Raw genomic sequence first — 144,179 nt, 5'->3', positions numbered from 1 at the left:
GCTGAAGAAGGAAATGGCAACCCACTCCAGTATTTTGCCTGGGAAATCCTGTGGACAGAGAGGCCTGGCAGGCTACAGTCCATGGGGTCACAGAAGACTTGAATATGATTTAGTGACTGAACAACAAAGCATTTGCTAGACACTTAAATCCCGTATGCTGACAACTAACAGCTGTCAGAACAGTTGTTGGCTCTTGCGAGGTCCTGGAACAAGTTAGAGAACAGTGCCATCTCTTGGTAGGCAATCCCAGGCCAAAAGGCACGGACTGGTGAACCCCTGTTTGACTCTTACGGTCAGGACTCTAGAGCAGTGAACAGTCCAGTACCCTTGCTATGTCTCACTTCCTATGTGTCAGGCACATAAAATGACTCATTTAACCTTCACAACAGACATAGAAGCTAAGTCGAGTTGACCTTTGAACAACTCAGGGGTCAGGGGTGCTGACCCCTGCATAGTCAAAAATCCACATATAACTTTTGACTCTCCCGAATCTTTGACTTAATAGCCTACTGTTGACTGGAAAACTTACTGATAACCTAAACAGATGATTAACACAGTTTTTGAATGCAATATGTGTTGTATACTGTATTCTTCTAATAAAGTAAGCTAGAAGAAAGAAAATGTTATTAAGAAAATCATAAGGAAGAGAAAATTCATTTACAGGACTGTATTTCATTTATCAATACTGTCAGTTTACATCATCTGTTTATAAGATGAATCGTCTGTCAGTACCTACCTCAGTATCGCTTTATGTGATACAAAGATGTTATACATGTAACTAACACTAGACATCAAAAATGGAAAGACCACGTGAAAAAGAAATTCTTATTTATCACAGGTATAATGATTCATGCACAGATAATGAACAATCAAGCAATATGACTGTTTTATGATAGCCTAGATTATATGCTAATGAGTGAGTGAATGGTTACAAAATTTTTAAGGCATACTGTATTACAGTTATATTTATAACACAGTATGAGAAACATTGTTACTTTTTTAAACCTATGTTGATAGGCTGATTGGCCACTTCTCCAGTTACTTCTGAGAGAGAGGCATACTATAAAGTAGTGTACTTTTTGAAAGCAAATAACTTTTGAGTAGTGGGATCACAGAGGCAGGAGAGGGGGTGGTGCTGAGGGAGGGGATGGAAGAAGTGGGAAGAGAGGCAACTCTGAGAATTTAGGGCAGCAGCCATTTGCCAGTATGTATTTATTTCAGTGTTTAAATTATTAGAATCATAACACATGTGCCTATCAGATCAGCCTTGTTTAAAATTAGCAGGATATGTTGTAAGCAAATGGGCTTCTTACGGTAATTGAAAATAGATATTTTTTAAGTGCCGTAAGCTTGCTATATTCACACCAGTCTAGTTCTCCTATTCCCTTGCTGTTTCCAGTGCCAGCACAAATATAGACTTCAGTCCAACTCCTACTGAATCAGTTCATTTCCAGAACCCCTGTTTTTCGAAAGCTGAGATGCTCTGACCCAGTTGTTGAGAAAATGGGTTGAAACTGTGGAACCTAGCAAAGCAGAAGCTTCCTGCCTGTCGGTGGGGTGCCCCCAGGGGTTGGGGGTGGGAGTCGGGGGCTGACGAAAGAACTAGGTACTTTTCCTTCAGGATAGTCATTTCAGAAATCAAGCTTCCCTACCTGGGAGGAGGTACAAAATCTCCCAAAGTCAAAAAAAAGGAAGGAAATACTTGTTTGGGACCCCCCTCGGTTATTCCGATATAAGTGGTCTGAGCTCGGGTATTTTTTAAAAAGCTCCCCAGGTGGTTCTAGCATGAAGCCATTGAATGGAGAGGAAATTGTGGAGCCCATTTCTCCAGGAGGGGTTCCATCATGGCCTCAGAGTCCAGTTAAGCTTCTCCCAGTTCTTTCATCTCTATTCATCCTCTCTCACCTGCCCTGGACACAAAGGCCTCCATGCCCTGGGGTTAACCAGCTCCAAATCCACTTTCCTCACCTGATTTGAGCTGACACGGGGCCTGTATGTGTGAACCCCAGGGTCCAGTCCACCGAAGCAGGCTAGGCTGAGGAGTTTCGGGGTGGAGGGGGTCGTTGGCCCTGAAGTGGGATGAGAGTCAGGGATGGTTAGGAGAGCTCCCCTCCCCTCATGGCTCAGAGGGTAAAGCATCTACCCATAATGCAGGAGACCCGGGTTCAATCCCTGGGTCAGGAAGATCCCTTGGAGAAGGAAATGGCAACCCACTCCAATACTCTTGCCTGGAAAATCCCATGGATGGAGGAGCCTGGTAGGCTACAGTCCGTGGGGTCGCAGAGAGTTGGACATGACTGAGCGACTTCACTTTCTTTCCTCCCCTTGCAGGTGCTCAAGGGCCATCAGTGAGCACCTGGCTGCACTTTCAGGCCCCTGTGCCTTTTCCTCTAGAGGAGTTTCATGTTCCTAGAGCTCTCTGCCTCACATTCCCTGATAGCCCCCTGTCTATTTAGTAAAGACGAAACCCAGGAAGAGGAGAGAAGAATCTTCTGTGGGTGCAGGCAAATGTGCCCCAGGTTCCCAAGGGCTCCTCACTGGTGAATGGAGGCTGGGGGTTAGGCGGGAGGCCTTCTCATCAGCTGCTGCCCACCCTTGCAGGCCACCCGCACCCAGGTCAGCATTCCTGGGTTATCACCCCTCCCATCTAGACCATGAATACGTTGACACCGGGCTTCCCTGGTGGCTCAGACGGTAAAGCGTCTTTCTGCAATGCTGGCACCCGGGTTCGATCCCTGGGTAGGGAAGATCCCCTGGAGAAGGAAATGGCAACCCACTCCAGTACTCTTGCCTGGAAAATCCCGTGGACAGAGGAGCCTGGTAGGCTACAGTCCATGGGGTCGCAAAGAGTCGGACACGACTGAGTAACTGGACTTTGACGTTGACGCCAAAACCCCACTCTTTATTCCGAGCTGTCTCTGAGCACCTTGCTGGATGTACCACCTTTGAAATCTTAAGAGCTGACTGTTGCTTGTTAGCTATTTGAGTAAAAATAATAAAAATCCCCTAGTTGCCTTATTAAAAAAAAAAATTTTTTTTTGGTGGCAAAGCACAAAGCACTGTATGGGCACATCTTCAATGCTTACAAGATGGCTAAAGGGGATTTTTCTCAAAGTTTCCCAAACAAGCAGGGAAAATATTTACCTGAAGGCAGGGCCCTCCAGCAAAGGGACCAGAGTGGGTGGCCAGGTGATGGTAGGGAAATTCCCCCTGAAGGCATGGGCAGGGCCTGTAGTCCAACCCTCTTCTTATCTGGGCTTTAAGCTTTAAGCCGAGATAGGCTTTGTAGGAAGCTTCTTAGGAGGCAGTGGCCACCCTGAATGTGTCGGCCCCAAAGGGTTAAATCGGATTTCTTAACTCTCACATTTTGACATTTGGACAGATTAATCTTTTCTGTGGGGGAGCTATTGTAGGCTGTTTAGCTGTATCTCTGATCCCTAGGCATTAGATGCCAGTAAAATTCCCCAGTTATGAAACCTGAAAATGTTTTCAGATCTTGCTAAGCAGATGTAAACTATTATATGTTCAGTCGCCCAGTCGTGTCTGACTCTTTGTGACCCCATGGACTGCAGCATGCTAGGTCTCCCTGTCCCTCACCATCTCCCAAAGTTTGCTCAAGTTCATGTCCATTGCATTGGTGATTCCATCCAGCCATCTCATCCTCTCACGCGCTCTTCTCCTTCTGCCCTCCATCTTTCCCAGCATCAGGGACTTTTCCAATGAGTCAGCTGTTTGCATCAAGTGACCAAAATACTGGAGCTTCAGCATCAGTCATTCCAATGAGTATTCAGGGTTGATTTCCCTTAAGATTGACTTGTTTTGATCTCCTTGCTATCCAAGGGACTCTCAGGAATCTTCTCCAGCACAGTTCGAAGGCATCAATTTTTTTGTGCTCTGCCTTCCTTACGGTCCAGCTCTCACATCCGTATGTGACCACTGGGAATACCATAGCCTTGACTATACAGACCTTTGTTGGCAGAGTAATGTCTTTGCTCCCCAACACGCTGTCTAGGTTTGTTACAGTTTTCCTGCCAAGAAACAATCATCTTCTGATTTTACTGCAGTCACCATCTGCAGTGATTTCAGAGCCCAAGAAGAGGATATCTGTCACTACTTTCACCTTTTCTCCTTTTATTTGTCATGAAGTAATGGGACTGGATGCCATGATCTTAGTTTTTTTATTATTTAGTTTTAAGCAGGCTCTCTCACTCTCCTCCTTCACCCTCAAGAGACTCTAGTTGCTCTTCACTTTCTGCCATTAGAGTGGTATCATTCGCATATCTGGGGCTTCCTTTGTGGCTCAGCTGGTAAAGAATTTGCCTGCAATACAAGAGACCTGGGCTCGATCCCTGGGTTGCGAGGATCCCCTGGAGAAGGGAAAGGCTACCAACTCCAGTATTCTGGCCTGGAGAATTCCATGGACTATACAGTTCATGGGATCGAACAGTTCATGGGATCGAAGAGTTGGGCACGATTGAGCGACTCTCACTTCACTTCACTTCGCATCTGCATATCTGAGATTATTGATGTTTCTCCCACCTATCTTGATTCCAGCTTGTAACTCATCCAGTCCGGCATTTCTCATGATGTGCTCAGTGTATAGGTTAAATAAACAGGGTGACAGCAGACAGCTCTGTCATACTCCTTTCTCAGTCCTGAACCAATCAGTCGTTCCCTACAGGATTCTAACTGTTGCTTGTTGACCCGCCTACAGGTTTCTCAGGGGACAGGTAAGAAGGTCTGGTATTCTCATCTCTTTAAGAGCTTTCCACAGTCTGTTATGATCCACACAGTCAAAGGCTTTAGCGTAGTCAATGAAACAGAAATAGATGTTTTTCTGGAATTCCCTTGCCTTCTCTGTGATCCAATAGATGTTGGCAATTTGATCTCTGGTTCCTCTGCCCTTTCTAAACCCAGCTTGGATGTCTGGAAGTTCTTGGTTTGCATAATGCTGAAACCTATCATACAAGATTTTAAGCATGATCTTACTAGCATGGGAGATGAGTGCAATTGCCCAATGGTTAGAACATTCTTTAGTACTACCCTTCTTGGGAATTGGGATGAGGATTGACCTTTTCCAGTCCTGTGGCCACTGCTGGGGTCTTCCAGATTTGCTGACCTATTGAGTGCAACACTTTGATAGCATCATCCTTTAGGGTTTTGAATAGCTCTACTGGAATTCTATTGCATCCACTAGCTTTATTAACAGCATATACAGAATGGATATATAACAAGATCCTACTAAATAGCACAGGGAACTATATTCAATTTTCTGTGGAAATCCACAACAGAAAAGAATATGAAAAAGTATGTATATAAATGTATAACTGAATCACTTTGCTATACAGCAGAAATTAACACATTGTAAATCAACTATACTTCAATAAAATAAAATTTTAAAAAAATGTTTTTTGGCCTTGCCAATTAACTTATGGAATTTTAGTTCCCTGACAGGGATTAAACCTAGGCATGAGAGTTCATAATCCTAATCTCTGGACTGCCAGGGAATTCCCTCAATAAAATAAAATTTTTAAAAAAGTTTCCATTCCTTGCCAGATGTCCCCTGGGAGGAGGATCAAAATTGCCCCAGATAAGAACCACTGGCTTAAAGACCATGCATCTTAAAGCAGCAACTATTCCCCCCATTAGCCTGGACCTGAAGACCTCCTTACAAACCCTTCAACGTTCAGGAAACTCTAGACAGATCTGCTCTGTTCCATGAAGCTTCTCAGTCCCCAGGTTTTGGACTTCCTTCAGCCGGTGGGTGTGGCCGTACTGACCTCAGAGCCTCGGGCAGCTGAGCATCAGAGCAGCTCCGGGCAGGCTCCCCTCTTTCCTGCCCCTTGCAGACCAGTGAAAAAGGAGCATGGCCTCTCTAAGTTCAAGAGCCCACTCCATTTTTTTAGTTGGTGACTAGATTTAAAAATGCAGCTATATCAGGATAAGGTAACAAAAATGGTGCTGCTTTTTTTTTTTTTAACATTTGTTTGGCTGCAAAATCTTTCAGTGTGACCCACGGACTCTCCAGCTGTGGAGGGTGCACAAGCTTAGTTGCCCTGTGGCATATGGGATCTTAGTTCCCTAAAAGAAAGAAAGAAAATGAAGTTGCTCAGTTGTGTCCAACTCTTTGTGACCCCATGGACTACAGCCTGCCAGGCTCCTCCATCCATGGGATTTGCCAGACAAGAGTACTGGAATGGGTTGCCATTTCCTTCTCCAGGGGATCTTCCCAACCCAGAGATCGAACCCAGGTCTCCCGCATTGCAGGCAGACCCCTTACCATCTGAGCCAGCAGGGAAGCCCATAATTTCCTGAGCAGCGATCAAACCTGCACCCAATGCACTGCAAGGCAGACTCTTAACCACCAGGGAAGTCCCAATAGTGCTGTATTTTTGAAGCAATGTGTTTGCACTAAAATCAGATAATTATGGAGTTTATACACTATTAGTTCATGGCTCACTGGAGGTGGCACCGACAGACAGTGGGAAGTAACTTCAACGATGAGTGGATCCCTTGTTCTCTCTGGCCTGGCTGAATCTTTCTGTCTGGATATATGACTTCACTTGGACATAAGGTGCTTTGAGAATGTGAGACCTATCAAATCACTTTTCAGCACCCCTACCTCATCTACCCAATCCTGAAAGGATGTGGAGAGAGCTCCATGGAAGAAGGTGAGAAAAGGGAGACCCTACTTAGCTTTGAATTTGAATATACAATCAAATGTTCTGACTGTTGCTTAGTAACCATGTGATCTTGGGCAGAGCACTTAAAACTCTGTGCCTCAGTTTCCTCATCTACGTAATGGGAATTATAGTACCCACCTCTTAATGGGCTTCCCTGGTGGCTCAGATGGTAAAGAATCTGCCTGCAGTGCAGGAGACCAGGGCTCAATTCCTGGATTGGGAAGATCCCCTGGAGAAAGGAATACCCCTGGAGAAGGAAACAGCTACCCCCTCCAGTATTCTGGCCCAGAGAATTCCATGGACTGTATAGTCCATGGGGTTGCAAAGAGTTGGACATGACTGAATGACTTTCACATAATAGTGAACATATTTAAATAACTTAGCACAGTGATTATGCCTAGTAAGCATTTTGTGCAATTACTGTTGTTATATTCATTTTATATAGCCAATAGATCTGGCCTTATTTTGGAACAGTGTCTCATCCAAAAGAAGCATTAAGAAGAGGGAAGCACATCATGTGTCAGCTTTCTGAAGTCTTCTTGACACAGTTTCTCCCCAAAGACACCCTCCTCAAAGCTATTGTGCCAGGCTCACCTTTCTTTTCTGAGGTTTCTACTCAAATCTCACATGCTTTCTGTGGCCTTCACTCTTTTGCTAAGCAACTCTCCTCTCTACCTCCCAACCAAGTGTTCTTTGATCCTGGACTAGACATCTCCAGGCCAGGTCAGTATCACTTACCTTTTTGCCCCATTGTCTTCCTCTCCACTCTCTCCTGGATCCATTAGGGCAAAGGTTCAGTAGCCACTGGCCACTGAACAAAGATATCTCCTCCATGGGCAGTTTGTTATTTATTCACGTGCTGTTGGACATTTGAGCTGTTTTCAAGTTTTGACTGTTATGAGTAAAATGTCTCTGCATATTAATATACATATGAATGGTGGGTGTATACTTTCATTTTTCTTGGGTGACTACATAGATGAGGATATCTGAAACCTTGCTATAGTCATTTATTCATTCAAGTAGATTTTATGTAGATTTTATGTAGATTTCTTAGATTTTTTCTTAGATGATTTTGATTTTTGTGAATACAGTTTTACATTTTCCTTTCCAACCCATTTGCTTTTTTTTTTTTTGTTTTGCCTTATTGCATGTGTCTTTGTGTAAAATAAATGTATTGAGAGTTGACATCCTTGCCTTGTTTCTAATCTGAAGAGATAAACATTCAATCTATTATCATCAAGTAGAAAGTAAGTTATGGGGTTTTATATTTTATAGATTTTCTTTTATCAGATTGAGGAAATTCTCTTCCATCTCTAGTCTGTTGAGAGCCTTCATCTTGAATTTCTGTTTCTTGAATTTTGCTTTTTCTTAATCTATTGATATAATTCCATGATCTATCCCCATTATTTCATTTTATAATATTTACATTAATTGATTTTTTGAATGTTAAGCCAGCCTTGCATTCCTGGGATATACTTTATTTGCTCATACTTCTTAGCATATCTATTTGTTTATTTTAACTTTTTGACCACACCCTGTGCACGTGGGGTCTTAGTTTCCTGACCAGGGATTGAACTTGTACCCCCTACATTGGAGGGTAGAGTCTTAACCACTGGACTGCCAGGGAATTTCTTTAGCATATTTTAAAATTGAGATATAATTCACACAGCATGAAATTTACCCTTTTAAAATGCAAAATTCATTGTATTCATAGAGTCATGCTACTATTCAGTTCAGTTCAGTTCAATTCAGTCGCTCAGTCATGTCCGACTCTGCAACCCCATGAACCGCAGCACGCCAGGCCTCCCTGACCATCACCAGCTCCCGGAGTTTACTCAAACTCATGTCCATCGAGTCAGTGATGCCATCCAGCCATCTCATCCTCTGTCGTCCCCTTCTCCTCCTGCCCCCAATCCCTCCCAGCATCAGGGTCTTTTCCAATGAGTCAACTGTTCGCATGAGGTAGCCAAAGTACTGGAGTTTCAGCTTCAGCATCAGTCCTTCCAATGAACACCCAGGACTGATTTCCTTTAGGATGGACTAGTTGGATCTCCTTGCAGTCCGAGGGACTCTCAAGAGTCTTCTCCAACACCACAGTTCAAAAGCATCGATTTTTCTGTGCTCAGCTTACCACTATCTAATTTCAGAACATTTTCCTCACCTCAAAAAGAAACTCTGTACCTATTAGCAGTCACTGTCCATTCCCTCCTCTCCCCCATTTCTGGCAATCACTAATATACTTTCTATCTCTGTGGATTTGCCTGTACTGGACATTTTAAATAAATAGAGTTGTACAATATGCAGTCTTTATGACTGGCTTCTTTCATTTGGCATAATCTCTTCAAGGTTCATCCATGTTGCAGCATATATTGTTATTTCATTCCTTTCTATGACCCAATAAAATCCCATTGTGTAGAAAAGCTACATGTTGTTTGTCCATTCATCAGTTGATGGACATGTGGGTTGTTTCTATATTTTGGCTTTTATAAACAATGTGGCTAGAAACATCTGTGTACAAGTTTTTGTATGGACATGTATACTCAAGTCTCTTGGAATGGGATTGCTGAGCCATATGCTACTCTACTTTTAACTTTTGAGAAACTACTATGCTGTTTTCCACAGCAGCTCCCCATTGTATATTCTCTAGACACATATGAAGGTTTCAGTTTCTCTACATTTTCATCAACACTTGTTTAATCATCTTCTTTATTATAGTTATCCTAGTGAGTATGAAGTGGTGTCTCAATGTGGTTTTGATTTGTATTTGCCTGTGACTAATGATATCAACCTTCTTTTCATATATTTATTGAATATTTACATATTTTCTTTGGAGAAGTGCCCATTCTAATCCTTTACTCATTTAAGAAATGGATTAAAAAAAATATTTACAGGTGAAAGCTCTTTATATTCCAGGTACTAGATCTTTCTTAGGTATGTGATTTGCAGTTATTTTTGTGAGTTGTCTTTCATTTTCTTTTTTTAATTTATGTTATATGTTATATTCTTACAAATTTGGATATAGAAGACCTTCCCAGTTAACGTTCTATACTCTAGACTGGATTTTTAGTGAGGTTTTAGGAGTTCTTGAATAGGACATAATCTTTTTATGTTAGCTGGGACAAGATTACGGAATAATTTGGAATGAATGGTTTTGTTCACATATCTGTAGAAAGATAGGTTGAACTTGTCTTCCAAATTTAACTATAACTACTACTGTGTTTTTGTTGAAATTAAAGTTGAACCTGGATGATGACTTGCTTTTCTATTGAATTAATATCTTTTACTTTCTTGATAAGGTCTTTTTAAGCACAAAAATTTTAATGAAGCCCAAGTTCTGCCTTTTTTTTCCTTTTAGTTGCTTGTGCTTTTGGTGTCGTATCTAAGAAACTATTGCCTAAACCAAGGTCAAAAAGATTTACACGTACATTTTCTTGTAAGAGTTTTATAGTTGTAGATCTAACATTCAAGTCTTTGATCCATTTTGAGTTAATTTTTATGTCTCTTTGATGCAAGTAAAGGTAGAATTTTCTTAATTTTATTTTTGTATCATTCATTGCTGGTGTGTAGCAACAAAACTGATTTTTGTAAATTGATTTTGTATCTGCAGCCTTGCTGAACTCACTTATTAGCTCTAACAATTTTGTATCTGTGAATTCCTTAGAATTTTCTATATTCATGATCATGTCTTTTGTAAACATAGTTTTTTTTTTCTTTCCAATCTGGATGTCTTTTATTTCTCTTTTGAGCCTAATTTCACTGCTAGAAATTCCAGTGTTGACTAGTAACAGTGAGAGTAGATGTCTTTTTCTTGTTCCTGATCTTAGTGGGAAAGCCTTCTGTCAGTCTTTCACTATTAAGCATAATATTAGCTATGGGTTTTTAATAGATATCTTTTATCATGTTGGGAAAGTTCTACTCTTAGCTCATTGAGCTTATCATAGAAAGCTGTTGGATTTTGTCGAATGCTTTCTCTGCATCTATTGAGATCATCTTGTGGGTTTTGTTCTTTATTCTAATAACCATGCTGGTGCTCATTCGCTTAGTCGCGTCAGCGACCCCATAGACTGTAGCCCACCAAGTTCGTTTGTCTATGGGATTTCCCAGGCAAGAATACTGGAGTGGGGTGTCATTTCCTTCTCTGGGGATCTTTCCAAGCTGGGGATTGAACCCCCATCTCCTGTACTGGTAGGCATTCTTTACCATTGAGTCACCAGGGAAGCCCACGTTCTAATAAGATGTGTTATACTGATTAATTTTTATAAGCTGAGCAAATTTGCATCCCTGAACTAAAGTCCACTTGGTCATGGTGTATAATCCTTTTCATATGTTGTTCTAATTTTTTGAAGGCTTTGAAAAGGATTGGTATTAATTCCCTTTAAACATTTGATTGTATTGTATTTACCAGTGAAACCTAAGTCCTAGTCTTTTCTCGGCAGCAAGTTCTTGACTACTAACTCAATCTCTTTATTAGCTTTCATTCTATTCAGATTTTTAAATTTTTTCTTGATTAAGTTTCGGTAGTTTGTATCTTTCTAGGAATTTTCTATTTTATCTAGATTATCCAATTTGTTTTTATAAAAATTATTTTAGTATTCTCTTTAAATCTTTTTATTTTTGTAAGATCAATAGTTGGATAGTTGGATGGCATCACCGACTCGATGAACATGAGTTTGAGCAAGCTCTGGGAGTTGGTGATGAACAGGGAAGCCTGGCGTGCTATAGTCCATGGGGTTGCAAACAGCTGGACCTGATTGAGCAGCTGAGCTGAACGGAACTGAACTGAAGACCAATAGTAATGCCCCTTTCATTTCTGATTTTAGTAATTGGAGTCTTCTCTCTTTTTTTTTGGTCAGACCAGTTAAAAGTTATACAACTATACTGATTTTTTCAAAGGACCAACGTTTGCTTTCTTGAATTTTTCTATCCCTTTCTATTCTCTGTATAGTTTATTTCTGCTCTGTTGTTGTTCAGTCAGTCAGTCATGTCCGACCCTTCGCAACCCCATGGACTGCAGCACCCCAGGCTTCCCTGTCCTTCACCGTCTCCCAGAGTCCACTGAAACTCATGTCCATTGAGTCGGTGATGCCATCCAACCATCTCATCCTCTGTCACCCCCTTCTCCTTCTGCCTTCAATCTTTCCCAGCATCAGGGTCTTTTCCAATGAGTTGGCTCTTCACATCAGGTGGATAAAGTATTGGAACTTCGGCTACAGCATCAGTCCTTCCAATGAATATTCAGGACTGATTTCCTTTACAATTGACTGTTTTGATATCTTTGCTGTCCAGGGGGCTCTCAAGAGTCTTCTCCAATACCACAGTTTGAAGGCATCAATTCTTCGGCACTCAGCCTTTTTTAGTGTCCAGCTCTCACATCCGTACATGACTACTGGAAATACCATAGCTTTGACCAGACAGACCTTTGTGAGCAAAGCAATGTTCTTGCTTTTTAATATGCTGTCTAGGTTAGTCATAGCTTTTCTTCCAAGGAGCAAGGGTCTTTTAATTTCACGGCTGCAGTCACCATCTGCAGTGATTTTGGAGCCCCCCCAAAAATAAAGTCTCTCACTGTTTCCATTGTTTCCCCATCTATTTGCCATGAAGTGATGGAACCGGATGCTATGATCTTAGTTTTCTGAATGTTGAGTTTTAAGCCAACTTTTTCCACTCTCCTCTTTCACTTTCATCAAGAGGTTCTTTAGTTCTTTGCTTTCTGTCATGAGGATGGTGTCATCTGTATATCTGAGGTTACTGATATTTCTCCCAGCAATCTTGATTCCAGCTTGTGCTTCATCCAGCCTGGCATTTCTCATGATGTACTCTGCATATAAGTTAAATAAGCAGGGTGACAATATACAATCTTGACCTATTCCTTTCCCAATTTGTAACTAGTCTGTTGTTCCATTTCCAGTTCTTACCAGCTACTGTTACTTGCCCACAGTAGTAGATATAAGGGTCATCTGAATTAAATTCGCCCATTCTTGTCCATTTTTAGGTCACTGATTCCTAAAATGTCAGTGTTCACTCTTGCCATCTCCTGTTTGGCCACTCCCAATTTACCTTGATTCATGGACCTAATAGTCCAGGTTTCTATGCAATATTGTTCTTTACAGCATCGGACTTTACCTTCACCACCAGTCACGTCCACAACTGGGCATTGTTTCCACTTTGGCTCAATCTCTTCATTCCATCTGGAGCTATTTCTCTGCTCTTCTCCAGCAGCATATTGGACACCTTCTACTCTGTGCTGTGTGTGCTTAATTGCACATTTGTGTCTGACTCTTTGTGACTCCATGGACTGTAGCCCACCAGGCTTCTCTGTCCATGGGGATTCTTCAGGCAAGAATACTGAAGTGGGTTGCCATGCCCTTCTCCAGGGGCTCTTCCTAACCCAGGGATTGAACCAAGGTCTCCTGAATTGCAGGCAGATTCTTGACCAGCTGCGCTACCAGGGAAGCCCAATATAGACGATATGCAGCTGGAAAATTCCCTCTAAGTAATGATTTAGCTGCATCCAGTAAGTTTTGGTATGATGTGTTTTTGTTTTCATTCATCATAAATTAGCTTTTAATTTCCCTTGTGATTCCTTCTTTGATCTAAACACTTCTAGGAGCGTGTTATTTAGTATCAACATGAATGTGAATTTTCCCTTTTTTCTTTTACATATTTCTAATTTCATCTGTTACAGTTGGAGAATATATTTTGTATGATTTCTGTCCTTATAGCTATACTGAGACTTGTTTTATGGCCTAATAAATGATCTATTCTGGAGAACATTCCATGATGTACTTGAGAGCACATACCTCTGCTTTTGAGTGGAATTTTCTGTCAGTGTCTGGTTTACTTGGTTTAGAATGTTATTCAGATTTTCTATTTCCTTACTAATCTTATGTCCAGTTGGTCTATCTGTTAATGAAAATGGGATGTTAGAGTTGTCAACTATTATTGTTGAATCGTCTATTTTTCCCTTCAATTCTGTCAGTTTTGCTTCATGTATTTTAAGGAGTATGTTGTTAGTGCATATATGTTTGTAATTGGTTTGTCTTCTTGAGGGATTGATCCTATTATTATTGTAAAATATCCTTCTTTGTTTGCCCCTGTGCTAATATTTGTCTTAAGTTCAATTTTTAATTTTTCTTCTGATATTAGCACAATTACTCTGGCTTTCTTTTGGTATTATTTATATAGCACATGTTTGCCCATCTTTTTACATACAATCTATTTATTTCTTTGAATCTAAAGTGAATTTCTTAGAAACCACATACAGCTGGATCACATTTTTAAAAATCCATTCTGCCGATTGCTACCTTTTGATTGCAGTGTTTAATCCATTTGCATTTAATGGAATTGTCAAGTATAATTTATGTCTACTATTTTGCTACTTCTACATATCTTGCATTCTTCTGTCTTTTTTGTGCCTCTATTCCTTTATTATTTCCTGCTTTGGGGTTAGATAGATATTTTCTAACATACCATTTTAATTTCCTTTTTCTTTTAACCTATGCATTTACCATTACCAGTGTTCTTTATTTTCTTCATGTGGATTCCAGGCACTCTCTCGAATCCTTTCAGTTCAGCCTGAAGGACTCACTTTAGTATTTCTTGTAGGGTAGGTCTGCCAATAATAAATTGTGTCAGCGTTTGTTTATCTGTGACTATCTTAATTTTGCCATTATATTTTAACTGCTTTATTGAGATGTAGTTTACATTCCCGGATAGCTTAGTTGGTAAAGAATCTGCCTGCAATGCAGGAGACCCTGGTTCAATTCCTGGATTAGGAAGAGTCCATGGAGAAGGGCTAGGCTATCCACTCCAATGTTTTTGGACTCCCCTTGAGACTCAACTGGTAAAGAATCTGCCTGCAACGTGGGAGACCTGGGTTCAATCCTGGATTGGGTAGATCCCCTGAAGAATGGAAAGGCTACCCATTCCAGTATTCTGGTCTGGAGAGTTCCATGGACTGTATAGTCCGTGGGGTTGCAATGAGTCGGACATGACTGAGCCAGTTTCACTTTCACTTTCACTTTTCATACCGTACAATCCACCCATTTAAAGTGTACAGTAAATTATGTTTACCATACTCACAGAGCTGTGCATCCACCACCATAGTGAATTTTAGAATATTTTCATTACCCCAAAAAGAAACCTTATACGCCTTAGCCATCACTCCCCAAATCTCTCATCTGTGTCCATCGCTTCAAGCCCAGGCAACCACTAGTTTACTTTCTCTATAGATGTAACTATTTGTTGATCTATTTGGTCTTTCCAAAGAATAATCTTTTAACTTTATTGATTTTCTCTATTCTTTGTCCATTTTCTCTGTTTGTCTGTTGAGTATAGTTGTAGTTTGCTCCTTCTAACAGATGTTGCTATTCCAATGAATGTATATAATTAATTTATTTATCCATTGATTCTTGATGGAATTTTGGGTTGTTATGCATATCTTCAATATTATATGTCTAGCATTCCAATCCTATTCTTCAATTACTTGTATCTCCCCCTTTATAATGGAATATCCACTGGACTGATTTACATGAACTGGGTGAAGACTTGCTGCTGTCAGCATGCTCAGTGATTTTCACTTTTTAATCTCAGTTACTGTAAGTTAGATTTACATTTCTTGTGATTAGTACCAGCACTTTTACTTTTCCAGTCTGTATTTTTTAAGGAAGAGGGCAATGTATTAGTCAAAGAAACAGAACAGAACCAATATACATATATAGGAGAGAGAGAATTATTATTAGGAAACTGACTCACACAATTATAGACACCAAGTTTCAAAATCTGTATTTAGCAAGTTGGGGATCTAGAAGAGCCCAATGATATGGTTCCAGCCAAAAGGCCAGCAGGCCTCAGACCTAGGAAAACCTGGTAAGTAAATTTCAGTTTGAGTCTGAAAGCAGGGGGGTGGGAAAAGACTTAACTTGAAGGCAGTCAAGTAAGAAGAACTCCTCAAACTCATGGATGGGTCGACATTTTGGATTTGTTCAGGCTTTCAACTGATTGGGTGAGGGCCACCAGATTAGGGAGGTGTTGTATGAGTGCATGCTCAGTGGCTCAGTCCATGTCTGGTTCTTTGAGGCCCCAGGGGCTGTAGCCCACCAGGCTTCTCTGTCCATGGGATTTCCCAGGCAAGAATACTAGAAAGGGTTGCCATTTCCTACTCCAGGGGATCTTCCCAGCCCAGGGATTGAACCCACATCTCCGTCATTGACAGGCAGATTCTTTGCCACTGAGCCACCTGGGAAGCCTCTAGGGAGGTGTTAGGACTTTATGAAATTCACATTTGTTAAATGAAGCGGTGGGGGCAGGATGGTTAGCCCTGGTTCAACAAAAGACCACAAGAGAAATTGAAATAGGGAAGTTCATTACTCACAGGTCCAGGAGGAAGCAGGGGGCACACCTGGCGGGGAGGTCAAGGCAGGCGCAGCAGAGAGAGTGGAAGAACTTGGTGCCCGGGCCTATGTGAGAGTCCTTGGGTGCAGTGCTTTGGGACCCCCAGGCTAATGCTTGATTGGTCAACCTAAACTAGAAAGAGCAGGGTTTTGGTAAGCTGCATGGGGGTCTTATCTAAGGGGGGCACACAAAGGGAAGGGGCTGGGTACAGGTGGGCTGAGAGGGACTGTTAATCACAGGGCTGTCGAGTCATATCAGGAATTCACATTTACTTCTGACTCGGTGGGCTGTTCTCTAGGGTCTGCACTTGCCCGAGGGGCTAGTGTTAGTCCAAGGCCCCCACAGGCCGCTTGGCCAAGAATGTTGAGGCAGCAATATTACAGAGACCTTTACCTAAACTCTCAACAGAGGACAATCTGCTTTATTCAGTCTACTGGTTTAATTGTTAAACTCACGCAGACATACCCTCACAAAACCACCCAGAATATTGTTTGACTGAATATCAGATTCTTTCCCACCCTCCCCTCTGACCCCATGGTCCAGTCAAGTTGACACCCAAAATTAACCACCACAGGCAACATGCAATAAGATATTAAAGAAGTGCACAAAAAGGTTAAAAAAGAATATGTAACTGTCCCTCTGTGCTCCTATCACCCTCAAGGATCCGTCTATGAAGATACAAAGTATAATTTCTCTCTCATTCTACTGGTCAGTAGAGCCATGTGGTCACATGGTAGGATCAGGTTCATGGGCTGAGAAAATAGATGTACCAGTGGGCTTTCCAAGTCAGTTAATATCTAATCTAAAGATTACTTTCAATACGGCCTTACACCTCTGGTCCAAGATGGACTGAGCCCAGGTGCTTGACAGGAAAATCCCATTGAAATGAATTTTAAGTGACTTTTAAGTATCAGTGGGAGATACTGTGAAAAAGACACTAAAAAAGGTAACAGACCAAGAAATACGGATTTAAGTAAATTGTTTCAGGTGTTAAAGATTACCAATAGACTAAAAACAAAAATGTAAGTAAAAATTGGGAGGGGGAAAAATGAGGTGACGTATCAAATTAAATTCTTCAGGATTCAATATCCACATTATTTAAAGTGAGGGGGTCTTTAAATAATGTTTAAAGTAGATAACATTGAGAAAGAGAAGTATAAGCATATTTTGAATTCTGAATGTAACCACTGGAAGCTCAAAACCTGGCTGTGATTTCAAATGTTCACCTCCGGAGAGTAGGCCTGGGAGTAGGCGTGGAGATGCGGAGAACTTGCACATCTTCTTTACCGTTTTTAAGTTGTTTGAAATGTTATGACTCCGTATATGAGCCGTTTTTATGGTAGTTTAAAAACAGGAGCGACGGTGCAAAAACACCATAGGAACCTCTAACCCTACCTTGCGAACTGCAAGGAAAAAGTTTCTCCGTTTACCTCCTTCCAACAGGTGATGAGATCCTGTGGCCTCTCCCACGTCCTTCCTGGTCAGAAGGTACTGCTAGGGAAGCATACAATGACCAGGCTTCACAACGTGTCTTCAGTTTAAAATCTTTTTAAAACAATTTTTAATTTTTTATTTATTTGTTTATTTCCTTAAGATGAAGATAGATTGATGGTTGCCGGGGGCAGGGGGGTGATGGGATGGAGAGTTGCTCAGTGGATATAAAGTCACAGTTAGATGAGATGAGTGAGTCCTGAAACCTGCTGAGCCACCCAGAGTCTATAGGGAAAGATACAAGATACAGCGGGTGCTGGGAACTTAAATCTTGTTGAGAGGCTGTCTCGTGTTCATCGTTCTTAACATACACACCGACACACAACGCAGATGGACACAAGGAGTCTTTTGAAGGTGATGCATATGTTTATTATCTTGATTGTGGTTGATGGTATTATGGGTGTTGGTACATATCCAAAGTCATTCAAATGTTTATCTTAAACATGTACAATTTTGTGTGTGTATCAGTATACCACAATAAATCTATACTTTTTAAAAAATTTTACCATTTCATTTTTTAATTTATTTAACTATATTTTGTTCTACAGCTCTGAGTAAATATCATCAGGCCATCCTTTCGTGAGTTCTCTTTTCATCTGACTTGGTTTAGTCCTGGCTTGATTAACAGAACCTAGAACGACAGGAACTTGTAAAAGATGAGGACAGAAAACTAGGTTCCCAAGCCCAGCTCTTTGGACTTCCTACCAATAGGAAGAGCACCCGGAGCCTGGGAGTCAGGAACCTTGATTATCCCAGGTCCCCACATACAGAGACTCAAGGAGTCAGCCACTCCCAGGCCCATTGCTTCGTCTGTAGAGTGGGGCTCGTCAGAGTAGCCGCTTGCGGATTTATTGGGAGAGTCAGACGAGATGATGGCCATATGAAGAGGCATTCGTATCGCACACGTGGTCACCACGCCACCTGTGTCGATGCTGTTGGCGTCTCTATGCTCTCGTTCAGCGGTCACAGATGTTCCTGGAGTCCTCAGAAAGAGCTCAAAGTGAAAGTTGCTCAGTCTTGTCTGCCTCTTTGCAACTCCACGGACTGTACCGTCCATGACAGTCCATGGAATGCTCCAGGCCAGAATACCAGACAGGGTAGCCTTTCCCTTCTCCAGGGGATCTTCCCAACCCAGGGATTGAACCCAGGTCTCCCACATTGCAGGCAGATTCTTTACCAGCTGAACCACAAGGGAAGCCCAAGAATAGTGGAGTGGGTAGCCTAGCCCTCTCCAGTGGATATTCCCGACCCAGGAATCAAACCCGGGTTCCCTGCATTGCAGGTGGATTCTTTACCAGCTGAGCTACCAAGGAAGCCCCAGAAGGAACTCAGGGAGACCTCACTCTGCATCTGAAGCAGCTCAACCCCAAAGAAAAAGTGAGGCCCCAGTGTCCACAGGCAGACGAATGGATAAGGAAGTTGTGGTACACATACACAATGGAATATTACTCAGCTATAAAAAGGAATGCATTTGAGTCAGTTCTAATGAGGTGGATGAACCTGGAGCCTATTATACAGAGTGAACTAAGTCAGAAAGAGAAAAACAAATACTGTATATTAACACATATATATGGAATTTAGACAGATGGTACCAACAACCCTACATACAGGGCAGCAAAGGAGACACAGATGTAAAGAACAGACTTTTGGACTCAGTAGGAGAAGGCAAGGGTGGGATGATTTGAGAGAACAGCACTGAAACATGTATATTACCATATGTGAAATAGATGACCAGTATAAGTTCGATGCACCCAAAGACAATGCTCTAGGCCAACCCAGAGTGATAAGGTGGGAGGGGGATTCAGGATGGGGGGGACACATGTATTCCTGTGGCCGATTCTCAATGATGTATGGCAAAAACCACTACAATATTGTAAAGTAATTATTCTCCAATTAAAATAAACTGATTAGTTATAAAAATACTAAAAAAAATAAAAGAGAGGTGGCAGTTGAGGTTTTGAAATAATATTTCACCAAGAAACAATATAGAAATAACAAATAAATACACAAAAAGATTTTTTAAAAAAAGTCTCTACTCTCAGAGGCAAGAAAAGCTAATGAAAGGTGGCTCAATAGGTAAAGAATCCGCTTGCAATGTGGGAGACCTGAGTTCGATCCCTGAGTTGGGAAGATGCCCAGGAGGAGGGCATGGCAACCCACTCCAGTATTCTTGCCTGGGAAATCCCCATGGACAGAGGAGCCTGGTGGATACAGTCCATGGGGTCGCAGAGAGGCAGACACGACTGAGCGGCTAAACATAGCACAGCATAGACAGGAAGACAGCAGTCTAGGTGACCGCTACACTTCTCTGCCGTCAGCCCTCAAGCTATAGAGTTCAGCTTTCAGTTAACTTTCAAAAAAGAAAAAGAAAAACAAGGCTGTCATGGTGGTATGCACGTCCAGAAATTCAGACTGGGAAAACCAGGCACAAGGGTTTCTAGAAGTCTAGACTGCACCACAGAGCCCAGGCCCACGGCTGAGGTTTCCTGATCTGAGTCAGACAGAGGCGGTCAGCTGTGGCCGGGACGGCCGCAGGCACACATCTGGTTGGTTCCGAGGAGAAGCACGGTGGCCCACACCCTCCACGGGCTCCTGCTCACATCTGCAGAGCCGGTCTCCCATGTGTGCGCCCAGGTGTGGAGAGGAGTTTAGAATTTCTACGTGTATTTATTTTTACCCCCCAAAAAAGGTCAGAAGGAAATTGGCTACGGTCATCTTTAACGTGTGAGTACCAGAGCAAGTACCTCTTTTGTAAATAAATATACAATACCGCTTTGCAAACCATTTAACATAGGCTAATTGTCTAAATAAAACTTTTGGGGCGCTCCAAAAAAAAATCAACAGATGAAGCACAGCAGCGAGAAGGTTCGGAGATCACAGTTCTGCAGAAGAAAGCCCCAGCTCCCCCTGAAAAGTCAGCCTCCTTCCAGCAAGCTTTCTGGCCAGAACCTGGGACTTCACCTTCCAGCTGTACTTCACTTGTACTTCTCGGCAGTTACCATTGTCTTTCTCGACCCTGCTCTTCTATTCTTGCTGCTTCCTCTGGGTTGTCCCTTACCCCGCTGACCCGGCCAACTCCTACACACCCCTAGGCATCTGCTTGGTTGTCATCCCTGCCAGGAAACCCTCTCTGACGCCCCATGTTGGATATTCTTGGAGGACCGTCCCTGCCCGGTTACATTTCTTTATCACTGCATCAACATCTCTTCCCATTGCTGTGAATTTCTATCCACATGTTCGCCTCACTCACTAACCACGAGGCCGGAAGTTCTTACTTGGTCTGTGGTCTCCAGGACCTAGCCCAGTGGCTGAAGGGACCACTGGGGGCGTCCTTCTTCTCCCATTCACACCATGGACTTTGCCCCCCTCAAAAAAACAAGTCTTCTCCAGAGTCCCATTCCTTCTGGAGCTTGAGTCAAATTGAGACCACCAGGCTAAGGGTCTCCCTCGGAGAAAGAGAAGACTGTTCCCCTACTTCAACCACATGCCCCCCTTCTGGAGTGCGGTTCCTTCTGCACGAAGCACAACCTAGGACTTCCCCTGTCAGACACTGGCTGAGTGAGCCCCTTCTGCAGAAACTTGATAACATCAGAGTACCGTGAGGGTTCCAGGCAACAGACGGCCCTTCTCCTGTGACTGGAGGAGGAGCCTTCGAAAGAGGTGAAGGCCTCCTCTGGGCAGGGGCCTCCCCCGGTGCAGGGCTGTTGGGTCTTGGGGTTTCTTGGCACTGCTGCCCGTTGGCATCTGCTTCATCTCCCACCTTTCTGCAGCAGCCTTCTCTGTGTCTGAGGACGGCTGTCCCCCAGCTCCGGAGTTAACATCGCCTCAGTGGAGATGAGTAAAGGAGCCCCTCAAAGTTGTGATTCCCAATTGAGAGAGAGGCTCGTGCGGGTCCAACTTGAGTCTGGGGTCCACCCCTATGTCTCTCAGTCACTCACAACTCACAGGGTCAGGGAATGGTCTTACAAATATGACTGCCAGGGACCATTCCTATGGGGGCCAGGAGGCTGGGTGGCTCTTAGAGACTGGAGCTAGGCACATACTCTCCAAAGAGTCATCCATCAGCAGGAAGGAAGGAAGCAGAAAGGACATATAAGCTGAGTTTCTAATCAATGCCAAGAGCTTCAGCAATTCTCTTAAAATACGGAGTCGGATCTTGAGTGGTTGTGGAGAAGTTGGCCTCATCCATCTCTCCAACAGTTCCTTTGTGCCAGCCCCCGGCCAGGAACTCAGAAATGGAGCAGAAAGCAGAGGAGACAAATGCCTACATCTGGGAGCTAATGGTTCAGTTAGCAAAGCTACAGAGGAGTCTAAAACTGGCACTGGGAAGCCCAGCCCCTCTTCCAAGGCCACCCAGGCCCTATGCATCCCTCAAGGTCCAGGTCATGTTCCTCCTCCTCTGTGAAGCCTTCCCTACACCTCCTTTGTGTAGACCAGGATGTAGGGTGGTGGGACAGAGAGAACCCAGCACCGAACATCAGTCACCAGGCACCGTGTGACACCATCCCTTTTCTAATTGTCATTTTGTGAGCTGTTTCAAGGTGTAAAAATTCATGGGTCTTGAGGATGAGACTTGTACTGTGATCTACCGTCTCTTCTCCTTGCAGAATGATCTGGAATGGACTAACTGCTTCCTGAGGTGTTGCTGGCTTTGCCCCACTTCCAGGGTCTTTGCACACCTGGGAGCACATGGATGATCCAAGTAGCATCTGTAGTTCCTCGGTTACGTCTGGGATCTTGGCTGAAGCCTGCAGCCTCTGATGCTGGTACCAGGGTGGTTGTCAAACTTGGAATGGTAATGTTAAAGAAATCCCATCTGTGATAGTACGTGACCAGTTGGACTGACGTGGGACTAGAAATCTGCCAACATCTACTACTTCGATGCATGAAGAGAAATGAGAACAGAAATCCTAAGTATTTTCAAATATCTTGATACTTTACAGAAGAGCAGAAGGAGGAAGGGGGAGGAGGAGATGAAGGAGGAAGCAAAGGAGCGGGGAGGAGGTAAAGAAGAAGACAATGGCATTGAAATCTGAAACAAATGAATAAAAGTCATAAGTCCTCAGGGCCGGGTGGTGACTGCTGCAACCTCAAGCAGCTGTGTCTTTTTTTGTTTGTTTGTTTGTTTTCGGCTGAGCTGCATGGCTTGTGGGATCCTAGTTTCTCGACTAGGGTTTGAACCCGGGCCCTTGACAGTGAAATCTGGAAGCCCTAACCACTGGACTGTCAGGGAATTCCCCCACTGGGTCTTTATATACTGATGATGTTGCTACTTTCTATGCCTGTAGATAAAAATCTCAAGGTGTCAAATGTCAGCAAACTGGAGAGGCCTTGAAACTCCACTGAGAGGATAAGTATGAAAGGAAACCCTTTTACATCGAGATTTGAGCTATCTCTTATGTCCATCTGTGCACACACTTCATGAGAAATTACGTTAAAAGAAATCAGGAAAGGTTGCCCACCACTCCTGTTCTACAAGGGTCAGGCCCAGCCTGAGGGGAATTCAGGATGGAGAAAAGCAGGAAGTATTCTGAGTTTTGTATGTATCAAGTCCTAGGTAGTTACGATGTATAGTTAAGGAAAATTTTCGATGACTCCAGATTCTTGCATCCTCCCATACATAGAAAAGCTCTAAAATCATTGACGTGAGATGCCTCTTCTTTGTGGTTAGCAGAAATTTTGTGATGCTTGACTACAATTTTTTTTTTCCAGCAAAAAATTCATATATCAATATATCTTGGCTCCTCCCTTACCTCTTCAGAGCAGTTCCTCAGAGCTACCTGAGAGGCTGTCTCTTGGGCTATAGTCCTCAGAAAGTCCCTGAATAAAAGTTAATTCACAACTTTTACATTGAGCGTTTTTATTTCAGTTAACAACTATAACCTCCCACCCAAAAAAGAAAATTTGGGGGAGGGGTGGTGTTGATCTGGAGTCAGACAGACTGAGTTGAATCACAGCTCCACCCCTGGCTAGCCGTGTGACTTTCTGCAAATGATTCTGTAGCTCAACACCTTAGTTTTCTCAGTTGAAAGATGACGATGTTACCAATATATACATTATGGAACTTTTTGGAGGATTCCATGAGATTTTTACATTCGGTGCCCTAGGTGAATGGCACCCATTGCCATTGCTAATACAGCCACAGGCAACATCCAGCCTCTTCTCCCAAATCGACTGTGTGCCCACTAAGGGCAGGAGCCGATCACAGTCATCCTTGGCACTCACAGCAGCGCCCAGTGTGGCCTAGGCGCACAGTATTCATTCAAAGAATTGAATTGATGAAGCCCTGGACCAAATTGCCCTGGCCTCTCTGAAGTCCCCAGACTTTTAGATTTGGAAGCAGTGTTAGTTACATCATTCGACAAGTCTTGAGAGCAGATGTCCAGTGACCTCCCAATTCCTTCCTAGAGCCAAGAATAATTTAACTCCATGGCTGGTCATTTCTGCAGACTAAATTTTGCTAATGAAAGAACTGAGTCCCCAAGAGGAAAGGGACTTTGGGTTAACTATCTTGAGTCTTAAATTTCATATCTACTTATATATGCATATCTATTTTCCCCCGTTATCCTGCCAGACACACCTGTAATCCCATTCACCCTTAGGTGGGCAGGAAGTGACAGCACAAACACCTGCAATAGGCACACATCCTGGGAGCCTCGGGCTCATCAAAGCTACACCTCAAATTAAAGTACCTCCAGCAGCCCACGGCCCAGCTCAGGTTCTCATCTACGCAGAGATGCAGCAGTGGACAGGTTCCCAACACCGCCCCTCCTCTGCAGCATGATGAAGACTCCAGCACTTCGAATTCCCCGCACTGAAAGATAACGGTCATTTCTCCCAGAACACACAGTGAGTGGACACCTGAGCGGAGATCTCCAGGGACCATGTGCTTTTCAGTCCCAGATCATCAGAGGAATGGGGAGTGGAATCCATATTTTAAAAAGGCAGCAACAGCATGGCCAGCTACCATCCACTCAGGCCAGAGAAGACCTCAGAGGTACCAGAAAAGATACTTGGTGATGCAAGTCTTTAAAGGCAATTATAATATATTTCATTGTGGCCAAACTTCCTTTAAAATAAGTACGTAGTTCCGATTTCCTTTATCACATTAACACATATAAAGAGTTCAGAATTTCTAATAGCGCAGAACTTACAATGAAAACCAGAGAGATGCTTCCAGAAATAATCACTGTGACTTCCATTTACTGAGCACCTACTGTGTACCACGCACTTTACAGCCATGATCTCGGTTAAAGCTCACGTCACTCGTGAGATGTGAGATGTGAGAACATCGCACTTTGCCAACAAAGATACTGAAACTTGCTTAGTGACACACATGTTAAGGAAGAAAGGAAAAAATGCAGTAGATCTGTGATTAAACTATGAAGATTGGGGTGGAAAGAAGCCCCCCAAAATGAAAACAGTTGATTTGATGGGGGTGATAAGATGACAGGGATTTTTCTTCCTCCTTGATAAACTTTTCTGTTGTTTTCATACGGTGACATGCTCTATTCCAGGATGGAGAAGTTGATTTCAAACACCCTAGGGGTGACGGAACCAGGAAACCTAGGGGGGAGGGTCATGGGCTGTCAGCCTGGTGACAAGTGCCCCTATTCCAGCTGCCCATTTTGCTCCCCACCTTCCTTTCACACTGACCTCCCAGCACTTTCTCAGCCTCTTTGTCAAATGCTGGGTGTATGGAGGGAGAGTTTGGGGGAAACCCCTTCTCCAGCTCAGATTGGCTTTGGTTCTTTTTAAAACTGACTGGAAACTTGCTCCTTTGGAACTTAGGGGTTTTGTTTTTTGTTTTTTTGCTTCCTTTTTTGTGAATCAGCACAGAATTAGCCTGTGTGGGCCAGAGGAGTTCTGGTATACAAATCTTCCTGGGATCCTAGTGCTCCTCGGCCTACTGTCTCCCTCCTCTCTCAGATCCACTGGCCCAGGCTAGCTTCGGCCCAGGCTCCAGGCTGCCCCCCGCTCCTTCCTGTCTCCAGAAACCTGGGCTCAGAGGCAAAGTTCAGTCTCCCAATCCCAGAGGCAGCCTAGGGGGAGTGTCCCTGTAATCAACGCGCCTTAATGAAGGGCGAAGTCATGGGGGAACTGTGGTCCCCCTCCCCAGAACTCAGCTTCCCCTGGGGCATCATAAGACTTCTCTGACCTCCTCTCCAGGAAGAGCTCCAGCCAAGTGACCCCACAGTCCCATCCATCCCCTGTCTTCACGCTCCCCACACCCCGTCTCATGGCAGGTTCTGAGAGCATAACCTGATACACTTGCCCTTGCTAAGGGGTTCCTCACAAAACCCTCTGAAGCCATTTTGTGTCGTCCGACTCTCACACCCACCCAGGGCATCCAGGTTCAGTGATCCCATTTCACAGATGAGATAACGGCGACTCAGAAGCACAAAGTGATTTGCCAAGGCCACCAGCCAGCGGGCACCAGGCCGGCACTCTTGCCTATCCCTCTGCCCAACCATCCCCTTCTGTCTTGTTAAGTTGGGTTTTTCATTTCCTCTGAGGACTCTCTGCAGCATAGCGGGACTCTCTCCTTGCTCATCGCTTCTGCCTTCATCTTAGTCCCAGGCAGGGGAAGCGGGGCTTGTCTCAAGGGGAGAGAAGTGGGGATGAGCTCCAGGGGTTGGAGCTGAAGCGGGGCTTGGAGTCCTGAGTTGCTCACAGTCCCCTCCCGGATCCCAGCCTCAGATACAGGTCAAGACATATCATGAGCAGACACCCAGGGACAGTGAGGGGGAGAGGAGAATGATTAGAGCCCAACATTTAAAAATTCTAAATGTTATCCCAAAACAGAGACCTGGATTGTAAGGGAAAGAAAAAAACCACTTATCTTATTTTGCCTGGAGCGATCACATTTTCGATGACCTAATATCACCAGGACTAGGTTTTCCCTGCTATACAGGTTCCTTTCTCTTACTGCATTCATTTTGGAAGCTGCTGCAAGGTTCTTTGGGAAGTGGTAGGATATAAATCGCCAACAGCTAGCTAAACGCGCTGCCTCGTTTTATCGTTGTGGCCACGGTTTGTTTCCTAAACTCAAAGCCAGGCCCTGCTGGGGTACAAGTGCAAGAGGAGATGTCTGCGTGGGGTCCTCCCTGGGGGCAGGTGCAAAGGCACAGATGACCTGTGACCACACTTGGTGTCTCAGTTCCATTCTTAAAGCACAGATGCCCTGACCTCAACCTCAGAGGGCTTTCCAAAACCCTGTTCCGGGACGAGCGGTCCATGATTCTGAAACTCAGTGCCACGGGGTGGGGCGGGGTGGGGGGGGAGAGGGGAGCCCAAGAGACCCCTCCCAACCACTTCCTCTGCCCTCTCAGCTATTTGTGGCAGAGGTCATCCATTCAGCAATTATTGAGCACCTATGATGTGCCAACTCTATGTAAGGGCCAGGGATTCAGCAGTGGTGGAGATAAGCCTTGCAGGATGCAGCCCACAGGATCACGGGTAGACAAGTGATTAAAGAATGTTCATCCACGCACCGGATGACACGAGAAAGGAAGCATAGAGCAGAGGCACTCAGTCCAGACTCGAGAGGCCAAGATCTTTTTTTAACTGGAGCAACAGAAATTTAAACCAAGACCTCAAGGCTGTTTAGGACATAAGCCGGGTATAGCAGAGAGTGATGGGCTGGTCGTTTCTTCCCCTCCTAGACACAGAGCAAGACTATACTTCCCAGCCTCCATCGAAGTTAAGAGTGACCAGGAGACTGAACATTAAGACAGAGTTGAAAAGTGCCTCTTTCAGGCCTGGTCCATATTCTTTGGTCACTCAGCAGCTAAATGCAGAGGACTCCAAAGTCCCCAGGGAGAGTAGAACCACGAGGTGGAAAGGATCCAGGGTCCCTGATGACCACATAGAAGGCCTGCCACCAAATGGGAATACTCCCATGAGTTATTGCGTTCATGAGAAATACAGTCCTGGTACACAAACCATAAAGACGTGGGTTTATCTGTTACAGCAACTGGTATCACCCTAACTTACAATCAAGTATTCCATGACCAACTTGATGGACATGAATTTGAGCAAGATTTGGGAGCTGGTGATGGACAGGGAAGCCTGGCATGCTGCAGTCCATGGGGTCGCAAAGAGTTGGTCACGACTGAGTGACTGAACTGACTGATGACTCCAGAAAAATATGCTACCTCATGAAGCTATCTAAGGTAACTTTGGAAGCTACCTTACCTAGATGTCAATCAAACAGACAGGAAAGACCAGAGGTTCCAGAACCAAACGAATGAAATTAAACCCTGGTTCCGTATTTCCTAGCTGTGTGATCTTGAACTCTTAACCTCTGTGAATCTTAGTTTCCTCTTTTGTAAAATGAAGATAATAACACCTTCCTTGAAGGGTTGCAGTAAGTATTAAATAAAGAGTCCCTAGAATGGTTTCTAAGACATAAAAGCCTTATCAGATAATAAATCCCTTACTACTAGCTATATGCATTCATAGAATGACATTTAACTAATAATATGTTTTGGTAACTGGTAACAGTAACAATAATAAAAATTTACTGAGAACCATTTATGTCCCAGACATTGATCTAATCATTTAGAGGCATTAATTAATTCCATCCTTCCAGCTCTATGAAGTAGACTCTGTTTCCCCCCAGTTTTACAAATGAGGAAATAGAGTTACACTGATGTTAAGTAAGGCGTTCAAGGGGTAATTGGTAGAACAGGGCTTTAAATCCAGGAGGGTGTGGTCATGATTCCCTTGTTACAGATGGGGGAACAGAGAAGTGACATAATTTGCTTAAAGCCACACAATCTCAGAGCATCCCAGGTTGGGGTTCTGGAACCAGCCCTTACTTGCTGTGATTCTGTACAGGGCGTTCTCGGACTGTGAGAAGCACCATCCATTTGAGTATCAGCAGGTGTGCCCGTGGCTTTGCAGTAATGATACTGACCAAAACCATATACTGCTCTGATCAACTGTTAGAAAGCAGCAGGTGAGTGTGCACCAAAGCCTTTCCACTGAAGAAAGTCAAGCCCTCTTGTTGTGCACTCAAGGCTGAGGGGCTTTGGTTTTAACAAGAATGATATTTTCACAAGAGCTTTAAAGAAACTTACACTGGAACAAATCTCATCCAGTTTAATAAGAATGCCCAACCTCTGGGGGGAGAAAACAGTTCTAAGAAATGGGACTTAAGAAGGCAAATCTAAAGAAAAGTGACAAGTGAAAGTGAAAGTCGCTTGGTTGTGTCTGACTCTTTGCGACCCCATGGACACAGTCCATGGGATTCTCCAGGCCAGAATACTGGAGTGGGTAGCCTTTCCCTTCTCCAGGGGATCTTCCCAACCCAGGGATCAAACCCAGGTGTCCCACATTGCAGGTGGATTCTTTACCAGTTGAGCCACAAGAGAAGCCCAAGAATACTGGAGTGGGTAGCCTATCTCTTCTGCAACGGATCTTCCTGACCCAGGAATTGAACTGGGGTCTCCTGCATTGCAGGCGGATTCGTTACCAACTGAGCTGTCAGGGAAGCAAAATCTAAAGAAGTAACTCACTAAGAGGATTTGCTCATTGGACTTGCTGAGGTCTTAAATGACCACCAGAGGGCAGCAAAGACATTGGTCGGAGACAGCAGAGACCCATTTGGGGTTCTTCTAGAACCATCTTTGAAGGATGGAGATGCACAAGAAAAATGAAACAAGGGCCTCCTCTATCATCTAGGAAGCATCCCCTAAACTTGGAATCCCAGCTGTTTAAGAGAGAGTGGGCTTTGAACTTGTTCTTCAGATCATGTAACTAATGCATGGTAATGGCAGAACAGGAATGGAAGGAGACGACAGAGGATGAGGTGGTTGGATGGCATCACTGACTCAATGGACATGAATTTGAGCAAGCTCCGGGAGTTGGTGATGGACAGGGAAGCCTGGCGTGCTGCAGTCCATGGGGTCGCAAAGAGTCAGACACGACTGAGCGACTGAACTGAACTGAACTGAAAGGCAGAAAAATTGGAAAATACAGAAACATATCAATCAAACCATTACAATCCCACCATCTGGAGAAAACTGCCATCAGTTAGTATTTTAAGGATATCTTTCTGGAAAGATGTAGAAATTGATGTGGATTTACATATAGATAAAGATATGCATTTACATATATTTTGGCTTCATGAAACTGGTATCAGTCAGTATACTGGCATACCCTAGAGATAGTATGGGTTTGGTTCCAGACCACAGTGATAAAGTAAATAACTATACAAGCATTAGAGATCCACTTTAAAACTCAACAAGAAAAAAAAAAAATGTGTGTGTGTGTGTGTGTATACACATATGTCAATCTTCTGGCCAAGTGTGTCTCACTCGCTCACATGTGAGCCCCTAGGAGCAGAGGGGTGAGAAATGGCTGGAGCAGGACCAGCGTCATCCAAAGCCCACTGTTCACTTGGCTTTGTCCCTTCACAGTCCGGGTGTAAGCGTGCTGAATGTTCGGGGAGAGGAATCGCTGCACTTTTGAGACTCCCCTTGATGAACACGTGCTCAGACTTCGCTAAATTTCACCAAAATGAGTCACACGGAAGGTGTGAGGGAGTGACAGGTTTGAGTTCCCACTTCCTGGTTCCATTCCAGCACCCTTTTGCCCCAGACGGAGGCACCGTGTGGTGGGGGTCCAGGCAGCAGCCACAGACATGCCCATTCCCTCCAAACACGGAGCCTCCACACCATTGCTTTGTCCTTCGGGCGTGCCTATCTCTTGCCCCCCCCAAAAATCATCAGCATCGTTACTCTGCAACCCCCTTGATTGTTATTAAGTGAGCATCACAGCTAACAAACCCACTGAAAGTGCAGTGGGGCTTGAATTGAGTCTGAAGACACAGGTGTTTAACCAGGTGAAGGGAGGGAGCATCTCAACCCCTGATTTCTAACACTTGCTTCATTCACAGGAATCGGGACACTGCTGAGCCCCCAAGGGAGTTCTCTCCGGCATGTGCTTTGGACTGAGACCAATCTGGTTCTGAATCAACTTCACTTCCTGATCGTGTGATCTCGGACATGTCATCATATAATCCTTGGCATCCTGGGGAAGGACCAAGGGAAGAATTGGTGGAATTGTTTTAGGGGGAAGCAACTGCTCTTCAGTCTGGCTGGAGCCCAGGTTGAGAGAACACAGAACCGGAGGGAGCCAGGAGGGGGCCTTGAATGCCACGCCAAACAAGGCCACCAGGAGCTATGACCAGGTTTTAAGGAAAGGTCAAAGCGTGCAATAACATACAATATCACAACTGCAAAGCACTGTAGAATTTGAGGACTCTTTCATCCAATTTAGCATATATATATTTAGGGACTCCATGCTTCCATTGCAGAGGGCCTGGGTTTGATCCCTGCCTGAGGAATGAAGAGCCTGCAAGCCACGTGATGTGGTCAAAATAAATAAATAAACATATTTAATATATTAATACTTATTTATTAATATCTATATTAATTTTTAGATTTATATATAAATATATTTAATATTATCTGTTTTACTAACCTCACAAGGGTCTTCATAAAAACCCACAAAATGCATTGGAGGAAGGGCTTTGTAAGCTAGAAACATCCTGGTCACTGGCATCATTCTCTTCTATTTGAGTGACCACGACTGGCTCCCAGGTACAACCTGGAAGGTCCCCACCCTGACTCTCCATCCTCGTCACGCGCGTGGAACCCTTCCAGTGTGTGTGGTTCCTGCCCGCTCGGATCCGCTACGGTCACATTCTCAGCTCAGAAGGTGTTTGGTAAACTTTTTCAGCCCTGCTTTAAGGCAAGTCGGGGTGAGTGGGGGTACAGAGCGGGGTGCCAGAGGGAGGAAAGGAAAGAGGCTTCCTGCCTGGCAGCTGTGGATGCCTGGGTGCTGAGCAGAGAAACCACTGTCAGAGGCAGCTTCCCCCGGACCTCAGTGCACCCAGGCCCTTCTCCTGCTCTGTCAGCCCCCAGCATTAAGTTAGAGCATTTTGCCGGCATCTCTGCCACAGCGGGTCCTTCATCCTGCCATCCCCGTTGTAGTTGGGAAGCAGGGCTACAGACAGGGGAGAAACCAGGCACGTGGTCACAGACCTGGCTCGGAATCCTGCCTCATCCCCGACAAGTTCATCACTGTGGCCAAGTGATGTCAACCTTCCGGGCCTTATTTCCTTGCCTATCAAGTGAAAAATAATATTACTTACAAAATCTTAGGTTATTGAGAGACTTAAATGAGATAAGCAAGCACTCAGCACATCTGAGCTAGAATTATTGTTAATATTAGTCATTCTGTTTTTCTAGCCTCCATTGAACTGGAAGTTCCTTGAAGGCCCAGAATCATATCATATCATACTCAGCTTGTGTGATAAAGCAGCAGTCACTGCAGCTCATGATACTTCTAAGAGCCCCTGAAAGTGTTTTAATGTCTTTTAAGATCAGAAAAGAAAAATGAATATAATGCAGCCTGGGTTATATTTGTTTTTGTATCAAAGGAGCTGTAAACAGAGAATTCTTAATTGTTTTTTTTTTACTGGAGGAAGGGTCCCACAGAGGCGAAGTGCCTTCCACCCAGGAATTTCACAGGGTGGCCCTGAGTGCAAGGGCTTGGAGTAAGACAGGTCAGGTTTGAACCCCAGCTCCACTGCGTAGCTAAGAGAGTGATCTGCAGAAAGGCACTTAACTTTCTTGAGCCCATTTCTTCATGTGAAGAAAGGCTCATCTGATAAATCCTACCTCCTGGGACATCGAATTCTACTCCCCCTTCCTTTTTAGTCACTTGTCACATCTCTAGTTATGTATTCAATGTCTGTCTGTCCCCACTCAGCTGTAAGCCCCACAGAAGCAGGAATCCTGTCTAATTTTATTTACAGTGCTCTTACTGTGTACTGTACATTGTTCTAAAGGCCTTAAATGTATGATATCAGTTATGAAGGGTTTTAGCCCTATTTTACAGATGAAGAAACTGAGGCTCACTGGTTGAGTGGCTTGTCCAAAATCACACAGTAGGAAGCGGCAATGTGTGTGTGAGTGTGTGTGTGTGTGTGTTTAAACCCCTGAACCTATAATCTTATCCATGCCTCTCACTGTGAAATGGAGCTCAGAGCTTGACAGACAAAACAAGGAAAGAAGCAGATACCTAAGGAATGCATGGCCCAGAGGAAGCCACCTCTCAATGCAGTTCGGATAAACTGAAACGAAGATTTGTTCCTGAGTAGGTGGCTGGGAAATTTAGGAGACAGGAAGTCATTAGGAAGAAGTCTTCCTCATAGACAAATGATTTCCATTCATGAAGGGGGGAAAGTTTAGGCAGAGAGAATAATCGGACCACATCAAGCACAAAGTGATTGTCCCCACAGTGATCAGTGGTCAGACACCCTGGGAAGCTGGTCCGCTCAGGTCTCCCTGCAGTAGGGGAACTGACAAGCCCGGAGGCCAAGTGTGGTTTAGGCTCAACCCGAACAGATCAAGTGCTTCTCATCTGTCATTCTACCCCCGCAGCCTGCTCACTTTGTGTGACTCTCACACATACAGAACCCTCTCCAACATTCTTGCCTGGAGAATCCCAAGGACAGAGGAGCCTGGCCCGCTACAGTCCATGGGGTCACAGGACCAAAGTGACTTAGCATGCATACACATGTACAGAGGAACTAGCTTTTTGTAATAATTATTTATATTGTTTTTATCATCTTTATTTTTGTAATTATCTTTTTGATAACAATGATCTTTTCTGATTGCAAAATAACACACATCTTCATCTTAGAAAAATTGAAAAATACAAATACACATACATGCACACAAAATAAGTGAAAGTCAGTGATCATCTCACCATGTGGGAATAACATTGTTTAATGTTTTGTATATTTTCTTCCAATTCTTCTTTATGGCTTATAAATACATATCTATTCTTGCAACACTGAGATCATAAATAATACAGTTGTTTTTATAAACAGCTTGGTAGAATCTTTAAGAAAAACAGTCAACAAAACCATTAGAATTATTGGTCTAAAATTAAACTATATACAATGAAATGTAAATATGAATTTAGAATTCCTTACTTTCTTCTAGATAGCAAAGGCTGTTGTAGTGTGCATAAAACAAGCAACAAGTAGTCAAAAGTGAGACCTTTGGCTCTTATCATGACCCGGCAATAAATGGACTTGACTTTTGCCTCTGCCAATTGGGAGAGGAATCCCAGAAGTAGTTCCATGAAGTAATAGATACATATCAGCTAATCTATTTCTCTTTTCTCCTGGGGATGCACTTAGACTGTATTTCCCAGCCTCTTTTACAGTTATGTGACCATGTGACTGAGCTCTGGCCAAAGCAATGCAGGTGGATATGTGTATTAGTCATCTATTGCTGCATAACAAAGTATCCCCAGACATAGCAATTTTTAAAAACTATTTATTTGCTCTATAAAAAATTATTCCCAAAATTAACAGCTTAAAACAACAAATAATTTTCACCTCAAACAGTTTCTGAGAGTCAGAAACTCAGGAGTGGCTTAACTGGTTGGTTCTGGCTCATGGTCTTTCAAGATTTGACTAGGGCTTCTGCATTCAAGTCACTCACGAGATCACTCATGGGAGTGTTGGCAGGGGGCTTCCGTTCCGCACTAAATGCATTTCCACAGAATTGCTTGAGATGGGGCTTCCTCCAGGCTGAGTGAGGGTAGGAAAGAGTGACAGCAGTTGGATTGGAAGCTGCAGTTTTTTTATAACCTAATCTTGAAATTGACCATCACTTCTGAATTCTATCTGTTATAAGTGAGTCACTAATTCCAGCCTGCCCTCAAGGGGAAGAGAATTAAGCTCTACTTCTTGAAGGAAGGAGTATAAAGGAATTTGTGGATATATTTTTCAGTTCAGTCAGTTCAGCCACTCAGTTGTGTCCGACTCTTTGCTACCCCATGGACTGCAGCAGGCCAGGCTTCCCTGTCCACCACCAACTCCTGGATATGTTTTTGAACCACCATAATCTGCTGCACATTCAGGCTTGTGTGGTCCTTCCCTATCTTTCTTTTCTCTATCTGCTAGCTCAGTGGAAAGTGAAAGTCGCTCAGTCGTGTCTGGAGTGGGTAGCCTTTCCTTCTCCAGAGTATCTTCCCAACCCAGGGATGAAACCAGGTCTCCCTCATTGCAGGCGGTAAAGCTGAGCCACAAGGGAAGCCCAAGAATACTGGAGTAAGTAGCTTATCCCTTCTCCAGCAGATCTTCCCGACCCAGGGATCAAACCAGGGTCTCCTGCATTTCAGGCAGATTATTTACCAACTGAGCTATCAGGGAAGCCCTTAGTGGGGAGGGCTTCTCTTCCTAGAGGAAGAGACACAAAAAGAAAGGAAATTGGATCCCTGAGCAGGGTATAGAGAGCTCTGTAGCCATGTGGGCTGAGAAGAAGGGAATTGAGCTCTCCCTTTGTTAAGTCATTGAGATTTAGAGTTTACCTGTTACAGCAGCTAATTAGCACGTAAAATAGATTAGTTTTGTTTTCCTTAGGCTTATGCCTGTGGGTGTATGTTCTATCAGGAAAATCTGCTTTCAAAATAATAAAAAGCCTCAGAGAAATGAGCCCTTTTATTGTGCAGAGAGATTGAGAGAGCCCCGACCCCAGAGAGAAGTAATCACATTCTTTGGAGGAAAAGGGTAAGAGAATTGAAAGGCAGAAAGCCAGAGGACACAGGATCCTGGTGCAGATACAGGGAGCTGAAGCTGAAGCTGGCACTTTAGGGAATCTGTAGTGAGTATAGCAAAACCCTAACAGGAGTGTGAGCACCCGAGCACGCAGTGCCCTACAGTGAGTCCCCATCTTTCTAAAATACAGGGAGAAAAGACAGGAAAGACAGATCCAGAAGAGTGAAGGAGGGGCTTCCCTGGTGGTCCAGGGGCTAAGATGCTGAACTCCCAATGCAGGAGGTCCAGGTTCAATCCCTGGTCATGAAACTAGATCCCACGTGGTGCCTAAGAGCCCACATGCAAACTAAGATTTTGCATCCTACAATGAAGATCTTACATGCTGCCATTAACACCTGGTACAACCAAATAAATAAATAAATATTAAAGAAAAAAGAAGGGCAAAGGAACGTGAATGGCAGCATCCTCATTTGAGAACTATATGCCTCAGAAAGAAACATATGATATGTGTAAACATGTATGTATGAGGATGTTCACTGTGGCCATATTTATAGTAGCAGAGGGAGGAGGCATGGAATGGGGGAGAGGACTAGCCTACATACCCATCAACATGAGAACGGTTGAATAGAGTATGTTCATACATACCATGGTGTGTTGTGAGGGTAAATTTCAGCAGGACTGGAGCTGGCACAGGCTGATTTACTGAAATGAGACGTTCGCGCATGGCACAGACCCCCGGTCAGCTCATTAACTGTACTGATCAATAGTGTTGTTTTGTAACCATGGGTCTGAAGAATTTTGGGGTGGTTTGTACCAACTTGTCAGCAAGGTTTATTTTTATTTTTCTTTGTTTATCACTGTTTGTTGACAGTATTGTGATATTGATGATTTGTACCTGGTTTTGATGAGACCCCTGAAGGTCTCTGCTGTTGGGGCTGGTAAACCAGGAAGAAATATGCCTACGTGACTGGCAGGGTGGAAGAAGCCCTGGGGGGTCCTAGGGGTCTTCCACTGGGGTCTTCCTAGGTCCGAGGTGCTTTGTTATGAACCTGTGACCGAAGAGAGACTTGAAAGCTTTTAATGCTTTTCCTGCAATAAGCTGTAGGTTTGCAAGCACTGTCAATTGGATTCTGTGAATCTTCTTTAATAAACTCTGCCTAATGACCACAGTTAGTGTCCATGAGATGGTAACAACTACAGTTGCCAAGAAAGAGTCAGATCTACATGTACTGCCTGGAAAGAGATCTTAAATGTATGTGAAACAAGCAAGTTGCAAACTAATAGGTAAAACATGATTTGTCTTTATTTTTTGATGTGTGGTGCTAGGTATAAATATCAATATATTTGTAGAAACTTAGGGAAAAAATAAGGAAGTGTGTACATCAATATAAACAATGGTCACCTTATTGGGAATATGTAGAGTAGGGAATGAAATAGGCTTGAATATCTACTTTAACTTTATGTGATGAAAAAGATGGGATTATAACTTTTTTAAAAAAATTAATAAACTATTTTTTAGAGCAGTTTTAGGATTGAAAAACTGAGCAGAAAGTATAGAGAGTTCATATGTTCCCTTTCCTTTCCCCCAGAGTCCCCTGCCATATGCTTTCCTCCATTATTAATATCCTGTATTCATGTGGTATATTTATTATAATTGGTGAACCAGTATTGATATATTATTCATAGCTAAAGTCCCTAGTTTACGTTAGGGCTCACTGTTTGTGTTGTACAGTGCTATGAGGTGGTTTTTTTTTTGGTCATGTGGTATGGGGTGTGGGATCTTAGTTCCCAGCCAGGGGTCAAACTGGTGTCCCCTGTATTGGAAGTGCAGAATCTTAACCACTGGACTGCCAGGGGAGTCCCAGTTCTTTGAGTTTTGACAAATGTATAATGTCATATATACACCATTAAATATCATACAGAATAATTTCACCACCCTAATCATCCCCTGGGCTCACCTATTCATCTCTCCCTACCCCACCCTCCATGAACCCCTGACAACCACTGACCTTTTTACTGTCTCCTTTGCCTTTTCCAGAATGTCCTATAGCTGAAACTATGTATATGTAGCTTTTTCACACTGGCTTCTTTCAGTTAGTAATATGAACTTAAGGCTCCTCAATGTCTTTTCATGGATTGATTGCTCATTTCTTTTTGTTGCTAAATAATATTCTACTGTCAGGATGTCCCACAGTCTGTTTATTCATTCACCCACTGAAGGACATCTGATTGTGATCAATTTTTGGCAGTTGTGAATAAAGCTGCTTCGACTTTTGGGTGGACATAAGTTTTCAACATATATGGGTAAATATTAAGGAGGGCAATGGCCAGATCATATGGTGAGAGTATGTTTAGCTTTGTAAGAAACCACCCAGACATCTTCTAAGAAGCTGTACGATTTTGCATTCGCACCAGTAGTAAATAAGAGTTCTTTTCGCCACATCCTCACCAGGATCTGGTATGGCCATTGTTTCGGATACTGGCCATTCTAATAGGTGTGTGGTTCTATCTCACTGTTGTCTTAATTTGTGACTCTCTAGTAATATGTGACATGGAACAACTTTTCATATGTTTATCTGCCATCTGTATGTCTTCTTTGATGAGGTGCCAGCTCAGATCTTTTGCCCACTTTTTTGTCCATTTATTTTTATTACTTGGAGGCTAATTACTTTATAATATTGTAGTGGTTTTTGTCATACATTGACATGAATCAGCCATGGATTTACATGTGTTCCCCATCCCGATCCCCCCTCCCACCTCCCTCTCCACCCGATTCCTCTGGGTCTTCCCAGTGCACCAGGCCCGAGCACTTGTCTCATGCATCCAACCTGGGCTGGTGATCTGTTTCATCCTAGATAATATGCATGTTTCGTTGCTGTTCTCTCAAAACATCCCACCCTCGCCTTCTCCCACAGAGTCCAAAAGTCTGTTCTGTACATCTGTGTCTCTTTTTCTGTTTTGCATATAGGGTTATCGTTACCATCTTTCTAAATTCCATATATATGTTTTAGTATACTGTATTGGTCTTTATCTTTCTGGCTTACTTCACTCTGTATAATGGGCTCCAGTTTCATCCATCTCATTAGAACTGATTCAAATGAATTCTTTTTAATGGCTGAGTAATATTCCATGGTGTATATGTACCACAGCTTCCTTATCCATTCGTCTGCTGATGGGCATCTAGGTTGCTTCCATGTCCTGGCTATCATAAACAGTGCTGCGATGAACATTGGGGTGCACGTGTGTCTTTCAGATCTGGTTTCCTCGGTGTGTATGCCCAGAAGTGGGATTGCTGGGTCATTTTGCCCATTTTTTAATTGAGTTGTTTGTTTACTTATTGTTGAGTTTTAGGAATTCTTTGTATATACTGAATACAAGTCCTTTCTCAGATTTGTGTCTTGCAAATATTTTCTCCCAGTCTGTGACTTTTTTATTCTCTTAATTATAGGCTATTTTTCAGGGATAAAGACAATGTGGTATATAGATATAGATGGGATATATGTATATATATACACACACACACGCATATATATAATGGAATACTATTCAGCCATAAAAAGGAATGAAACAGTGCCATTTGCAGCAACATGGACCTAAAGATTATCATACTAAGTGAAGTAAGTCATACTGAGAGAGGCAAATATCATGATATCACTTGCAAGTAGAATGAACTTATACACAAAATAGAAACAGATTCATAGACACAAAAACCAAACTTACGATTACCAAAGGGGAAAGATGGCAGGGAGGGATAAATTGGGAGTTTGGGAGTAATATACACACACGACTATATATAAAATAGATATAAACAACAAGGGCCCAGTGGATAGCATAGGGAACTATATTCAATATTTTGTAATAACCTAGATGGGAAAAGAATCTGAAAAAGAAGATGTATGTTTATTCACGGATGTAACTGAATCACTTTGCTGTACCTGAAACTGATACAACACTGTAAATCAACTATACTTTAATAAAAATACATCAATAAAAATTAGAGGCCATTTTTCACTTCTGTGTTTTCCAAGTAAATGTTTAAATAAAGAAGACAACGATGAACAGGAATGACTTAGTTTAGCCTCTCTTGCCTGGTTAGAGGATGAGAACCAAGTCTAGGGAGGAGGAATCCACGCCCACATGTTATAATTTTGAACAGTTTTGTATTTCTGTAACTAATTTAAAAAATTCCATTCATTGTTTTTATCTACAGTTTATGAAGAAAGAACCCCTTCCCCATCCCTTTTGCAAGGCCTAGTTAAGGAACTCAGTATGTGGAAGGGGCAGAAACTGGACTGCAGGGCACCTTTGTGGGTCAGCTGCTCCGTGGTGGGGGCGCCCAGTCAGGGATGGAGGGTGAATGAGGGGCTGCCTCTCCTTCCATCTACCGGATGCAGAAAGTGGGGGGTGCACCCAACCAGGTCCCTCCAAGTCAGTTCCCTGAGAAGCTGGATGTTTTACTTGAGTCTATTGCAGGAGACCCACAGCGGTGACCTTGGTGGGACTCATTTCTTCCCTTTGTAATGAGGAAATGGACTCTCTCTAGCTCTGGCTGGAAGCTGCTTAGAAATGCAAAAGTTCAGCTCCTTGAAGGGAAAGCATCTGAGGGAAGTCTCCCCTGTGCCTTCAAATAGGAACAGAGCTTTTTAGAAACCTGGTGTAAAGACGGAGAGTTCAGAGGCTCCGGTCCCTGGGCCCAGAGCAGGTTTCTTCCCAGGCAGTGTTATGCAAATCTCACTTAATAGAAGGGTGAGCTGACTCTTTATTCCCAGAAAAGAAAAACAGGGAAGGAGAATTAATACCCTTCACATTTGGACTATAAATATCACAGTAAATAGGCCTGGAAGGGAAGGAGTTGAGGCCTTTGGGGAGCTTGAATCCGCTGTGAGGCCTACAGCTGGTTAGTCGGCGGTACTTCTCACAGGAAGGACAGGAGGAGCTGGATTGAGGGGCTGGAATGGACACCGATTGGAACGACCTCCCCAAGGACACAGCCACCGCTGCCTGGTAGCCTCTCGGTCACCAAAGAGCAGCAGATGGCTGAGAAGAAAGTGTTCCCTGTCGGCTGACCATCGGGGATCAAAGGCGCCAGGACTGCTGTCAAAGATTTTCTCATTAAAATGAGAACTACCTTTGGGGGAGCAAAATGATGAAACGATCACCAAACCAAGATGCGTGCTCAGCCAAAACGGGTGTTGTTTTCCCTCAGTAGGAAAGAGCGCTGACCCAAGTGTCACCTGACCCAAGGTAGAATCTCCCTACCTATAGCCCTAGACCTGCCCCCGCCACCTTCCCAAAGGACTGAGACCTCCCTAAAGGCAGGAATTCCATCAGGTCCCTATTTGTTTTCCAGCCTGGCTCAATAAAATGTTGCTGGGATTGAATCTGGTGGTGCTGACTGCCTCAGTTTCCTCATCATTAAAATGCAACTTAAAATTATAACAAAAAGCTAGCACGTGGTAAATACTCAATAAACATTAATATCTGTCCTTTGTTCATCGTGGAGTCATACTATCTGCTGCAATTGTGAGGTAATCTCTCTTCTCTCTTTTTTTTTTTCTTGACCACGCTCTGTTGCACACAGGATCTTAGTTCCCTGACCAGGGATCAAACCCATGCTGCCTTGCATTGTGAGCCCAGAGTTCTGACCACTGGATCACTAGGGAATTTGGTAATTTCTTTTTCACAGCTACATAATCATACGTCTGTTAAACTTTACAATCATAGTGGTAAAGAACCCACCTGCCAAGGCAGGAGAAATAAGAGACATGGGTTTGATCCCTGGGTCAGGAAGATCCCCTGGAGGAGGGCATGGCAACGCACTCCAGCATTCTTGCCTGGAGAATCCTCATGGACAAAGGAGCCTGGCGGGTTACAGTCCATGGGGTCACAAAGAGTCAGACAAGACTGAAACGACTTAGCGCGCATGCACCCATTGACTCAGAAAACAGTGTATCTAGATACTAAAACTCAAGTTCTGACTGAGACACCAAAGCATAATACTTGGTGATATCTGCACATCACCAAGTGCAGACTTTACACATTTTAAAGAACTGGTTTCAAGGTAGCTGGACCTTTATCCAATTTGTGAATATAAAAGGGGCTTTTAGGCATGGGAAAATGGGGAAAGCATTTGTAGAGCCAGTTCTTGGAGAAAAGAAAATTTGTTGTGCCAAGTCCTCTTCTCCACCAGGTTGCAGGGAGGACTGCTGCCTCCTTTTCCTCAGGCAAACTGAAGAGGGGGCTGCCCTGGAGACCCTTGAGGAAATAGTTGTGTTGGGCCAGGTCTATGTGCCCCAGTGTCTCTGGGCAGGGATGACTGAGATCTTCCTAAGGCCTGGTAGACCGCTTCAGAATTTTGGGGGCAATATATATGTATACTTCACTTAGGAAATGGCAACCTACTCCAGTAATCTTGCCTGGAAAATCCCATGGCCGGAGGAACCTGATAGGCTACAGTCCATGGGGTCGCAAAGAGTCGGACACGACTGGGTGACTTCACTTTCACTTTCACTCACTTGGGAATACTGCTCTAACCTACTGATCAGTGGCTTAGAAAGCTGCTAGTTTTGAGTGCTGCCTGGAGCAAGAAAGTGCTTACAGCAGGGCCAGGCTGCAGCACCAACTACTCTGCCACGGATACCATATCGCCATATATGCTGCCACCATAGCAGCTAAGAGGTACCATGGACCAAAAGGTGCTGGCTGTTGTGAATGCACAACTCAAGCTAAATTAAAATACAGCTTACTGTGTTATCTCCCATGATCTCTTTGAAATGTATCCAGCAAGGATCATCTTTCCTTGCCCTGGGGTGAAAATTCCAGCAGGCCTGGGGCTTTTCTGCTGATTCTCAGGTAAGAGACAGTCCCGTGCCATTCTAAGTGTCAATTTGTTCTTTAGAAACTCCAAGCTTCATTGGCTCAGGTCTTCTCCCTGCCCACCGGCACAGGCCTGCTTCAGGCTGAGAGCCGGCAGCACCACTGCACCAACCACGGGAGTCCCTTGGGATGGTGTTAATTTTGAAGGTGAAAGTCCCTTCGTCAGGTCCAATTCTTTGTGACCTCATGGACTGTACAGTCCATGGAATTCTCCAGGACAGAATACTGGAGTGAGTAGCCATTCCCTTTTCCAGGGGATCTTCTCAACCCAGGGATCGAACGCAGGTCTCCCACACCGCAGGGGGATTCTTTACCAGCTGAGCCACCAAGGAATCTTGAAGGGGAACTTCCAAATGCCTCAGACCACAAGACCACTAAAAACACCATCCCAAGGGACTCCCGTGGTTGGTGCAGTGGTTAAGACTTCACCTTCCAATGCAGGGGGTGTGGGTTCGATCCCTGGTCAGAGAGTTAAGATCCTGCCTGCCTTGTGGCCAAAAAACAAAACATAAAAAGCAGAAGCATTGTTGTAACAAGTTCAATAAAGACTTAAAAATGGTCCACATCCTCAAGAGATGTGAGAATTCCCTTCCCCCCTGTATAGTTACTCTTTAAAGAAGGATTGGGAAAATGTCTGTTGAATATATGTGATGGTAACATAGGGGTTTTCCTCAAGGGGACCCTGCCTATCCTTCAATCAGTGGGCTCTGGGTCTGGGAACTGACTTAGATCTAGAAAGTACATGAGGCTCTTGCGGCCCATGGTACCAGTTAATTGCCCTCATCTGGCCTCTACCACTCTGGAATTCCATAATCCCCACTGACACTAGGGAACTCCAGTTCTATGGCAGCATCTCCTGTTGTCCAGCCTGGCCTGTAGAGGTGGCCAGTTCAGAGCTTCTCCAAGATGCCAGTGGCCCCCTCTCCAGTATGTCATCACTGTCTTGGTGACACTCTGGCCCTCCTGAGAAGCATGGTCAACTGATGTCTCACATAACAAATCCATCTGACCATGGCAGGTCAATCCATCTGACCATGGCCCCCTCCCAGGACTTTAGGACCTTCTGACGCTTCCTTAATTCTCTGTCAAGGCAAGTTGAGCATCTCTACCTCATTTACTGTAGGTTCATATCATCTATGGGCTCCCCAGGTGGCACTAGTGGTAAAGAACCCACCTGCCAAAGAGGAAACTTAAGAGATGCATGTTCAGTCCCTAGGTTGGGAAGATCCCCTGGAGGAGGGCATGGCAACTCACTCCAGTATACTTGCCTGGAGAATCCCCATGGACAGAGGAGCCTGGCGGGCTACAGTCCATAGGGTCGCACACTGTTGGACATGACTGAAACAACTTAGCACGCATGCACATATCTTGTAAAAGCCTTGAGGAGCCACACCGGTCATTAACGTACATTCCAACATCAATGCCAGGGCATTGAACCTTGGTCACAGGTGAGTGTTTCCATGTAAAAAAACTATCCCCTTCCCAGATATATTCTGGATCCCTCAAGACCAAATCATTCTTTCTCTCTCTTTATTAGTGAAATGAGTATTTATTAGGAAGAAAAAAAGAGTACAGTATGTGTGGATAGACACGGGCAGCCTCAGAGTGAGAGAGTGGCTGAGTCATGCCCTTGTGGGCATATAAGATCATTCTTATATGTCTTCTGCTGATGCCTGGTAATACAGATCAGCCATGCCCTGAAGTTCTTCCCTGAAGTTCTTTCAACAGATAAGTGATGTCCTTCTGGAGCAAGGACTGTTTTTCCCCAGCTTGGACTGAACTGAGAGGTGACCCTGTTTATCTGCCTGCTGTAATGAGTGTCGCAGAGGTGGATCTTGAGGGTAAACATCACACTATTCTGAGAGCAATCTTTCCATGGTCTCCAAACAAGGGGAGACTGCTTTTAAGGGGCAGGGGACTGCTTTTGCTGGTCCAGAAGGCTCAAGGGATTCTAGAGTTTCAGTCTCATTTATTCAAAGGCCCCATTTCAGGTCTCAAGGTTCTACATTTTTCCCTTTTAGCATCCGGACTTTGAGACTGAAAATTTCTCAAGGATGGACATTGGTTCTTCTTAATGGGTCTGCCACCCTTATGTTAGATTCTGGGCCTTAGCTTCTGGGCCTGACTCACAGCACAGTATGCCTGAGACAAGTGTCTCCTTAAATACTACCAAAAATGCAGTCTGTTTTTCAGAACGCGTGTTGAGTTTATAGTTGCCTAACTCAAACTTTGCATTTTCTTTTTCCAAGGCTTTAAAAATGGTTAACAAAAGGCAACTGACTTGAACTTTCTAACTTATCCCCATACCATCCAGCTGCCCCAGAGATCACTTGCCTTTCTACCTGTATCACATATGACATCTTGACCTACACAGGAGAGTTTGAGGAACTACAATAGGTCAGGGATTCTCCCTACCCCACTGACCGTCACTGCAAATAGACTCGGCTCTGAACATCCCATCCTAAATATCCCTGAGGGTCTGACTTTTAGGACTGCTTCTAGGTGCCAGACGCTGGGGTTGCCTGTGTAGAGACGCCGTCCTTATGGCACTTACACAGAAAACAGCCTCTTTGTGCCACAGAAGGAGGAGGGCTGGCGTTTAGAATCTCCAGCTCTTAGATTCCTATTGTAATAGGCAGAATAATGCCTTCCAAACATGGAACCTTTGAATATGTTATGTCACATGGCAAGGGGAATGTAAGGTTGCAGATGAAATTTAAAGTTGACCTTAAAATAAGAATATCCTGCATTATCCAGGTGGACCCAATATAGTCACAAGCGTTCTTAAAAGATGGAAGGGAGAGGGACGAAACGTCAGTGTCAGGGTGATTGACAGGAGAAAGACTCAACCAGCCAGTGATGTCTTTTAAGATGGAAGGGGCCACGAGCCCATGGAAGGTGGGCAGCCTCTATCAACTGGAAAAAGCTAGAAAATAGATTTCCCCAGAGCCTGCAAAAAGGATGCATTCTGCTGGCACCTTGCTATTAACCAGGCGAGACCCATTTTGGACTTCTGCCCTTCAGAGCTCTAAGATATCAAAATTTGTGTTAAATCTGTGGCACTTTGTTATAGCAGCAATAGGCATCCAATACACCTTTAAAAGGTTCCCCCTTTGCTTTAAAGCCACCCTTAAAGGTGGAGTTGCATTTTACTCAGGGATTGGGTTGAAAATTCAGGATGTAACAAGAAAAGTTAGAGTCCAAATTAACCTTGAACATGCCTTCCATGGCTTATTATGTAGAGAACAGGTGGTACCAGGACCCACTGAAGTGGTACAGATCAACAATCCCCAAGGTGCCCTCACCCGGGGGCACCCTCACCACCAGACACACGGCTTATTAACTAGAAGGGCCAGCTAAACAAATCACACGCTTTGTATCAACTTTCTCTCCCTCAAGGCATGCAATTAAAATTTGCATAAATTCAAAGAGCATATGCTGTGACGGCTTTGTAATTTCAGATTTTTTTATTTCCCGAGCTTGCCAAGGAAAGGATGGAAAAACAAAACCTTCTATTGGTGCTGTCTGTGGCTTGTTCTTTTTTTTTTAAACTAGGAAATACACCAAGCATACAGAGAAGTGTGGAAAAGATAACCCACATGTGTGTGCCCATCACCCATCTCTGACAAATGCAAATATTATTCTACATTTGATTCAGATTTTTAAAAGTTAATGAAATTTTACACGTACGGTTGAAACCCAGTGTCCTCTATAGCCTTGCAGACACCATCCCAAACCCCTTCCTCCCCTTACTGATTTTGATATTGATAGCATTCCTATGCATGCTTTTACACCTCTATCACCCAGATCTGTGTGTACCCATAAACAATAAACAGTTACCATATTTGGAAACTTTGCATAAATGGCACACCACATATATTCTTCTGCAACTTGCTTCTCATCCTCCAGTTCAACAGTGTATTTCTGAGGTTTATCCACACTGATGTTTGTAGTTATGATACATCCTTTTTAGTTATCTGCAGAATAATACTCAATTTTATGAAAACACAGTTTATCTGCTCTTCTGTTCATCAGTATTTGTTTCCAGCTTCTCTTAAACACAGATGAAGCTTCAGTGAATGTGCTTGTACTTTTCCTTGTGCCTCTATGCTGGAGTTCTTCCAAAAATGTATACTTATAAGGGAAATTGCTAGGTCAAAGGATGGGTTTAGCTTTAGTGCCACCGGTTACTGCCAAATTGCTTTGCACAGTCACACCAATTTCCCACTAGCAGCACAGGTTAGTTCCCTTTGATCTGAATCCTGACCAGCACTACTGGTTACTGCCCATCTGCTAATGGGCCTTATCCTTCTCAGGCTGCCCAGTTGATTCTCACAGCAGCCCTGGGCAGAGGTGGTACACAGCTCATTTATGACCACCGGGCAGGAAGGCACAAGAAAGCCCAGGGAGAGGATGATGAATTCAATATAGCTGGCTGTCAGTGTTCAGGAGCTGAGCAAACTCTCATATCCCAGAGTCCATTGCTATGGGAACTGGATACACGGCCAGAACACTAACCCTGCAGCCACCTTTAGGGAATAAAAGATATTCAAGTGATTTGCACTCTGTGGTAATTAACAACTGTTCATGCTAACAGAGAGCAAGAGACTTACCACTTTGTGGAGTTTTGTGTTTCTGAAAACACTTTTACGTGCATTCCATATTTGACCATGACAACAACCCTATTTAAAAAAAAAAAAGATTATTACTGTTCCCATTTTACAGATAAGAAAATTGAGGCTCGTGGCTAGTCAGTAGAAGACTGGATCGTGAACCTATTAGCCTTTAAAGTGGGTCTTATGTACTTACACTTGGAGATGGGTGTCTGAGAGCTGGGAACCCTCAACCCACGCCATCTCTCCGGCCTCCGCACACAAAACTGAGGTCATAGCACGAACACAGAGTGTCTCCCAAAGGGGGAAGCCCTGTCCAGCTTTTTACACCTGGAGTCAGACTATAGGAACATTCTGGCTCTGCCACTCAAAGGACTGTGACCTTTGGCAAGTGCCTTCTTCTCTGAGCCTCAGTTTTCTCATCTGCAACATGTGGACGATGGCACCTACCTCCTAACAAGGTCATGCACACTGGCCGCGGTGGCACATCTAACATGCCGGGAGCACAGGAAACACAAGAATGTTAGCTCTTATGAGACAGACGGCTGTGACTTCTGGCTTGCCACTGCAGGAAGCAGGGGTCCTGGTGAGAAGGGTGGGTCTCGGCACAGCGCGTGTCACTGATTCTGGGAAACAGCCCGTCCTCGGAGGCGAAGGATGATACCGGCTGGTAGGTACAGGCTGGCAGCTCCCAGGACAGGACCAGAGGAACCACAGCCAGGGGTGGGCGGTGGTCCTGCCGGAACGGCCACCCAGTCACGTGAGGGGCCTGCAAATCCACGTCTTTGTTTCTCTCGAGGCTTGGCAACTGTCAAAGGATCACAGCCTGGGGACTTACTGTGTGCCACCACAACTGCCAGGGAGCTGACAGGCCCTGCCTGCTTCCCAGGGGAAGCCTGGAGCGGGCTGCCGGGTGGGTAGGGGTGGCACAACAAGTGTGTTGGGTAGAGCGACCTGAGACGAGGAAGTAAGGGACCAAAGGCATTTTAATGACCTGTTCTTGGCTCCTGTCCATCCTGGAAGTCCTCATTCAAGATATGAGAAGCAACCCAAGCTCACTGTTGTCCTTGACATGAAGCCTGACCAGCAGCAACTAGTTATCTAGCCCCGGTGATGGAGGAGAGAGAACACATAAGTAGACAGAAGAGGAGGCTTCAGCTCCTGGTTCTACCTGTTTGCAGCTGCGTAAACATTATTTTTGGGGTTTTTTTTTGGCTACACCATGCAGGATGTGGGACCTCAGTTCCCTGGCCAGGGATCTAACCCACGTCCCCTGCGTTGGAAGCACAGAGTCTTAACCACTGGACCTCCAGGGAAGTCTCAAACATTAATTTTTGTAAGTCTCAGCTTGCACAACTAGTACAATGGAACGGAAACCCCTCTCCCATCTACCTCCTAGAGCTGGAATATCAGACGAGTAACATGCATAAAAGTGCCTTGTGAGCCATCATGTGCCACGTGAATGGCAGCTCTTGCCTACAACATCGAGTCCTTCTTGCTCTTCAGGGCGGGTGTTCAGCTATGAAGGTGAGGGCGTGGCTGAGACAGCCACACCATTTGCTCACATCACTGGTCCACTCCATGATCGTGGCACAGCCTGGAATTTCATCCAGCCCTCCTAGAAACTAGCCCTGTAATCATGGCCTCCTAGACCTCCTGTTCTAATCAGGTGAGACGGTCCCTCATGGGGGCAATCCCACAATTAGCTGGCTGCAGCGGGAGAGTCACGGGCCTTGGGAAGCAAAGTCCAAGCATCAGCTCTGCTCCTCACTAGCTGGGTGACCTTGGATGAGTCACATACCCACTCTGAGCCTCAGTTATTTATAAAATGAAGGGTAATGATGCCTATTTCATGTTTTGAGAGAAGTGAATGAGGCTATATATGCTAGTCACCCTGTTAAATCCTCAGCAGGGCAAGTTTTAAACTCCCTGGGCCTCGAATTCCTCATCTGCAAATTGGGACCATTGCTGCTCCTTGTCTAGGCTGTTGAGAAAATGAACAGTGTATGGAGCAGGTACAAGATCTAGCTCATGACCGTCAGCTCCATAAGTGCAGGGCCCAGGGACTACTCAGCGCCTGGTAAGAGTACCTGGCACACTCCCAGCTGGCACTTAGGAAACATTTGCTGAGTGAATAAATGAAGTACTGTGTATATATATAATAACTTCTCTGAGCCTCGACTTCCTCATCTGTAAAATGGGCATATAAAGACTTACCAGGGAAGGATTGTTGTGAAAACCAAGGGCCCACGGTAGATGCTCCAAACATTCTCCGACTCTGCACACCACGGGTGACCAAGTATGCCCTGCACCCCCATTCCCCAGGCAGACACTACAGGAGGTGGCTGGGTAAGTAAGAGTAACGTTTACTGAGTGATACAGGGCTGAGTACTATGAAGGGTTTACCAGGATGGAAACGCACCCCACCCCCTCCCCGGCCACCCCCCGACACCCAGAGACTACAGTACTTAGAAGTTACACACGATGACCATAACTGCTGGATATTTGTTCGTAACAAACAAACTGTAGCATATTTATACTGTATCACATTGAGTGATTATAGAAATCCATATATATATTGCTTGTATAAAATCTTTTTTTTTTTGTAAAAAATATTAAAAAAAAAAAAAAAGAAAGTATAAAAAACATGTGCAGTTGAAAGCCCTGCCAGGACAGCCAGTCTGTAAACATTCAATGAGTATGTGCTTTGGAAGGGCGCCCGCGCCTCGTGCCCACAGCAAACTCCAGCAGGGCTGGCCAGGGTGCGCCCAGCTTCTGCTCCCCGGCAGGGCCCCGCCAGGCCCCGCATCGCGACCCTCTCTCTCCGGCCTTGCAGCAGGGTCAGGGGTCAGGGCTGGGGCAGGCAGATGGCAGTGTCGCTCGGTTCGATCCTCAGCCGTGCGTTTGGTTGCAACTCATGGCTTTTCCTGGCTGCTCGGAGGTCCCTGGGGTGGGTACCCGGGCGGAGAGCCCAGACAAGTGCCTGAGGCTGCTTTCTGGCCGGGGTGTCTCTGTCCTGTCTCTGTGGAGCTGGGCCCCAGCGGGACAGCCCCACCCTCGAGTCTACTTTGGTCTCAGCGCTTGGTCCTTCTGGGTTTCATCAGCCGGCTCTTCCCCTTGTGCGGCTGATCTGAGTTTCACAAAAAAAAAAAAAAAAAAAAAAGGCCCGGCCAATTACTGGCTGTGCCTCCGGTGTAAAGTTTTTCGCACACCAAGGAAGAGCCCTCTGGTGCCCTCCTCCTCCTCCTCGCCATCTCCTCCTCCTTGTTCCTCCTTTGTCCTCCTCCTCCCAGCCCACGGTCACTTCTTCTCAAGCTGCTCAAGCAGAGGGTTGCCTTCTGACTCGGGTGTCTTGACGCTGTCGGTCCGAACGATGCAGGTGGGACGATGCCTGTTCAGCATCAAGATGAGCTGCTGTCGCTCCTGCTTGAGCTCCTCGATCTGGGTCTTCAGCTCCGCGTTCATGAGTTCTAGCCGCTCAGACTCCTGCATGCAAAAACAGAGATGAGGCTTTAAGCTCTTGGTGGGGACCAGCTCCATGGAGAAGCTCTCCACCTGGGTAGGCACGGGGCACTCCAGGCTGGCCTTTGTCAGTTTCCCCCTGGAGGAAGCACAGAATCTGCCACAGAGTCCCCCGGAGTAACTGACTTTGTTCAGATCCTGCCCGTCATACCAGACACTGGCCTGTGATATGAGTGGGATGAATCCAGGGTACATCCTGGGGCCAGCCTGGCTCATGTTCCACCTCTCATCCCCTACTCAACCCACTCTGGCCACGGTGGCTTCCTTTCTGTTGTTGTTGTTTGGTTGCTTCAGCCGCATCCGATTCTGCGACCCCAGGGACTGTAGCCTGCCAGGCTCTCTGTCCATAGAATTCTCCAGGCAAGAATACTGGAGTGGGTTGCCATTTCCTTCTCCAAGGGATCTTCCTGACTCAGGGATGGAACCCATGTCTCCTGCATTGGCAGGTGGATTCTTTACCACTGAGCCACCGGGGAAGCCCAGTGGCTTCCTTGTTGTGGCTCAAATATACCAAACACTCTCCTGCCTCAGGGCCTTTGCACAAGAAACAAAGGGTGGGAGAAGAAAGGAGGCCAAGTGGATCCAGGGCAGATGCGTGGAGGGTCCACAGAGGGGTTAGAGGTGGCCCACGACGGCAGTGCCACAGAAAGTGCTTTATGTGTGATAAATGCATGTTGGGGATATATTGGCCTGTGGCATCCACAAGCCCAGTGTGGACATGCAATTCCTCCTAAAACATGTGCTTCCTGGTTATTGGTCTATAATTATTTAAGCAGTCTCTTCCTTATCCCCTGTTAGCTGGAATCTTTGCCCACTGGGAGGCAAACAACAGTCATCCTTCTGGATCCAAAATGTGGTTTTAAACAGACCTCAAGTGAGATTGCCAGAGAACTTCCAGTTCAGTCGGGGAGGCTCCAGGGAGAGGAAGGGGTGTTGACTTGATTTATGGGGAGTTTACTCATTCGTGGGGCTTCCCTGAGAGATCAGCTGGTAAAGAATCCGCCTGCAGTGTGGAGACCTGGGTTCGATCCCTGGGTTGGGAAGATCCCCTGGAGAAGGGAAAGGCTACCCACTCCAGTGTTCTGGCCTGGAGAATTCCATGGACTGTACAATCCATGGGGTCGCAAAGAGTCGGACACGACTGAGTGACTTTCACTTACTTACTTACTTACTTACTCTTTCGTGATGTGGAAAGATGATGGGCACACCAGTTCAAGGCTTGGAAGTTAACAGGCTAAAATATAGGAGTGCCTGAATTGGTATTTCCTGGACTCTATCTAAAAACGTATAACCAGTGTGGAGGTTGGAATTCACCCAAAGGCTGGCAACGGTTGAGACCAGTCATTCTCAACTAGAAGCGATTTTGCCTCCCAGGAGACATTTGGCAGTATCTGGAGACATTTCGGGGTTGTCACAACTGGGGAGGGTGGGTGCCCTTGGAATCCAGAGGGTAGGGATCAGGGATGCTCCCAGACATCCTTTAGCGCACAAGAAGCATCTGGTCCATTGCCGAGCCCGGGCAACCGGCATCTGACAAACAGCGGGCTGTGGTTGTGATGGGCTGAGTGGCCCCTCCCGGCCGGGCCTCAGAGCTCCCTCTGGGGTCTCTGGTCTCAGTGCTGCTGTCTTCCCCACACCAGCCAGGCTGACTGAGCTGTTCCTAGCACTCACATCTGTGGAGGCAGCACAGCGCCTGGGGACTCAGAACTGCTGAGACGTGCAGTCCTCGGGACCAGACGCTCAGGGAGAAAAGCCTCAAAGAAGGAAAAAATGCTCGGGGGGGAAAATACTGAAAGCCAGCTAGGGTGGTTTGGGATTCAATGGGACAAGCAGTGACAGGGAGGCTGGACTGGTCCACTGCTCTCCTAATACCCCAAGCGGGGAGCCTCTGAGGGCAGGAGACACCCCGCGTGGAACCATGAGTCTGGGGCAGGTAGGGGCTAATCTTAGCTGCCTGCTCACTGGGTCTACAAGCTGGTGACCTTGGGAATGTCTCTGACCGTCTGGTTCCCCCCAGACACAATTTGAGCTCCAACTCCAAATCCTCTGAGCTGCCGCCTCCAGGAGTCTCGGTTCAATCCACCCACCCAGGAGCAAGTGCTGAGAACCTGCTTTGTGCAGTGAACCCTCTAAGGGGCCCCGAGGCCCATGAGCCCCTAACATGGATCGTGTGCAGCTTCCACTCAAGGGGGAGAAGGATCCAGACGGTCGGGCAGAGCTTTTCAAGTGTCCATTAGCCCTCCAGGGTCTAGAAGACCTTGTGAGAGTGGGCTGAATGACCGGGTCTGATCTTGCGTTTGGAGAAATGGGTTGACTCTGGTTGAGCAGAGAAAGTCAGTGGGAGAGTGGGAAGATGTTTCAAGAAGCGAGCTCTGAGTGAACCAGGACAGCAGACAAGGCAGAGCATCAGATGCGTTTAAGAGATTAAAAATCCTCCCCGGTGACCACCTGTCACTTTTGGACCTGTTAGGGCACCAAGCTGGGAAGGTGGGTTTAGAGCCAGACCTGGGGTTTGGAAATCAGAGTCAAGAGCAAGTTTCTTAACTTCCCTGAACCCCAGTTATCTCCTCTGTAAAAAAAAACGATGATCATGGGGGATTAAATGACTTCACGTGGGAAAAGCACTTTGTAAACCAAAGGGTTAGGGAGGCTTGAGGAATTTTTGCTTTAAGCCACGAGCAAGTGGGGATGAAGAAGCAAAGGAGGAGAGCAGAGGAGGAGGCCATTTACAAGAAAACTTGGCAGGTCTGGGAGACTGCCTGCGTCTGCAGAGTGGGCGGTGGGTAGACAGCAGCCTGTGAGCATGGGGGAGGGTCCAAGGAAGCAGGGAGGTGGCAGCTGTTCTGGAGAGCGGTGGGCAGGACAAGGAAGGGCCGGGTTGTGCCAGAAATGGAAGTTAGAATGGGACAAGCAAGGGGCAGGGTCCAGCTGGTCTGCACATACATCCTCGCCCTTGAAAAGACATCACACCCACCTCACATCGGTATCACACAAAAAGACCAAGTCGGGGTGCGCAACTGGCTTCCCTGTGCATTTATCATAGCAATGGCATGACATTCTGCTGGTTTGAAAATGTACCGGTACATCATGGAATATCCTGAGCTTTGATATAGTCTGTCAGGCTGTAAATAGCTGTTCTGTTGTTTGATTTTCTCCTGTTTTATTAGTCGATGCTATGTACTTATTTACTGGGTAAGTATAAACTGAGTTCTGAAAAATCTTTTTTTTAGCCGTGATTGTACAAGTGGTTTTAGTTTGTGGTTTTAGAACAACAATTACCTAATCTGTTTTCCTAATTAATTCAATCAACATGGGCTAGGATCTTCACACCTTAATGAGGAAGTGAACAACTCTGCTTGCATTTTTGTTTATCGTTTTGCCTCTGGTAGATATTTACTGCCCTAGAGAAAATGAAGCCATTTGTCGTTTCAGAATGGAATTAATGCACGTGCAGGAGGTTCTGTCTCCTCCGTGGCAGTCAGTGAAGGCAGCAGAGAAAACACAGGGTGAGGCGCTGGGGTGTCCAGGTAGTGTGGCCTTGGCCAAGTCATTTCCCTTCTCTGGGCCTCAGTTTCCGCCCCCCTCCTCCAGAAAATATGATTGGCCCAGGGGACTTTCAGCATGAAGATTCTCTGACTGACTTTTCAAAGTTACCCTAATGCACTTAAAATACAGCTCCACTTCCCAACTTTTTTTTTTTTTTTCTGTAAGAAAAAAATAGCCTGATGCAGACTTCCGAGCCCCAAAGCCCTGTCTGGATTAAAATCTTGACTCTGCCGCTTGCCAGCTAGGCTGCTGTAAACTAGATCCCTCAGGGGAGGGTGAGTAGGGGGCTGCGCAGTGGAGGAAGCTCTGGGTCCCCATCATGACTCAGCCACTGTGTGAATCTCTCCGAGTCTCAGAATCTGAGCCAGTGGATGCGGCTGCCTTGCCTCCTCCCAGAGTCACTGTGGCCATCAAGGAGAGAGTGGCCTTGAAGATCGACGTGCACCAGGGGAGCGTGCGATGGTGTTAACTGCTGCCCACTCCCAGGGAACCGTGTCCGGCCCAGTGGGGTTGCAGAGGCCGGGCCCCCAGCAGCCACTGCTCCTGCCCGTGGACAGCAGAGGTGCTCAGGTGGCCCTGGGCCTGCAGGGCCAGGGATCTGACCCACACAAAGGCCTGCCTCTTGCCTCCTTCAGGGCCTTGCCTGGTCGAGGCAGATGACGTCTGAGATGCCACAGGAATCGCCTAGCCTGGATGTGAGTCCCCAGGGGTCAAGGATGGGAGGGTGACTTTTTTATATTGTACATATACGTGTGTATGCGTGCATGTGTGCTCACTCGCTTGTCACATCCAACTCTGTGCGACGCTATGGACTGCAGCCTGCCAGGCTCCTCTGTCCATGGGATTCTCCAGCAAGAATACTGGAGTGGGTTGCCGTGCCCTCCTCCAGGGGATCTTCCTGACCCAGGGGCCAAACCTGCGTCTCTTACGTCTCCTGCACTGGCAGGTGGGTTCTTTACCACCAGTGCTACCTGAGAAGCCCATATGTGTGTACGCATGTGTGTGTGTGCGTGTGTGTGCACATACACACACATATACCTTTGTACCTCTGAGCCTTGTATGTATTTGGCACATTAAAAAATAAACGACAAGCGAATCCTTCATGTCATTAGGCATGGACTGTCCACACAGCCTCCACCTTTGTGCCCTAACCCTTACACGAGGCCTCAGCCTCCAAGGTCAGAGGAGAGGAGGGGAGCATGGTGGGCGGCTGGTTGTGGGCCCCAACAGAACTGCCCAGGCCCCCTTCCCAGACCCCAAGGCCATGCAAGTCTCTTGGTCCACAGCTGCCTTCTCCTCCCCTGGGGATAACACAGTGATGTAACCGATCTTCCCATTCCAGCCCCGGCGGGGGTGGGGGTCCCCCAGTCCACACTCCTCGCTGTAACCACAGCGACAGGGTGTGTCCCTCTCCTCCCAAAACCTCCCATGGCTCTCCGGCACCACACACTTCATCCTAAGGAGGACACAGCATGAGAGTGAAAGAAGGTGCTCTTAATAACCAGGCCAGGACAACAGGCTTAGTTAAAGAGGGATTGCCCCGGACAAGCCAGCACGGGGACCACCCCAACACATGAAGGCTCTGGACCCCTTTCTCTCCGTAGACCCCGCACTCTAGCCACACCAGCATTCTTTTCAATCCCATCACCACAGCCTTAAACAACACCTCGGCCTCTGGCCTGTGCTTTGGCTGTTCGTGGTGACCCCTCTGGCCCTGTCCCTCCCCGTGTGGGCTCCTGCTGCTGGTCTATGGGCCCATCGGGAGTCATTCTGCAGTTTCAACTCTGACAGCCGCCCCGCCCCCCATCTGTGCTCACAGCGCCCCCGGGCTTGCCCAACCTCATGCTCAGCACACATCCCATCCCTGTTTGCCGCCTGCCGCCCCTTCCTGCGGGCCCACTGTGCGGCGGGCGCTCACTCGGCATTGAGGACAGATGGATGGATCAGCAAATGGATGGATGAACCCTGACTCCACCGCACGCTGACAGTGGTAACCTCAGGCAAGGAACTTGACCTCTCCGTGTTACAGGTACGTGTCTAAAAGGGGGATCGGCAGGGTCTAGCTCGGTGGAATGAGACTAAATGGGACCCAGGAAATGCCTGGCACACAGTAGGTGCTCAGCCCGTGTCACTGGAATGCGCAAAGCTGCTTGCCCGCTCATCTGGTACTGACTGTTGGTGGCACTGGTGTGTCACTGGTGTGCATTCACTGGGCACAGCTTGCCTGCTGGCTGGCTGACAGGCCCTGGAAGGCGGGGGGTGGAATATGAGTGTTCCCTCTGTGCCCCGCCCAGCTCCGCAGGCTCTCAGGGCTGGAAATGAGGTGTGTGACACTCCATCCATCCTAAAGGCTTATGTGAGACCCGTGTCTTAGAAATTTCTTGAAAGCTTCCCTCTTGGCGTTGGTCCACCATCCCTTCCGAGGGGCTTCCAGCTCCAGAGTCTAAGTCCCGCCTATACTGACCGTTCCCCTGCTGAGACGCTCACAGCCGGAGGTGCACACACAGCCCCAAGGCGCTGACACCCGTGACCTCCGATTTGTTCTCTGCTTGTTGCCAGAATGAGAAGAGATCCATCGATCTCCAGAGAAGACCCAGGCCAACCTGGCCTCGTCTCTCCAGCTCCCATAGGAGAGACCATGACTCGTCCTTCCTCGGTGGTGTGTCCCCAGCCCACCGAGCACAGGGCCAGACACTCAGGATATGCTTAACACTGCCTGTCCACAAACCAACAAGCAAGCAAAAGAATGAATGAACAAAGGAATGAATGGATGAGAGCCAGTAGAGCAGAGTGCTGAGGACGGATGCTCTGAAGTTAGCCTCAGGCCGGATCTCGGTTCTCCCAGGTCGTTGCTGAGTGACCTGGACAAGTTACTTAACCCCGGTGCCTTCCTTAGTGTCCCCGTCAGCAGACTGAGAATAACGCAGGCCCCTCCCTCATAGAGCTATGATGCCAATATAACACCCACTGCGCTCTGCACAGGACCACGCTTCACAAACGTTAGCAGCCACTGCTAACTTCCGCTCACTGTGGAAGGTAGCCTGACCCAGGACGTTACTATTCTGTAGTGTCACTGTTGTTATTTGGAAACCAACAACAGATTGGGAGTGGGGAGGCTGGAGACCACCACCTGGGACCAGTCAGCGTTTTGGTCACGTCCCTTCAAAGTCATCAACCATTTCTGAAAAGCAAAACTAGGAGGGAAATCCTAAGGGGCAGAAGAAGGAACAAACGCCTGTTTGACATATTCCAAATGAAGGGGCAGGGGCGTGCTCTGAGGGCCATGAGGCAAGGCAGCCGTCCACTGGCCTCGGCGTGCAGAGCTGACCTCTGTGGTCCTCCTGGAGGCAGCAGTCAAGAGCTGGGGGGTGGGGGGGATGTCACCTTCAGTGGGACTGAGTCCAGGCTGATGGGAGTCAGGGCCGGAAGAGCCTTCTGCACTTGAGGGAGGAGTGTTTTCCTGCCCCATGGCTGCATGCGCTGCCCCCGTGCAGGGAGCTACCACTGACTTCATCTGCACCCACGCCAGACAAGTTTGGGAGCCCTCTGTGCACCACCATGGGGAGTACCTGTCCTGGGCCACCTGGGCCCCTCAGCACTGAGGATCTAAACCTTAGCTGGAGGTGGGGAGCTTGGCTCCTCATATAGACTCTGGCCTTCCTGCGATCAGGCTGCCCCTGGGTCGTCTCAGTTCAGGGAGGGGGCACTGGATAGAAGTGGGGGATAGGAACAGAGGGGTCGTGGCATCCTGGGCTGATGCCAGTGAGCATGCATTGATTCCACAGGCCCGGGATGCTGTCTCCCGCTCCACCAGCACACAAGCCTCTAAAGGAAAAGGCCGGGGCCCACCCTGGCCGCTGCCCCCCTCACCCGCTGCAGAAATTCTGTCCTCTCCTTCTTCTTGTTCCGGCATCGGGCCGCCGCGACTTTGTTCTTCTCCCGACGCCGTTTCCTCCGCTCCTCTTCCTCGTCTAGCTGTGGGGGCAAAAAGCCACGGATGAGACACCGAGGCAAGCCTGGCGGCCGGCTGCCCTCCCGAGACTCAGACAGATGGACGACCTAACCCACATCCCGCCATGAGTGAGCCGCCCTGCCAGCCCGCTGGCCTCTCGGCAGGTGGGATGCAGGAGTTCCCAGGCCCCAAGGATGCCTGCAGAGCAGGTGGGCATCCTGGGGAGGAGTCAGTGCCCCAGGAGGCAGGGCCATGAGGGTTCTGCCAGAGTTCAGAAGGCCTGGAGCCTGGCGATCGCCTCACTCAGAGGTGACACCCAACAGGCGGTCTGTTCCCTGGCCTGGCGTGAAGCCTCTGGGCACTGTTTTCCAGGCCAGCAGCTCCCAGGCATTTCCTTTCAAAACACCTTGAGCATGAGTGTTGATTTTACCTTCTGCTCTACCCATTTTCACTCCCTGTCCTCCCTCTTGGGTCCTTCCGAACCCTCAGCTCTCTTCTGATAATGGAGCAGTCTTTCCACCCCCTCACCAGGTTCATCCTTCCCTCTGCCTATGCACTGAGGAAGGAAATGGCAACCCACTCCAGTATTCCTGCCTGGAGAATTCCATGGACCGAGGAGCCTGGTGGGCTACAGTCCCTGGGGTGGCAAAGAGTCGGACACCACCTAGCAACTGAGCACACATGCACACTGCCTCTGCACTTTCTTTCTCTAGGATACCCACTTGCACCCCAAGATCCCAGGGGCTCCCCAAAGTGCCCTTCTCAGGACATAGGCAGAGAAGGCTTCCGAGTCTCTAGACTTACTTCCCTGGTGGCTCAGTTGGTAAAGAATCTGCCTGCAATGCAGGAGACCTGGGTTTGATCCCTGGGTCGGGAAGATTCCCTGGAGAAGGGAACAGCTACCCACTCCAGTATTCCAGCCTGGAGAACTCCACAAACAGAGGAGCCTGGGTACAGTCCATGGGGTCGCAAAGAGTCAGACACGACTAAGTGACTTTCACACACACACACTAGGAATCTTACCATGTGTGAAATAGGGCCCACCGAATGGGAAAGAAGAGGCTCACTGCCCGCCAATATGGACTTTCAGAGCCGTGGTTATTACTGTTTAATATTATTAATAATAACAAGAGCTGCCATCTGTTGCCCTCTTTGTTCAATGCTTTCAACACAGGTCCTATAATCCTCACACTCACAGTCTGATGAGGAAGTTCTATGACTGCCCCATTTCACAGACGGTGAGACTAAGGTTCACCTGCTCAGCTTGCCCAAGGCCCTCCAGCGAGGAGATGCTAGAGTCAGGCTTCCCGCTCCGATTTCTCGGACGTCACCCTCCCTGATCTTGACCACAGCCCCAGCCCATCAGGATCACTTGGACGTGAAGCCTCTCGTGGTCCACTGCCCGCTAGGGGATTCTGGAGGACACACAGGATCGGCCGGGCTGGACACGGCCCAGAGTCCAAGGCCACTGGAGAAGTCGTCGGGCGGCCCTGGGCCTGCCAACCCTCTCACTTCTGGAGCCAGTGGGGGTGCTTCTGGCAGCCTGAGGCCTGGAACAAGGTCTCGGCCCAAAAGGGCTGCAGGCCAGGAAAATAAACAGCCTTTCTGCCTGCATTCCCGGCATGCTCCGGGAGTTCAGGACCGAGGGGTGAGCTGAAGACTGGCACCCACGGCCCCCGGCACAGGCCCTGGCAGGGGCCACCCTGTCTCCTGGTCCACCACCTTGGAGCTTCTCCCTGACCCACGCCCTCTCGGCCTGGGAGGCTGGCTGGAGAGGTGCCCTGTCAACACAGCCGCACCCAAGCACCTCCCAGCCCCTTGGCCTCCTTTGAAACCAAACCAGAAGTGACAGCTCCTCTGGCTGACCCGCATCTGGGGAAATAGAAACCCGGACAAAGTTGATTCCGCCCAACCTCTACCTCACCCCCAACAAGGCCGAGGTAACCGTGACGACAGGCAGAGGGAAGGAACTGGAGGAAGTGGCTGGCAGTGCAACCTCCCCTCGGCCAAGAGGGTTTGCCCACAAACTGCCAAGGTGATGTGTGCAACCTGGGCCCTGCCAGGCGTGCAGGGCCTCCAGCCCCTCCCCCAGAGCAACCCTGGGGTTCTGGCAGAGCCTGGGAGATACAGCCTCTGTCCCCCAAGAGCCAGTTCCCTCCCCCACCCCTGTGCAGGGCCTCATCCTATATAAAGTTGGAAGCCAACGGAAGCCATGCTAGCAGCAGATGCAAAGAGGCTCAGTGCTGGAAGTTTAAGAGATCAGTTGGGCCAGGATGACACCCAGATGGGGGGCTGCTCCTCCTACCCTCTGCAGCCACATCGGTCCCCTCCTACCTCACCCTAGACTTAAAATGTCTCACCTTCTCCAAGTCTGCCAGGGCCTCCTTTCCTATTGGTTAACTCTTCCAATGCTCAAGAGAAAATGCCACCTCCTCCAGGAAGGCTCCCTTGACTCCTGATTGAATTAACTGCTTTTTCCACCAAGACATGCTGTGTGGTGCTCAGTTGCTTCAGTCACATCCAACTCTTTGCAACCCTATGGATGGTAGCCCACCAGGCTCTGTCCATGGGATTCTCTAGGCAAGAATGCTGGAGTGGGTTGCCATGCCCTCCTCCAGGAAGCCAAGACATGGAAGCAACCTAAATGTCCATCGACAGAAGAATGGATAAAGAAGATGTGGTATATATATACAATGGAATATTACTCAGCCATTAAAAAGAATGGAATAATGCCATTTGCAGCCACATGGATGGACATAGAGAGTGTCATACTAAGTGAGGTAAGTAAGTCAGACAGAAGGATAAATATCATATGCCATCCCTTATATGTGGAACCTAAAAATAAATGATACAAATGAACTTACTTACAAAACAGAAAGACTCACAGACTTAGAAAATGAACTTATGGTACCCGGCGGGTAAAGGACAGTTAGCGACTTTGGAATGGGCATGTGTACCCTGATATTTGTAAAATGGATAACCAATAAGAACCTATTGTGTAGCACATAATACCCTGCTCAATGATATGTGCCACCTGGATGGGAGGGGAGTTTTGGGGAGAATGGATACATGTCTACGTATGGCTGAGTCCCTTTGCTGTTTACTTGAAACTACCACAACATTGTTAATCGGCTATACTCCAGGACAAAATAAAAAGTTTAAAGCTTGGTTTAAAAAAAAAAAGAAAAAGAATTAACTGCTTTTTCAGTGCTACAGCCCTTTGAGTTCCCCGCTAGAAGAACCTCCATCACACCCCACTGTAATTCTCAGCTTCTGTAGGTAGCTGTCTTCCCTGATAGCCTGGAGGACGGGGGACCCGAGTAACCCCAGCACCTGGCACAGAACATGGCACTTAGGAGGGGAGCAGTGAATGTTAGTCAAATGAATGAATGGAATAAAAGATTTGAGAGAAAGATGCCACACGCTTGAATTCTGAGAAAGATGCCACAGGCTTGATTGATACAAAAGTGATTTATTGCCTGTATCTGCATAACCTTTGCTCCAGGGCTTCTAAGGAGCCTTCTCCGCCAGGGATGGCCTCATCTCTCTGTCTGCAGGAGGCCAGCAAAGCTTGGGAATTGGGTGCTGCCTTGCCCAGAAACACACTGGCCTGAAGACGGAGTCAGGATCTGGGGTGCAGGCCGCCTATGGCTGTGAAAGTGAAAGAAAGTGAAAGTCGCTCAGTCATGTCTGACTCTTTGCGACCCCATGGACTATACAGTCCATGGAATTCTCCAGGCCAGAACACTGGAGTGGGTAGCTGTTCCCTTCTACAGAGGATCCTCCCAACCCAGGGATCAAACCCAGGTCTCCGGCATTGCAGGGAGATTCTTTACCAGCTGAGCCACAATGGAAGCCCAAGAATACTGGAGTGGGTAGCCTATCCCTTCTCCAGCAGATCTTCCCAACCCAAGAATCAAACTGGGGTCTCCTGCATTGCAGGCGGCTTCTTTACCAACTGAGCTATCAGGGAAGCTCCCTCTGGTTATGGGGCAAGTGCACGAATCCCAAGCAGGACCTGAAAGCATCAGGCTGTGTGTACTTAAGCCCTAAACCCCCAGCACCCGTAGCACCGCTGGCTTCCAAGCCCATGCCTGGGCCTCTCCCATGCCTGTGTCCTGCCTTGGCTCACACAGACCCAATAAAGCAAGAAATGGCCGCACAGCTCCTTTGCCACACTTTCCCCTTTGAAACTGTGCTGCATCTCCCCCCAGTTCTCCTGTGGCTCTTTAAAAGCCCCCCAGAGGGCTTGGAGAAAAGGGACACTGAGTTCCTGCCAGAAGGAAGACAATGGTTGGGCAGTGCCCTCGGCCGCTCCGTCCCCACGGGCTCACTCGGGCTCCTTTCGCTGGGCCTGCAGGGGCTGTGCTCTCTGCCTGGAGCTGTTTGGAGACCGGCTCAGCCCCGCCCCGGGCTTCCTTTCCTCCCCAGGCTTGAGGCCGCTGCCTTCTCCTAGATGCTCGCCGGATTCTCTAGGCATCTGCTCCTGCGTGGGTGAGAGACAGCGCCGTGTTTTCAATGCACAGGGCTCCAACATCTAAAACCGGAACCCTGAACGGGAGATGATGACTTTTTCTGCAGACACAGCTGGAGGATCCAGCATGTTTGAGGAGGAGGCAGCTTGAGCTTCAAGACTTGGAAAAACCATAGCCGGGGTGGGGGTGAGGGGGTGCAGGTGGGTGGAGTAAGCAGATCGTTCCCTGTCCTCCAACTGGGTTCTGGCTCTGGGTTTCCTTAATTCCCAGGACGGCCCAAGGACAAAGCTGTCTGTGTTCTGGCAGTGACAGGGGGTCCTTGCACCATTCTCCACCTTGGAGGGCCAGACCTGGGGGTCCGGATCACGGCCAAGGAGGCCCTCACTGTTGAGCAGTCCCTCCTCAGACAGCCTGTTCTCAAGCCCCCCAAGGAAGCCCAGGGCAACCCTGGCCCCTGTTCTAGCTGACTGTACATGGTATGCGTGGCTGACCTGAGCTGGGCTGTATTCGCCAACAGGAAATCTGAAACTAAACTGCTGGGCCAGGGGGCATGCAGGCTGGGCAATCGATTTCAACCCAGAGAAGCAGAAGGATCAGGCTGCTGATGTGTTGAGATGAGCAGAGACCACCCAGCAAGACAGAAACAGACACTCGGCTATAGGAGCGAGTCGGACAAAGAGAGGGAATGGGCGAGAGTATGAGAGAAGCAGAGCCTGGACAGGGTGTGGTGAGCAAGGGGCCCAGGGCACAGATTTAAGGAGGTGCTCAACTCCGGAGCTTGTGCCAGGGCAGGGTCAGCACCTGAGGGTGGGTGTCTCCTTAAATGTCACGCCCGGGGCATCTGGCTTGCTGCATCCTGTCCAAACCCCGAGAGACAGAGGGAGCTCCAGACAGAGAAAGGTAGAGACAGGGAAGAGAGAACACAGAGAGACAAGATGGGTGGAGAGACAGACAGAGGGCATGGGGCAGAGCCACAAAGACAGAAACACAGAGACGTGGCCACAGGCCGATGGTACAGACAGACAGAGGGACAGACAGCGGACAGACAGGAGCACTGACTCCACCCCTGCAGAGGCCTGACTGTGCTTCATCTCCTCAGGGTCCATGATGGATACGTCTGAATCTACCCTGGAAATTCCTCCATTGGTCTGCAGGGAGCTGGGGAAGGTTTCTGCCTCTTGCCACTGAAAGATACCTGGGACACCAGGGTCCCGCTCTTGTGAAGTCAGGTGATGCCAAGTGTGCAGAGGGTGGTCCCCAGGAATCCAGGAGAGACGGCCTACCCAGGAGCAACGCTTCTAGAACAGCTGGGCAAGCGGCAGAGCCTGGATGCAGAAGGCCTTTTGAGCAAACAGAAGTGGGTCACCTCAGCAGGAAGGAAACCCTGGGGATTCGGGGCCCCAGGGGTTAAATGGACCCAGGAAATCAACCAGGACAGGCGTACTATCTTCCTCACTTTCATGGATGCGCAAACTCATGATATCAAGACATCAAGGCTGCCTAGAAGGGCAGTGACAGCTTTGAATCCAGGCCTTTGGGGCCCAGGGCCTGAGCGTCTCCTACTCTTGGAAGGGGTGGTGGTCTGGGTAACAAGACCCCGACTGACCCTTTCAGCTCCACGCCCAGGGGTGGAACTATTAAGCATTTAACTGTGAGGACAATGACCGTTTTATTTTTTCCTGCCTGGGTATTCCTCTCTTTTTTTAATTGGAGGATAATTGCTTTACCATATTGTGTTGGCCTCTGCCATGCAACAGCATGGATCAGCCACAGGTATACATGTGTCTGCTCTCCGCCCCGAACCCCTCTCCCATCTCCTTCCCCATCCCACCCACTCCAGGTTGTCACAGAGCACTGGGCTGAGCTCCCTGGGTCACACAGCTATTTATTTCATGTATCTGCCTGGGTATTTTTAAGCAAAGCATATTTGTTGCGCAACTAACACGCGAGTGTAGCACAAAAGCAGCATAGTTTACTGGAGGGGGACCCATCCCGCTCCAGTCATGACTCTCAGGCCCCGTCTGCCAGCCACGTGGCTCTCACACGGTGGCAAGTCCCCCAGATGTGATTTTGAATCCTGACATTTCATAAGCATTTCCAAATACGTATCCTCCAGACCCGCAAAGAGACAGGATGAGAAAAAGCAATGACACTTGGGAACCCCAGGCCCGGCAAACACAGAAACTCTCACACGGACAAAGCAATAGAGAAAAGGACAATGAAGCAAGTGCCCAGCAGAAACCAAGAGGGAAACATCGAGTCAAACCCCCAGTGCCGAGCAGAGTAGTGAAGGGCTGAAAGACTTATCTCAGACTGAAAACTGTCTCCCAGGCAGACAGAAGTGGGCTTATCTGAGACTTGGGGCATCAAAGTTGTCAGCATGAACTCTGGGGTCTGAGAGGCCTGGGTCCACCCTAGCAGTTCTGTACACCAACTCTTCCTGTATGTTGCCTTTTTTGCTGGAAAATGTTATATGTTGAATAAAGTTTTCTATAAATTTTTTTTTTTAATGCTCCGGGGCAAGTCCCTCAGCCTCTCTGAGCATCACTTGTACAAGGAGGGCACCGAGCTTTGCTGCACAGGGTTGCCATGACGACTTAAGTCTCATCCCAGAGCTGAGGACACAGGAAGGGCTCTGAAAATGCCAGCTTCCCTGTCTTTCTAGGTGAAGTCAGGGCTGCCCCAGGCCCACCTCCCACACAGAGAGAACCTGGCATAAAAGGAGCCCTGGGGAGTGACTGCAGGGTGATGCTTCAGGGCATGTGAGTTGTCAGTGGGCAGGCCTGAGTGACCGCCCTCACGCCTCTGAGTCGAGCTCTGGCCAGGCCCTCTGGGATGCATCCCCCCTCCTTCCGTGGAGGAGCCACATTTCAACACCAGGGACCCACGAGCACCCTGGGAAGTAAACACCAAACATACCAGACATTCTAGAACCAGACATTCTCCCACATAAACACAGCTGCCGGGAGCCAGGGGCTGCGGGCCCTGCCCACCCCCCTGCCCAGGACCCTCTATACGGACTGAGTGATTTCAGCCACCACCGCATCTCGAATGCCAACCGAGTCTTTATTTTCAGGGCCAAACATCCACGGTCCGCTGGATGCTCGATCCAGACTGTCCTCAACTGGTGGCTTCATCTCTCTTCTCCACCCTCGCTGGCAACATTGCTCACCCATTTACAGGCCTCACCCCCTCACCTATCCCTCCCCATGTCTCCAGTTTTGACCAGACAGGCCATCCAGTTCTACATCCTACATCATCCTCAGATTCGCTCTCCACTTTCTACCCACCTGCCACTTTCCAGGCTTTCTCTCTGTGTCTCTCCATCTCTCTCTCTTCTGCTCCACCTCCTGGGAGGCCTCCTGACCATGTACAACCATCCTCTACTCCAGCCATTGGAGGGACGTTTCTAAAATGCAAATCTGATCCAGTTGCTGACCTTCAGGGGCTCCTCATTACCCTCAGGATAAAGCCCAAGCTCCTTAATACAGCCAACAAGGCACCAGGTGACTTGGCCCCACCTGCCCTGGTCTCACCTCCCATCTATCCCCATCCTACACACCCTGGTCCTGCAACACCTCACACTTCCCTGACCTCATGCCTCTGCCTCTGCTGTCCCCTTGGTTTACTTTCATTGCTGTACATTCAGTTCAAGCATGACCTCCTACAGAAGTCCTCCCTGATTCTCATCCCCTCCAAGTTGGGGAGGTGTTCCTCTGCTCTGGGCTTCCATAGAACTTTGAGTTTATCCTGGCCTCTACTGTGCTGTATTCTAGCCGCAGTTTCTGCCTCCACTAAAATGGGAGTTCCATGAGGGCAAAGTCCGTATCTTGTTGACTTTCTGTGTGCCCCGCACCTTGTAGAGTTTATAGCCATCAGTAGCACTCAATAAACGTTTGCTTAAGGGAGGCCTGATCCCCGGGGCTGGGGACCTGGACAAGAACCCAGGACTCCTGACTCCCAACCCAGTGCCCCTTCCAACTGCCCCCAGTGTCAGGCTGTAATCCAACGCTTTCACCTATAAGCAAACCCACACATCTGGATGCCATGCTCACTCAAAGCTCCAGCCCAGCCAACCGCCAGGTGAAGGCTCTGAACAGGAGCTGGCAGAGGCAACGGCTGCACCTGCCAATTCGCTGCGCTCGGCTCTCCTGGCTGGGGGCGAGCGCAGGTGGAGAGGTGACTCCTCAGGGCACTGGGCCTCTGCAGGAAAACGCGGGGAGCAGCAAGGGCTGCAAGCTACCCTCCATCCTGAGGTTCTGGAACTAAGACCTAGAGATCGTTGATTCCTGCCGCATCCGAAGGCCTGGGAACTCAAGTACAGGGAAGCAGAGTGAGTCTGCCCAGAGGGTCAAACAGTGGTGAGACCAGCCAGAACCCCACTGCTTTCTGGAAAGAAGCAGGGAATACCTCCCTTAGGGAATGAAAGCCCGCTCCTATTCTTCTTGTTGCATTAGAGCCACGGGGGACCCAATCAAACAGACTTCTCTGAGGTCTTGCATCTCAGTAAGAAGAAGCATCTCGAGACCCCTGCCTCATGGGCCTCAGTCAAAATCTTCTCCAGGGTTAAGAGAACCTCTAAAAAAATAGGCCACCCAAGGCCTGAGGCTGGTTTATATGCACCCAGTAGGAAAGGGCCATTCTCTCAAAAGCAGTGGAGAACAGCCTGTTTCCACCGCTAAGAAAAGGCAGCATTGTGTTTGGAACAAAGCCTGAAATAGCCGGCTGGGCAGGGTGGCACCCATCTGAAGATGGCCCTGCTGAGCGAAGGGCAAACTCTGTTACTGTGAAAGTGAGGGGGAGGCTGGGAGATAGAGGCAAAACTCACCTTGGCTCAGGCAGAGGAAGAGAAAAAGGACAAAGGTTGCCGGGAAATCCTTTTGCGGACAGGAGCTATTTGAAGAATGATGGCTCGTTTTTTGTTGAAATCTGTCTATTCCAGGCCTGTTTCATATTTATGGTTTAGGGAGGTTTGGTTTCCCACTAGGCAATCAATCAGTTTTCTTGCCCAATTGACATTCACTTCAAAAATATGAGAAAAGGAGAGAAATAGTGGCCTCCACATATGAGATTTCCCCACTCCCAAAAGAATGGTCAGAAGCAGAATATCCCTGACAGGGGAAAATCCATTTTCTTCGCAAAAAGAGTTAATCATACAATAGAAACTGGGTCTTAAACAACAGCAACAACAAGCCGTGTGATATACCGTGATTGCACAGGGCAAAAAAAAAAAAAAAAATAGAGACAAGAGCCCCCACAAGTGACTGAATGACAGTCTATAATTAAATGAAAATGCAGCTGTTGCCAAGAATATTTATGAACTGGTCTGTTCTGAAAGTCCCGAGATGGACAAAGTAGAAGAACATTTCAAGTGCCATCATCCTATTAAAGCGTTGGAAGTCATTTGTCTTTCATCATGAAGGTGAAAAACAAGGTCCTTGGCTTAATTATTCTCCACCAACACAGTTCTGTTTAATCTGTATGCAGGGTGTGCAGCTGAAATACAGATTTCAGCCAATTTCTTTCAGACACGAGGCACAAATAACAAATCACTGAGCGAAACGGAGACCTCTACTTTGAGGGAACAGAAAGCCAGCTAATAAAAATCCCATCCAGATGACAGTGGTCAAAGGAACTCACAGCCAGGGGTGCCTGGCCTGGAGCATGGAAGGGTGATTTCACCATGCATGACTTATGCAACGAAATGGTTGTAGTTAAAGTTCATAGCTGGCGAAGGCGGAGCTTCGTAGCATCTAGACAAATGACAGGGGCAGAGAGCCTCCCCTCCCCAGTTCCCAGCCCAGAGCTGCTGAGAACTCTGGGCCAGATACAGCAAGTGAAGGCTCCTTTGGCATCAGAACAGTGTATCTGATTCTCTCCCTTCTACAACAATAAAGGAGCTGGCCTATTGACAAGCTCAGCAGCTTAATTAATTGGGAAGTCCCTTTGGGTGTGAATGCTGGCAGCAGGAGCATCTCAGGACCTGGAAATAACTGCTTTGGAAATGCTAAGGTGTTTGCAGACTCAGAGAACAACCCTGCCTTACACAGACTCGCATACCACATGATGGAATGCAGGTTCCTCCAGGAAACTTGAGATAGGTTTGGAGAAAAATGTGGCTGCAAGCCCTTGTAGCCATTCTCCGAGAGAACCATCACCAGTCAGAGCTGGAAGCAATGTTCAGTTCTGAGAACATCAGAACCTACTGGAGGGCTTCTGATATCACAGATTCAAGTGCTCCACCCTCTAGAGAGTCTGCTTGAGTAAGTTTAGAGTGAGACTCAGGAGTCTGTGCTTCTCACACACTCCCAGATGCCACTGGGTCTGCGTACCTGACTTGGAATAGTGCTGACTCATTGGAAAGGACCCTGATGCTGGGAAAGATTGAAGGCAGGAGGAGAAGGGGATGACAGGGGATGAGAAAGCTGTATGGCATCACTGACTCAATGGACATGAGTTTGAGCAAATCCCGGGAGATAGGGAAGGACAGGGAAGCCTGGTGTGCCACAGTCCAAGGGGTCACAGAGAGTTGGGCAAGACTTAGCAACTGAACAACAACAACGATATCGATATACTAAATTGATAAAGGTGGTATTTTATTAAGGGGCTCAAATTGTATCATATACTTATTAGAGTCATTCAATAAGAATATAAAGATGAGTTTTGGTTGATGCAAAATCTTTAACTCAGAGGTCATGCGGGAAAGTTGCAAGTTCCTGATAGCTTCAGGATCCAAATTATTCCTGTCTTGTGTTTCCCCTACACACACAGATCAGTAGTTGCAAACGGGTGTGTATGTGTTATATAGGTACACACACACATACACACGTAAATAATGGTTTTCCAGCTTGCCCTGCAATCTCAAGGCGCAGGAGTAAACAGAAGTAGCAGAAAGAGCTTTGTTCTGAACAAAACAGATCCACCTGGCACCAGATGTCACCTTGGCAGTGCTCTCCAAAGTGTCAGATTTGATCACTAACAGGTATGAGCATAGGTGTAGAACTTGTTTTAAAAAAAAAAAAAAAGATTAGATAAAATTATGCCTTAAAAATGAGACTCTGGCAAGTTAATCTCTCTGAGCTGCTGGTTCCCTAACAACTAGTAGTACTAAAAAAACATCTACCTCATAAGGTTTTTGAAGAGATCAAAGGAGATAATCTATGTAAAGCAGTTTTCAAACCATAAAGTCCACTGCTCATGTGATCCTTCTGTCCTTACTCCAAAGGCAAATGTCCTTACTCCTTCAAAGACCTGGGCCGGTTTGTAAGGTAACATGGGTTTCAATCAGTGGCTACAGATTAGAAACACCTGCCGGCCCCACCCAGACCAACTGAGCTAGAATCACTGGGATGAATTTCAGTATTTTTTTAAAAAACCCTCTCCAGGGGATGCTAACAAGTAAGCAGGATTATGCCATATTTCCTCCCAAGTTCCATACAAAACCCTGCCAGGCTGCTCCCATTGCTTCTGCAGGGCCACTAGCAACAAAAGAAAGAGAGGAGAAAATATCCCTAACCAGACCCTGGCTTTTTCACCACTACTGGCCTAAAAGGGGCAGTGGGGGGTATTAATCACCATAGCTACTAATTCTGGAGCATCGATACATGCTGTGTGGCATCACGGCTGTGGCATCACTGCATCACACATGCTATACGATTAACATACATTATCCCTTTTAATCTTCCCTGTTTCCAAGTGAGGTAGATATTATGCTTGCCCATTTTTACAATAGCTTTGAGATAAAATTCACACATACCATACAGTTCAGCCCACTTAAAGTGCACAGTTCAATTGCTTTGAGCAGATTAACAAAGTTGTGCAGCCATCACAATTAACTTTACAGCATTCTCATCACCCCCAAAAGAAACTCCACACCTTTGAGCCATCACCCCCACTTCTCCCATCTCCCCCGACCTTAGGCGCCAGGGAACCAGTTCTCCTTATCTCTATAGATTTGCCTCTTCTAGACATCTCATAACAATGAACTCACGCAACATGTGGTCTTTTGTGACAGGCTTCTTTCACGTAATGTTTGCAAGGTCCATCCATATCGTGGTATGTACTTTATCCCTGTTTATGGCCAAATAATATTCCATGATATGGATATGGCACATTTTATTTACCCATTCATCAGCTAATGGACATTTGGGTCGTTTCCACTTTTGAGATATTGTGAACACTGCTGTGTAAGTTTCTGTATTAATTTCTCTCGATCACATATACCTAGGAGTGGGATTGCTGGGTCATAGAGAGAAGAAAAGGGCAACTCACTCCAGTATTCTAGCCTGGAGAATTCCATGGACAGAGGAGAGTGGCAGGCTACCGACCACTGGGTTGCAAAGAGTCGGACACGACTGAGGGACTAACACGCTTTCACTTCATGGTAACACGATGTTTAGCCTTTTGAGGAACTGCCAGATTGTTTTCCAAAACCTCTGTACCATTTTACATTCCCATCAGCAGTGTATGAGGATTACAACTTCTCCACATCCTTACTAATACTTGTCCTTATCTGTCCTTTTTATTACAGTTATCCCAGTGGGTGTGAAGTGGTACCTCATTATGGTTTTGATTTGCATTTCTGTGATGGCTAATGATGTTGAGCATCTTTCCATGTGCTTATTAACTATTCACGTATCTTCTTTGGAGAAATGTGTATTGAGATACTTTGTCCATTTTTTAATTAGGCTATTTGTCTTTTAAATAGAATTTTAATCATTCTTTATATATTCTAGATACAAATCCTTTATCAGGTCTATAATTCACAAAAGTTCTCACTCTGTGGATCATCTTTTCACTTTTTGTCCTTTGAAGCACAACAGTTTTTAATTTTGATGATGTCCAAATTATTTTTCATTGCTTGTGCTTTTGGTGTCATGTCTAATCCAAGGTCACATAGATTTGTGGCTTTTTCTTCCAAGAGTTTTGTGTTTTAGCTCTTACAATAGGTCTTTGATCCAATTTGAGCTAATTTTTGTATCTGTTGTAAGACAGGGAGGAAGCTGAAGCTCAAATGTCTAGTAACCTCTCTAGAGCCAGACTGTTCCAATCAGCAGTCCTGCTTAGCTACATGGCTTCCAAAGAGCCAAGGTTCTGTCCTGGGGTTGGTTCGGGGAAGAGTCAGGGAGAAGGGGCACGGAGGCACGCCATGGGGGCGCTTGTCACCCAGGACAGGCATGTGCACCATGCTTAGTGAAGGGGACGCTGCAGTCAAATGGCAGAGCACCGCCAGTGAGCCCCACAGAGGCCCGCGTGTGCACAGGTTCTCAGCCCATCAGCTTCCCTCCCAGTATCTCTGCAGCCAGCCTGAATCTGCCCCAGTGTCCTTCTAGGTCTCCGAGCTCCAGCTCTACTGAAGCTGTCTTGTATTTTGGGGGCACGGTAGAGGGAAAAGAGATCCGGTTGGCTCAGATTTGGCTCCCCTGGTCGCTCAGGTGGTAAAGAATCTGCCCACAATGCAGAAGAACCAGACTCAATCCCTGGGTCAGGAAGAACCCCTGGAGAAGGGAATGGCAACCCACTTTAGTATTCGTGCTTAGAGAATTCCATGGACAGAGGAGCCTGGCGGGCTACAGTCCATGGGATCACAAAGAGTCAGACACGACTGAGCAACTAACACTTTCACTTTTACACTTTCAGAATTGTTCAACCAGAGGAGGACCCGTTAGGGGACTCAGTTTCCCAACTCTGAGTCCATATTGCCAGCGGGTCTGGGGACACCAACGTAGGATGACCAGCATTGACAGGGCTGCTAAAAATACTGAGGATTCTTGGGAAACTAGCAATGCCCTTAACACCACAGGAAATGAGATAAAAGGTCACTCAGGGCAACTTAGTGGAAACCTGAGGGTTGAAGGGCCTTTTCATTCACAGTGTGTGATGGTAACTAAAACTCTGGCTATATCTAAACAACATAAACAACCAGAAACAGGAAGGTCAGCTTGCCTCTCTGAAACCCTGGTCATGGATACAACACATTGGAAAGACCCCTGCTGTCAGAAACTCTAGTGTGATTCAGTGCAAGTGGACTCAGAGCCTAGTAAAGGTGATGTAAGGGTGTGATGACTATAGTCAGGCTGTCTTTACACACAGTACCTCACTTTATGTTCACCATGAAATTTCAAGAGTTTTAGTTTCCTCCTTTTGCAGACAAGGGAACTACACTTAAAAAGATTAGCTGACTTGTCCAAAGTTGTCCAGGGAGTAGGCGATGGAGCCAATTTTGAAGCCAAAGGCTTGAACCCAAGCCCAAAGCTCTTTCTAGGCCCAAGAAGCAGCCCGTTTGCTTAGGAAGCCAGGTTGCTGCCCCACTCCCCTGACACCTAGACACTTCCAAACACTCAGGCCACTCACCACCTCCAAGGGTAAAATACCACAAGCAAACGAAAGCCCAAGAATCAATTTTTGAATCAATGATAAAAACTAACTTGCTTGATTGACTCATTTGAAAAGTCATTGCAGTCATGTCTTACATTTGTTGTGTATCTTCTTAAGTGCCAGGCATTATGTGAAGCACTTCTTTACCTGCATTAGTTCACTTAATTATACAGCAACACTAGAAGGTAGGAGCTATTATTATCCCCATTTCAAGGCAGAGATCTAAGAAGGCAGCATGGGACTCCTTGAACTTTTCAGAAGTGTCTGATTTCTGCTAAGAACATTCAGATCCAGCCATGTCCCCATCACCACCTCTCCAAGGGGCCTGGTGCTAGGATAACATTCTTTTGACATTAAAAAAGAAGTCTGGAATCAAAACTGCAATGAGATATCACCTCACACCAATCAGAATGGCTATCATCAAAAAATGCACAAACAACAAATGCTGGAGAGGGTGTGAAGAGAAGGGAACACTACTACACTGCTAGTCAGAATGAAATTGGTACAGCCACTATAGAGAACTGGAGAAGGAAATGGCAACCCACTCCAGTATTTTTGCCTGGAAGATCCCATGGACGGAGGAGCCTGGGGGGCTACAGTCCATGGGGTCACTAAGAGTCAGACACAACTGAGTGATTTTCACATACATATATTTGTCTGTAAGCCATTTGAGTTCGTTTTGTGGCTCAGCTGGTAAAGAATCTGTCTGCAATGCAAGAGACCTGGGTTTGATCCCTGGGTTGGGAAGATCCTCTGGAGAAGGGAAAGGCTACCCACTCCAGTATTCAGGCATGGAGAATTCCATAGACTGTATAGTCCAGGGGTTGCAAAGAGTCGGACACAACTGAGTGACTTTCACTTTCACTATGGAGAACAGTATGGAGGTGCCTTAAAAAACTAAAAACAGAGCTACCACATGACCCTGCAATCCCACTCCCGGGCATATATCCAGAGAAAAACATGATCCAAAAGGATACATGCACCCCAATGTTCATTGCAGCACTGTTTACAATAGCCAAGATATGGAAGCAACCTAAATGTCCATCGACAGATGAATGAATAAAGATGTGGTACATATATACAATGGAATATTACCCAGCCATTGAAAAGAATGAAATAATACCATTTGCAGCAACGTGGATGGACTTTGTGTCATACTGAGTGAAGTAAGTCAGACAGAGAAGGAGAAACATCATATGCCATCCCTTATATGTGGAATCTAAAAAGAAATGATACAAATGTACTTACAAAACAGAAAGAGACTCACAGACTTAGAAAATGAACTTATGGTTGCTGGGGGAAAGGGATAGTTAGGGAGTTTGGGAAGCTATATACAAAATGGATAACCAACCAGCACATGGAACTCTGCTCAAAGGTATGTGCCAGCCTGGAGGGGAAGGGGATTTGCAGGAGAATGGATATATATATACATGGCTGAGTCCCTTCACTGTTCATCTGAAACTACCACAACATTATTAATTGGCTATACCCCAATAGCAAATTAAAAGTTTAAAGTTTGAAAAAAAAAGTTTGGGACCTTGCGAATGCTCAGGTTATGGTATGAAATAAGAGTAAATATCACAGGGGCCAAAGTTAAACACATGCGTGGCTATCTTTAGCTATCACTCATTCGCCCTCAGATTCAATGATTAAAGGTGGGGGGAGGTGGAAGCTAACAGCTTTGGAAAATGTACTAACAAAGAGTGACGGAACTAAAGTGGAAACTTAGGATTTCAAAGATGAGTTGGGAGATTCTATTCCAAGGAGGGACAGATTGGATCTCTCTGCCAAGCAAGTATGAGACAGAAAAAGCATCTGAGTCAGAGGGAAGAAGGCCAACGCTATTCCAAAGAGCCACAAATTAAAAACCAATTATGCAAGGCTTGCGAAAAAATGTCAGTGGGCTGCCTTTATGTTTTAAATCACTAAAAACACAAGCACGCTTAGGCCAACATTTACCCAGCACATCAGCTGGTCTGGGGCAATTTTTTGCTCAGGCTAAACATGGATGAACTTTTTGGTGAGCAAACTCTTAAGAGTGAGCACACCTTCTAAGACCACATGATAGTTCATTGATTCAAAGTCCCACATCTTCCAAAGGGGAAAACCTTCTAAATGTTCTCGAGGGTCCCCTAGAGAAGTTGGGAAGCGACCAATGTGAAATCCACAAACAGGTAAGTATCCTCTCCTGCTTTCAAGATGGTGAGGATAAGGATCTAGTCACCACATGGACTCTGTGCTGGAAAGGCAGACCATGATGGAATGAAGACACTGATTCCTAGGGAATCAGAAGAGTACAAGAAGTACAAACAGAAAGTCAGGTTCCCAAATGTAGCCAAGTACTCCATGGGCCCTCTAAATACACAGATTCCCTAGACCCTCAGAGATTCTGAGTGCCTGGGCCTAAGGTTAGGTCTGGGAATCTGGATTCATAAGAAGTTTTCGAAGTGGTTTTGATGATCAACCAAGTTTGGGAATGGCTGGTTTGATTTTCATTGTGTCCTCTTGCCTGTAGCCTGAAGTCCCTTATGCTCACAAACAGCAAAAAAAAAAAAAAGGACAAATGCCTAGAGGTTAGAACTGGGAGATATAGAAACTAAGGGATGGAAAGTTTAAGTGAGTTGCCGAGTCAACACAACTAATTAATGTTCAAACCACCAAGCATGTCTTAACATACAATCTATAGATGAGGTGGGGTTCCCTTGTGGCTCAGACGGTAAAGAATCTGCCTGCAATGAGGCAGGAGACCCAAGTGCAATCCCTAGGTCAGGAAGATCCCCTGGAGAAGGGAATGGCTACCCACTCCAGCATTCTTGCCTGGAGAATTCCATGGACAGAGGAGCCTGGCAGGCTACAGTCCATGGGGTCACAACTAGTTGGACATGACTGAGCGACTAACACTTTCATAGGCCAGGCACTGTCCACTGTCTGGTGGAAATAAAAAGGAAGGAATGAAAGATGTAGTCCCCATCCTTGGAACCTAAACACAGGACCTAGCTCAAAAGCAGGCTGGTGACCTGGTGTGAAATGGGCTGGGTAGAAGGCAATAGGGGGCGGTGGGGACTGCGGAGAACTGAGGCCCATGTGCCAACGCACTGAGCGTCTGCTACGCAGTTCCAGCTTCCTGGTGCATATAAGGGTGTGGGCCTGGAAGGGCCACATATTCTGGGTTTTTCAAAGAAGCCAAAAAGTCCACATTTCCTGGCTTTTAAATATAGCAACTCTTTCAATTAAAAAAAAAAAAAAAAAGAAAGAAAGAAACCCACACGGTGAAGGCCAAACAAGATTCATCTGTAGGCTGACTCCTGCCCGTGGAATGACAGTTTGCAATCTCTTTTTTAAAAGGTCATCCAGGCTAACCTCCCATGAACTTGAGTCCCTACGAGAGCACCCCAGAGTGGCATAGAGGGTAAAGGGTTCTATCCAGCAGGTTGTTAAAGTAGTGCTTGGTGGGGGGGCAGGGGTGCAAGGACAGGGCTTCTAGTCTCCCTCCCCCACTACCGGAAATGCATTCCAGGCCCAGAGGCGGGGCGTGGCCACCACAACCAGAGCAGCCCACTCAGAGATGACCCAGCTGGGACAGGCCGAGACCTCCAGGACAATAGAGTGCTTGGTGGAGGCGTACAGCTTTAAGAGGCTACAGAACAAAAAAATGGAAGAAGGATGGAAAGCTCTGGAGAAAGCCAGGGAGCAAAGCTGCCTTGAAAAGGAGTACTGGAAAGGAAAGAAGAACAAAGAGGCAAGGAAGAAGCACCAGCTCTAAAAATGCCATAAGTCACAATATAACATGCCCACATGCCCTAGCCAACACGCAGTCTGGCCAATGGCCATCCATTTGGTCTACTGAATTTGTCTTCATGACACTGACCACTACCTGGCCTTTGATATTGTGTGTGAATTTGCTTCTTCTCGGATGTCCCCACTCCAAATACATAGTCCAAGAGAAGGTGGATTTTGTCTACTTGGCTTATGGTTCAGTATCCAGTGTCTGGCACAGTGCTTGGCACGCGGTGGGTGCTTAGCAAGGATCCGCTGGACAAACGGACTGCAGGAAAGCAGCTGGCACCAAAATAGTTTCACATGATGCATCAACCATATAATAATAACAACCTCAGCACAAAGCACTTTATCATTACAAAACCTGTCCTTTAACTTAATTCCTCCGATTTTCTCTTACGCAACTGCTCTGTGTATTTGGACATGGCCCAAGAGGCTGCTGGCCTCCACAAGGCGGACAGCCCAAGAGCCGGCTGGGATGGAGCTGCCTGCACGGCGGCTTGGCCCGTCCACTCTCTGGGGGCCTGGGAGATGAGACGGCTGCAGAACCGCCAGGCTCAGCGCTAATCAGGCCACGTCATCAAAATGATGGAACATTCTGGGACCAGGTTCATCCCGCCTCCCCAGCCTGCTAGAGCACTGATTAGAAGCCTGGAAGGCAGGCAGTGAGCACAAAGGGCAGCAGAGCATGAGGTTAAAGCTTTGGCTGAAAAGCCAGACTGCCTGGGCCTGTTTCCCAGCTGCACAACCTTGGATGTCCCCAAGACTTGTTGACGGCATCCGTACTGTGGGCGTAACAATAACAACAGTAATAATAATGACTTCAAGAGGGTTCTCAGGAGTGTTCGGTGAGACGCTTCGCAGAGCGTGCCCAGCATTGTGCCAGGGGCACCCTCCAGTTACAGCAGCAGCGACTTCCCCATGCGGCTCCCAGCTCTGCCATCCTCCAGCTCTGCAACCCCAAGTGATTTGACTTCTTCCTCTCTGGATCTCAACTACCTCTTCTTTTATTTTTTTATTTTTAAATTTAAAAAAAAAAATTTCTTTTGGCCACACCCCTTGAGCTGAGGGATCTTAGTCCCCCAACTAGGGATTGAACCCTGGCCCCCCGCAGCAGAAGCATGGAGTCCTAACCACCGGACTGCCAGGGAAGTTCCAACTTCCTCTTCTTCAAACTAGAGGAGAATCAGGTCACCAGGACCAGGTAAGGAACAAAAGAGACCATATGCGTTACGCCCTTAGCAAAAGGCCTGCTACATAATAAATGCTTCATAGATGTGAATTCATATCTTACGGTTATTCAAGAAACTTTTACGAGTCCAAAGTGCCACTGTGAAAATTCACCAAAGGCAGTGTGCCATACGCAAATGACTCTTCAGGACTTAAGGTTCCCCAGCGGCAAAGTTCTCTCTCAGCTCCCTTTATTTTTCAGTTGCTCTCAGAAGGGACCCCCCTCCCACCTTGGGTCTGACCTAGGGCATCACAGGTCAGTTCCCAGTGCAGGGCTGACCTTACTCCACGCCAGCGCCTCTGTGCGCCTCCATCTGGCCTTGTCGCCCCCGCAACACTGCAGTCTGACAGCGGGGGAGAGGACATGCAAATACACCCTAAAAAAAGGCTTGTTATTTTCACAGCCTGGATGGTGCGTATAGTGGGTGCCTGTGAGGACAGCACATCACCGTCAGGTACAGGGCATATGCCACCAAGTGGGGGAGGCTGTGAAATGTAAAAATATGCAATCCAAATAAAGGCATTTTCCAAAAAAGAAAGCAAGAAAGAAAGCTCCTCTGGCGCCTTTTGTGGAGGGAAGAAGTGGTAACTCAGCCCCTGCCCGCCACCCTCCCCACCCCAGGCAGATCCCAGAGACCAAGGCACCTGGCTCTTCATCAGTCCCAACAGCCTCAGTGCCCCCTGCTCAGCTACTGGTTTTAAATACTGTGGAATGACCCAGAAATGGATGCTTTCAAGTTCTGGGCCTGGGGAAGTGAAATAGCAAAAAAACAAAGACAAGACTCTCCACGAAGAACACAGAGCACCAACTAAGTCAGGAAGTGTGATCCACAGCACACGGACAAAGTCAATTTAAAAGAATATCATTACCATCCACTCTTATCTTGTCATCAACAGTCTCCAGGGAGCCACTACAGGGCACCTAACCCAGGTGTCTCCGGTACGAATGTCTACAGTAGGGGCCACGTAGCCCAGGGTAAATGAGAGCTGCAGGCAGCAGTGAAAGTCAAGCCGACAAGGGGAAGCGAAATCATCGAGAGTTAACAGGGAGGCTCGGGGCCCGTGGGAGACAAGAGAGGAAAGAAGTGAAGAGGGTCCCTTCAGGGAGCTGTGGCCACGCCAGCACAGGGCCCAGTGTGGCCAGATTGCCCCATTTTGTAATCAAAGATTAAAATCCAAGTTTTCAAGTGAAAGGTTGGTTCCAGCTTCTTTTAAAACACGGTGCAGGCCAAACCAAACACACCTGAGAGCCATGGCCAGCCCCGCCAATGGCCAGCATGCCGCCCCCGCTGGCTGAGCTCCCAGCAGATCTTCTGTGTAGTTTTATGGTGCTTTGGGGGGAGACAGAGGGCACAGCAGAAGCACCATGAAATGCCCAACTCTCCCCGCCGGTACCCGGACACCTTTCTCCACTTAGAGTCCCCCTCTCTGGGAGGTCCAGCCCTGTGAGCTCCACCCTACAGGATGAGCCCCCATCCCTCCCCGAGAGTGGCCCAGTATCTGACACTCAGCTCCCCCACCCCACCCCGACTCCCCCGCTATCTCACACCTCTTCAGCTTCCCAGGTGGCGCTAGTGGAAAAGAACCCACCTGTCAAGGCAGGAGACATAAGAGATGTGGATTTGACCCCCCACAGGGGTCGGGAAGATCCCCTGGAGAAGGAAATGGCAACCCACTCCGATATTCTTGCCTGGAGAGTCCCATGGACAGAGGAGCCTGCTGGGCTACAGTCCATGGGGTCGCCAAAGAGTCAGACACAATGGAAGCATCTTGAGCACGTTTAGCACGGCTCCCACCACCAGCTCCTTCTCCCTTCCAGGTGGGCAGCTACTCAGTCTGGCTTCTGAAAACATGGCCCTGATGGGGACCTCACGGGGGCAGGCCTCTGGACAAATCTCCAGCCCTGGAGCAGTGACGGGGCGTGCCCAGCACCGATGATGACCCACCCTGGGGACTTCTGCTTCTCACTAGTCCCCAGGGAAACGCTGCTGTTCCACAAGGAAGGCTCATGAGCGCTGCAGCTGCAAGGGACCTGAGGAAGGCAAGCTGCATGGTGGGTCCTCTGCACATACCAGCTAAAGTGGGTGACACTGGGCGACTGAGGCCAGGCCCAGCTCTGACTGCGCTTTGGCAAGGGAGCCCACGCCCTCCTCCAAGTTCCTGCTTTCAGCTCCAGCCTGGAGCCAAGAGCAACAAAGACAATGTGACCAATGATAACAATTTTTTAAAACTAACCCAACACTGGCTTTGCCTTATATTCTTTTCAAAGCATGTGTACATTTCCATTGTCTCCGCTGACCACCCCCCACCAACACTCCAGAGTGATGGTCAAATGTCATTATTCAATACTTCCATGATTAATCACTCTTCTCATGCCCCTTGAAGAACCAGAGACAGGTTTAGCATCCTGACCTAGCCCAGTGCTTCTCAAACATTAATGTGGCCGTGAATACCCTGGTGTGTGTGTGCGGGGGAGTGGGGGGGGGCAGTTTTTTTAAAATACAGGTTCTGATTCAGAAGATCTGGGGTGGGGCCTGAGATTCTGCATTTCTAACAACCCCAGGGTGACATGGATGCTACTGGTCCTCAGACCCCACAGTAAACAGCAAAGCTTAGGTCACATGGCGAATTTAGGGCTAGACCTGGGAAGCTAGTTTAGTTGGTAAAGAATCCGCCTGCAATGCAGGAGATGCCGGTTCAGTTCCTGAGTTGGGAAGATCCCCTGGAGAAGGGAAAGGCTACCCACTCCAGTATCCTGGCCTGGAGAATTCCATGGACTGTAGTCCATGGGGGTCGCAAAGAGACACGACTGAGCAACTTTCACTTTGGGATGCTAACCCAGGCATCCTACACTCCCCAAGATCCTGCCTGGGGAAACAAGGCTTGCTCACCTCACTCTTCACGGGCTGGGGCCTCTTGCCCAGTTTCACCTCCAGGAAGTGCAAAGGGGCGATCATGGCCCCGATGTTGCGGATGTCGGCGTATTTCAGCTCCTCTGCAGTCAGAGCTGAGCTGGGGAGTCCGGTCAGGGGGCCAAGCCCTGGCAGAGAGCCCGCAGTCACGGAAGGGTCTGGGATCTGCCCAGGCATCATAGCAGGAGGAGTGGCAGTCCAGCCTGGAGTGGACAGAAGAGCAGGACAGGCACGGTCAGCCAGGTGAGAGCTTCCATGGGGGGCTTAAGTCCCAAGTCTTGCCGGGACCCCACCCTTTCTTTCACCAGTGTCCCCCTAAGCCCCTTTTCCACCCCAAGTTGCTCTTTCTGCCCTTACATCCATCCATTCTGTTATCGAGAGAAACTTGCTCAATCAACTCACACCAAGGTTATTGGCACCTAGGCAATACTTGACCCAATCACAGGCCACATGGATTCAGCATTTGCTCTGTGCTAAGCACTACAGTCATCCTTCCACCAGCCCCAAAAGACTAGGTCAGAGCCCAGGACATGGAGGAAGAAGGAAAGCTTAGAAAGAGAACTCACTACAGACTGAACACTTTAAAGCTGGTAGAGCTGGATTTAGACTGCAGCTCGCTGCCTCCGAAGGGAATGGATCAGAATGGAGGCACATCAAGCACCTTTGCACATGTTTAAGAGGGAGCTATTTTGAGGCTGGCATGGTGCCTCCCCTCCAATCACACATCCCATTCTGCCTACTTGTTAAGACACCCTGAATACAAGATGAAGCAAATTGAAGTTAACAGTGTGTGTGTGTGTGAGTGCGTGCACCTGGCATCTATGAGGAAGCGACTGAGGCAAAGGAGATGGAATTAATTAGCATGTGCTTTCCCCGTGGAGCCCAGGACAAGAAAAGTCCTCCACGGGCTCTTCACTCTCAAAACAAACACATATTCTAGCTCCTCCAGACTCAGAAGGTGTGCAAAGGAAGACAGATTCAGGCATGAAAGAAAGACATAAATTAGACAGGTCAGCACCCAGGGAATTCTTATTTCTTTCTTCCTTTCACTGGGGGAAGCTCATGGATAAGAAACGATCACTTCAAGGCACAGATGGCAGCGAAGAAACCTTGTCTGCCAGTAACGCCAGACTTTTCGGTCACTTCTGGGGCTCCTACCCATCCATTCAACCATCCATCCATCCATCCATCCAATTGTCAACTACCTACTATGAGCTGAGAGGCACCAAGAATAGCATGGAGATCAGTTGTACACATTCTTGGCTTCTAGGCAGCCTTGTAAGTGGTATTTGAGCACAAAACTGCTTCTGGATTCTAGTCCTGTAAAGAAAATCATTTCTCCTCACCGCCCCCCTTCCTGCCTCTCTGCACAGGGCTATCAAATCAACATTTCATCTGTCTTGGAAATCCCGGGGGGAGAAGCTCTGGCCCATCTCTCTATCTTCCCTCTCTTCCCACAGAGAGGGGTGTATTTAGCAAGACAGGGAAGACGGGACGTCCTTCAGACCTCACGCCTCTGCTGGGCAGTTACTCCTGTGGCCACGCTGTCTGGGTCTCTCTGCCTCCCGTGAGAGTGGCCCGGGAGGGTGACCCACATCAGCCACCTTCATTCAGGCTCTCACGTCTAGATTCAAGGAGAGCAGCGTATTAGTGAGGCCACTCGGGTCATGAGCCCAAGTCACCTTCTCCATCTCCACGTCACTTCTAAAGGTGAAATTTGGTTCCCTATCCAACCCTGTGTTTCTTTCTCAATTGGTTCTGCACTTTGAGGGGAAAAACATGTTGGTGATTTGCACCCTGAGACCACCAAGACTTCCACTGGACATCAACTTTCTTGAAAGAAAGGCACTTGTGAGCAGACAGTGGGCCTGCCATTTCATCCTCAGCACCAGCCGCATCTGCCATGAAGCCTTCTGCACACAGCGCCCCACCTCGCGCCCCAGTTTACACTTGGGCCCCAGGCTCTTTCCTCTGTGCTCTCCTGCTCTGCCTCCCACACCTGGCCTCTCAGCACCCCCGCTTCCCCACCCCACATCCTTTCTCCCCTTCCTCAGCACCCAGTGTCCCCTGGGCCATTCTCAGAAAAGGATCTCAGGCTCATCCACATAAAGTTATAGTCCTAGAGCTAGAGGAGGCCCTGTGCTCATCTAAACCACATCCTCATTTTGTACAGAAGGAAACAAGCTCAGAGGGTAAATGACTTGCCCAAGGTCACATGGCTATAGAGCGACAGAGCTGGACTCCTGGTCCCTGGATTTTAGAATCAGAGCTTTCTCACTCCACCCTTTTTGTTCCCCCTCCGGTGGTCCAAGAAATGTTAGTGCAGAAGGAATGACCTTCTAAGGGTGGATTTTCAGACATCAGCCCACAGTGGAGGATCATTCTCTTGCACAGAGGACCCTCCACTCTGCCTTCCATGGAGATCCAGGTTCGAGAAGTTCCCCGAAGAACTACATGGCAGGCTAGGCAGAAGCCCAGACATAGAAGAAACAGACCCCGGGACCTCTTATATGTGATTGGTCAATGTGCTGTGACCCTCCCTAGTCCTGGGCTGGACTGGAACCCAGGTTCGGTGATAAAGTCACTCCCTCCACCCTCTGGGGCTTCCCTGGTGGCTCAGATAGTAGAGATTCTACCTGCAATGTGCGAGACCCAGGTTCCGTCCCTGGGCCAGGAAGATCCCCTGGAGAAGGGAATGGCAGCCCACTTCAGAAATCTCGTCTGGAGAATCCCATGGACAGAGGACCCTGGCAACCTACAGTCCACAGGGTCGCAGAGAGTCAGACAAGACTGAGCAACTAACACTTTCACTTTCCACCCTCTGGAGCCAGGCCTGCAACGCAGAGGGGGCAGCAGGCTGCCAGGCCAGAAGGCTGCTCCAGGGCACAGTGGGTGAGTCACATGTCTTCTGGGGACTCCTCCAGGGAGAATAAGAAAGGGTCAGTATAAGGACTCACTCCTGTCTGGATAAACCATACCTAGGATCTTCCCGACCCAGGGATCGAACCCATGTCTCTGACGTCTCCTGCACTGGCGGACCGGTTCTTTACCATTAGCTCCGCCTGGGAAGCCCAATTTCAGGCTACCTGAGCCAAACCGACAAAGGAAACTCATTTCTTCTTCTCAGAAAAGAAAAAAAACAGCAAAACCCTACAACACCCCACCCACACCCCCCGCGCCCTTTCTAGACCTGAACTGATGCTACGAAGAGTCAGCAATCCCAGGAAGGATGTTTAACTGAGCAGGTCAAAGTGGACAGGAGATGGGAAACTTGACAATGTTCTATACCTGGTGCTTCAGCTGAACACCAACCCCTAACAGGGGAGGGAGGCACCACGCCTCGGTATGGAGCAAAGCAAAATAGACTGCAAGGTCCTCCCCTTGGCCCGAAGCCCCAGAACCTCCCTGGAGTGTAAGGACCCACGCACGTGGCAAAATGTGCCATGTGGCCACTTAGCCAGTGGAGGGTGAGCAACAGACATGCCTGTTGTTGCCCCATGGGACCCCATGCCTGCATCATTTATGGCACAGAAAGGGTATTCCACAAATACTTGTTGAATGAACAAACGAATGAAGGATACGTTCATGGGGGAGCCAAATTCAGTGAGTTGGGTGAGGATTTGTCTCTGGAGGTTTAGACGCTCGTCATCCACCTCCAGACCATGCGCTCCCACAGTAGCCCCCAAGAAAAACCCGCCAGAGGCTTCTGGATGTTTCCTTGCCTAAGCCATCTCAGGAGATGGAAGCCAGACGCCTCTGTGTTCCGGGAACGATAGGCTCGGCTTGCAGCTTCTGTTTATTTTCATACAGATGGTATAAATGAGACACTAACAAATGATCCCAAAGTATAATGAATTCCCTGCTACCGTGAGAACCCCCCCTGCCAGAGGGAGCACCTCCTGGGAGCAGCAGCCACATGAATTCTTGCCATTCCTGCTTCCTTGTAAACCCACCCCAAGGACAAGCCTCACTCAGGGGGATCAGGCACCAGGCTTTCCTTTGCAGAAGTGAAAAAAAAAAAATCTCCCTCTCCTGTCCTTCCCCTCAAGGGCGCCCCTAAATGCTCAGATATAAACCACAAAGTCCTTAACACATGCCATTCCAAGGAGACAACCACAACAGCTGACTTCCACCAGCGAGAAGTCATCCTACATGGCTCCAGGGGCGGGGTGGGGGGGCAGAGAGGGAGGAGCTGGAGCAGCTGCCTCTCATAATTGGATCCCCATTAACTGGAAAGAGCTGGCTGACAAGCCCTGGCTGAAAGGCAACTTGGGTGATTTGAAAACTAAAACAATTTGCAATGATTTAGGGATCGACTAGAAGGTGTGTGTGTGGGAGGCGGAGTGGGGTGGCAGGGAACCCACAACAGTCAGGAGGAACTGACCCACTTCAAGGAAGACAGACGGAAGATGACAAGAGGTGAAATCATCTCCCAGACTGGTTGTTCCATAAACAATTTAGTGGGAAAAGGAGAACTACACAGCAGGAGATTTAAGGGAAGAACTCAGAGTGTTGCCCTTTGGGCCCAGGGGTCCATATGTAAGATAAAGATCCTCCATGCCTCCCATGACATGGAGGACATCCTCCATGTCTCATTAGTAACTGGGCTGCATAAAGAGCAGACCCTATATGCTGACAGAAGAGCCATATTGGCAAATAGCGCCTGTGCCTCAAAAGAGAGGCCTAGAATCCACACAGACTTTGGCAATTTGGGACACTGACCAGGAACGACCTGGAAACTAGCCAGTGAAGAAAAACTGGGTACTGCATAGATCCAAGATGAGACAGACAAGTAAGGCATAAATGAGACAGAAAACATTCTGGAGGTCACAATGGATCCTAAGCTGTTGTTGAGCCTAAGATTTGGGATGGTCTGATGCAGCTCCCTAAAAGCCAGCTTGAAAGAAACAGGGGCCAGGTGGATCCAAGGGGGAAAGAACTTAAAGAAAAGATCTGATATGTCTCTATCCTGACTTCCTCAGGGACTTGTAGGCACATGGTTTGGGGGCGCTGCCTTATACAAGTAGAAAAAAAACCACAAAACACTTCAAGTTCCAAAAAGGGGCCCTAATGGGAGACATTAAGACGAAGAGTCATTCTAGCCAAAAGAAGGAAGTGTAGAGATGTTTTTCCCTCTTATTTTCTTCTCTTGTTTACTGTATGTAAACCTGTAAGATATTATTATATTTTTTAATGGGAGAATCTATAAATAAACAACAGTCTTGCTTTAATGGGTCCCAACTTCTGAAAGGCTATTCTTATTAGAAAGTTCCCAATAATTGGCATCTCCATCTAAAGTGGCAAAGACAGATTTTTTTTTTTTTCAAAAAGACAGGTTAAGAGAAAGTTAGAATCTGCCTCATGAACTTTCTGCCCATAAAAATGAAAGTTTAAGGATGGCTCTAAAATCCCTGGGGGTTAGCTCCCTTCCAAGCAAATAGCTGGCCTGGGCGGGCATCAGGAGCCAGAAATAGTGGTGCAAATAAGTGCTGCTGGCCCAAGGCTGCAAGGCTTGGTGCAGAAAGTGGAGGTGAGTGAGAGCAGGTCAACGAGCAATGGAGTTCATAGGATCAGACCCCAGGAGCGCTAGTGGGGTTGGAAGTCGAGAGCAAGCAGCTGGCAACTGAAATCAACAAGAGCGACTTGGAGGTCTTGGGAGCTGGAGCCTCGGAAGATTCCCAGGAGGAAGCTGTGGAAGGCAGAAGTCCATGGCAGGGGGTAGGGGTCAGAGAGTGCAGAAAGGTGCCAGGCCAGACATCATAGCACTAACGATCATGAATCTTGGAGAATTAAACACCAAATCTGTTCCTGGAGCTAAGGAGTTATCTGGGATGACCTCTCTCCTGGAATCTGAAATGATGCAGGCCAACCAGCTTCCAAAAGACAAGGAGATCCAGGAGGCAAGGAGGAAAAGGTAGAGAATGCTCCGAGATGGAGCGCAAGGGCAAGCAGCAGAAGACCACCTCCGACGGCAGGCTCAGCTCTGCAGGCAGGAGAGTGAGGCAGGTTAAAAGTGGAAACTCCAGAGACAGATCATCTGAGTATGAATCCTAGCTCTGCCCCTACTAGCTGTGTGACCTTGGGCGAGTTCCCCAACCTCTCTGTGCCTCCCTTTCCTCTGCTGCACAGTGGGACTAATCACCTTACTTTCCCTGTAAGGCTGAGAAGAAGATTTAATTAGTTAACACTTGGAAAGCACCTTGATCAGCACCTGTGAGCGTGACGTCAGTGTGGCTTCGAGCGCCTTCCTTCCTGGAGCGACACTAGTGCTGAGTGAGCCCTCGAGGTTCCTCCCAGTTCCCATCGAACACCAATCTCCCTATCCTACGGCCAAGAAGAGGATTCACGCCACCATCATCCAGAGGATTCTCTGCTCTTCTACTTCCCAACTCAAAACCTCAAGAGGGCAGGACCACCCTGCATCCAGGCAGTTATTACAGAAGAGAAACAACAGGTGGCAGATCGGGGTTGGGTACAAAGGTGCGGAAATGAGACCCAGCACCTGCCCTCTGCCTCGGTTTCTCCTAAGTGCTTCTCCATCTCACAGGCCAGGACACAGCTACATAGATCACTGGCAACAGGGCGCTCCCATGGCTGGGTTTCCACGCCCACCTCCAGAAGCAGAGGGCCAGCATCTGCTGTGTCCTTCAACTCACTATACCCCTGCATTGCTTAGAAGGGGTCACTCCTCAGATCTTCATAAGAAAAAATGAGGGGTGGCATGTGTCAGAAGAAGCTCCTGACATAGTGTGAGCCCAACCCAGCCATGAAAGAAACTAGAATATCTCCCCAAGAAAGGTTCTTCCCTGGAGACCAGGGAAATGCTTTGGACAAGCCCTGCCTATAAGCACAGTTTTCTCTCCTGCCTAATGTAGGTGCTCAATAAATACACAGTAAGTCATTTCTGCCTGGATCCTTATTCTGAGCAGCAAGAAGCAGCTGAGAAGGAACTGTCTCTGGGCCTCCTAGCCTCTCTTCCCTCCTCACCCTGTCTTGTTCCTCGGTGCCAGGAGTTCATACTATGATACACAGCACAGACACACACCCAGCCTGTGACTGATCCTTTGGCCCTTTTATTAAAAAAAATATGCCATCAGCCAGTTAAAGCTTTAGAAATGGAGCTCCACAAATGGAATCCCATGAGTAGAAGCAAGAAAACAGACTAAAAAAAAAGAGAGGGGAAAAAAAAAACCCAGAACGGTGGGCTCTGGCCGGGCCTCCCACAGCCAGCAAAGAGAGTAAAGAAACACAGGCCGAAAATTCCAACCCTAGGTCGCTAAGGCATTTGTCTCTGCTGAGTTTCGAGAGACCAAACCACACACACGCACAAGAGTGAGCACACACACACACACAAACACACACACACGTATGTGTACACACACACACACAGGCATACAGAGCTTGGCAGCCTGCAAGTTCCAGAGCTGGTAACACAAACCACGGAACCTACTGCCAAGACAAGCAACAGAATGAGCCAGGCCCAGTTTCATTGGCCACCATACGCTGCATATGGCCCGGGACGCAGCCAAAACAGTGTTCTCACCCTCCTCAAAGGCATAGGAGACCCTCTGTTTTCAAACACACCTCCACAGAGCCTTAATTAAAGGAAAATGGAAAAATAATGTGCCCACTGCTCTCCCCCTGCCTATATAGGTATGCACACACACATACCCATACACACTCTAGTTTTCTCTTCCTCCCATTTCGGTTTCCAACATAATTCATTCACATGGAAAAAAAGCAAACTGCATCCTGCAGCAGAAAAGCAGAAAAGAATGTAGCTTGCCCTCAGCCCTGGCTCTGACTGCTCAAGTTGAGCTGGGCCTGAATGAATACAGAGCAGGCCAACCTAGAGTCTGCACTGGCCCCTTCTTTCCAGAGCGGAGCTGGAAACAGAGACACTTGTGTGAGAGACAGCCCCGTTGCAACATGAGCAACCCCATGACAAACAAGGCCTGGAGAGCCTAGCCTGTCTCAGGGTTCTGCCAAGGGTCTGGCAGGTTGGAAAAGAGGCCTACACATCCTGCAAACAGGTGGGAGAGGCAACGACAGATGCTGGTGGCTGCAAAAGCTAGGCAGCAAGTGAATGCAGAGATTCTTGTCCAAGTTCTTCCTTGGGGGACACTGTCACCAGTTATCAACACATCTCCTTGGAGGTGGCTGCAACCAACCCAGGAAAAAAGTCAGAAGCCTCTACATCCATGCCTTCCAAGTGAAAGTGAAAGTGTTAGTTGCTCAGTCGTGTCCGACTCTTTGCAAACCCATGGACTGTAGCCCGCCAGGCTCCTCTGTCCATGGAATTCTCCAGGCAAGAATATTGGAGTGGGTAGCCATTCCCTTCTCCAGGGGGTCTTCCCGACCCAGGGATCAAACCTGGGTCTCCTGCATTGCAGGCAGGTTCTTTACCATCTCAACCAATCCATGCCTTCTAGCTGCCCTTCAAATCTCACAGCACCCAGCTCTTCAAGAAGATTCTGGGGCTACCTACAGCTCTGAACCAAAGCCAGAGTAGAAGGGGAACAGAAGAGTCTTTGAGAAATCCGTTCTTGATGTTTTAAACAAGGAGAAATCTTAATCAGCCCGAGGCACGAGAACAGATTGTGCTTCTCTTCCCTGGTCGTCAGGTTTATATAAAATCAGAGTCATGCTCACACCTAATACCTGGCTAAACTCTCCCCTAGAAACCTGTGAAGGAAGATAAGGCGTCCATCCAAACTGCAGCCAGATTGGCAGGGAAGATGAAAGCAATGGGAGGTGTTTTTAAAAACCCTGGGGGAAGGCAGATGACATGTGAACACAGTTTTCTGCAAGGCCTTAAAGGACAAGTGGGCACCCAAGCATGGTTCCAAGCTCCAGTTTCTCATGTTCCCCAAACCAAGACCCTGAGGACAGTCCACCGAGATTTAAACCTGGGAACACACACTGGTCTGCAAACTCTTTTTTGAGAAGCAGACCTGAACCCAGCTGCTCTGAGCACGTGTGCTCAGGCCACAGCCCAGTGCCCTAGATGCCAGGGGGGGCGGGGGGCAGCACAGTGTGCAAGGGTCAGGCAACCTTGCCCCCCCCAGCTGACTCAAGGGATCAGTCGAGTTCCTCCACCAGCCTCTCCATCTCCAGCCGCAGGGACAGCCCATCCTCCCTGCCGAAGAGCAGAGGGCCTCCCTGTCCCACCCCCGACCCCACCACTGACCTAGGCAAAACTTGGGACTGCAACCCCGGGATCAGGGGTCCAGGCCGTATAAGTCCTAACCGTTCAGGCTCTTTTGAGGGGCGAGGCAGGAGAGAGCCGTCTAAACTGGGCTGGGCCGGAGAGGAGGGGCTGGTTACCTAGCGCAGCCGGCTTGACTCCTTATGTAACCTGGCTTGGCAGCTGGGGGAGCCCAAAGGGGACCCGGCCGCCCCTAGACCCTCCCCCACGTCCCCCTCCGAGAGGGGGAATCCCCGAGCAATGGCCCTGAGAGAAACCCTCTTCATTGTATGGAGAGCCCAGCCCTTGTCGGCGCCCTCCTCCAGGTCCTCAGGGAGCCGCGCTTCCTCCCTGCGAAGGGGAGGGGCGGGCACGACTTGCCCAGCAGGTCCCTGTCACCCCTCCACCACCGGCACCCTTGCACCTCCCGGGCCTTCAACCCTCCATCTCCACCCCGGGGCAGTCTTCTCCCCACTCACCCGCCTTCCCCGCCGCGCGAGAGCACCTCCCTGCAAAATGCACGGGGGAGGAGCGCGCGGAAGGGAGGCAGAGAGACCGCCTCGGCAGTCCCGGGAGCGGACGGAGCCTCCCGTCCCAGGGCGGGAACCAAAGAAAAAGCCACCGGCTCGCGGGCGCTTAGCGGGAGCGGGTCCGGGCTGCAGAGCGCCCCCTCGCCGGGGCCGCGCGGGCTCCCAAGGCTGCCGGAGCCTCCCCGCGGGGCTCGGGTTCCGGGGGCTCCGGCGCGCTCCGCCCGCACTGGCGGTGAGGGGTGTGCGGCCGTCCCAGGTGCCCGCAGCCGGCGCGCCCCACCCCTCCAGCCCGGCGCCCCCCGGCGCGCGCTCGCCCTCGCACCCACCGTGCAGAAGCCGCGGGCGGAGGCGGCGCCCCCGGGGCCAGGGCCCGGCTGCAGGCGCCGTGCCCGCTCAGCGCCGCTGCCGCCCGGCCGCCGAGCTCCGCCCGGTGCCGAGGCCCGTCCCGGCCCGGGAGCCGCCGCGGCGCCAGCCCAGCCGCCGCCGCCGCTGCAGCGCCCCCCCTCCGTCGCGGCCGCCGAGCGTCCCTCCCGCAGGCTGTGGCGGGCGGCGGGACGGGTTGCATCAGCCCCGGCTATATAGCGGCCCCTGGGCGGCGGGGAGGGGTCGGGAATGCGGAACCGGCCGGGCTGCCAGCTCCAGACGTCAGAGAGGGACGGAGAGGAAGGGAAGGAGGGGACAGGGGAGGACCGGGGGCGGGGGGGGGGGGGGGGCGGTGTGCATCGGGCGCTTCACACCCACTGACCTTCACCTCCCCCGCCGCCTCTCGCGCCCTCCTCCCGCGGCTCCTCACTCTCCTCCCCACCCTCCGGGGGCCGCCCCGGCCCCGCAGCGCCTGCCCCGGCTCCATCGCGGTCCCCCCCCACCCCGGCCCCCCAGGCTCTCCAAGCCCGCGCGGTGCAGGAGCGCGCGCGAGGAAGCAGGACGCGGCCGGGCGATTATGTAAGAGCATCCCCCGCGCACCGCCGCCCGGCTTCCACCGCGAGACACGAGCTCCGGCCGGGAGAACCGAGAAGGCGGCGGCGGGACAAGTCCAGAGCTCTTTGGAGAGCAGATGTAGCCAGTGGTGAACCATCTTCCTCAATTCTTAGCTCTTTTTTTTTTTTTCCCAAACCGAGAGAGAGAGACAGAGAATTTCAACACATTTTCATCCTTGGACACTTCAGCACTGAGTGAGGAAATAATCTCGCAAGCCTGTTTGACTTTTCTATAGAAGGATGGGCAGAGGACCAAGGCGTTTGCTGGGTGCTTCTCCCCCGACCCACTGGCCCACTTGGCCACTTCAGCTGTCCTTAAGCCCCAGGGTGGTTCATTTCGAGAGACCTGCCTTCCTTGGGCAGCAACCTGAGCCCCTTTCCCTTTCCCAGTGGCTCACACAGTTTGCCCCCTAGTCTTCTCTTCCACCCAGGGACACTCCTGTGAGCAGCCCAGCCCTCAGCCCACCCCAAATGGCCTTCTTCCCCATGACAACTTCCATTGCCAACTGGACTCCTACCTTCATCCTCCTGGAGCGGCAGATGGTTAAGGGTGACTCCAGAGGAAATGTGTCCTCCCCGCTGCCTTCAGCGTGTAAACACACAGAGATGGGGAGCCCTCCAGCACGCATGTGGCGCCTGAGACCTTGGCATCGTGGTTTCTGTCCCCTTCCTCCAGACCCCTGGGTGCTCACTCAACCCTCCGCTTTTCTGCCTCAGCCAGAGAGGAGTGACAGTGTTTATATTCGGCGACCTTCAGCCTCCTTCTCAGGGTGATGTCAGATCATCACCCGCAGAAGAAAGGAAGTGAAAGAAAAAGTTCATGCCTTCTTGGAGTGCAGATGCTCAGAGCGAAAGAAACAACAAGCCTTAAGACAGATGGGAGCAAGCGAGCAGAGCCCAGCGAGCAGGTCTCTTCAACAGGAGGACAGTGAGGTCCTATTCTCCTTATGACCCCAGTGCAGGAAAGTATGTCTGGATCAGAGGACTGGTCTTATGGTGGGAAAGACAGACCAAGTCCCCATGACACTGACCATTTTCACCTTCACTGACAGCTCTCTCCCTCAAAGCATTGAAGTTAGCAAGTAAAAAGAAAGTAAGGCCCTGAAAGAAGGTACAATGGAAAATGAGTGGTAATTTGATAGTCTTGTGAAAGAACATGACTCTCAGCTCCAGAAAGGTCAACTACACCTTTTTACTACAGCATAAAGATCAAAGCTGGGTGCTGTGACACCAGCTTACATCGTTTCCCTGAGACTGAAGTCTGGACAGTTATATGGAAGAAAACAGTGAACAGGGAGAATGTTACTTTATGCATCTTCATCTGAGACTTTGGAAAAACAAACTGATCTATGTATTGTTCAGTCGCTCAGTCGTGTTGCTCTCTGCAGCCCCATGGACTGTAGCATGCCAGGCTTCCCTGTCCTTCACTATCTCCCGGAGTTTGCTCAAACTCATGTCCATTGAGTCGATGATGCTGATCTATGTGTGGGACTAATAATTAGTGTGTGTGGTTAGAGCAGTCCTCTCCAGGGTTGACTGGGCCACTGGCAGGCCAACTGGGCCTTTGCTTCATTCACAAATTAAATACAGTACAGGGGTGGCACAAGGGATAACTTGGAGGTCTTTAGCCCCTTCCATCTCCCTATAATATCCATTAGGTCTCCTCCATTATTTGATATGGATGCTTTTAAATTTTATATAGAATGTTATATAAACACAGCTTCAAGATCTCCAGCCACACGGTCCCCTACTCAGCTCCTCTGCTTAGTCATTGCTTCTGGAAGTCTCCGGAGGGAGAGATGATAAATTGACCCACTTATGTTCATATTGATCTGCTTCTCCTTACCTTGCTGTTGGAACCGTTCTACCACTGGCTGTTTGGGAGGGACAGGTGACCCAGCCTAAAGCAGTTTAAATTTAGGCTTCTATTCCTTGCAACTAAAAAAGTCCTGGTTAAAACATCTAGCCCCAGTCAATGCGTTACCTCAGAGCCTGCCATGTGTCCCAAGTTAGTCTGATGAGACTGGCAATTTTGTGGACCTGCTGGGAAGAGAAACTACCAAATTTGGACCTGAATCTGCCAGAAGCTACCGTGTAAGAGAGTCTACTGAGAGTGAAGCTAATGCAAAGAAGAGGAGAGGAGAATAACCAAGCCATGGAGGTCAAGACAGATCAAGTTCAGATGGCATTGTCTGAGTTCTTCAATCCAGCCATGCCTGACATTATTCCTGCCTCTGGAGTTTTTAGTTATAGAAAGCTGTACCTTATACCTTACCTAAGGCAGTTTGAATTTAGGTTTCCTATTCCTTGCAGCTAGAAAAGTTCTGATTAATACACTCTGTTTTGCTTTTCTGACTTATTTAGGTATTGTGTTTTAAAGCTTAAAGGGCACTGATGAGTCTCAGCCTGCATGTGCTTAGTTGCTCAGTCGTGTCTGACTCTGCGACCCCAAGGACAGTAGCCTGAAGGCTCCTATGTTCATGGAATTCTCCAGGCAAGAATACTGAAGTGGATAGCCACTGCTGTTGCCAGGGGATCTTCCCGACCCAGGGATCGAACCCGGGTATCCTGCATTGCAGGCAGATTCTTTACTGTCTGAGCTACCAGGGAAGCCCTGATGAATCCCAACCTCTTTGCAAACAGGAAAAAGTGCACTGGCAAGGAAAAGTAAGTAACTGCCCACACCTGTTCCTCCACTGTTCCTGAAGGAAGTGGTAATTCAGAGCAAACAACCAATTAACTAGTCTTCATGCTGAGAATTTACTGAAATTATATTTTGTGCCTGTGAGGTACACAAAGTTTAAGACATGATTCCTCACCTGTGCCTACCGCCCATCTAGTTAGGAAGGATGACATGAACACTTATAAACCGCTAGACCAAGAGTAACTAAAAGCTACTGAGTGACACTGACTATAAGCAACGTAGGAGTTCAGACAGGATGGTTGCACAATAGAAAAATCACTCATTCGTTGTTCCATTTTCTACTCAAACTGTACAGACCAAAAATTGCAAACTAGCAGCTGCCACGGTGAATTTGGCTTTGCTGGCTCAACCAGCAAAAAAAAAAACAACTCCCTTTTTTTAAAAAAAACTTATTAAAGATTTCAAAAATCTCAATTTCTGTGCTTTTGAAAAAAGTCAAAGGTAACATATAATAGTCAGTTTAAGAAATATACTTGGGCTTCCTTGGTGGCTCAGTGGTAAAGAATCCACCTGCCAATGCAGGAGACACAGGTTCAATCCCTGGTCCAGGAAGATCCTATGTGCTGCGGAGCAACTGAGCCTGCAGGCCACAACTACTGAGCCTGTGCTCCAAAGCACAAGAATCACATCCTGAGCCCACAGGCTACAGCTACTGCATCCTGCGTGTCCTGGGGTCCGAGATCCACAGCAAGAGAAGTCACTGCAATGGGAAGCCCACGCACCACGACAAAGAGTAGCCCCGCTCACCTCAACTAGAGAAAAGTGGCACAGCAACAACAAAGACCCAACACAGTCATAAATAAATAAATAAAATTGTATATATATATATATATATATATAAAGAAATAGACTCACAGACTTAGAGAACAAACATGGTTGGGGGGGCATAGCAGGGAGGGACAGTTAGGGAGCTTGGAATCAATGTGTATACACTGCTATATTTTAAATGAATCACCAGAAGGACCTACTATATATCACAGGGAACTCTGCTCAACATTATGTAACTACCTAAATGGGGAAAGAATTTGGAAAAGAATAGATACACATATAACTGAACCACTTTGCTTTATACCTGCAGCTAACACAACATTGTTAATTAACTGTACTTCAACAGAAAATAAAATGTTATTTCCCAGAAAAAAAAATCCAAAAACAAAAATATAGGTTAGGACAGGTTATGCTGCAGTAGTAAACATCCTCCAAAACTCAGTGGCTTAACACGAGAAGAGTTGATTCTTACCGCATAAGACTGCTGTGGATTGAGGTGGCATTCAGGGCAGCTGGCCTGCAGGTGATGGCTCAGTATGGCATCTCCGTATCAGCAAATGTGTTCCTGGTCAAGATGGCATGGAAAGAGAGAGAGGTGGAGAGGGCCGTGCACCAGCAGGTAAATATTTCCTCTTGGAGTAACATACATCACTTTAGTTTACATCTCATTGGCCAAAACAAGTCACATGGCCATTCTTAATTTCAAAGAGGTGGAGACATTCAGTCCTCCTATGTACCAGGAGAAGAAGAGAACTATGTACTAGTGAACGGTTAATATATATCCCATCATGAACTCTCTAATGGCAACAATGGGCTGCAGCCTACTTGAAGCTGTTCCCTTGGATGGGACTTAAACACCACAGTTTGCCACAGTATCCACCCAGCCTACTGGGGCATTTACATGGCTTGCCTGGCCTCTGGAAGCATTTGATTTTGCAGCTCCTGGTATAAATAAAACCATTCTCAATATCAGTCTTTCAGTGACCCTAGTGATCCATGGGGTTTATCACAAAGTTTTCAAAAATGAGGTTTTAAAAAATTAGCTAAATTTTAAAAATGCCACAGAGAGTTCTTAGGTGAAGGGCAGGATGGTATCATAAAATCAAACAAGAAGTTGAGATTGGCTGTTATATAGTCTACAAAATACAGAGACCTGTTTATGATGGTTTCTTCCTCCTACTTTCCCCTGGCTCAATGAAATATCTACAGGAGAGACCAGAAGTGAGCCTTCCACTCTCTTCCTTAGGGTAGGAGGAGAAGTCTACATGGTAGTGATTTGGGGTGGGGTGTGTCTGGTTTAAAGTTTTTTCAATTTCTCATATGTATGTATGTGTATATATTCATGGCTGAAGTATTTAAGAAGAAAATTTGAGTTGCCACTCAACCATCTGAGACCAAATACTGAACTACACTGAGCGGCTATATTACAGTTCAAAGTTCAGTTAGTCATTTAAATAATTTAGACACCTTTGTTTGAATGTTTGCTATGAGACATACACTATATGCCACTCTATTTGAGGGGGCAAAGCAAAAGGAAGATATCATCCTTGCCCATAAAGACGACAGAATAGAGGACCAAGAAGATGGATGATATTCATTAAAATGGGGAAATGAGGACTTAAGTGATCTAGGGAGGAGCTGATGCATTCTGCTCCCAGAATATTCTGTTTCAGCATATGTCTTGAAAACACCTGGGAGAACCTGAAAGGTCCATGTAGGGATGTCATTGTGTAAGTCATGCATATACAGGTGCTCCCTGAAGTTGACACCAGGATTGTAGGTAGAATCACCAAACTCCTTTAAAGATGATCTTTAGAAATATTGAATTTCAGATAGTAGGTGATTAACAAATTTTGAGTTAATGAATGAGTAAACAGAAGCTGGCCTAGGACTCAGTCTTAGGAGATGATGATAATTAACAAACTGGGGCTATAAGAGGAGGCAAAGAAGTTAGCAGACAAAGAGTACCCCCAGAAGCACAGAACCTCAAGTTTCCTCAGATCTCGTCTCCCTTGACACTTGAGTGGGTTCCCCACTGCCATGGAAGCCAAAATGCGTTGTCAGTATGGTCACATGTAACATAGAGAAGATCTGAGATGAGTCTTCTGTACTTGTTTAGATCTGAAAAGTACATTATAAATATAGGGATATAGATTCTAGAGGCCTCAAGTCATTTTTAAAAGAAGGAGTTTAATCTGAAAGCGTTGACATTATGCTATGAAAATGTTCCCACTTAGCACCCAAGGAATGCTGCTTCTAGAGAGATGGAGGACCCTTCTTCACGTTTTCCTTTCTTCTTAATCCCTGTCCCTTCATACCTACAAAATGTTACTATGGATTGGTCAAATTCCTCCATAAAATCTTTGGACCTCAGTTTCCCTGTCTGCTAAATGAGGACAATAATAGTGCCTACTTTAGAAGGTTGATGTGAGGATTCAGTGTGATACTTATTATTAATACCTTCCACACGTGGAGTTCAATAAGTTTGCCTGTATTCGTCATTATCCTCTTCACTACCATCCTCATTACGTTTTAGCCAACCCAAGCCCTACTGCTAAGTAACCATCTTAGATTTGTCAAACCTAGAGAGATTTCTCCCTTTTTCAACCTTGAGTAGCATATCCCCACCCATGTATCAGTAATCATATGCTATTTTAAATTATTCTCTCTTTTAAAATTTTTTTGTTTATTTGGCTGTGTTGGGCCTTAGTTGCATCATATCAGATCTTTCATTGAGACACACAGACTCTCTGGTTGTGGCTTGCAGGGTCAGTAGTTGCAGGCTTAGTTGCCCTGCAGCATGTGGGATCCTAGTTCCCTGACCAGGAATCAAACCCACATCCCCTGTATTGAAAGGTAGATTCTTAATCACTGGGCCACCAGGGAAGTGCCTAAAAGTGTTCTGTTTATTTCATATACACAGTGTCATTCCAGCATGCTTGAGGTTACCTGAGATGCAGGGATATCTTACATTTCTAAAACTCCTATAGCACCTGTCATATACTGACTTTGAGGTTGGCATTTAACAGCCACTTTAAATAAGTAGTGGGCATGAGTCAGAATATAATTTCTTTTGTATCCCCAATAATGTCGAAAGCACCCTGGACTCCCAGCACTTAAGGAATTTTCATCAAACAGATGCTGAGCAGAATATAAAAGATCAGTCACTCCTCATACAGCACACACTTGTGGAATATTTAAGTGAGGAAGGGGCTGTATTTTATAGATGAGGAAATTGAGGCCCACGCTGATGACATAGATCCAGCTGAACAAAAGTTATGATGGGAATAATTCTCGGGCCTCTCTTTATGCTCTGTGTTTTGAAACAACCACCAATAAAAAAGTTATTTCAGCAAATGTTTATCGAAGGGGGAAAAAAACGTCCCCGAGGTTTTCTGCTGGAGGTGGCGTTTCCTCTTACACTCAACAATTTTGGTGGTGTGGCAGAACGAGGTGTGGGAAGGAGCCAAGGGGAGGGGGGCCTATGACTGGGCTGTTGTGTGAGCCCCAGTGCGGGGGGAGGGATGGGATATTTCACTTCTAGGAAAGCTCTTCCAGCTCCAGGCAATCCAGGCCAGGTTTTGCCACCTGCTTTCCTAAGCACACCACCCTGCCTTGGCCCAAGGGTGCCTTCCAGAGAGCTCCATACCTGTTCCCAGGCCAAGCTCACAGAAATTCAACCCAGGAACCAGAAGAGCTCCCCACACTTGGAACCTGGGGAGGTTGGGGGGGGCGGGTGCTGCTGTCCCTGGGCAAGGAGGAGAAAACATTTGCAGTCATTAAATAGAACTCACTGCTGTTAGAAGGACACATCTAGGGCTGGCCGCAGGATGAGGCTCTGAGGGGGGCCGCTCGCCCTGCAGCCGGAGTCCTCCGGACAAGGCGCCTTTGGTAGCCCCGGCCAGGCTCACAGGCTCCCTTTCAGGTTTTATGCCCACATTTCCCTACCCTTGCCTCCCGCCAGTGTTTCTCTATCTCTTAAATATACCTCCCTAATCCTCTCCTTCCTCCTTTTTAAAGCCTGCCTTTCCTTTCAAATACTTCCTCAAATGCCAACTTGTTATTTTTGTGCCCTCCCCTTCAGGAGCCTTCCCCAGCGCTCTGACTGAAAGTACCCTTCAGACCACAGGGCTGGGTCTTCATTCATTCCTTCCTTCATTCATTCACTCAACAAATATTTGATTCCATGTGCAGGACTGTGGCGATACCATCATGAACAAGGCTGGCCCAGTTCTTTGATGAGTCAGTCATTAGCTAATTAACTAAATAATTACAACTGTGCAAAGGAGAATAAAGGGGTGTTACAAGATAGACAGAGAAACCAGTCTTTTTCTTCCTGGTCAGAGCCTCTTCTCCAAATCAGCTTGGTGCCCCAGGCCTCTTCCTCTCATCACAGGAGCAGGTGTCTTATCAGAAGCTTCCTAGGAGCTTGTTCCCTTCTCCCATAGGTGACAGTCTCAGTGCTCCAGGGGGTCCCCTCAGACTCCTCTGCCCAGCCCTAACTCTCCCAGACCTCTTCATCATCATGAGGTCTCAGGTTGTCACCCGTGGCCATCCACACGCAAGGTTTTCATCTGCTTATCTGATCTTCAAAGGTTAGCGCTTCTTGCAGGGCAGTAGAGCACAGTGGCACAGAGCATAGACTCTGGAACCAGACTGTCCCGTCTCTGATACATACTAACTGTGTGGCCTTGGGCAAGTTACTTAATGACTCTGCTCGATTCCATCATCATTAAAATGGGGGTGTGCGTGTGATAATACCCAACCCATAGGGGTACTGGGGGCTTCACTGTTGGCTCAGATGGTAAAGAATCTGCCTGTAATGTGGGAGACCTGGGTTCAGTCCCTGGGTCAGGAAGATCCCCTGGAGAAGGAACTGGCAACCCACTGCAGTATTCTTGCCTGGAGAATCTCATGGACAGAGGAGCCTGGCAGGCTAGAATCCATGGGTTCGCAAAAAGTCGACACAAATGAGCGACTAACACACACACATAGGGGTATTATAAAGGTTTAAATATATAAATATTCAAGGAGTTACTGCCTGCAAAGCACTTGGGACAGTGGTTAGCACAAGTAAGGGCTCAGCAAGGGAGTTCTTGGATGCTATAGTTTGAAACCCCCTTTGACAAGGTGTCCAGCCTTGGTCTGAACCCAGCTTGGGTCAGAGGCTCAGGGTGCTGCTTGTGTGGGAGAAGAGCTTGGACCTTTTTTAAAAAGACAAGACACTGGCAGCAATGAAGACTGCCTGGAAGCAAAATAGACAAGGGTGGTGAAGCCAGCTGGATGTGGGGCATGTGGATCTCAGGGATCTCAACGCCCTAAATCAGGGGCCATTCTGACTGTCTCTTGCTCAAGCAACAAGAAGGGAGCCCAGAGACCTGGTTTTGAGCAGGGCTCACCTACCTCCAGCTTCTTACTTTCTATATGCTGTGCTTAGTCGCTCAGTCATGTCCAACTCTTTGCAACCCCATTGACTGTAGCCCACCAGGCTCCTCTGTCCATGGAGATTCTCCAGGCAAGAATACTGGAGTTGGTTGCCATGCCATCCTCCAGGGGTTCACAGAAGAATGAAGGAAGCAATAGAAGATTCACTCTGAAAACAGAAACACCATATAATCATTCTATGCTGTTAATGTTACATATCCAGTTAAGATTTACTAAACCCATTCCGGAAGCTAGCCAAGGTACTAGGAACTAAGGGGTTCATATTCTTTTTTTTTTTTTTTGGCAGAAAGTCCCTTGGACTGCAAGGAGATCCAACCAGTCCATCCTGAATATTCATTGGAAGGACTGACGTTGAAGGTGAAACTCCAACACTTTGGCCACCTGATGCGAAGAACTGACTCATTTGAAAAGACCCTGATGCTGGGAAAGATTGAGGGCAGAAGGAGAAGGGGACGACAAAGGATGAGATGGTTGGATGGCATCACTGACTCAATGGATGTGAGTTTGAGTAAGCTCTGGGAGTTGGAGATGGACAGGGAGGCATGGCGTGCTGTAGTCCATAGGGTCGCAAAGAGTCGGACATGACTGAGCGACTGAACTCAACTAAACTGATGCTGCCTGTGCGATCTTAGTCTCTCTACCAGGGTTGGAACCCCTGTCCCCTACATTGGGAGCACCGAGTCTTAACCACTGGACTGCCAGGGAAGTCCCAGGGGGTTAATGTCTATGTGTAAAAGCTTAGTTTCTGGTTCTTAGAGGTTTCTCATTTGGGACTTGGCCTCTCAAAGAAGAAAGAGCTTTTCCAAGCCACAGGGCTTAGTAATCATGGTCTCAGAGAGAAAGCTCCCTTAAGGAGGCACCATTGCCCATCACCCCTGCCCCCCACCACTGTTACTGAAGCATCAAAGTAAAGCACAGGTGTGGTCAGGGGGTTGGCTGCCAGCCTCCTCTAAGAGCAGCTGGTGGACCCAAGTCCACACATGCCCCCATTTGGCCAGGCTCATCCAGCCCGGACAGCTGCACCCTCTCCCTGGGGGAAGGCTCCCTGCCTTGGGCTAGTGTGGAACTGTAGCCAGGTGCCATTACATCCCAGGCTCAGTCTCTGTGTTAACAGAGATGAGCAAGGGCCCATAGGCCCACTCAAAGGAAGTTAGTCAGGTGCTCTTTAAAAGACATCATGAGCAGTAAAACAGAAATCAAAATAAAATGGCGGAAAGACAGAGCTCTTCCCACCAATCGAAGAATATGGTTTCTTCCGCACTCAATTTTTAAGGTCAGAAAAACCGCTTCCTTAGACACCCCCTTGCATCTCATTGGCCAGATTTAGTCACACGCCCATCTCTAGACCAATCCCTGGCCAGGGTGCTAGGTTGATTATGATCAGCCTCATTCCTTGGAGGCGGCAGGGATACCGGAGCTAAGTAGAAGCTCTGCCAGCCGAGAAGGCAGAGGTGGGGAGCTAGACATGCAACTTCCAGCAAAGGGAGAAAGTGTTAAAACTTAAAGGATGGAGCATGGCTTTGAAGCCAAAGAACTGGGTCCAAATGGTGCCTCTTACCAACTGAAAAAAGTTGAGTGGGATCCTTTATCTCTGAGAGCCTCAGGTTCCTCTAACAAGGCTGTTGTGAAGGTCAAAGGAAATAATTTAATGTTCATGCAAGCCCCTGGCAGACTTTAACATCCTATGAGACAGATGCCTCTACAATTATCACTACCAGTGAAATGGTGATGCAAGTGGATCTTCATGGAAGGGAAAGTGGCTGGAGTTGCCTGTTAGGGGCACTCATTTGGTTTCTTTACAGGCTGTGGCTAAGTGACCCTTTTTGGATGAAGTTGACTACTGTATATACTACTTGATCTTAATTACCTTAATACCTGGTTCATTCTCTATCCGAAAGCAATATATATCAATTAAAGTTCTTAGGTCCTTTAAAAAGCAATCCTAATTGCAGTGCAAATGCACATGTGTAAATCCCAAATTCAATTATGCTAATAGAGCTATTGGGGAGAATGTCCAATAAACATTAAATGCATTAAAAGTATGTGACAAAATGTCAAAGTTCATCAGCTGTTCTCAACTAATCTCTCAAGGGTGTTTGCGATGGTCAAAGATGATAAAATTACCTCAAGCTTGAACACCAATCTTTGTTACCCTAACACAGAGCTTTCTTCCCCAGAGTGATATCAGAAACAGAAGAGTGTTTGGCTGGTGAAGGAAAGAATGGAGACTGGGGGATCTGCCAGGTCACTCAGGCAAATGAAATGTAGGTAATTGAAATTGAAATTGAAAGTCATTCAGTCAGACTCTGCGACCCCTGGACTGTACAGTCCATGGAATTCTCCAGGCCAGAATACTGGAGGGGATAGCTGTTCCCTTATCCAGGGGATCTTCCCAAAGCAGGGATTGAACCCAGGTCTCCTGCATTGCAGGTGGATTCTTTACCAGCTGAGCCACCAGGGAATCTGAAATGTAGGTACCTTGCTGTTTTTCCCTGCCTGATCCATTGGCTTGGGCCTGTTAAGAAGCATCTTCTCTGGGTCTCAGAGCATGTGTGGGTTTGAAAGCTCTGGCTCTGAAAAAGATCTTCTATACCAACATACCATAAAGAGAAGTTCCATTCTGTCAGACATCTAATTGTCTCTCCTGAGTACAAGGGATTGCTATGGTCAGTGGTGGCAACAGCCAAACAAATGAAATCAACTCTTAAAATAGATTCACATTTTTAATAGTAGCTAATATTAATTGAGTACTGTATGCCAACCACTGTGCTAAATGATTTAAAATTCATTAATTCTTTAAATCATCACACACACACACACACACACACACACACACAAATATGAAGCAGGCATATTATTATTATCCCCATGTTACAGATGAGGAAACAAAAGCACAGAATCTTCAGCTAATTTGCTATAGATCACAGCTAGTTAGGGGGCAGAGCTAGGACTCAAACACAGACAGTCTGGCTCCAAGGCACATGCCCTTAACCATATACATTATGATGTTTTATTTGTTTCTGCTTTTTAATAAACTTTATTTTCTAGAGCATTTTTAGGTTTACAGCAAAACTGAGAGAAAGTATAGAGATTTCCCATATCCTTCCTGTCCCCTATGTAAGCGCAGCCTTTGCCACTGTCAACATCCTCACGAGAGTGGTACACTGTAATTGATGAACCCTCATTGACACATCTTTACCCAAAGTCCATCATTTACTTTAGGGTTCAGTCTTAATGTTGTACGTTCTATGGATCTAGACAAATGTATCATGGCATATATCCCTCATTATAGTACCATACCGAGCAATTTCACTACCCTAAAAAGTCTCTGTGCTCCACCTATTCATTCCTTCCTCCCCACTAGCCACCAGAAACCACCAATCTGCTAACTGCATCCATCATTTTGCTTCTTCTAGAATGTCATATAGTTGGACTACACTGTCTATAGCCTTTTCAGACTGGTTTCTTTCCCTTAGTAATATGCATTTAAGTTTCCTTCATGTCATTTCTTTTGAATGCTGAATAACAGTCCAAAGTCTGGATATACCACAGTTTATCCATTCACCTCCTGAAGGACATCTTGGTTGCTTCCTAATTTTGGCAATTATGAATAAATCTGCTGTAAACATTTGCTTGCAGGTTTTTAAAAAATGTATTTAGTTATTTATTTATTGGCTGTGCTGGGTCTTTGTTGCTGCCCAGGCTTTTCTCTAGTTGGGTCAAGCAAGTGTTACTCTCTAGTTGCAGTGTGTGGGCTTCTCATTGCGGTGCCTTCTCTTATTGTGGAGCACGGGCTCTGGGGCAAGCAGGCTTCAGTAGTTGCAGCTCAGTATTGGGCTCAGTATTGTGGCATCCGGACTTTACGGAGCACAAGTTCAATAGTTGTGGCGCATGGGCTTAGTTGTTCCGTAGTTTGTGGTATCTTCCCAGATCAGGGATCCAACTGTGTCTTCTGCATGGGCAGGCAGATTCTTTACCACTGAGCCACCAGGGAAGCCCCCTCCTTGCAGGATTTTATGCAGACATGTTTTCAGCTCATTTGGGTAAATACCAAGGAGAACAATCGCTGCATCATACAGTAAAAGTAGGTTTACCTTTGTAAGAAATCACCAAGCTGTACCATTTTGATTTCCACCAGCATGAATGGGAGTTCCTATTTCTCCACATCCTCACCAGCATTGGATTTCATCAGTATTTTGGATTTTGGCCATTCTAATAAGTGTGTCCTGGTGGCTCAGACAGTAATCAATCTGCCTGCAATGCAGGAGACCCATCTTTGATCCCTGGGTCAGGAAGATCCCCTGGAGAAGGGAATGGCTACCCACTCCAGGATTCTTGCCTGGAGAATTCCATGGACAGAGGAGCCTGCTGGACTATATAGTTCAGGGGGTCACAAAGAATCAGACACGACTGAGCAGCTAACACACACAATAAATGTGCAGTGTTATTTTGTTAATTGTGGTATATCTTCTTTGGTGAAGTGTCTGTTCAGAGCTTTCGGCTATCTATAATCAAGTTTGTTTTTTTATTGTTGAGTTTTATCATGTAGCATTTTTAAGGATGAAAGTGTGGATTCGTAGAATGTCAGGGATGGGAAGACCTCAGAAATCAACCAGTCCATCCTCCTCACTTAACAGATGTAACAAATGAGTCCCAGAGGCACTCAGATGGGGCAAAGCTGGAACCAGAGCCCAAGAGTTCAGTGCCTCTTCACCGACAATGTGTGTCATCAGACAATTTCCTCTGTGAGCAGGTAGCTCCCTAAGAACAGGAGTCACTCCTGGCCATCTGTCTATCTTTCCCTCATACCTCACCTGCCACATAGTCAGTGACCATCTGTAGGAGAGAGAAAGGAATTACTTTCTTCTGGCATCTCTGCACCCTTTCCAAAGGGCAGGCCCCTCTGCCCTCTGCTCTAGTTTCTAAAAGGAGTAAAGAGAATTAACGTTTTGGATCTTCCATGGTGCAACAGGTGAGGGTAGAGGCCGTGTCAGAGTGTAATTCTTCACCTTGACTGTGCAGCGGCATCACCTGCAGGGTTAAAAAAAAAAAAAAAAAAACACACACAAAAACTGGATGCCTGAGCCTCATCCCCAGATGTATGGATTCCATACATGGTGTTAGTTTATTGTCCACCAGGCCCTGGGCTAAGCCCTTCACGTGCAGCATCCTATTTAATCTTTCCTTATGCAGTCCTACAATGCAGACAGTATTCTCCTCCATCTGTAAATGAAGAAACTAGGGGCTTCCCTGGTGGTTCAGCAGTAAAGAATCTGCCTGCAGTGCAGGAGAAGCAGGAGACAAAGCTTTGATCCCTGGGTCGGGAAGATCCCCTAGAGGAGGAAATGGCAACCCACTCCGGTATTCTTGTCTAGAAAATCCCATGGACAGAGGAACCTGGTGGGCTATAATCATAGGGTCACAAAGAGTCAGATAACGACTGAATGACTGAGCATGCACATACATGGTTCAGAAAGGTTAAGAAACTAACTCGCCCAGGGTCACACAGCTAGTATACACTGGAACCACTATGCAAATGAAAACCACCTAACTGCATGCACACAGGCATTGAGGTCTCTACGCCCGACCCTGTGCAAACCCTGAGTTTTGAGACCCCAGAAGCCAAAAGGCAGACATGGGACCCCCAGAAGAAGGCTGCTCAGAGAAAGCTCTTCACAAGTTGTGATGTTGGCACGGCCCATATAGGGGTCCTGAGAGCTGTATGTGAGGCCCCAAATTAGAACCCATCAGCTCTACCAAAAACCAGAGCTCACAGACGCCCACACACTTGTTCTAATTTGCACACCATTCAGACAGAGCCCTCACTCTTTTATTTTTCTGATGCTGAAGGGATTTTTTAATTGAACTATAACACACAACTCTGGAGCAGGAACTAACAACCCACTCCAGTATTCTTGCCTGGAGAATTTCATGGACAGAGGAGCCTTGCGGGCTACAGTCCATGGGGTCGCAAAGAGTCGGACACGACTCAGCGACTAACACACATAACACGCAGACAAAGAGGCACACAAATATTAAGTACAGCTCGATGAAAGTTCACAAAGCAGACACATGGGGTAACCTGCTCCGCTTATTTTAGGTAACATCTTTAGGCATCTCCAGTTATCTTAAGGGTTTCATTGAAGACTCCAAAGCAAAGATTTTAAAACTGAATCTCATATACAGATAAAGGTCTTTTTGCTGTTGTTGTTCACTAAGTCTTTTGCCACCCCATGGACTGTAACCCACCAGGCTCTTCTGTCCATAGGGTTTTCCAGGCAAGAATACTGGATTGGGTTGCCATTTCCTTCTCCAGGGAATCTTCCTGGGCCAGGGATCAAACCCACGTCTACTACATTGGCAGGCAGATTCTTTACCACTGAGCCACTGGGAAAATGTCCTTTTACAAAAGAAATATTTGCAATAATAAAGTGGACAGAGGCATTGACTGTGGAGGTAGGGGGCGCAGACTTTGGGGACAGAGAGCTGGGTTCTCCAGGGACCTCGGCAAGCACTCTGCAATGAGACAATAAATGCATCCCCCGGCAAGGCTCAAGGCTAACTCAGGTTTTCCTTTTTCTCCAGCCATATGCATATTGCATGAATTTCTCATGTCTTTTTCCTCCCCTCCACAAAAGGAAACTATGAATAGTTTTTCCCTTCTTTTTCATCTTGTGAGTGATGCCAATGCAGGAAGAAAAAAAAAAAAACCTCAAAGCTCCCAGATTTGATGTTCTAAGAGGGCTTTTGCAGGAAACTAAAAATAAAATTTAAAAAAATTTTTAGATAATAAAATAAGCAAACAAAAGCAACAGAGCACTACAAGTCTAAAAAGCCTGGAAATGACTGAGTTGCTATTTTAAACAAAATGTGAACTTTTAATCTAGGAGTCAGTTTGGTATTTCTTCTAGATCATTAAATCCTAAGAGGGATCCTTTTATTCTTAGACATGATGATTTTCAATGGCAGTGAGAGGGAAAGACCCTCTCTCCTGGGCCACATTTTTATTTTTTGTGGCTCTGGGGCTTCCCTGGTGGCCCTGATGATAAAGAATCTGCCCTCAATGCGAGAGACCTGGGTTCGATCCCTGGGTCAGGAAGATCCCCTAGAGAAGGGAATGGCAACCTACTGCAGTATTCTTTCCTGGAGAATTCCATGGACAGAGGAACCTGGCAGGCTACAGTCCATGGGGTCACAAAGAATCGGACACGACTGAGCGACTAACACTCTCACTGTATGTACATCTCACTGTAGGCCGTACTTCCCGCTGTGTGCTCTCAGGACTGGGACTGGGAGGCTACATGCTAGCAGTTCCAGCACAGGCTTGACAATCAGACAAGCTGGGCTCCGATCCAGCCTCTGTTACAGCCCGGCTCCATGACCACAGGCAAGCCACTTACTCTCCTCCCACATCAGTGCCCTCAAGTGTAAAATGAGTCCTCGTCTGCACCTTCTGTAACTGTAGTGAGGGTAAATGAGGCGTGTAAAGTATGATCTCCATGCCTGGCATGGTGATGAACTGTTCCTCAGTCCTTATTAGGATAACCTGCCTCCTATTTTCAGAAAATATGCAGAAAGAGAGAGCAGTGGATCCAGTACCACAGCAGCAAGGGGAGGGAGACAGTGAAGAGGAGTCCAGGGGATGTTCCCAGTTCAGGGGACATTTGTCATTTGCCTTCAGGTCCTGACTCAGAATGCGGAGGGGCAGGTTAATTTCTGCAGGTCAGCGAAGAGACTTCCGCGCCAAGCCAGAAATAAAAATATTGATTCTTGAGGCTCAGTCCTGGAAGCCTGAGGTGTCAAAGCCAGAAATGCAATGGTCCCTTCATCTGCAGGGGCTCTCAGCCCAGCCTGGATCAGCGCTGCCAGCCAGAAAGACTTGCCTTCAGAAACACCCAGACCAATGCAAGATTGGTTGCCATGACAACCCAGGAGCCAGGTGGGCTGGTAGCTTTTGAACCCCTACCCACATGCCTGTTCACACACCACAGGCTCACACCCACCTTGCAGGAACCCTGGCTCTCTGAGCCGCAGAAGTTGGGTCCCGTAGGTGGGAGAGAGAGTGTGGCCCTTCAACTCCGCCTCTCTATGCAGTACTCCAAGCTCAGGGCTCCTGGAAACCATAGAGACTACTAGAAGGCAATGAAGATGTTCTGCATAACTGGTCTCACTAAGCAGCTCTCTGGAATTGACCAGCCTTGGGGCCCCTGGGACTCAGGGAAGAAGGAAGGTAACCTTGGGCTCACCAAGGCCCAGGGGAAAGGGTCCCTGAGCCAATTAGACACGTGGATCCTGCCCCTCCTCCCCATCCCCAGGCCCTCCTTTCCTTGTCCTCCCATAGGACCTGTCCATGAAACGCTCCCTACTCCAGTGCTATAAAATAAAGGCTTAGGGGACTATACTTTCCAGGGGCCTTTGCATTTTAATGGAGACTATGGACAGAGGAGCCTAGTGGGCTACCATCTTTAAGGCTGCAAAAAGTTGGACATGATTGAAGCGACTTAGCATGCACACATTGAAAATCAAAATGCTTTCAGGCTTAAGGAATAAATCTCTTAATGAGGAATCTTGAAGTTCCCTGAGAGCTGTGGTGGGAAGTAGGAAGGAGATGGCTGAGGGACACCCTTACCAAGAAGGGTGAGAAACACCCTTACCAAGAAGACTACAGTTAGATTTTAATGTCCAACAGGTTTGAATTTGAGTCCTCCCTACATGACCTTGGGTAGGAGCCTCAGTTCCCAGGTCTGTACAATGGAGTCATAATTTTAATTCATATGGGCTATTAGTACAGAGCCTGGCACAATGTCTCAAGTTCTGACGAAGAACCAGACAAGGAGACTGCTGTGAAGCCCAGCCAAAGCCCAGGTTCAGTTCTGACAGTCTAAGCCTGGGCTGGGGTGTTTATTAGTAACACTATGTCCAGCTACCAGGGATGGGCAATGAGGGGAAGGGGGGCCTGAAAGAAGGAACAAGTTAAATAGACAACATTTTGATGCCATTATGCTTATAAGTTTGTTTTTCTCAGGAGGAGTGACTGGGAAAGCATGAGGTCCTTAGAGTAGAGGAGAAAGAAGAGGTACTTGTGAAGACAGAGAAGGGGAAGCAGTAAGGACCACCTGCCCAGGCACTGAGGACCTCCAAGACCCAAGGCCTGCTGAGGAAAACACTGGAACTGTGCACAAAGGACCTGTTTCTGGCAGTGACAGTGACTGTTTTAAAATTAGTGAGGTATGACCATCTCTACCATAAGTGGACTGACATTTATAAAGCCAGGGATGCTGCTGGACACAGAGGATGTTGAGCTAGAAGAATCCTATTCGACTGGAGCGGAGGTCGAGATTTGAGACAAACCTCCAGGTACCCCCAGTCTCCGTAACACTTGCCTGACTTTGTTAAGGCCATCACCCGCCCCTTCAGGGCAGCAGCAGGATGAAGCAGAGAGAGCCTGGCCCCACCCCAGACCTACCACTGTCAACCAAAGTGATTCATGGGTCTTGAGCCTTCATTGCCTTATCTCTGTAATGAGAGGATACTTCTACTTGGATGGACTGTGAGGTTAAATGTCACAGATGTGAAGCAACTAGTGTAATAACCAGGGACAGATCGCTGGTTATTTGTTGACAGGCACTCAACAAATGTTAACTTCCTTCTTTGACAAAATAAAGAGTACACTCTCCCCACTGTGGTTTTGTTTTACAAATCCACACTTATATTTATTCACTTTTCAGTAGGTGTAAATCCTCGAAGGGTACAGCATCACGCAGATTCTGTGTCCAAAGACCTTAGTCAGGAAGGTTGCCCCAAAATTTGGCACCAACCGTGCCACTGCCTCTGTGAGCTCAAGTTATCTTTCTCCAGATGACTCTGGTTTTGTTAGGTTTTCCACCAGGAGTTACTTGTTGTTCTTTGCTTTGCATACATAAGCACATCTCTTGCCTAGAAAGAATTCAGTTTCATCTCGAGCATATACACCCTTCAATTTTCAGGATAGCCATGTGCTCCCTCTAGTTCCATAGACCCTGCTTATAGCCAGCAAAAATGGACTTGCACCACACCCTTCCAGACATATTTGTTGATTTAGAAGTCCTGTTCCCAGCAGGCCTCCACAGGGTCTGAGATGGCTGAAAGAGTTCTCCCCACTGGTTTTTCCTTCTCCCGACATCCCTGCTGGCATCCATCAAGACAGATTTTATCAGGCATGCTATCAGCTATCAGAAAATCTATCTAACAATGGACTAAATAGACACTCATTTTCCTCAAATAAGGAGAAATCTAGAGACAAGTAGCCACTGTTCTGGTACTGTGGCTCAGCAACTTCCAGACTATTGTCTCTTTGAGTCTATTAGCCTTTCCCTCACAGTTAAAACATGGCTGCTGCAGCTCCAAGCATCACAGCTCAATTCCAGGCAGGAAGAAGAAGCCAGCACCAGCTGGGAGTTCCATTCACAAACAAGGGAAAAAATTCCCAGAAACCCCCATCAGGTATCTTATTGGCATGACTGTGTCCCATGGTCATTTCTATGTACTAGGGAGGCTGGGAAAGCAAACCAGCCTCTAGTGTAGAGGCAGGCAAGGGAGAAAGAACTGCAGAAATGACAGTTGAGGAAGCCAACCCACAGGCCACAGCTGTACATCAGATTAAATACAATGTTTCCATTTATTCATTCAACAAGTGAATGCTGAGCACCTACTATGCCCTGAGCTAGGTGCTGGAGAGGATTGATGAGTCATATCAGACTTGATGCTGGGGGTGACGAGCCGTTGACGCACGTCTATGTGCAGGGCGTTGTGGGAATAGCACCAGGTTTAGGCGGGGAGGGGGTGAAGAAGACTTCCTGGGTGGTGCTGAAAATGACTGGGAGTAAGCCAGGTATTTGGAGTGGAGGGAGGCAGGGCGGCTGCCCATGCAGTGTTCCAGGCAGAGGGAACAGCATGTGCAAAGTCCTGGCAGCAAGACAGATCATCACCAGCATTCAGGGAACTGAAAGAAGTTCCCCGAGGCCACCAAAGGTTATTCAAAAAAAAAGGATCAAAAGCAGCCCACACAGATGTGAGTGAGTAAATTTGACTAGCAAGACCATTAAAGCGTGGTCCACCAGTCCTTTCCCACGGGGGAGAGAAAGCACTGGCAGGTTCTTTAAACACAGAGGCTGCAGGAGGCCGAAAGCCTAGGGAGCTCCTGTGGACAAACTCCACTACCTTGCTGGCAAGGTCATTTAAAAGAGGAGAGACTCTAGCCCTGGCCAGCTGGGTCCTGGGGGCAGGGGAGACTCTACCTTCCACTGCATCATTTACAGAAGGCCTTTGCACCTGCTGTGTCTCAGGCCTAGAATCATCTTCCCTGAGTCTGCATGCTCCTCATTTTCATCCACTCCTCACCCTTCAGATTTCACTTCCAGCCACACCTCCCCAGAGAGACGTCTTCTGACCACCCCCCTCCCTGAAATACATCAACTTATGACAGTGCATGCACCGGGGACCTCAACTGTGTAATGATTACAAGGTGATACTGATTTTCCATCTATTCGAGTGGATTGCTTTTACATTAAAGACCACCTCTCCCAGTGGACTGTAAGCTCTATGAGGGCAGTGACCAAGGCTAGTTTTGCCAGAAGATATTCATATTCCCACCTGATGCACAGAACTGACTCATTAAAAAAGACCCTGATGCTGGGGAAGATTGAAGGCAGAAGGGGACGACAGAGGATGAGATGGTTGGATGGCATCACTGACTCTATGGACATGAGTTTGAGCAAGCTGCAGGAGTTGGTGATGGACAGGAAAGCCTGGAGTGCTGCGGTCTGTGGGGTCACAGAGAGTTGGACACAACTAAGGGACTAAACTGATGATGAATGAACTCGATTAACATTTCCCCAATACCTAGCTTTGTGCCTGGCACAAAATAGGAATTCAATAATTATTAAGAGCTAGACCATATCAAACTGACAATATTCACCCATTTTTGAATAGCAATTTCATATGGCTCATCCTAATATTAATGGAATGAATGAATTCTAATTTTTCTGAACACTATTTACTTCAGCATGGAATTCAGCACAGGAAGGGTCCATGCTGGGACTGTTTAAAGAGCAGGCTTTCCTAAAATTGTGAAGAGATGAGTATCTGGTTCCTGGTCATGGTCTTGACCTGAACAGTGCCTCTCATACTTCAACATGCATTTGCAGCCCCTGGGGATCCTGTTCATGTGAAGATTCTGCTTCAGTAGGTCTAGGGTGGGGCCTGAGATTCTGTATTTGTAACAAGCTCCCAGGTGACGCCATGGGGAGGTGGCCAGAGGGATGGAGGCCAAAATGCAGGCTTACAGCAGGTTGGTGAAGGGCCTTTGTTCCACTAAAGAGCCCCCACTAAGGCTGTCCTCTCTTTTCTTTCTCAGCCAATAGGAAATCAGAAAGTCATTTGAAAAGAGAGGGGACTCCAGGTCATTACCGGAGCACCTCATTGTATGGAAAAGAAGCTGATCGGTTGTCACACATAAATGAACTTTCCAGATCACTGAAACGTAGCCCTCCAAAGGCCCCAAACTGTTTTTCTTTTAATAGTTATTGGTGGAAATGTTTCTAATATTAGTAAATGCTATCTTACCTTCTTCAACAGAACAAATTGGACAGAACCTAACTCTTGCTTTTTTTCTTGCTTCTTTAAAAAAAAAAAATTGGTGAAATATATCACATACATGAATAAAGCACACGTGTACAGTTTAAAGAGTTTAAATTGAGTGAATACCAATGGACCCATCATGATAAGAAAAAGAATACACTACTGTTAGGGCTTCCTCTTTCCCCATCAGAGCAACCACTACACCAAGTTATGTGTTGATCATGTCCTTGCTTTTCTTTATTGTTTTATCACATATGAATGTGCCTCAAACAATATAATCGATTTTGCCTGTGCTTGAACTTCATATTAATTGAACCCTACTTATGTATTATCTCGTGGTTATTTCTTTTGTTGAACACTGTGTCTTTTAGATTCATCCATATCACCATCTGCAGTTTGTTTGTGTTCCCTGCTATATAATATTCCATTTCAGACAATGCCATAATGCATTTACTCACTCTACTGTTTGATGGGCATGTGAGGGATTTTGAATAGTATTACAAACAATACTGCCTTGAATTTTCCGGCATGTGTCTCCCACGACTGTGTGCCAAGGTTCTCTCTATACCTACTCAGGAGAACTGCTGAGTCAAGGGTTCTGCCTGTGCTTGGCTTTGCAAGGTGCCGCCAAACCAATTTCCAAAGTAGTCATTCTCTCACCAGCAGTGGGGGAATTCCTGTTGCTCCACATGTTCACCAACACTGGATACTGGTCCACTTTGTAATTTTCCCTGACTTTTCATAATGCCCAGTATTTTCATGAATCACGCTGTGTCAGTCCATTCAAGTTGCATAACAAACATGCCACTGACTGAATGGTTTATAAACAACAGAAAGTTGCTTCTTTGTGCTGGAGACAAGAAGTCCAAGATCAGGGCACTCACATGGTCGGGTGAGGGCACTCTTCCTGGTTGCAGACCCCCTCATCATAGCTTCACGTGGTGGAAGTGTCAGGGATCTCCCTGGAGCCTCTCTCATAAGGGCATTAATCTCATTCTTGAGGGCTCTGCCCTCATGACCCGATCACCTCCTAATACCATCACCTTGGGTGTTAAGATTTAGTATGTGAATTTTGAGGGGACACAAACAATCAATCCATTGCACCCACTACCCCCCACCCCATACCTGGACTGGACTGTAACACAAAGCTGTTCCTGTTATACTAAATGGGCTCAGGGGCCATCCTGTCCTCTCCTGTCTACTTTTTCTTACAGGTGTGTCTCTGCCTTAAACACAAAATAACAGCCATCTGTCATTCCTATCAGAGTGTCAAGGCTCCAGCAGCTTTCCCCCCTCCCCTTGTAAGGTCCTCTCAAATCTGCTGTGGACTGGGAAATTCTTCACCCAGATTTTCCCTTGAATTGTGTCTGCACAAAGAGGAATGGACTCTGGAGAAGGGACTGCATGGCTTGGGTGAGTAAGTATGTAAACTGTAGGGAATGAATCCTGTGACATTTATTTTAACTGTGAGTGGTCTTTTCTGTTTATTTGTTTTGAGAGTGGTTGGTGGTTTCCTTACCTGTTTTTTGGTTTTTGTTTATTTTCACCTCTTTCCTGGTTCCTGACAGTGTTCCAAATAACTGAGATTGCTGTGTAACCTGCCTCTGGATAAATGAAGTACTGCTGCTCTTTGAATATAATTTAATTTTGTATTAAATTTAATTAAATTCCTGTTTAATTTTGGTTGCTGGTATCCTCCCAAAATACCAGAGCTTCAACTAGCAGATGGCACGTGTCCCTGTAACAAGAGACAGCAAACATTCCAAGGAGCCTGATTCAGCCCCCACCAGAAGCATCTTTAGAAACAAGGGCATTGGAAAATTCTGAGTCTTATTAGATGAGGTTCGTGCCTTATGTTGAGTCTGAGTTAAACTTATTTGATGGCAAAACCCAACCATCTTGGTGAATTCTTATTGTTGAAAAGTATTTTGACTATGGGCTACTGACCAGCTCTAGCAGATGTGAGCAGAAAGGGGATTGATTGACAAGGTATTGAAAAACTTATAGAATCATCACATGGACTGGCAGACTAGGTTTGAGATCATGCAGCCAAGAATGGTGCTGAAAATCATGAGGCAAAACTGGCCTAGTGAGGACCTGCTGCCACTACCGAACACTGGGCACTTCATCCTACTTTGCCCCCACCCCCACCCAGCACTGGACCTTGGGTGCAAACACTACTATAGGAATTCAAGCTCCCTGCTGAGACTACCTTGACCAGAGAGGCTGCCTTGGTAGATTCTGGTCATATGCTGCCCTATGGCTGCAAGAAACATTGGGAAGACAAATGCATTATTCAGGCTTGGGTTCCACACCACATAATAGAAAGCTCAAAATACTTGCAGTTTTACATAAACTACAAAACAAAATCGAAATTTATTTCTCCCTATGTAAAAATGTTTAAGGCAAAAAGCGCACACAAGGTGCTCTGAAGCTCCTTCAACTCTGCCTTTGTGTTCTGCTTCATGGACCAAAATGGCTGCATGAGCATCTGCCATCAAGTCCACATCCCAACCGTTAGGAAAGACAAAGGGGCAAAAAAGAATGATTTCTTTCTTTACCACTTCCTGAAACACACACATTACTCATAGCTCAATGGTTGAAACTTGATCATTTGGCCAAATCTAACATAACAGAGGCTGGAAAATGCAGTCTTTGATCCAGGTAGCCATGTGCCTAGCTAAAAATCAGAGGTTCTCTTACTAAAGCATGAACTGGTGGTGTCTGCCAAAGCAAGTTCCTGGCATTTTTGTCATCTGTACTAGGATATGAGCTCTGTTCCCTACCAAGACACATCAAAATGTATGCATGCAGGATGGGATGTTTCCCAGACTCAGAAAGGGGCTTCTGAGCTATAGAACCACAAAAAAATCAAGAGAGAACACAAAATTCCATTACTGCTGCCTTCACTATAAGTAAGGCAAGCTTGTTAACTGATTCATGTAGTATTGAGCCTTTGAATGAAGACATTTGCCAGAGGCCTGTGACATAAAGGAGAAAGAGATTTGGAGTCACAACTGGAAATAGAGGCATCCAAACCAGGCAAATCTTTGTTTTTTCATGGGTTTGGGGGTCCAGGGCAAAATTCAAAGACCTACACACCAGGTATCTAAATATTTAAAACCTAATAGTCAAGCTGACAACTTGTTAAGTAAAATATGTCTTCTCCAGGTACCTTCAAAAAGGTATCTTCCTAACATTCTTGGAAGGCCAAGCTTGAATTTTAAATTCTCAGGCTCAGAACTTCCCTGGTGGTCTAGTGGTTTAAAATCTGCCTTCCAATGCAGGGAACATGGGTTCAGTCCCTGGTCAGGGAATTAAGATCTCACATGCCATGGGGCAACGAAGCCTGCCAGCCGCAACTACTGAGCCCATGTACCACAGTGAAGAGCCTGCGTGAAGCAGCAAGACCCCACACGCTGCAACTAAGACGCGACGCGGTCAAATCAATAAATGTTTACTTTTTTAAATCCCAGTGCTCCTCAGACCAAAATGTGGTACAGGTACAGACAGTCTCAGGCCAGGGCCTGTTCCCTTTTTGTTCCAACCCTCAGCAGGGACTCTTGCCCACCTGCATGTTCCTAACACCAGCCTGTACCTCCACATTCTGCCCACCACCCATGCCCCAAGCAGCTACCCCTTGGCCACTGGCTGCACAGGGCACCCTGGACCAGGGAAACAGGCCCCCATGGGCCCTGGAAGTGAACTTGGGCCATTTGGGCAGAGTCAGCGGTCCTGGGTACCAGGAGGGAGGTCTAGACAAGGCTAAGCATGGGCATGGGTGTACACCTTGGATGGGCTTCTCCCTTGGTCCTGACCACGTCTCACCCCAGGGATGCTGGGAGACCAGGGCAGGGGTCACCAAAGGTCAGGGCCTGCTTGCCTGGGTCTCACAGTGTCACTGGATCACATTGTCGCACTGACCTGGCAGGCCTGTCCATAGAGTGAATTGAGAGTAACTGGAAGCTATTTTGAGAGTTTTCCCTACTAGATCTGGGGTCTGGAGATTGCCTCTGGATTACTGACTACAGGAGAGGATTTCTTTTGCTGTGACTACATTGGGGGCAGAATTCAGCGCTAAATGTTTGTCTCCTCACCTTCAGAAACAAACCCAGACCAAAAAAAAAAAAAAAAACCAAAATAGAAGAAAATGAAACAGGAATCCCTCTTCCCTCCTGGATGCACTCAGCATATTTCTGTTTCATCCGACACCCTCCCATCAGGCTCTCCCCCATCGTCGTCTGGCTTTTCCCTGCTCACTTTGTTCCCTCCACCCTCCTTCCCTGGCATGTCTTAATGCCTGCCATAGCGACAGGGAAAACAACATAACACTGGGGCAGATGAGAGCTGGATTTCAAGAGCCCTTCTGAAGAGCACAGACTAGTGGGGGGCCAGGAATTTCCATGGTGCAACAGACCAGAGGGAAAGCTTGAAATCTTGGAGAGGCGATGAGGAAGACTTTGGAGTTGGAAAAACAAGGGGCATCCCCAAAACCCATCGGAGGTTGACATAAAAGGAATAAGAAAGAGTGCTCAGCAGTGTCAGTAAAAGATTAATGTACTTCCCCCCAATGCCCCACAGCCCGTGACCATCCCAAAATACAGTCAGTATCCTACGGGGTGAACTGTTAGCAGAGGGGGAAACAGTGGGGAGCAGACCTTCAGGAATACCAAGATCCCTCTTCTGAAAGGAGCTACAGGGTTAATATTTTGGTGAAGTGGAACCCAGCATTTTATGCTTGGAAGGACGGGAAGGGGTTAACACACCCAGGGAGCAAACCTTCCAACCTGGGGTATCTTGGAAGGGTGTGGCCCTGAAACTGATTTAGTTCAGAAGCAGAGGAAGCCAGTGAATGTACTTCTGGCCACAAGACACAACAGGTAAGAAAAAAAAAAAAGAGGAAAGAAGCCTGGTTTCTGCTTCCTGGAGAGAAGGTGTTGTTCCAGATCTCCCAGGTAGCGCACACACCTCTCACGAAAAAGAACGTGTACAAGTCCTGATGGCTCTCTCCTCCCACCACCCTATCTCTTCCCAGTGGCTGGCTCCCCAGCATGCTGGCACTGGTGCTGCCAACTCCTGCCAGCAAGAAGGAAGCTGGGTATCATGGCTGCAGCTCTTGGAGGCTGCTTATGAAAAAGATGACTAAGCCCTGGGGGCAGGAGGAGGGTGCAGCTAACACCTAGCTCAGCAAGTATTGCTCCGCTCTCAACTCGGTCCAATTCAAGGTTGATCAAGTGCCAACCGTGTGTCAGGCCGGTCCCTGGGTGTATGAAGATTGCTCCAGAGAACCAGGTATGCCCACGAGGAGCTGGAATCAGATGCACAGATCCACAAAAAAAGGAGAATTAAGAGTCTGGTGGTGGAAATGATTTTCCTGGGATGCAGTGAGGGAGGCAGAAGGAGGAAGAAAGAGACCTTTTTTCATTTGTGTCTCCAGGCCACGAGTTTTAGAGTCTTTTTCAAACACACATTTGTCCTCAGACCCTCTAATCCAGTCAGTCTGCTCTGGTCATCTGAGCAACCCTCACACTGCCCCCTTCTCCTGTCTTGGCTCAGGGTCTTATTTCTGGACTTGGTCTAGGCTCTTTGCACTCAGCTCTCTGACTCACTGTCCTCCAGTTACATCCAATCAGCTCATCCCCTGGTTGAAAACTGTCCGCTGCCCCAAGAATAAAGGCTAAGCACCAAGGTCCCTCACATCATGGCTCAAATGTGCCTGAGTCCTAAGGGTAGAGAGGGCTTCAGGGTAGGTTCTATTTAATGGCTCTATATGTCATCAACACCCCTGCTTGCTTTTTTCTGGATTTCCTCTCTGCCATCCACGGTGCTGTATTTAACCTTGGACCGTTTTCTCTCATGGTGACAAAATGGCTGCAGTAATTCCTGGCCTCACACCCACACGCCATGACCTGTTGAAGGAGAAAGACGGTGTCTTTTCCCGAAGCTGCCAGCAAAGTCTCCAGTCTCTCTGGTCAGAACTAGATATCTTGTTCATTCTCAGGCAAGAAGGGATTTTGCAGATGAGTCTATATTGGATCTATGTGCCCCACCCCTCTGTGAAGGTGGAGTCAACTTCCTCCGGAGGACACGAGAAGTGGAGGGAGGGTGGATACCCAAAGGAAAGTGGGGTAGTTACCAAAAGGGAATGGATGTTGAGGAGGCCACCACAGAGTCCACCGCAGCATCCTTGTACGACCGCCTCCCCTCAAGCCCCACTCAGCTACTTGCTGTTCCCAAGCCTGTCCTGCGCTCTGATGTCTCTAAACCTTTGCACACATTGCCCCTTCCACCTCGGACACTGCGTTCTCTGCCTCCAGTTCCAATGTGTGTGTTTGGGAGCGGGGCAAGCCGGAGCAGGGGCGGGTTTCCACACCAGCGGGGTGTCCTACAGCTCAGCTCAGTGCAGACATTTTCTGTCTGGAGACAGCGTGCGTTTCGCAGGTTGATGACTCAGTCCTTCAAGACTGTCCTCTGCTTCAGAGGCGAGTCCCAAGACCAGACTGTTACAGGGACTTCAGATTGACTGGCTGTAGGTCAGAGGTTCCCATGACTTCCTCCTCAGGTTCCATTCATTTGTTAGAGTGGCTCACAGAACTCTCACTAGGTTAGTGATTTGTCATTAAAAAAAAAAAAAAAAAATTGTACAACTAGGAAACAGCCTGATAGAAGAGATGCAGAGGGCAGGGTATGTGGGAAGGAGCAGAGAACTTCCATGCCCTCTCCAAGTGCACTATTCTCTCCACATCTCCACATGTTCACCAACCTGGAAGCTCTCCAAACCTCATCCTGTTGGGTGTTTATGGAGGCTTCATTTTATAGGCATGGACATTTAAATCATTGGCCATTTGTGGTTGATTCAACCTCCAGCCCTTCTCCTTTCCCAGGAGCTCAGGGCCTGGGACAGAAAGTTCCAACCCTCCAGTTACAACGTTGGTTCTCTTGACACCCAGCCCCCATCCTAAGGTTCGTCCAAAAGTCACCTCATTAACATAACAAAAACACCTTTGTTGTCCTCATCACTTAGGAAATTCCAAGGGTTTTAGGAGCTCTGTGCCAGAAACGGACAAAGACCAAATATAGATTTCTTATTATAAATCACAGCCTCACAGATGCCTTTTCACTGCTGGCTCTCAGTGTGCGCCCATTCAGTTTTCAAGCCCTCGTCAACATCACCTTCCCTGTTCTTTAGATGTTGTGATCACTGGCAGGACAGAAAGTAGGTTCTTATCCGCTCTCGGCATAATGCACTACCTGGCACACAGTTGGTGCTCAGTTAAAAACTTGTCTAGTGAATGAATATTGCTGATGAGACAATAGTATTTCCAAAGCCTACAGCAAGGAGCTAGAGGCTCCTCAAAACCTCCTCCAAAAGTCTAAGATGTAACTAATGTAAGCAGAGTTGTATTGTGGAAAACTATGAGGAGGCAAGAATGGAGCCCCCAGGAGGCTCAGATAAAGGAACAGGAGTTTGACAGGCAGGAGTTGTCCAGGTATCTCCAGCATCATCCCAAAGAGGGGGCTCCCTTGTAGGCTGGCAGGAATGATGTAGTTCACTTGGTAGATCAGTATACCCTTAAATGGAAAGGGGTCTATCAGGACATCATGTCGCTGTTGTTTAGTCGTTCAGTCATGCCCGACTCTTTGCGACCCTGTGGACTATAGCCCACCAGGCTCTTCTGTCCATGGGATTTCCTAGGAAAGAATACTGGAGTAGGTTGCCATTTCCTGACCCAGGGATTGAACCCACATCTCCTGCTTTGGCAGGTGGATTCTTTACCACTGAGCCACGTGGGAAGCCCAACAGGCCATCATAGCCTGATCCATTAATCTTCCAACCATTTAACTTATCCTACTGGGAGGAGATTGTAACAGCAGACCCAAGCACACCCACCCATCTTATGAGATTATAGTCTCATAAGCCCCTCATAAATTGGCTTTCTGGTTAGCATTCTAATCTATAGTTCCTTAGTGTGGATAGTCTGGGGTCAACACTACCAGTTGATTCCCAATATATTTTCTCTTTTTCTTCCTTAGTCATAGAACCCTACCACCTCAAATTTTAGATGGCCACATCGTCACCTAAAATACAGATTACATTTCTCAGCCTCCCTTGCAGCTAGATAGGGTCATATGACTACATTCTAGCCAATGACATGTAAGTCAAAGTAATATGTGACTTCTCTGAAGTGCTATTATAAGAGGGTAATGTTTCCTTCTCTTTCCTTTTCCCCTTTCTGCTGGCTGGAATGTGGGTATGTTGGCTAAAGCTGAAACAGTCATACTGGACTGTTAAGAAATTTGGAAACAAAGTCAGTGTAGAGTGGAGCCACAATATAGAAGACAGAAGCAACAAGATAAAATATGTGTTGCATATTACCACAGTGCCATCTAGGACAGCCCTCAATGTCTACTTGAACATTATATAAGAGCAAATGTACTTCTCTCTTATTTAAACCACTTTTGACACTAGCAGCCAAACCTAATTCTAGCCTAACAGCTGTACTGTTCCGTACATGTGACTATTGAGCACTTGAAATGTGGCTGGTACGAACTGAGAAATCCACACTGAATTTTGATTTAGTTCCCAAAAAAGGAATGTAAAGCATCTCATGAATAATTTTTATATTGCATACATATTAGAATGGTAACATTTTAGGTATATTGGGTTAACCTATTATTCTTTTCATTTGTTAAAAAATTACTACTAGAAATTTTTAAATTGTACTATGGCTCACACCATATTTTTACTGGACAGTGCTTCTCTAGGTCTTGTCATCTTTGAACTGATAATATCAAACTATTTAACCATGTAAAGCTGAGAGGTGATCAGATACTGGATGCAGGCTTACTCGCCAAGGTCCAAACTCTAACTTTACCTCTGACTGTCTGTCTGTTTTCTGCTCACTGCAGCCCCTTGCCCTATTTGTTGAACTACCTTATCCGCAGCCAGAATAGCTGTAAAGCTTGGCCCAGAGTAAAGCTAAACTTAAAATGAAAAGAGAAAACAGGAGATGATCAGGAAGTTTAAAAGACATCTTCATCAAGTCGAGGAAGTTGCCCTCTATTCCTGGTTTGCTAGGAGTTTTTATCATGAATGGATGTTGGATTTTGTCAAATGCTGTGTCTGCATCAGCAGATATAATGGTATATATAGTTTTTCTTCTTTAGCCTATCATTGATGTGATGGATTACATGGATTGATTTTGGAATGTTGAATCAGCCTTACAAACCTGAAATAAATCCCACTTGCTCATGCTGTGTAATTCTTTTTATACATTGTTGAATTTGATTTACTAATACTTTGTTGAGGATGCTTACGTTTATATACATGAAAGACGATAGTCTTGCATTGTCCTTTCTTGTAATGTCTTGCCTTGTTTTGGCATTAGGGTAACGCTGGCCTCATAGAATGAGTTGGGAAATGTTTTCTCTGTATTTTCTGGAAGAGGTTGTAGAGAGCAGTATCATTTCTTCCTTGAATATTTGGTAGAGTCCACCCGTGAAATCGTCTAAACCCAGTGCTTCTGTCTATCATAGATATATCTACTCAACTATCTATTTTTCCTTGTGTGGGTTTTGGTAGTTTGTGTCTTTCAAGGAATTGATCCATTTCATCAAAGTTACCAGATTTGTGAGCATGGAGTTGTTCATAGTGTTCCTTTCATATCCCTTCATTACCCCTTTATATCCACCGGCACACCTCTTTCATTCCTAATCACTTCTATTCTCTCTATTTTTTTTCTTGTTTAACCTGGCTAGAGGTTTATCCATTTTATGATCTCAAGGAACTAGTTTTTGGTTTCACTGATTGTTCTCTATTGTTGTTCTATTTTTCAGTTTCCTTTATTTCTTCTATCATTTTTTATTATTTTTCTGTTACTTGTCATAGGCTTAATTTGCTCTTCTTACTCTGTTGATTTTAGATATTTCTTCTTTTCTAATATATGTATTCAATATTATAAATTGCCTTCGAAGCTCTACTTTCACTGCACACATTTTTAATAAGTAGTATTTCCATTTTCAAATATTTTCAAATTTCTCTTGGGTCTTCTTTGACCTATGTGCTATTTAGAAGTGTGTCATGTAATTTCCAAACGTGGATTTTCCAGCTGTCATTCTGTTATTTCTACTTTAATTCCACTGTGAGCTGAGAACATACTTTGCATGATTTACATTCTGTTAAACATATTAAGGTGTGTTTTATGGCTCAGAATGTGAGTGTCTTGGTGAATGTTCCATGTCAGCTTGGGAAGAATGTGTATTCTGTTGTTTTTGGATTGAGTATTTTATAAACATCAACTAAATCAAGTTGGTTGGTTGTGCTATTCAGGTAAACTATATCCTTACTGATATTCTCCCTGCTTGATCTATCAGTTACTGAAATAAAAGTCTCCAGCTATAACAGTGGATTCATTTATTTCTTCTTGTAGGCCTGTCAGTTTTGCAACACATATTTTGATACTGTTTTTAGGTGCACACACATTAAAAACTATTAGGTCTTCTAGAACAATTGGCTCCTTAATTGGTGTGTCTCTATATCCCTGATATATTTTTTTGTTCTGATGCCAGTTTTGCCTGAAAATAATGTAGCTATTCCAACTTTCTCTGATGAATGTTAGTACAAAGTATCTTTCTCCATCCGCTTCCTTTTAACTTATCTGAGTCATGATACTTAAGGTCAGTTGTTGATAAACATAGAGTGTCTTGTTTTATTTTTGTGTTTTTTTTTAATCCACTCTGACAACCTCTGCCTTTCACCTATATATTTACAGCATTTACATTTGAAGTGATTATTGATATAGTTGGATTAAATCTACCATGCTTGCAACTGTTTTCTACTTGTTACACTTGATCTTTTTTTCCTCCCCACCTTTTTTTTTTCTGCCTTCACTTAGTGTTTAGATGAATGCTTTATATGATTCCATTTTATCTCTTCCCTTAGTATATCAATCACCCCTCTTTAAAAAACTTTTAGTGGTTGCCCTAGAGTTTACAGTATACAGTTACAACTATTTAAGCCCATCTTCAAGTAGTACTATAGTACTTAACATATAGTATAGGATCCTTACAACACAGTATTTCCAGTTTCTCTTCCCATTCCTTATAACATTGTTGTCATTCATTTTACTTATCCATAGGCAGTAGCCACCCAGTTATACTTTATATCAATAGATAGTAAGAAAAATAAAGTTTTATTTTACACTCATTCATTCAATCCTTCTCTGGTGCTCTTCCTTTCTTTATGTAATTCTGATCATATATCATTTCCTTTCTCCCTGAGGAACTTCTAACATCTCTTACAAGACTGATCTGCTGGAATTATTTTGCCTCGGTTTGTGTTTGTTCAAAAAAGTCTCTATTTTTCACTTTTGAAAGATAATTTCACTAGACATAGAATTCTAAGTTGGCGTATGTGGGGTGGTGGTTTCTGATACTTTAAATATTTCACCTCACTCTCTTCTTGCTTGCATGGTTTCTGTCAAGAAATCCTCTGTAATTATTATCTTTGCTCCTCTGTAGATAAAGTGTGTATTTCCTCCAGCTTCTTTCAAGATGTTTTCCCTGTCGTTAATTTTCTCCAGTGTGAATACAGATTTGGCGAAGTGTAGATGCGTTTAGCATGTATCCTGCTTGGTGTTCTCTGAGTTCCTTGGATCTGCTGTTTGAAGTTTGAAGACTGTCATTAATTTTGGAAAAGGCTTGGCCACTATCACTTAAAATATTTCTTCTGCTCTGTTCTTTCTTTTCCCTCTGGCATTCTAATTATGTGTATGTTATACCTTCGGAAATTGTTCCAAAATTCTTGGATGTTCTGGGTTTTGGGGGTTTTTTTTTAATTCTTTTTTCTTTTTTTTTTTGCTCTTTGCATTTAAGTTTGGGAAATTTATTTTGTTTGGTCTTGTTTATTTAAGAGCACAACATGAGATCCACTTCCTAACAAAATTTTAAGTGTACAATGTATTGTTGTTGACCAGACGTCCAGTGTTATGCAGCTGATTTCCAGAGCTAATTCTTGTTTGACTGAAATTTAATGCTCTCTCATCAGTAACTCCTCATTTCTCCCTCCTCCCTGCCAGTAGCAACCATCGATCATTCCATTCTTGTCTCTATGGATTTGACTAGAAATTTGACTATTTCAGTCTGGGAAATTTCTATTGACATATCTTCAAGTTCCCTGATTCTTTCCTGGGCCAATCCAGTCTGCTAATGAGTTCATTAGAAACATTCTTCATTTCTGTTGCAAACATTTTTTTTCTAGAATTTCTATTTGATTCTTTCGTAGAGTTTCCAAATCTCTGCTTATGTTACTGCTTGTTGTCTAAGTTTTCCGTTAGCTCCCCTAACATATAAGTTACTTTAAATTCTCTGTCTAATTTCGGGATCTGTTATATCTGATTCTGCTTCTGATGCTTGCTTTGTTTTTTGAATCTGTTTTTTATTGCCTTATAATTTTTTTGTTGAAAACTACACGTGAAGTGTACAGTAATAGGAAGTGAGTAAAAAGCCTTTAGTGTGGGGTCTTACATAATCTGGCTAGAGGTGAGCTGTGTTTAATGTTGGGCTCTAGTTGTAGGTCCCAGAGGCTTCAGATTTCGTTAGTGTGCTTGCTTTGTCTCATCCACTGTCTTTGTGCTTCTGTAAGACCTCCTCCTTAAACAGTCTTCACCTTACAGTTCTTCCAGCTGTAATTCACTGTCATCACACAGGAGCCCAGTTGATGTGATGATAACATGTGAAGGGAGGGAGTGTTACATAACCTTATGATTTAAGCCCCGTCTTTTTTAAAAATTCTATTTATTTATTTTGGGCTGCGCTGGGTCTTTGCTGCAGCACACAGGCTCTTAGCTGCTGCACATGGGTTTTTCTCTAGTTGCAGCCAACAGGGGCTGCTCTCTAGTTATGGTGCGCAGGTTGCAGTGGCTTCTCTTGTTTTGGAGCACGTGCTTTAGGGCACGCAGGCTTCAGTAGCTGTGACTCACAGGCTTAGCTGCCCCAGAGCATGTGGGACTGAACCCGTGTCCCCTGCATTGGCAGGCCGATTCTTTAAAGACAAGACCAGCAGGGAAGTCCCTAAGCTCAGTCTTTCTGTGGACCTGTGTCTCTGGCTGTGACTTTCACAAATGTTTCTTCGCTTCCCCCTTCCCTTTAGGTGAGATAGGAAGGCTAAAGGGGGCTAGAGTTGGGTAAGTGTACTTCCCCCAAGTGGCCTAAGGCTCTAGCAAACTATTTTCCCCAGAAGAGTATCCTTTGTTACAGAAAATGCTCTGAATGTATCTCAAAATGATTACTTTGCCCCTCTCACTCCCAGGGTCACAAGGGGATCTTTCTCTGTGAAAACCTGGTGGAGTTCCTGGAGGGAAAACCCACAAGAATGTGGGGGTCCCTAGGTCTGTTTCCCCCAAGAAAGTTTTACTCTCATGATAGTCCACATTCAATCTTCAGTAGTTCATCTAATTATCACTTAAGTGTTCCCACAAATTTATGACTCGAGAAACATCTGTTCCAGGTAAGCTGACTCCAGCTGTGTTCCTCTGCATTCACATCTCTTCACAAATTTCAGAGTGGCAATTTGTCCTGAAACCCCAATTCTGATAAATTCAAGGAAAGTCATTGATTTTCAATTTGTATAGCTTCTTCTTCTTGTTAAGACAGGAATGACAACTTCTAAGCTTTTTACATGCCAGAGCTGATTCTAAAAGTCTGTTGGGTCTTTTTTTTTTTAATAAAATTATATAAAGTTCAAAGTATATAGTAATCTGGGTCTACTTAGTGTGGATCAAGTTATCCAATACACAAGATCATAAGGCAACGAGTACTCTGGTAGGCATACGAAGTCATCAAGAATAGGCTAAATCATGTTTCAAATCTCTACTAAGCAAAGAAAAGAAGCATGCATACATTTTTAAAGCCCATCAAAATGATTTAAATTTGGGCACCCAAATTTTAACCCTTTAAAATGACTTATCCCTTTTATAGCTAAGGTTATAAGGCTCAAAGTAACCGAGTAAAGAGATTCTAAATCAGCTTGAAGTCCTTCTTTCCTTTCCTTAGTTATTATTTAAGAAAACAATCATACTGTAGATATTTATACATAAATCAGGTTCCATGTGAATGGCCCCTGGACAGTATTCCTCCTAAGGTCAGGAGGTTGGGTCCCCCGTTCACTCCCTTAGGGAGCAGTGTCCAACTCTGCTCTGACCTGGAAATCTCTTCTTGGCTCCTTTTTTCTCTAATGGATCCAGCTGGCCTCTCAAAAAACCCCCCAGGTATCCTGGGAGCTGGGATGGCTGAAACAACAATGCCATAGCCAATGTGCTAATGAATTCTTGAAGCTGCCTAGTGGAATGAGGTTACAAGGAGGTGTTGGAAATGTTCCTTTCTCTCTTTTCTTTAAAAAAAAAAAAAAAAAAGGCGTTTCTTTTTGTGAGTGGGTGTATACACACACATACACCAAGCCTCTAACCTAAAAAAGCTTTCAGTTTCCAACTGCCCCAAATTACTTAAGGTAGTTTTCCCATCTCTGAGATCTCAGAATGTTCAGGTTCTGGACTGATTTCTGTTCTTCCCCTTCTGAAATCCAGTCCCCTTCCTTAAAACTCAGTTGTTACTAGTGATCTCACTTGCATGGCATTCCTTCTGTTTGACATGTTAGTGTCTTTCTTGTTGACTGAGAGAACCTCAAGAGCTGAGCCTACATCTTATTCTTCTAATAAACCCTCATATCTCCCAAAGCTCCTGGCATCCACAATACCTCACCCAAACACTCAATAATGCTTATCATTTTCACTCACTCCTCCAGTAATAGTAATAGCGAACACATATGGAGCACTTCTTAGGTACCAGACACTGTTTCAGGTACTTCACACGGATAAATTCACATAATCCTCCTAAACACCCCTAATATTATCCCTATTTGACATATGGGAAAAATAGTGCATGAGTTTGTTAAGTAACTGTACACAGGTCACAGAGCCAGCAAGTCATGGCAGAGCTGAGATGTGAACCCAGATCTATATCTGGCTCCACTATCTTCTAAATGACTTGTCCATATTGCCTCCCCCAACATGCATAAATTCCTGAAATGATTTATCAATTTAGTCATTTGCTGTCATAGCAACAGAACAACTACCTGGGCTTTAACTTTTCAGAAGTCTGTAATTGCATTATAAATGAGCTCCATGGTTTTGCTCCCAGTCAAGCAGTCTTTGCATCACTGGGAAGCCCTAGACATTTATGGAAGGTACAAAGGGGATGGGGATGAGGAGCTGTAGTTGACTCCTTTTCAAATTTGAGATCCAGGTTTCTTTAAAAAGAAAGAAAGAAAGAAAAGCAAACTTATGACATGGGTGAAAAGCTAGAACACTGTGATGTTTAATTCTATGTATCAACTTGACAGGGCCAAGAGGTGCCCAGGGAGCTGGTTAACCATTATTTCTGGGTGTGTCTGTGAAGGTGTGTCCACATGAGATTAGCATTTGAATCAGTGAACTCTGATAAAGTAGATTGCTCTCTCCAATGTGGGTGGGCCTCACTCAATCTCTGAAGGCTTGACTAGAACAGGTGGAGGAAAGAGGAATTTGCCCCTTTTCCTTCCCACCTGCCTGTTTGAGCAGGCACATACCTCTTGATGTGGTCTCTTCCTGCCCTTGAACTGAGATTAACAACATCGGCTCCCCTGGTTCTCAGGCCTTTGGACTCCTACTGGAGTTATAATACACCACAGTTCCCACCTACTTCTGCTTCATTGACTATGCTAAAGCCTTTGACACTGTGGATCACAACAAACTGTGGAAAATTCTTGAAGAGATGGGAATACCAGACCACCTGACCTGCCTCCTGAGAAATCTATATGTAGGTCAAGAAGCAATAGTTAGAACCAGACTTGGCACAGTGGACTGGTTCCAAATTGGAAAAGGAGTACGTGTATATTGTCACCCTGCTTATTTAACTTATATGCAGAGTACATCATGAGAAATGCCAGACTAGATGAAGCACAAGCTGGAATCAAGATTGCCAGGAGATATACCAATAACCTCAGATGCGCAGATGACACCACACTTATGGCAGAAAGTTAAGAGGCACTAAAGAGCCTCTTGATGAAAGTGAAAGAGGAGAGTGAAAAAGCTGGCTTAAAACTCAACATTCAAAAAACTAAGATCATGGAATCTGGTCCCATCACTTCATGACAAATAGATGGGGGAACAATGGAAACAGTGACAGACTATCTTCTTGGGCTCCAAAATCACTGCAGATGGTGACTGCAGCCATGAAATTAAAAGACACTTGCTCCTTGGAAGAAAAGCTATGACCAACCTAGACAGCATATTAAAAAGCAGAAACATTACTTGGCCAACAGAAGTCCATCTAGTCAAGGCTATGGTTTTTCCAGTAGTCGTGTATGGATATGAGAGTTGGACTATAAAGAAAGCAGAGTGCCAAAGAATTGATGCTTTTGAACTATGGTGTTGGAGAAGACTCTTGAGAGTCCCTTGGACTGCAAGGAGATCCAACCAGTCCATCCTAAAGGAAATCAGTCCTGAAAATGCATTGGAAGGACTGATGCTGAAGCTGAAGCTCCAATATGTTGGCCACCTGATGCAAAGAACTAACTCATTAGAAAAGACCCTGACTGGGAAAGATGGAAGGTAGGAAGAGAAGGGGACGACAGAGGACGAGATGGTTGGATGGCATCACTGACTCGATGGACTTGAGTTTGAGTAAACTCCAGGAGTTGGTAATGGACAGGGAAGCCTATGGTGCTGCAGTCCGTGGGGTCACAAAGAGTCAGACACAGCTAAGCAACTGAACTGAACTGGACCATTCCCTCAAGTCTCCAGTATGTGATCCATAGCGTGATTTGGGGAGGACCAGACAGCCCTGCCCCAAAGACAAATCACTTTGTGTTAGCTCCCACCATCATCAGTTGGTTCTTTAAAGCTCATTGCCCTGTTCCTCTTGTCCTTTTGTTGAAGCCTGTGCTTTTCCAGAAGAAAAGTCATATATGGTGTAAGCAAGAAGATCTCAATATGGAGTAGGGAGACCTGGAGTCTGGCCCCAGCCCACTCACTGTCTCTGTAGACAATAGAGATCCAGTATCCACACAGCCCATCCCCTGTGAAATAAACGGGTTAGACTTGCCATCTCTGAGGACATTTCCTGCTAGAAGAAACTGTGGTCAGTGATTCAAGTGTGGATGGGCTCCCTGGACAGCCTTCCTCCGAGATGAGGCACATAGCACAGAAGCCTAATTAGAAGGCTGGGATCCCAAGACTCTGTTGCCTAAGCCCTAATTTGCCCCAGAACTGGATGTGACCCAGGGCAAGGAGAACCTGGGGCCATGGGCATTGCCAGGCTTCAGCCAGCTCCTGCAGCCCCGCAATTCCACATTAGCAAAGCTCTGTTTCAGAAAGGTTCAAGAACTTTATTGGTACAAGCTGGAAGTTGGTTGGCCACATTAAGAACTCAGCATCCCCCTTCCCTTGGTCCCACTGGCTACAAAAGGAGCTTTGTCTGCCATGGGGAAGCCAGTCCAGGATGTGACCACCAGACGGAATTCAGACTTTAATAGGCTGCAATGTCTGCTCAGAAACATACGACTCCAAGCTTCTGCACCTCCAGGGCTGGATGCCCTCCGCATTAGTCCGGGTCACAAGGCGGGGTCTGGCCTGGCTCTGAAGAGAAGGGCCTGGGCTGCACACCAGCTTGGGCCATCCTTCTTTTCCCATGCTTTCCATGCCCATTCTAAAAATGGACAAAAGTGGCTGGGGGTTGTACTCAGCAGAAATGGTAGGGTGAGTTACAGGATTTCCCTTTCTCTGCAGCTCCCTCAAAGGTAATACCGCAAGGAGCTGTTCAGGGTCTCACCTGGGTCAGGAGAGAGTATGGCGCATGAATGGGATGGGTAGAACCCAGATTCAGAGCCTGCGTCACCTTCCCTTCCACCATCTCCCCAACCTCCTGCTTCATCCAGTGACCAGCTGGATTCCACCACTGTTGTTGAGTCGCTAAATCATGTCTGACTTTTTCGCGAGCCCATGGACTGTAGCCCTCCAGGCTCCTCGGTCCATGGAGTTTCCCAGGCAAGAATACTGGAGTTCATTGCCATTTCCTTCTCCAGGGGATCTTCCCAACCCAGGGATCAAACCAGGGTCTCCTGCTTTGCAGGAGAATTCTTTTTGCTGAGCCACCAGGGAAGCCCATCATACATAAGAGCTAAGCTGTGAAATAGAGAAAAATCTGTCTCAGGTACCCATGTCTACTCTGTGGATCCTCTTATACCCAAGCCTTTTACTTTAGGGAAACCACCTAGTTGGTGGAGTTAAATCCCAAGGGCAGAGTGTTTTCCCAGTGGCTGTAAGATGTCACCAAATAGGTGGTCTCCCTAATGGAAAGTTGGCCCTTCCATGGGCTGAAGGTGGGGAGAGGCTGTTTATGGGGGACGAAAGCTGCACTGGCAGGAGAGAGGAAGGAAGCAGTAGTTTTTTGGCTCTCTGAAAATGTTGCCTAGAGGCATCCTGGATTCTGCCCAGCCTGCAAAAAGAGGGTCATTCACCACTGTGGCTGCACCAGCTGCAGGGAAGTATTGAAAGGGTTTGGTCTGTCCATGGGCAGCCAGCCAAGTGTGTGGCCATTCAGCTCTAACATCCAGTAGAAAGGGATAAAAGCCAGGGGAGAGTGTGGGATTGCTTGTAGCTGGAGATCAGGGGAAGATGTATGGTGGCAGGGGCGGTTGAAAAGAGAAATAGGCTTGGACACACAGATCTTATGGGAAAGGCTTTCCGGGCACAGGGAACACAGAGGGTCAAGGTTCGCTGGCTGGAAGACACAGGTGTTGGGAGAAGAGTTTGGCAGGGTGGAAGGTACATGAAGGGAGTAATAAGAAATAAATTTGAAAAGGTCAATTGGGATCCAATTATGGAGGGTGGGCCTTGGGCCATGCTAAAAAATTTGGACTGTATTCCACAGGCAACGGGAGCCTTTTAAGATTTTAGCCAAAAAGTGGCTTAATTAGGGAAATAAACCAAAATTTGCTCAGTACCAAGGATCAGGCACTTTACCAATGTTATCGCATATAATCCCACAGTGATCCTATGAGGTAGGTGACATAATCCCCATGTTGCAGTTGAGGAAATTGAAGTACAAAGAGGTTAGAAACTTGTCCAAGTCACCCAGTTAAATCCTCACATGGGTACAGTGACCCTTGAACAACACGGGCTTGAACTGTGCACGTCCACTAAAATGCAGATTTCTTTCACCAAATACGTTCTATAGTACTACACAATTGCTGGTTGAATCTGTGGATGCAGGGGGCTGATGGTAAAATTATACATGGATTTTCAACCACAGGGAAGGTTGGGGCCCCTATTCCCCACGTTGTTCAAGGGTCAGTCATACCTGATATTTCCTTCTTGTGCACCTTACAGATAAACTAAACGAGAATGTTCTCCAGGAAAAGTGAAGTGAAGATCAAGACAATAAAAGGATAATGTGAGAATACAGAAATGGTGGAGTGAGCCCAGAAGTCAGCTGTTTAGCAATACTCAAAAGAAATTGGTGTCCAGTAAAATGTCAGGGAGTCCCAAGGAGAAAGATTTCTAGAAGAATACAATGGATCCAAGAAGCACATAAAATTAGTAAAAATCTAGATGATAAAATTGGAACAAGATGGCAAAAACCTAACTTTCTTTACCCAAAGAGTAAAAAGGAAGCAATCAAAAGCTCGATGAAAAACAAACCACCAAACAAGAGTAAGTCATGTCCAAAAATGAAGCAACAGAAGAGGTAAGATGCATTTAAGCAAATGGTGGCACGTAACACAGGAAAGTCTATGCGATCTTGGGGCTAAGAATATTGCCCTTGGAATGAATGGCACAGGGGTCTGCCCTTGAATACACAGGAAAAGAAATGTGATCATTTACCATCACCAGGCCCTGGGCCCATTTACCCACACAAAATATGCTATTCTAGTCGCTGTTTATTGGTCTTCAATGGACCATGAACAAAAAAAAAAGGGGGGGGAAAGGCCACTGTGATTTGGGGACAGGATATAATGTTACCACACTTGACAAATGTAGAAATTTAAAACTCACTGATAGCCGCACCCGCACGTTTTGAGGCATGGGGCAGAGCCTCCGGCCCGCCCGCGCCACCTGAGGATCCCGGAAGCCACCCCCGCCGTGGAAGAGGACCAGGAGCTGGAGAGGACCCACCCTATTCTAATCCTGCCCCTTTTCTTGTGACTCTACCAAAAGAATATTTTAGCAAACTTTTTGTTGAAGGACACTTCCCTTGGTCACCATGTGGATGGCCAAATGGAGTAGGGAGAAACTGGAGGCAGTAAATTATTTAGTGGTAGAATAGGTGGAGGCAGGAGAAGATAATAATAAGGGCTAATGCTAATAGTTCTGTGTAATTGGAGTGCATTAGAACAGTAACCTGTTGCAATTGTGATAGATTTTTTTAAAAAAAGCTAGTTTCAAAACCGTACTCAGTATGATCTCATTTTTATAAAAACTATGTGTGTAGAAAAATGTCTGGAGTGAAGACCTCAATGGCTGAAGGCGAGAGGAAGACAGCCCTGGAGATGGTCCAGGCGGCTGGGACAGATAGACACTGTGTGAGATTTGTGTTGCACGAGGAGGACCATACCCTAGGAAATTCTCTCCGGTACATCATCATGAAGAACCCGGAAGTGGAATTCTGTGGTTACACTACAACCCATCCTTCAGAGAGCAAAATTAACTTGCGCATACAGACCCGAGGTGCCCTCCCCGCGGTCGAGCCCTTTCAGAGAGGCCTGACTGAGCTCATGAATGTCTGCCAGCATGTGCTTGACAAGTTCGAGGCCAGCATAAAGGAACATAAAGATCAAAAGGCCAGCAGAAACGAAGCCACATTCTAGTCCCTCACACACCATACAGGGAGAACTGACGTCTAGGATATTCTGTATGTGCTCTTGGCGAAACCCAGAAGTAAAAGATTGTGGTGACAGCACAATGTGACCTGCAGAAGGGCCTGCTTCTAGCTCATAACTCATCTTAGCTGTTGGAGTCCCTGCAAGAAACTGTATTCTGCTAATAAATTCCCTCTTATACTTAAAAAAAATTTTTTTTAAAAAAGTAAAACTCACTGACAGAAGAGGTGAGAGGGGAAGACTAGGATGGTAATGCCAATATCCTCGGAGAAGGCAATGGCACCCCACTCCAGTACTCTTGCCTGGAAAATCACATGGACAGAGGAGCCTGGTGGGCTGCAGTCCATGGGATCAGAAGAGTCAGACACGACTGGGCGACTTCCCTTTCACTTTTCACTTTCATGCATTGGAGAAGGAAACGGCAACCCACTCCAGTGTTCTTGCCTGGAGAATCCCAGGGATGGGAGAGCCTGGCGGGCTGCCGTCTACAGGGTCGCACAGAGTCGGACACGACTGAAGCGACGCAGCAGCAGCAGCCAATATTCTACCTTGTAGGGTAATGCGTCCAATACAGCTGATCGCTAATGAAACAAAGTTATCAACAGGGGAACTAGAATTAGTGACTGCATGAGTTAAAATTAAAAAGAAAAAAAAAGGAACTGTTATGGGGATAACACAGTCACGGGACCTGACTAAATAGTCTGGGTAAACCTGTTGCCTCTGTGTCTGGTGCTGGACCTGAGGTCAGCAGGACTAGCAATGGAGACGAAAAGATGGGAGCAAAGAAGGAGAAGGAGAACCTGGAGCCTGTTTCTGTCTCCACCTCCCATCACCTTGATATGGGTGACTTTCTAGACAAGTGGATGCCCCGGCCATGGAGCTGCACTTGCATCCAGCCCAGGCCTTAGCAGAGCTGAAGGAGACCTGGAAGGGGTGGGAGGACCCCCAGGCAGCAGGCCGATGAGGCAAGCCGCTTGTCGGCAATAGGCAGGGGCTGCAATGGTACCTGCTGAGTTGACACCATACATACAAATTGACATACTCTGAAAATCTGAGAGAGGGACAAGGGCAGTTGTCACAGGATGAGGTCCCTGGAAGTAGACACTGAGATAATTAGAGACACATGATGCTTATGACGATGGACATCTGTGGAAAGAGTGGAATCGTGCAGGACATTTGGCCTTCTCCAGAACATCCATAGGACGTTTGATCCATAGACATTTGGTCCATGCCAAAAGGTCCTTGGAATTTGGTCCTAGCCAAAACACCTATGAACATATTTGGTCCATGTCATGGGGTTTTTGACAAGATCAAATATCGAGGGCCTTTTGGCATGGACTGAATGTCAGCTGAGCAGGTGGGAAGGAAGCAGGTCGGGCAGAGGAACGAGTCAAACTGCAATGCAGATCCTACAAAGCCTCCTCCCACCAACCCAGAGCACTGAGGTGGGCATTCACCGTTTGAGTCCATTGACCAGAAAAGGCCTGGCCTTATTCTCTCATGTGATGTGCTGGATACAGGCTGCTGTAGAAAAGGTGTGGCCTGGGCAAGGCAGCTGTGTGCCTCTGAAGCTGATCCTAAAGGAGCTGGCAGCTGGTGGACCACTATTCATGTGGCTGGGCTGCAAGTGGGTCTTGTGTGTGTGTGTGATTTATTTATTTACATATTGGCCATGTGGCATGTGGGATCTTAGTTCCCCAATCAGGTTTCAAACCCATGCCCCCTGCATTGGGAGCAGAGTCTTAACCACTGGACCACCAGGGAAGTCCCTACAAGTTGGTTTTTGTAGGGATCATACAGCATCCAGATGACCCGTCTCCACGCCCACCCAAGCATATGCATGAGCTGTGAAAGTGAAAGTGAAGTGAAAAGTCGCTCAGTCGTGTCCAACTCTTTGAGAACCCATGGACTGTAGCCCACCAGGCTCCTCCGTTCATGGAACTTTCCAGGCAAGAGTACTGGAGTGGGTTGCCATTTCCGTCTCCAGGGGATCTTCCCGACCTGGGGATCGAACCCGGGTCTCCCGCATTGCGGGCAGACGCTTTACCTTCTGAGCCACAGTCCTGCTTAATCTGAGCAAGGAGACAAGAGGTGAAGTCCCCTCAGGAACCACGAGGACACAGCGGGGTTGGCATATTCTATTACTTAGAGATAGAAGGCAACTGACAGAACCAAGAACCACAACAGTTAAAAGCCATTGCCTCCGAGGGACAAGACTGACTCCAAGGCACAGTGGAATGGAGTTCTGCTCTTAACTAGAAGCCCTCTGCACCATTTTATTTTTCTAATCATGTGCATACAGTTCATGGATTAAATATTTGTAAATTTTCTTTTAAGTTTGGGGTTGTCTGACTCCACGCCACATCCCAGAGTTATGCCCCAGGCAGGCCTATTTGGAGTGGGCACAGGGAACCTTCGCTTTCTCCGGGGGGGTAGGCACAGCTGTGAGTGCCTGGCTGTGAGTGCCTGGCTGTGACTTGGCAGGCGGTGCCTGGCCCATCATTCCCAAGGCAGGAAGCTGGCCAAGTCCTTCATCTCGTGCCCTGAGTGGATGGGTGCCCAGGACCAGCCCCCGTGTGGTGCTGGATTGGGGGCCTCTCTGTTTCCACTGGAGAGCTGCTGAAAGTGCCATCACTGAGAAGAGGGTGCCCTTTCGCATATCCGGACTCTTCCCAAACTTTCACGTCTGTGACTCAGACTCCGAGGACCAGAGCCTGACACCTAGAGAAGGTCAGCAGTCGGTAGGTCTGGCGGGAAGTACTCCTCAAGGCTGGATGGACCTGTGGTTACTGCGGGAGGATCACTCGGTCTGAGGATGTCCCTTCTTATTTTTTTTAAAAAAACTTTTTTACCACTACTGTATAGGAAGTTAGGAAAATAAAGACAGGTTGGCCATACCTCCACCCCGGCGCCAATGCAGTCATTACTTCCTTGCCATATTTCCTCTTACTTCATTCTCCTCTACAGCTACCTTTTTAAAAAAAATCTAGCGGTCATCCCATTGTACATAAATTTGGATGCTTGCATTTTCTGCTAAATTTACCCCATAAGCATTCTCCCTGTTGTCACCTAAGCTTCATAGCTATATTTTATTCTTTAATATTTATTTATGTATCTTTATTTCTTTTGACAGCATTGGGTCTTAGTAGCGGCACGTGGGCTCTTTGTTGAGACATGCAGGCTTCTCTCTAGTTGTGGGGCGCAGGCTTAGTGGCCCCACGACATGTGAGAATCTTAGTTCCGCAACCAGAGGTGGAAACTACATCCCCTGAATTACAAGGCAGATTCTCTCTCTTTTTTTTTCTCTTTTTTCGTTGCAAGGCAGATTCTTAACCACTGGACCACCAGAGAAGTCCCCATAGCTATCACTTTAAACAGCTGCATGAGATAAGGCCAGGGATTTTATCCCAGAATCTAATAACACAGGATCCCAATGCACAGTAGACAATTCATACTCTTTTTTCAGGAACAGAATGCGTGATCGGGCCATAATCTGTTTTACCACCCCAAAAGAACTTTTTGGCTGACCTAACACTATTCTCTTACTGTGGGGAATTGATATTGAAGGAATTCCAATTTTTCAAACACACTGTCTTATTTCTTTCCTGGACAGCCTTCCTTTTTCAATCAATTTCCCCAACCAACCTCTACACTCTGCTCTTTGCCTGCCAATCCCAAATCACACAGACTCCATCCTTCATTTATCATAAATCAACCGGCCTTTGTGGAGTAAGCAGCAGTGCCCGCGAGTGGGTTACGTGAGAAAAAGCAAATCGTGTTAGTAGCTGGGTTAGCGGAGAGGGGAGCATGGGTCCCGTCTGAGCTGGGGCCCTCCGTGCACTTCAGAGGCAGTGATTTCTGTCAACACTGCTGTCACCATCAAGTACCCTTCGTCCTGAAATAGTGGCCCAGGCCCTGCCAGTTATTTCATCTCGGTGCTTACGTTTTTCATGTGAGTTTAAACATTCAAACATCATGAGCATGAAACATAAACACTCAACCCGCCATGGCATTTTAATGAGGTTCAACTGGGTTCAGCATGTCCTATTACTTACAATTGTGTAAAAGCTTTTCGACCCAGATCACTTCCTTAGGTCTGGCCCATTTCAGCCAAGACAAACTTTCTGTTTTCTGAGCACTTTAAAGTTTGGGGAGAATTATTCTGGGCAGATGATGAACACCCACAGGGCCTTCCTCAGCTCTGTGTAGTTGGATCAGCAGTTTAACTGAGCTTCTCAAAAACTCCTGAAGAGGAAATGACTGAGTGATAAACCATGATGGCTCACTTGCCCTGAGGATGCTCCCCACCCACCTTTGCCTTGCTCCTTCACTTTTCAAATCACAACCACATCTGTGGCTCTTAGATGCCTGCCAGGGAGCAAGAAAAGAGTTCTTAATATTCCCATCTGACAAGTGTGGCAACTGAGGCCTAGAAAGATAAGGTGACTTGTGCATGACCGCAACACAAAGAAAACTAGTTGTCCAAAGTTCCTTCTACTAAACGTATTTAGGTACAGACTAAGCTGCTATCCTAAAGGACATCAACCCTGAATATTCATTGGAAGGACTGATGCTAAAGCTGAAGCTCCAATACTTTGACCACCTGATTCACAGAGCTGACTCATTGAAAAAGACCATGATGTTGGGAAAGACTGAGGGCAAGAGGAGAGGAGGGCAACAGAGGATGAGATAGTTGGATAGCATCACTGACTCAATGGACATGAGTTTGAGCAAGCTCCAGGAGTTGGTGATGGACAGGGAGGCCTGGTGTGCTGCAGTTCATGCAGTCGCAGAGTTGGACACGACTTAGCAACTGAACAACAAACAACAACAAGCTGCTATAAAGATGCTTAAAACTGTCCCAGCACACAGACAGGTGGTCCAGGCCATTAGGTGATCCTGCCATCCTCCACACACAGCTTCCATCGCTGTGTCCAAGTCCAAGATGGCTTCTCCGGTATCCTCACCCCCTGGGGAGGGAAGGTAGAAAGGGCAAGGGAGTGGTCATGAATTCCCTTTAAGGTCATGCATTCCTTTTATGGCCAAGAGTTTAATGGGCATACCAAGCAGCAAGGGTAGCATGTGCCCGGTTCACACTCAGTTCTAATAATGAACAAAGGTGATCAGATATCAGTTGACAACCAGTGCACTCCAGTGTGTATGTTATGGGCGACCCTAAAAGGGGAAGATGAGGGAAGTTCAGGGAGGACTAAGTTTCTGCAGCTCTGATTATCCTGGAGCTATGGGCTCAGCACACACACACACACACACAATAAATGCATGGGAACTGGCCTTGCCCACTAGGTGCTCACATTTTAAGAGGCAACAAACATAAACGGGACATGCTGACCAGAGGACAAGGCATGAAACCAATAGATGACTGAATGGCAAAACATAGATACATACCAGGCATGGATTTCCCTGCCAAGGGACCAGGGCATCTAAGGATAAAGTGGAGATCCCCGAACTGGTCCTCAAACTCTGCCTCCTTCCCACCTTCCATTACGTTGTTTGTGTTGTGATCAGTTGGGCATATTTGTGCCACTCCACCCTGTCTAGAATAAAAATTTCACCAAATCTTGTATACCCAGTGCTTAACATAGTATCTGGGAAATAATGGATGCTAAACAAATGAGTGACCCTTAAAATAGCCCTTGAGACATCCCTGGTGATCCAGCGATTGACTCTGCTTTCTGGTGTAGGGGCCATGGATTCGAATTCTGGTTGGGGAACTAAGATCCCACATGCTACATGGCACAGCCTATAAATGAAAAATTAATTACTTAATTAAAATGACTTTTAAAATTGTGTCATTTTCTACCATACACCTGGTGCACAATATATGCACAATGCCTGACATTTAGTTGGTGCTCAATACATGGAGTTGACAGACTTAACTAGAACTTAATTAAAGAGGAATGCTATCAGGTGCAGCAAAGACATCCCCAGAAGGCACAACACATGGTTGCCCATTCAGTCCAGCTGCACCAACGGGATTTTTAGAGTCTGTAAGTCCCATATGTGCAGCTTGGTCTGCCCAGCAGATGGAGGCTTGTGATGCATTTGGCGAAGGTTGTCTGGAGCTGGGGCCAACCATGCTACACTTTAGGCTCCCACTCCTTTTTTCTCCCCTCACTGACTCCCCAAGTCTCAGTCCTTAGCCAGCAGCTCTGGTCCCCATCCTCCATTCCCAGGGAGACTCAGATCATCAACAGGGCCGCTACTGGACCACTTTGTCTTCAACGCATCTTGGGTGCCAAGCACAGTACTTGGCACTAAGGTAAAGCAGTGAATTAGACAGGTAAGGTCCCTGCCCACACGACATGTAACACCTATCAGGGGATCAGTTAAGCTAAATGATCCCAAAGTGACAGGGTCAGGTGTACCTGTCACCTTGAGAGTAGCATCTGTCTTCAGGACACCACGCACTTCGCACTCAGCCTGCCTCCCCTCCTGAGCTGAGGCTCAGAGAACATGAGCGCGAGTCCACCGTCGGACCCAGACCTGCCTCCTGCCCGCCTTGAGCACATCCTGCATCTTCTCCATACCTGTCCCCTCGTCTGTGAAATGAGGTCGAGAACAACAGCCATTCTGCCTTCATTTCGGGGTTCAGTTCAGTTCAGTTCAGTCGCTCAGTCGTGTCCGACTCATTTCAGGATTAGAGAAGGACTAAATAAGGCACGTGAAAGGGCCCTGTAAGCTGTAACGTGTGTGTGCATGTGTGCTAAGTCACTTTAGTCGTGTCTGACTCTTTGCAACCCCGTGGACTGTAGCCCGCCAGGCTCCTCTGTCCATGGGGATTCTCCAGGCAAGAATACTAGAGTGGGTTACCATGCCCTCTGCCAGGGCATCTTCCTGACTCAGGGTTCCAACCCGTGTCTACTGCAGCTCCTAAACTGCAGGCGAATTCTTTACTACTGAGCCACCAGGGAAGCCTTAAGCTACAATAAATGTTGCTTATTACTGTTATCACAATTAGTATTGTTACTCCTAAGTAATCCTTCCTCCTGATTTTTCCCTCTGACTGTCAGTGGTGTCAACACTCTCCCCGTCCCCTAGCCTAAGGTTACCTGTTGTTTCTGTCTCTCCAAACCTTTTCTCCCCTTCGTTAGACACCAAAGCTCAACTGGTTTTCCTATAAAGAGCACATTCTGTCTCCATCTCCCTGGCTACAGTGATTGGTTCAGAGAATGGGCATGTGACCCAAGCCAGCCAGTAGGTATCCTTCTGGGATTTTCTTACCAAAGCTATGAAAGAAATGGTCCCTCTCTGCTGAGATTACCTGATTCTGGAGCTCCAGCAACTACTGATACCATCATGTGGAGAAATCTCGTCTGAAGAATAAGCCAAGCAGAGAAAGACTATGTTGAAGCAAGCTATTCTTAAAGCCAGAAGTAACCCAGACTTGCTAGGCACACAAATGAAGGTAAGCTCTCTTTTTTATAAGCTGATTGAGTTGAGTTTCTATCACGCAAAAGTGGAAGACTTCTGACAAACTCAAGACTCAAAACTAAAAAAAAAAAAAAAAGACTCAAAACTTAGGTGATATGTTCTATTTGTCCTTTTTCTTTTTCCAATTCCAATATTTGATCTATTAGAGCTTGTAAACAGAGTCCTTTCTGCTACATGGTTCTGCTACTGTCCTGGCCAGACTCTCTTTGTGTCACACCTGGAGGCAGTCTGGTGGGAAAAGCTGAAGGATTAGAGTTAGAAAGAGCTGGGGTGAATCCTGGCTGCATTATTTACTCACCATTCATGTGATCTTAGGTTTATCTGGACCTCAGCATTTTCCTCTGTAAAGTGGGACAAATCCATACCATCCATGGCTGTTGTATGAAATGTTGTTTTTGTTCATTTGCTAAAAGTCAAGTCCAACCCTTTGCAACCCCATGGACTGCAGCACACCAGGCTTCCCTGTCCTTCACCGTCTCCTGGAATCTGCTCAAGTTGAAGTCTATTGAGTCGGTGATGCTATCTAACCATCTCATCCTCTGTTGCCCTTTTCTCCTCCTGCCCTCAATCTTTCCCAGCATCAGGGTCTTTTCCAAAGAGTTATCTCTTTGCATCTAGTGACCAAAGTATTGGAGCTTCAGCTTCAGCATCAGTCCTTCCAATGAATATTCAGGGTTTATTTCTTTTAGGATTGACTGGTTTGATCTCCTTTCAGTCCAAGGGACTCTCTAGAGTCATCTCAGGGCCTGGCTAGATAAGAGACAGCTATTAAAGCCATAACAATAAAATGGCCATAGCCCAGTCTGAGAAAATGGGGCCCAGGCAGCTATGGATGCTTGGGAGCCACTGGAGCAGAACAAGAGATGATGGAGCTGCTGGAGGAATGACACTTGGGCAGGGATAATCTCTCAGCATCAAGGAGAGGGTCCTGAGTGATGAAGTCCCCAAGCAGCCCATCAGAGGCGAGTGCCTGAAGAGGCCAGCCCAGGTGAGGTCGGGGTTGGAATAAAGGGCTGGTCCTCAGGAATAAGAAGAGTCCTCTCCCAGGAGATATTGCGGGTGGGGGTCAGTGCTTAGAAACTTAGTACATTTATGACCTGCTATGCATGTATTTGTAGGCTCTCTGCAAAATACCAAATTTGGAGTCTACCCTTTCCTTTTCTTGACCACTGTTCTGCCTTATTGTTCCTGAAGGAAAAGAATAAGGACTCAGAGTCTGGGGTCTGGAGCCCCCACCTCTTTTGCAGCTGATGAGCTCTGTGACCCTAGGAAAGCAGTCTCCCCTCTCTGGGTCTTGGTTCCTTCACCTGTTGAGGGGGGTGGGATGGGGGAGCGGCAGATGTTCTCCAAGGTCCCTTCCAAATTGGAGTCCAGGCCATCCTCAAGCCCTAAGGGGTTAATCAGGGTGGGCCCCACCTCCACTAAGAGACCACACCAAGGGCTTTTGTTTTCAAAGAATCCGAGGTAGGGCTTGGGGAGGAAGGAGTGTTCCCAATTTCCATAGCTGATTAATCCAAGAGAAATGACGAGGTGGGCACTGCAGGTCGGCAGCCCTGGGGACATTCTCCCCACTGGACAGGGCCGCCTCTGTGACAGCTCCGCACGGAGAAAGGTGAACCAAAAGCTAGGGGGTGACCGTCCCTGTTTAACAGCTCTCCATTTATTTACCAAAAAAATATTGTTCCATCATAAAAATTCCCAAAATAGTTCCTTCTCTGGCCAGACTGACTGGCGGGCGCCCAGCTTGGGAGCCCAGCCTTGCTGGAGACACGCTCTCAGGGAGGCAAAATTAGCCCGGGAAGTCGGGGGCTTCAGTCTGAGGACCACCAGCCCCACACATCCTGTGAGGGGCGCGGCCGGAGGGTTTGAGCTGCGGAGTCGTCTCTCTGGGGGGCGGTGGTGAGGGGGCCCTCTGGGCAGTGACAGGATTTTCCAAGGCTCAGCAAGTTTATTTTTAGCTCAGAAGGGTTTCCTCTGCTCTAAGGGGACTGGGGGGTGGGTTTCATCTGCTGAAGGGGCGACAGATGCTTTGCTCTCTGCTGGAATGCTCTCTCCCACACTCGAATTCAGGCACCTTCTCCTCCCACAGTTCTTAACTTAAAACAGCTCTGCAGAGAGCCCTTTTCTGAGATCCCTCCCCTGAAAATGACCCCGATGAGGATCTCAGCTATTCAGCTCAAAAGACTCTTCCTTTCCCTTTTGGAGAACGTGTCACAGTCCGTGCTTAACGTATTTCCGAAGGTCCGTGCTTAGTCTTTCCCATAGGCTGTAAGGTTCTTGGGCAGAGAACCCAGTACCTTGCACATAGTAGGTACTCAGTAAGTATCCTTCCCATTTATTGTTGTTGTTCAGTCGTTCAGTCGTGTCCAACTCTTTGCAACCCCATGGACTGCAGCATGCCAGGTTTCCCTGTCCTTCACCATCTCCCGGAGCTTGCTCAAACTCATGTCCATTGAGTCAGTGATGCCATCCAACCATCTCCTCCTCTGTCATCCCCTTCTCCTCCTGCTTCAATCTTTCCTAGCATCAGGGTCTTTTCGAATGAGTCAGCTCTTCGCATCAGGTGGCCAAAGTATTAGAGCTTCAGCTTCAGCATCAGTCATTCCAATGAATATTCAGAATTAATTTCCTTCAGGATTGATTGATTGGATCTCCTTGTAGTCCAAGGGACTCTCAAGAGTCTTCTCCAACACCACAGTTCAAAAGCATCAATTCTTCTGTGCTCAGCCTTCTTTATGGTCCAACTCTCACATCCATACATGACTACTGGAAAAACCATAGTTTTGACTATATGGACCTTTGCTGGCATTTATAATGACTTAATAACTTGCTTGAGACTTAGAAAAGCCAAATAAATTGTCCAAGGTCATGTAGCTCACAAGTGCCAGAAGTAGGATTTGAACCCAGGTCTGTCTGATTCCCAAACCCAGGTCTTAACTCCGCTCTCCTGATCCACATGATCTGCAGGGCGGGACAAATTGCTGAATGAGAGGGCAGGAAACAGCCGTGATTGTGTCTTCTCTGTCACCTTCTTCCTGCACCCATGATGGGGAGGAAAGAGGGCATACAGGTGGCCCCCAAGAAGACTCAGTACTTAATCCCGGTGCCTCACATATAACAGGTGATCAGTAAGTAGGTGTTGGGTGA

General features: G+C 46.8%; 1 protein-coding gene across 3 annotated transcripts; it reads right to left on the bottom strand.

The window, feature by feature from the left end:
• Window positions 1-49,227: 49,227 nt before the first annotated feature.
• On the bottom strand, window positions 49,228-91,820 carry JDP2 (Jun dimerization protein 2). Of its 3 annotated transcripts, none has more exons than XM_043472590.1 (4): window positions 91,650-91,820; window positions 80,417-80,640; window positions 57,585-57,689; window positions 49,228-50,132 (listed from the first exon to the last, which is right to left on the bottom strand). In XM_043472590.1, exons 2-4 carry the CDS (start codon window positions 80,615-80,617, stop codon window positions 49,947-49,949), a joined length of 492 nt encoding a protein of 163 aa, XP_043328525.1. In that variant the 5' UTR covers window positions 80,618-80,640; window positions 91,650-91,820; the 3' UTR covers window positions 49,228-49,946. The 3 variants fall into 3 exon arrangements, with proteins under 3 accessions (XP_043328525.1, XP_043328523.1, XP_043328526.1); XM_043472588.1 differs by lacking the exon at window positions 91,650-91,820 and adding an exon at window positions 90,481-90,736; XM_043472591.1 differs by lacking the exon at window positions 91,650-91,820 and adding an exon at window positions 90,104-90,127.
• Window positions 91,821-144,179: the final 52,359 nt, after the last annotated feature.

Source organism: Cervus canadensis, chromosome 6 (assembly GCF_019320065.1).
Source record: "Cervus canadensis isolate Bull #8, Minnesota chromosome 6, ASM1932006v1, whole genome shotgun sequence".
In the NCBI taxonomy this organism is placed as follows: Eukaryota; Metazoa; Chordata; class Mammalia; order Artiodactyla; family Cervidae; genus Cervus; species Cervus canadensis.
The sequence above is the reverse complement of the archived record's forward strand: the minus strand, read 5'-3'. Positions and strand labels throughout refer to the sequence as shown.

What these genes read in the sequence shown, in the direction of transcription:
- JDP2 (XM_043472590.1), bottom strand. Translation starts at nt 80,617, where the DNA reads ATGATGCCTGGGCAGATCCCAGACCCTTCCGTGACTGCGGGCTCTCTG. An exon ending in CCCAGCCCGTGAAGAGTGAG is followed by an intron (nt 57,690 to 80,416) that starts GTGAGCAAGCCT and finishes TTGCCCCCACAG; the next exon opens with CTAGACGAGGAAGAGGAGCG. An exon ending in GGACAGAATTTCTGCAGCGG is followed by an intron (nt 50,133 to 57,584) that starts GTGAGGGGGGCA and finishes TTTTGCATGCAG; the next exon opens with GAGTCTGAGCGGCTAGAACT.